This window comes from Chiloscyllium plagiosum, unplaced genomic scaffold (genome assembly GCF_037043375.1).
Source record: "Chiloscyllium plagiosum isolate Xiang-an unplaced genomic scaffold, Cpla_swu_hap1 HiC_scaffold_9, whole genome shotgun sequence".
Lineage (NCBI taxonomy): Eukaryota > Metazoa > Chordata > Chondrichthyes > Orectolobiformes > Hemiscylliidae > Chiloscyllium > Chiloscyllium plagiosum.
In genome coordinates, this window is record NW_028270147.1 from 123,434,423 (window position 1) to 123,578,601 (window position 144,179).

Here is a 144,179-nt window from a genome sequence, read left to right on the forward strand (position 1 = left end):
ACTGTCTCTTCAAGTGCTCATACTTCATTCCATATTGTTCACTCTTAATTTACCAACAAATGAAGCAAAACTAACTAATCACAAAATTCCTGTTTTGCTTTTTTTGAACGAGGAGTTAGCTGCCCGATAATCCTCTAATCGAATTTTAGGATGTAATAATTGGAGCCATGATAGTTTGCTTTCTATTTGCAGCATGTCCCATAGGTGTCATTCATTTTGTTTCAAAGATTTGCCTCCTTTTATGTTGTGGTACCTTCCTCAGTATTATGCAGGTAATCTTATCTAATACATCTGCACCTACCCTTGATAGTTCTGCAATCCTATTAAACCCCTTCTCTAATCTCTCTCTTGCCTTTTCTCCTGTAATCAATGATATTCTAAATGTATCCTTGGTTCAGATTGTGGTAAGTTGTTATTTTATGTATTTTGAACAGTATTCCCCTTTTGTTTTCACTGTAGCAGTCTAACAACCTTTTTTTTGGGGGGGGAGAGGACGTATCTAATATAATCTTTTCTCTGTTACTCTTTTCCTTCTTCCAGCATGTATTTAACATGATGAGAGAAATTTTCACTGAGGTGTTTTCTGAAGATCCCAGTTCCAGCCAACCTCCATGGATGAAGCCAAGCCAAATCAGCTCTTTTTTTCAAACGAGCGAGGAATCCACAGAAGTTAAATGAAGCGAAGCTAATAACTCCATGTAATCCCTTTGTCCTACTTGTCAGTAATAATGTTGCAAGTGTGATGCTGGTTGGAGTTAAAATATGGAGATTGATTAAGTGAGTGACTCACCTTGTAAAGAGTGGCTACTATCCTGACTTGAAATCTGTCACTGCTTCTGGGAAGTCCCTCCCTAATGAGATTGTGGGTCCAGCTCAGCACCATCTTCTCAAGGACAACTAGGAAGGGGCAATAAGTGCTGGCCAGACAATGATGCCCACATTCCATGAACAAACAAAATAAAATATTTTCTTCGAAGCTCATTGAACACCAAGGAACTCCATTTTAATTCTAAACTCCTCAATAAATATATTTTTTTAAATGACTCTCAGGCTCTAGGCATCGCCGGCTGGCCAGCATTTATTGACTGATCCTAGTTGCTTTTGAGAACCTGGTGAGCTATCTTTTGTAACCACTGCAGTCCATGTGCTGTAGGTAGACTCACAATGTCCTTAGTGGTCAGATGCATGGCAGATGCAGTTCAATGTGGATAAATGTATGGTTATCCACTTTGGTGGCAAGAACAGGAAGGCAGATTACTACCTAAATGGAATCAATTTAGGTAAAAGGGCAGTACAAAGAGATCTGGGTGTTCTTGTACACCAGTCAATGAAGGTAAGCATGCAGGTACAACAGGTAGTGAAGAAGGCTAATAGCATGCTGGCTTCATAACACGAGGGATTGAGTATAGAAGCAAAGAGGTTCTTCTGCAGCTGTACAGGGTCCTGGTGCGACCACACCTGGAGTACAGCGTGCAGTTCTGGTCTCCAAATTTGAGGAAAGACATTCTGGCTATTGAGGGAGTTCAGCGTAGGTTCACGAGGTCAATTCCTGGAATGGCGGGACTACCTTACGCTGAAAGACTGGAGCGACTGGGCTTGTATACCCTTGAGTTTGGAAGACTGAGAGGGATCTGATTGAGACGTATAAGATTCTTAAAGGATTGGACACTCTGGAGGCAGGAAACGTGTTTCCGCTGATGGGTGAGTGCTGAACCAGAGGACACAGCTTAAAAATACGGGGTAGACCATTTAGGACAGAAATGAGGAGAGACTTCTTCACCCAGAGAGTGGTGGCTGTGTGGAATGCTCTGCCCCAGAGGGCAGTGAAGTCCCAGTCTCTGGATTCATTTAAGAAAGAGTTGGATAGAGCTCTCAAGGATAGTGGAATCAAGGGTTATGGAGATAAGGCAGGAACAGGATACTGATTAAGGATGATCAGCCATGATCATATTGAATGGTGGTGCAGGCTCGAAGGGCAGAATGGCCTACTTCTGCACCTATTGTCTATTCCAGTAATTTGATACAGCAATCCTGTAGAAACAGTGATATTTTTCGAAGTCAGGATGGTGAGTGTCTTGGAGGGGCACTTGCAGGTGACAGTCCTGTGTTTCTAGTCTCACCTATGCCCTACAGTTTTGGATTTCCTACACCGGTTAAAAGATTTTGTCTATTTACCCTATCCATGCCCCTCATGATTTTATAAAATCTTTACACAGTCACCCCTCAGTCTTCTTTGCTCTAGGGAACATAGCCTCAACCAATTCATCCTCTTCCTATAGCAGAAAACTCCCAACCATGACAACATCCTTGTAAATCTTTTCATAACCCTTTCAAGATTCACAACATCCTTCCCAGAGCAGGGAGTCCAGAATTGCATAGAGTATTTTAAAAGAGGCCTAATCAGTGTCCTGTACAGCCGCAACATGACCTCCCAACTCCTATACTCAGTGCTCTGACCAATAAAGGCAAACATTCACTATCCTGTTCACTTGTCACTCCACTTTCAAGGAACTATGAACCTGCACTCCAAGGTCTCTTTGCTCAGCAACACTCCCCAGTGCTTTACCATTGAGTGTATAAGTCCTGACCTGATTTGCCTTTCCAAAATGCAGTACCTCACATTTATTTGAATTAATCTTCATCTGCAACTCCTCAGCCCATCTTTTAGAGATCCTGTCGTATTGTGAACCTTCTTACTGTCCACTGCACCTCCAATTTTGGTGTCATCTGTAAACGTACTAACCATACTATGTGCAGAAAGTGAGGACTGCAGATGCTGGAGATCAGAGCTGAAAAATGTGTTGCTGGAAAAGCGCAGCAGGTCAGGCAGCATCCAAGGAGCAGGAGAATCGACGTTTCGGGCATAAGCCCTTCTTCAGGAATGAGGAAGGTGTGCCAAGCAGGCTAAAGTAAAAGGTAGGGAGGAGGGACTTGGGGAAGGACGTTGGGAATGCAATAGGTGGAAGGAGGTTAAGGTGAGGGTGATAGGCCGGAGACTGGGTGGGGGGCGGAGACGTCGGGAAGAAGATTGCATGTCAAGAAGGCGGTGCTGAGTCCGAGGGTTGGGACTGAGATAAGGTGGGGGGAGGGGAACCATACTATGTTCCATGTTCATATCCAAATCATTTGTTTAAATGACAAAAAGCAGTGAACCCAGCACCGATCCTTGTAGGCCACCACTGGTCACTGGCCTCCGACTGGAGATGATTATTGACTGGCAGTTTTGGTGCAAAAATCACTTGCCTCTTGCCAGTCCAAACCTGCATAGTGTGTAGATCTTGTTGCCTTTGAACATAGACTGCTTCAGTATCTGAGGAATTATGAATGTTACTGAATAATGTGCAATCTCTCTCTCTCTCTCTCTCTCTCTCTCTCTCTCTCTCTCTCTCATTCCCCCATTTCCGATGAGATTTCTTCCCCTAACTCCTGATTCCAAATTTCCTTGACTCTCTCCATGTCCCCCAAGGCATTCCCTCTCTGCAGATGATATATGGTACTAACTGAAAGACCGCCCCCACATCGGAGCACTTTTCATTCTGTATCCGACTTGTAGGGCTGGGTCAAGAACTTGTTGAAACTTTATTGCTGGAACAGCACAGCAGGTCAGGCAGCATCCAGGGAACAGGAGATTCGACGTTTCGGGCACAGGCCCTTCTTCAGGAAGAAGGGCCTGTGCCCGAAATGTCGAATCTCCTGTTCCCTGGATGCTGCCTGACCTGCTGTGCTGTTCCAGCAATAAAGTTTCAACTTTGATCTCCAGCATCTGCAGACCTCACTTTCTCCTCAAGAACTTGGTCAATTTAATTAAATTTAGCGCCAAATAAATGATCCAAGCCATCCCGCAAACCTCCGCAGCACCTGGTTGGGTAATAACAAAGGGAGCATCCTTACAGGATATAACAACCAAGGAAGAACAGTCATTTTAATCAAGGCTATATGGCCTCGCCATGATCTGGGTATTTCCTCCCATCGCTGCAAGTCCTGCTTTATCCTCTCAAACAGCGACACAAAGTTAGCTCCAAACAGTTGCAGGAAGTGAGGGGTGATAAAAATTCCCAGATAGAGAAAACCTTTCTGTGACCATCTAAAAGGAAACTCCATTCCATCCTCCAGCTTCAGTACCTCCACCAATCTCCCCACAGGCAGGATTTCCGATTTTGGAAAATTTATTCTGTATTCCGAAAAGCTGCCAAATAATTTAATGTTTTGTTTTAGCTGGGGTATGGAAGTTTCGGGGTTAGTTAAAAACAGTAGGACATTGCCCATATAGAGAGTGATTTTTATTTCCCCAACTCCCACCTTCGGGGACAGAGAATTTCAGGGTCTTTTCAGACAGTCCCTGCCAGTGGTTCAAGTACCAAGGTAAACAGTAGGGGCAACAGGAGACATCCCTGTCGGCTGCCACTCCCCACACCAAAATTACTCAATTTAACTCCATTCACGATAACCGCCACCTTGGGGTCTTTATATAACACTGCTACCCACCTGGCGAAGGCTCCTCCCACACCAAAACGATCTCAAACAGCAAAGAGATATAACCATTCCACCCGACCAAAAGCCTTTTCTGCCTCCAGGGAGACCACCAAACCCGGAATCCTTCTCTGCTGACATAGTTGCACTATGTTCAATACCTGCCTGATGTTGTTGGAGGAGCTGCGGCCCTTGATAAAACCTGTCTACTCCTCTTTTATAATAACGGGCAGCACCTTCTCCAGTCTGAGAGCTAACACCTCTGATAGAATTTTAAACTCCACATTCAACAACAAGATGGGTCTATACAATACACAATCTTCAGGGTCTTTCCCTGTCTTTAAAATAAGGGAGATATTAGCCTCTGTAAGAGAGGGAGGAAGACAGTCCTGGCGATACGAATGACTATACAGCTCCAGCAGTGGTTCAGCTGACCTGTGCATGAGCTCCTTGTAAAATCCACATGGGAATCTGTCTGGACCAGGTGCCTTATCACGTTGGACCTGCCTTACTGCCTCTTGCACCTGCTGTACTGTCAGAGGTACATTTAAAAGGGAGGCCTGATCTGCATTTATACCAGGGAGGTCCAAGTTTTCAAAAGAGGATTCCATTCTCACTTCTCCATCCCCACAGCCCTCTGACCGATATATCTCTGCATCGGACTCCCAAAATCTGGCATCGATCTTCCTCAGTTCACTAGTGACGTTGCCAGTTCTCTCCCTGATAAACACAATTGACTGTGAAGCACTTTCCTTCCTAGCCAGGTAAGCCAGGGATCTACCTGGCTTATCCCCATATTCAAACAGCCTTTGCTTTGCAAAGAGACCCTTCTCTTTGCCACTTGTGTGAGCGCAGAGTCCAGAGCAGCCCAGAGAGCCGTGACCCGTTGCAATTTGACCCCGGATGGTCTGGGATAATGTGCCGATTTGGCTGCCTTCAGCCAGGCCTCAAGTATCAGCTGCTGCTCTACTCTCTGCCTCCTTCTCATTGCCAAGTGTGAAATAATGAAACCCCTTAAGAATGCTTTGGTGGTCTCCCAGAGCACTGATGGAATAATGGCCACACCCAGATTGATGTCCCAAAAAACCCTGAACTCCCTTGTGATACACTGTACAAAGTTGTCATCCTTCAACAGAAACAGATTCGTGCGACATTGCTAGTGCGACATTGCTAGTGTCTACTCCACTACCTTTGGTCTTAACATCTAAATATACTGCCACATGGTCCGAAATAGTAATGCTCCCAATCCTGCGGTTAACACCAAGTCCAAACAAACCGATGGAACAAAGAACATTTCAATTCTTGTGTGGCACTTGTGCGGTTGGAATAAAAGGTAAAGTCCCTCCCATTCGGGTGGAGACACCTCCACACATCCACTAGCCCCAACTCCTCTCACAAGTTCACTAACTGTCTAGTCTGGAGAGGTGTACCCGACAGCCCCCTTGGCATCCTGTCCACCCCAGGGCCCATGAGACTATTAATGTCTCCTCCTGTAATCATACGGCGCACCCCAAGAGCCATTAACTTAGAGATTGCATCAGCTAAAAACTTGAGAGGATGCGCCGGGGGACAGTAAACGTTCAGAATGGCATACTCTTCTCCGTGTCCCAGAGCGTTGAGAATAATGAACCATCCATGCTCATCCTTAGTTTGATCTATCACCTGAAATGGGAGGTTCCTTCATACCAGTATGGCCACTCCTCTGCTTTTGGAGTTGAAGGAGGAGAAGAACACCGTATCGTATTCTCCCTGCTGTACCTTCAGATGTTCCCTGTCAGTCAAATGCATCTCTTGCAGTAGAGCGATGTCAACCCTTTCCTCCTTAAGATTTGAGAGCACCTTCTTCCTTTTAATGGGGGAATGGCTCCCCTTTATATTCCAGATGCACCACCTGAACAGATCGCTAGCCATGAGCACACACTACAGCCCGCAGTCCACCGAGAGGAACAAACCCATTCAATGTGTGACGAGTGGGAAAAAAACACAGACTTTATCAAATCTAAAGACTTTCTACAAACGCCACCAAAACTTCTAAAACTAAAAAACACTAACCACTACTCCTAATGTCAACAAAAAACATATAAAAACGCAAATTTCCAGAGATCCACCCCTTACCCATAGGGGCCATTCACTCCCAACCTCACAACCATCCCAGCACCTTCCAGTTAAGGTCATGCCCCAAACCCAAGCAATGGGGAAAAAAAACATATTATTTCCACTCCAACAAGTTAACAATGGACACACACCCCTCCCCCTTCTCATCTCAACCCCACACACCTTTACATCAACAGAGTAACCACCCTCACCCAGCAAATCAGAACAATAGAATAGCTAATAACCACCAAACAGCTATAATATAAAACATACCGGATCTCTCACTAAAGCAATACCAAGCCTATAAAGCGCGAGACCCCAAAAGGGAAAAGAACAAAGAGAGAGAAGATTAAAAAAAATTACATTATGCCATTGTCCGCACGCCTCTTTTCCTTCCTCCTCGGTCAAAGTTTATCATTTCAGCGAGTTCAAAAGTTCTTTTACTTTTTCCACCGAGTCGAAGTTGTAGACAGTTCCCCCATAACTGAAACGTAGCACCGCCGGGTACCTCAGAGTATTCAATGTTTAATTTTTTTTTTTCTTGACATCATCAAAGGTCTTTCTTTTCTTAATTATAGCCCCAGAAAATTCATGAAAAAACATTATTTTCAAACCTTTATAAGCCAAAGCCTATGGATCCCTTCCCAGTCTTCTGGCTGTTTCTATTATTAAATGCTTTTCCTTGTGATGCTGGAGTTGCACTAGGACCGGGCGGGGGCACTGGGCCGGCCCAGACCGACACATCACAATGCAGTCAGCCCACTCCACACTCACCCGGCCCGACTCGATCTCCAGGCCCAGCAACGCTGGAAACCACCTCTTGAGGAAATCAGTGAGGTTTTCACCTTCTACATGCTCAGGTCAGCCCAAGATCTGTAGATTTTTCTCCAACCTTGATTTTCGAGGTCATCTACTTGTTCCTTCAGGGCCTGAACCTGCCCTTCCAAGGTTTGAACCCGCTCCTTGGACCGCTCCATCGTGGCCTCCAAGGCTTCGTTAGTAAATTCTGTTGCTCCACTGAACTTAAGGATGCTGCCACAGGGTTTGACATAACGGCTGTGGGTGTGCCCGACATAGTAGAGGAGTGCCCTGCCTGCTGCACTCCTCTAGCTCCCTTTCCTTTAGATGTCTTCATTTCAGCTTCAGATCTTCTCAGTCCTAATTTAAAGGGGCTCTAGGTTCTCTACCGACTTTCTACCACAAACCTTCGTCAGGGGTGACTAATGGTGGGGGGAGGGGTAGGAGCCCACCTTGCCTGGGATAAGGCACAGAGCCCAATACACCAGACTGTTCAGACTGCCGCCATCTTGAATCTCCCATACCCACTCTCTAATGATCACATCCTCAAAACCTTCCAGAAGATGTGTCAGGCCTGATTTCCCTTTAGTGAATCCATGCTGACTTGGACCAATCTTGTCACTGCTTTCCAAATGCTCAGTTAATGTATCTTTAATAATTGTCTCATGTAAAATTCCTCATTTTCACTCTCCCTCCTTTTATTAAAAAGTGATGTTACATTGGATACTGTCTAGTCCATTAGAGTCTACAGAATGGTGATCATTTTCCAGCAATGTGTCCACTATTTCTACACCCACTTTCTTCTGGACTCTGGGATGTAGAGCATCAGGCCCTGGGGACTTAACAAGTTTTGATTCCATCAGTCTCCCCAAGACCATTTCCTGACTAACAAGGATTACCTTCCGTTCCTCCTTCACACTTGACCCTCTATCCCCCTACATTTCCTTTCAATAGGATGTGCATCCCTGGATATTTAGTTCCCAGCCCTGATCCCCTTGCAGCCACGTCCCTGCACTACAGGCTCATTTACCTTGTTTCATATACTCGATACATCGAAGTACAACACCCTCAGTCATGCACTGACTGCCTCCTTCTCATAGTTATCTCCTTTAGAATTCACAGAAACCCAACAGTGTGGAAGCAGGCCATTCAGCCCAGACTGACCCTTCAAATAGCATCCCACCCACCCTACAATTCCCATGGATAATCCTCCTAACCTACACATCTTTGTGACAATGGGAGGAAACCCAAGTAGACACGGGGAGAATGTGTCAATCCCACACAGACAGTCAGTTGGAATTGAGTCTGTGTCTCCGGAGCTGTGAGACAGCAGTGCTAACCACTGATCTACCATTCCACCCTGCGGTGCCTCAAGTTCGATTCCTGATCCTTTCCATACTCTCGATCCTATTACTTGGTCTGGATGCTTTAATAACTTCTCATGAGTCCCTACCTTCTTTAATTAGTTTAAACTCCTCGCAAACTTGATTTCCCTTGGTTTGTGTGGTACAGCTTTGTCTACACTATTCTGAATGGGTCATGCATTAAGAGACAAAGCCTTTAAGTTTGGTCTGTAAATGAGCTTCCCTGCACTTTAAGTTTCCTCAGTACAATATGACATTCACAATATTCTGTCCCTTCCTTTTATTTTCTGATAACAATCAATCCCATCACTAACCAGTAATCCTCCCTTCTCCTTTAACTTTCATTTTCTCATTTTTCATCCAACTGTTCCAGTTATTTTCTCTTTGAATCGTATTTCAGGCTGATATTTACCCCTGAACAAACATTTCTCAAAATGTTCCTGGGTTCATTGATACTTATGGGATCTTGCTGTGTACAATCTGGCTTCCACATTTCCTGCATTCCTTCAGTGACCACATTTCAAACAAGTCGCACACTGTCTGCAAATGTCTTGGGGACAGCATGAATCTTTCTTTTCTTTAGATGAACTGGGAATCTTTCAGATGTGAAAGATGTCATTCCAATGTTGCACAGTCCTCCTCGTCATCTACAGTTTCTGCTTTGTCCCTCTCTTTTGTGAAAACAGACCAAAAGATTTCATGAGGAACCATTGCTCCATCTTGCACCACCGCACACAAGTTCCCTTCCTGCTCTCGAGTGGGCCCCATACATTCCTTCATTCTCTTCTTGTTCTTTCTGTGATTATAAACATCACTGGGATTTCCTTCACTTCATTTGGACACATTTCATCCTGTCAGCTCTTTGCTTTCTTCAGGTCCTGGTTAATTTCACCCCTGCATTTTGTCTTTCAGCTCACTTTTACCAAATCATGGCCTAATTCAGTAAAATGGTTTGTTCCCAAATGAAAACTTTTACACTTGCTCCATGGTTCTCCATTTCCATCCCGACTCTCAATCTCACTGAGTTCTGATCACTGTCACTGAAATGCTCCCCCATTGAGAGCTCTTCCAGCTGTTCACATTCATTCCCTTAACAATGGTCCAAAACTGTCCCTTCTCTTTCACCATCACCCTCTCAGGGGCAATTAGGGATGGGCAATAAATGCTGGCCCTGCCAGTGACACCCACATCCCTAGATGCACTTTAAACAATGTCTGTTCTTTTATGGGGTTTGTTAGGAGTTGGCAACAAATGTTCAAAATGGATTGTTTTGCCAGTTCATGTTCAGAGAGTTAAAATCCCTTCAAAAGGCAGGGATTAAAATTGCTTCTCTTGTCTTTAAGGCCGTGAGAACTCACAGCCCAAGCTAAAGCTGCTGTCCCCTCCCCGGAGCAGGTCAATGCCAAGAGCACTGCCACCCTAGTGTGCCTTGCCAATCACTTCTATCCCGATGAGCTGGAGGTGCAGTGGAAGAAGGATGGTGCAGTCATTTCGAATGGGGTTCAGACCAGCAACTACCTGCGAGCTTCGGACAGTACCTACAGTGTCAGCAGCCTGCTGACCCTCTCTGGGTCTGACTGGGAGTCCAACGCTCGCTTCTCCTGTGCCCTCACCCACGTGACCCTCCCCTCTCCCCTCAGCAAGAGCATCAGGAGATCAGAATATGTGTAGAATGTTTGAGACAGTCCACAGAGGAGACACAACGTTAAATAGAACAGGGCTGAGCTGGCAGGACAAAGGTCGTTGTCAGCACTGAATTTCAACTCTCTTCCTTCTTGGAACTGGCTCAGAGACACTTCTGATGTTCAAGAGTTAAGGCAGGTCATTGCGATCTTCAAAAAGAAGCTTTACTCTGTATCAGACTCCATGCTGACCCTGTTCTGGGAGTGTTTGTTTGGGGCAGTGGTGACCTGTAATGCCAAATCAAACCTGTTGAAAATGCTGAAGACTGTCAGCTGTACAAAATCAATGTGAACCTCAGAAGTCTCTGCTTCAGTAATACAGACCTACTTCGTGCTCAGCCGTCAGTTCCAATTTAAGGTTTTGTCACTGTTTAAAAGGACAGGATGCTTAGGTTATTGAGAAAATCTCCACAAGTGTTTTCCTCAAGCTCCATTGTGGCTGTGAATTTGTGCAGCTTCCTCTGTCTGGGCTGTTAATTGCAGTCTGTTTTCTGTCAATGTCAATCTGGAAAAGGGAATAAAGATGAAGATGATTCAGTCTCTGTCTCGTGTGTGCTTTGGAAATGGCCAGAGCTGAAGCCTCAGGGAAAGCTGTGTGAAGTGTTAACCTCCACCCGCAAGGCCTGGAGAATGAGGGGGAGAATAGAGGGGGCAATGGGGTCCCCGGAGCAGGAGGGCAATGCTACCATTGTGTCCACAAGGGGCACTTTCAGCAGGAATGCACAACCCCAAGGAAATCTTTCCCAATAAATGGGGAAAAGATGGAAGGCAGGAGGGGACAATGGGGAACACAATAATGTGATGGAAATTCCCCATCAACGCTCACCAATCCCTTAGGCACAGCAAGATCACAAGCCAAGAATTTCAAATCAACTGTTTGGGAACCCTATATTGATGAATATGACAAGCAGGACCTTGTTACTCAGAATAACAATTGCACAATAACAGTTTGGGAAATAAATATTCCATAAATTAGATCTGGGTTTTCTTTCCTCTTCAAATGAGATGAAATTGTCCCGTGTGTCCTTGGGGTCAGATTGAGAATGTTCAGTCCGGGGAAGTCTAGGAGTCACGGCTGGGGAGGACAGTCAATGATGAACTGGTTCCACTTTCTGCTGTCATATTCTGTAGCCCCTGGGCCATCTCAGTGACAACCATCCAGGGCTCAGGGTGGATTCCAGAGCAGCTCATTGTCCTGACTGTTGTGTTCTTCAATCCACATGTGGCTCCAGCAATCTCACTCCATGACTCAGTATCAGTAGGAACCCATGGGACTGAAATCTTATCCAAACAGACCCTCACACAGCGGGGAGGCTGCTGGTGGCTCAGAAACCCCTTGGATTCAGTCCCAGATTCCACCGTGGCTCTTTCATTCAAACACAACATTAACACACTGACACCACATTCAGAGGGCAATCCTGAGATGGGGCAAATTTGGTTCTTGATTCCAGTGTGAGGAAATGGGGGCTGGGTGTGAAATGTCTAGTCTGAAACTGGTGGGGGTACTTTATAATGAAGAATAGAAACTGATCTCAGAATAAAGTCAGGTTTTGATGGGAGTGAGGAATATCTCAGTGATCTGTCTCCAGAATCCACAGACTACACACATCCTTCTGTCAGACCCTGAAGGCTGAGAAACAGCTCCTTGACATTTAATATTTCTCCAACTTTCCCAGAAAAGGTGAAATATTTTCTGCGTCAGTGATTCCCAGGAACAGGACCTTTTAAAAAGGGCTGTGGGAAGGGAACTGTTGACTCTCAATGACAAAGCCAATGGAAGGATGTGGAGCTGGCTCTGTGAAATGTTAGGGCATAGAGGATGACACCAGAAGCAATTCAATGTTGTCACTCTCTCCTTTGCAATTGCTAAACTGGTAGTAATTGGTTTTCCCTCACAATTTGCTCTCTTGTATTTGATCCACTTGCCTTTCTTGCTTTGCTTCTTTTGACTTGAGTCTGTGGGTAGCTCCATCAAAACCCAATTTCCTCACTCTCATCCAGGCCCCTGAAGAGATTAGAGACAAAACAAACTGCAAATGCTGGAATCCAACGTTGACAAGCAGGAGGCTGGGAGAATACAGCAAGCCAGGCAGCATCAGGAGGTGGAGAAGTCAACGTTTTGGCTGTAACCCTTCTTAAGGAATGGGAGTGGGTTGGGGGGTGGGGGAATGATGGGGGAGCTGCAGATAAAGGGAGTGGTGGTGGCAGGGTGGTGAGATGGGGATAGGTGAAGATAGGTAGAGGATACTACCTGATTGGTTGATGGGAGGGACAAATACAAATTAATCTCTCCCATCGACTAATCAGGTCATACTCTCTACCATTCTCCGCCTCATTCCCTTTATCCCCTTTTCCAATCTTTCCTCATCACACAGCCCACTCATTCCAGGGAACAATCGGGTAAAATTCCTGTGAACCACCTCTGATGCATTTATATTCTTCCTTCAATAGGGAGACCAAAACTACCCTCAGTATTTGAGATGTGGTCACACCAATGTCCAGGAATAACTGAAACATCACAGTCTCACTTTCTGGTCTTCAAGCATGCCTACTTTTACTTGTACCAGGCTTCTTACTGTCCATGTCTAATTGCCCTGGACCTGGTGGTGATTAATTGTCTTCTTGAACCCCTGCAGTCCGTGTGCTGTTGGTAGACCCACAATAATGTCCTTAGGGAGGGAATTCCAGGATTCTGACCTAGTGATGATGTAGGAACAGCTTCATATTTCCAAGTCAAACTGGTGAATGACTTGAAGAGGAACTTGCTGGGGTGATGATCCCGTGTACCTGCTGCCCTTGTCCAAACATAAGTGGTCATGGGTTTGGAAGCTGTTGTCTCAGGATCTTTGGTGGATCTCTGCAGTGCATCTTGTAAATAGTACACAGAGCTGTTACTGAGCATTGGTGTGGGGGGAATGCATGTGTGTGAATGTGGTTCCAATCAAGTGGGTAAACTTGTTTTCAACAATATTTAAATAAAATAATATAAAACCGCATAAAATTAAATATAAATAAAAATTTGCGGCCTTTTAGATAAAACATCACTGAACCCAAAAAGTTAATCCTCCTCTTCCCACAGAGGCTGCACCTGTTCCCTTTCTCCAGTATCACACTTCTATTTGAGATTTGCAGTATTTTGTTTATGTATCTGTTTTAATGCCATTGGTTATAAGAGAAGCATTGGTCAGCACACTGGGGAGATTTTTTCTGAGATGGTCTCAAAGCCCTTATATTCACATCGACCTGAGAGGGCAGTGGTTTAACCGATCATCCAGCAGATGGCGTCTTTGCCTTTGCCAGTCTCAGGATAGTGCTCCAGTGTCTGGAGTGGGGCTTGAAACCTGCAGGATCAGGTGACGGTGTTAACACTGAGGCCGTCTCTTCATTCCTGGGATGTGGGAGTCACTGGCAAGACTCCCCATCCCTAACTGCCCCGAAACTGAGTGGCTTGTTTAGCCTTTCAAATGGCAGGTAAGGGTCAGCCACATTGCTGGAGTCCTGGCAGAGTCAGACATCTACAACAGGTCTACAAGAACAAGGCCCTTTGGCCCAATGAGCCAAAGCCAGTCAAACATCCACCTCACTATTCTAATTCCATGTTCCAGCACTTGGCCCGTAGCCCTGTATGCCTTGGCATCACAGCTGCACATCGAAATACTTCAATGTTATGGGAGAGCTTCTGCCTCAACCACCCTTACAGGCAGTGAGTCCCAGACTGTCACCACCCTCTGGGTGAAAATGTGTTTCCTCATGTTCCCTCTTAACCTTCAGCCATTTACCTTTAATCTATACTCCTCTGTTCATTGATTATAACTTAACCCCATGTCACCAAGTCATCCTTTATTGACACATGAACAGTCCTTGACTGTCATGCCTCATAGAGAGTCAGGCACCGGAGGCTCAGAGTCTCTGACACTCAGCCTGTTTATGTCAGCGAGGATTCTCCCGGTTATATCCTGGTAACGATTTGAGCTTTTCTTGTGAAACCCAGTTGGGAATTTTAATGGCATTGAATCTCCCACACACTCCCACCTCTCTTGATGCTCACCCTTGTCTGGTTAATTCTTCCCATTTCCTTCTCTTCTTTCAGGTCATTCCATTTCAGTAAAGTCTGTGATATTTCCATAGAGGACGTGCACTAGAAACCGCCATAGAGAAGCTCCCAGCCCTTCAATAGAAGGAAGGCCAATGTTTGCAGCAAGCCTGGACTGTGCCCTTGTGTACCTTGCCTGAAGGATTCCATGTGATCTGTCAGTCTCCATCCCAGCCTGATAACCATCTCGGACATTGGAAGGAAATGCCCAGGGAGCAGGTTAACATGGTGCAAAAAGCCTTTCAGCTGAAGCTTCAGTGTTTGCGCTCAGTGTGCATTATCACATGCTCATTGCTCCCCTTTTACACGATAATGGAGAGAGAACTCTTGTTGATGCAGTTTTTTTTAATGTGTCAGGATATTGAAAGCTGTGAGCACAGAGCTGTCACGTTCACGGACAAGATGGTGCGGTCCCACAGACAGTAAATGAATGACAAGACAAATCTGTTTTGGTGACACTAGTTGAATTTTGAGCAGGGCCCCTGAGGGAATCTCTTTAGAATGGGATCTTGTCGAGCCCCCTGAAGTGGGGGTGGGGGTGGTCGGGGTGTGGTGGTGGTGGAGCCTCAAATGATGGAGCCAGAGACTGTGCAACTTTCAGCAGTGCCCCACAGTCTCAGCCTGGATTCTGTGCTCTCATTTCTGAGGTGGCTTTCAACCCGATGACCATTTTGACGATGAGGCAGGAGCATTGCCCATGGAGCCACGGTCAGTAACAATGTAAACTGTGTGGCTCTGAAAGCCTGAGTCTGCACCTCAGCTCGGGAGGATATCAGCTCATTCATCAAATCTGTTTCTGCCCCTCGACAGGCTGACCAGGCTGTCGGTGCCTTTCCAACACTCCCATGTTTCCTCTTGTGCCACAGCTCATTCTCCTGAGGGATAGTTTACTCGGAGTTGAAAAGTGTGGCGCTGGAAAAGCACAGCAGGTCAGGCAGTTGTGCTCAGGCCGAGGACATGACCTTGTCCCTCTGTCAGATCCTCTTCGAGAAACTCATGGCTCACCACCGCCCTCTCCAGGACAATTAGGGAAGGGCAACACCCCCTCCATCCCAGGAGAAATCAAAATAAATTACCTATAATTCAAATTATCAAATTGGTGAGGCTTGAATTCATCTCTTTGAAAGACTGGAGCCTCGGTCAGAAACAGAGCCATGACATGGGTGAACCTGGTTTGTCAGACTGCAAGGTGGAGTGTCCTTTGGATTGACACTGGGGTCAGCAAAAAATGAATTACACTCGAAGATCTAACAACTGGCTATCAAAGCATGCCCCCAAACTGCACAGAACAGCACTTGAGGCTTCGCGCTCCCGTCTCCATCCTTGCTTGTTGACCTTCCCTGGGAAATATCTCGGAAGCACCTGACGGTCATTCCCACGGGAATCCCCTGGAATGCCTGTGGGTTTATTCTCGGATAATGGAAGGAGTCATTACTCATCGTCCTCAGTTGAAGTGCACATTCTCTATAGTTACTAGAAAGCAGCTATTTCACTGTGCCTGAACAATATAAAGTCAGTAAGCACACAACACCAGGTTCTAGCCCAACAGGTTCATTTGAAATCACAAGCTTTCGAAGCCCTGCTCCTTCATTAGGTGTACCCCAGTCCCCACATAACTGAACAGTACAAATAAACTGGGGCTCTGCGAGGATTTAATTGGCTCCATCTGCAGAAACAAGGCGAGAGAGAGAACAGCTTTCGGACCAGGATACTTATCGCACCACAATGAAAATGCTCTGCATGCTATGATATATCAAAAACAAGTACTTTGGTGTGACTTTTGGTTGTCTTCAAAACAAGTGCTGTTTTGTTCATTCTGTGATACACGGAGACTGTGTCAGTATTGGGTATCACAAGGTATGTTCCCTCCATGAAACACTTTCCAACACACTCTCTCCATCTTGCTTTACTCCTTATTGACTCTTCTACAATTGTCCCTGTTCCCTCACTCCGTCCCGGTCCCAGAAGGATTGATGGCCGGAGTTCATGACCCCGCACTGTGTGAAGGTTGGTGTGAAGTGAGGCCAGTGTGTTGGAGCTTGGGCTCCTGCCTCAGGCCCAGGTGCAGGGGCCTGTTCAACAATCTGCACATTGTCCTTTTTCTCTTTCTGAATGAACTGGATCAAGTTGCAGTAACAAGCTGGCGACAAGGTGTCTTGTCTCAAATGTTCCCAGCATTAAATACAGAACTGGCTTAGTCACAGGAGACAGAGGGCAGTGATGGGAGGATAGTTTTCAGAATGGAGGGCTGTGACTCGTGGTGATCCACAGGGAACTCTGCTGTATATGGTCTACATAAATGATTTGGAGGAAAGCGTAGCTGGTCTAATTAGTAAGTTTACAATTGATACAAAGATTGGTAGAATTGCAGATAATGAGAAGGATTATCTAGGATATGGCAGGATAGAGATCAGTTGGATACTTGGACAGAAAAATGGCAGAGGTAGTTTAATCCAGACAAATGTGAAGTGATGCATTTTGAAAGGTGATGTACAGGTGGGAATTATACAGTGAATGGTAGAATCCTTTGGAGTATTGATATGCAGAGGGATCTGGGTGTGTATGTTCACAGATCACTGAAGGTGCCAGCACACCAGGGAGGTAAGGTTGTAAAAAAGGCTTATGGCCTGCTTGCCTTCATTGGAAGGGGCATTGAGTATAAGGATGGACAAGTTATGCTGCAGCTTCATATAACTTTAGTTCGGCCGCACTTGGAATATGGCACACAGTTCTGGTTGTATACAACTGCATACAGTCCAAAAAGAAGGATGTGGATGTTTTGAAGACGGTGCAGAAAATGTTTACCAGGATATTGTCTGGTATGGGGGGGGGATTGTAGTTCTGAAGAAAGGTTGGAGAGACTGAGTTTGTTTTCACTGGAATGCAGGAAAATGAGGTGCGTCCTGATAGAAGTTTACAGATTTGTGAATGGGATTGGCAGAGTGGAAAATATGAGGCTTTTTCCCAGGGTGGAGGGGTCAAATACTAGGGGACACAGGTTCAAGGTGCAGGGGTTTGGGAGGAATTAATTGTAAAGAGATGTACAAACCAAGTATTTCACACAAAGGAAGCTGAGTACCTGGAACATACTGCCAGAGGAGGAGGTGGAAGCAGACACAATAGAAGCATTCAAGAAATACCTGCACTAATGCATGAATAGGAAGGGAATAGAGGGATATGAATCCTGTAGGTAAAGACAGTTTCTGTGAGGAAGGGCAAAATGTGTCAGCACAGACTTGTAGGGCCAAAGGGCCTGTTCCTGTGCTGTATTGTTCCTTGTTCTTTGGTCCCTGCTGTTGAATTGGATTCTCGGGAGCCAGCTCCGTATGAAGAGCCTGTTCTCATTCTTTTGTTGGAGTTCATGGGGCAGCTGCTGCTTCCTTGCTGCGTCACTGATCAAACCAACAATGTGGAAAGCCTCTTGATATTTTAAATACACTGTCTGCAGGAAAATGTTGGCTGAGGTTTTAATATTGTTTAATAAGATAATGACATCAATACACCAGTGTTGTTTACAGGTCAGAACATTTAACATCATAGTCCTTGTTTTAAATGGACTCTCATTCATGATAATACAGTTTTCAATGTTTCTCTCCCTTTACGTGTTATGAAGAGGTTTGCCAACATGTTTTGGTGAGGTTAGTGCATCTTCATTGGAGGATTGGAAGATGATATCTTCAGGACACATGGACTAAACAACCCCACCACCCTGTGGCCGACCATTTCAACTCCCCCTCCCACTTACTAAGGATATGCAAGTCCCTAGGCCTCCTCCACCGCCAAAGTGAAGCCATCTAACAACTGGAGGAAGAACACCACATCTTCCAACTTGAGACCCTCCAATGACACAGAATCAATGTTATAGAATCATAGAGATGTACAGCATGGAAACAGACCCTTCGGTCCAACCCGTCCATGCCGACCAGATATCCCAACCCAATCTAGTCCCACCTGCCAGTACCCGGCCCATATCCCTCCAATCCTTTCCTATTCATATACCCATTCAAATGCCTCTTAAATGTTGCAATTGTACCAGCCTCCACCACATCCTCTGGCAGCTCATTCCATACACATACCACCCTCTGCATGAAAAAGTTGCCCTTTAGGTCTCTTTTATATCTTTCCCCTCTCACCCTAAACCTATGCCCTCTAGTTCTGGACTCCCCAACCCCAGGGAAAAGACGTTGTCTATTTATCCTAGCTATGCTCCTCATAATTTTGTAAACCTCTATAAGGTCACCCCTCAGCCTCCGACGCTCCAGGGAAAACAGCCCCAGTCTGTTCAGCCTCTCCCTGTAGCTCAGATCCTCCAACCCTGGTAACATCCTTGTAAATCTTTTCTGAACCCTTTCAAGTTTCACAACATCTTTTCGATAGGAAGGAGACCAGAATTGCATGCAATATTCCAACAGTGGCCTAACCAATGTCCTGTACAGCCGCAACATGACCTCCCAACTCCTGTACTCAATACTCTGAATGTTGATGTTACTTGTTTCCTCATCTCCACTCCCCCCAGCTTATCCCAGATCCAACTCTCCAACTCGGCACCACCCTCTTGAACTGTCCTACCTGTCCATCTTCCTTCCCACCTATCCACTCCACCCTTCACTCTGACCTATCACTGTCACCCCCCACCTCCACGTACCTATTGCAATCTTCACGACCTTCCCCCCAGCCTCAATTCCCTCCCATTTATCTCTCCGACTCCTCACTCCCTCCTCCCCATTCCTGATGAAGAGGTTATGCTCAAAACGCCGACTCTCCTGTGCCAGGGATACTGCCTGACCGGCCGTGCTTTTCCAGCGCTACACGATTTCACTCTGTGCTGTGGTAATAGTGCGTTAAAGCCCAGTGCAGGTCATCCATCATCTCAATCAGGTCACAGGGTCTAAGGTTGGTCAGTAATGTCTGGCCCCAGAACAGTAACACTGACTGACTGGAGACAACCCAGATCAAGTCCCAGTGAGAGTGTTATTGACCTTCACACTCAAAGCCCACCAAGGAGGTGGTTGTTGTTAGTCTCAATGTTGCCACAGATTAAGTTCTCCCAGAGATTCATAATTCATTCTGGATTTTAAACAAGGGAGGGATGTTGTGGGGAGACAGATGGGAAGACATGGAGAGGAAACAAAAAGGAGAGAGAATTGCACCGTTCATGAGCTCAGGATGTTCAAAGATGTTTTACAGCTAATGGAATACTTCCAAAGTCTAGTCATTGTTGTAATGTGGGAACTGTGACAGCCCATTTACTCTCAGCAGGCTCCCACAATAACAGCGAACTATTGACAAGGATCTCAGGGATAGGACGTGGAGTGGAGAATAGGATGGAATGGCAATGAAATCCAAGCAGTCAATGAGGCCTGAGTATTAGGCTGGGTGGAAGGGAGATGTCAAAGGAAATGGGCTTCTTAAAATTCCTTCATGGGATGTGGGGTTCACTGAATTTATTACCTATCCCTAGTTGCCCTGGTGAAGTTGGTCCTGAGTTGCTTTCTTGAGCCGTTGCATCCATGTGCTGTAGATAGACTCATGAAGCCCTTAGAGGGGAAATTCCAGGATTTTGACCCAGTGGCAGTGAAGGAACAGTTCAAAGTCAGAATGGTGAGTGGCTTGCATGGAACGTCCAGGGATTGGTGTTCCCATATATCTGCTGCCCTTGTCATTCCAGACTGAAGCGGTCATGGGTTTGGAAGGAACTATTTTAAGGACGTTTGGTGAGCTGGTGTTAGTGGTACAGTTGGCTGAAAATGATCACCTCTCTACAGCCATGGTCATTCCCTTTCCTCTTATATCGGTGAAACCTGTCAATAAATAACTCCTGGTCAGTAATATCAACAACAACAACTTGTATTAATATAGCATCTTTACTATAGTAACCATTCAAAAGGTGGGGATATATGGTGTTTGTGATGGTGACCAAAAAGAGACAAAGAGCTCATTCTAAGAAGTGAGAGGGGTTTTTGGAGGAAATCCCCGTGCTGAGGGCCTGGGAGACTGAAGGCACAGCTGCCAGTCATGAGGGGGAAGGCCAGATTGGAGAGTTTGGGAGATGGGGGAGGGATTGAGGATAACCGAATGGTCCATTATATCGCCTCCCCCACCTGCTGCAGCCGGAGACTGGGGAGAGGAATCGGGAGGCTGGGCAAGGAACCACCCAGAGGCTGGAGGCTGCTACTGCAAGCAGGGTCCAAACCAGTTCTGCTGTGAGAAATTGGAGCAGGAGGATGCTTCCAATGCCAGTCCATCCTTTCTTAAATACAGGGACCAAAACTGCACACAGCACTGCACATGCAGGCTCATTAACACCCATTAGAATTGGTACAAGATTTCTCTATTTTTAAATTCCAACCCGCAGCAATAAAGGTTAAAATTACATTCACCTCCACCCAGTGCCCAAGAGGTTTGGGGGGGTGGGGGGGGGGGGAGTGGGGAGGTTTGGGGGGTGGGGGGAGGGTTGGGAGGGAGGGGGGAATGACTGCATTCTCCGACAGAAGGAATGTTAAAAATGCTATCACTATAAGAGTGAAAAGTTGGGGTGGGGACAGTGACAGTGACCCCCTCCACAGAGAGAGGGGAAAGTACACTGACACATTTAAAACTGTATTATCACAAGTGAGAATTCAAACATCCACCCACTCCATCATGAGTCTTCCCACATTGTTGGTTTGATCAGTAACGTCGCAAGGAAGCAGCAGCTGCCCCATGAACTCCAACAAAAGAATGAGAACAGGCTCTTCATACGGAGCTGGCTCCCGAGAATCCAATTCAACAGCAGGGACCAAAGAACAAGGAACAATACAGCACAGGAACAGGCCCTTCGACCCTCCCAGCCTGTGCTGACACATTTTGCCCTTCCTCACTGAAACTGTATTCACCTACAGGATTCATATCCCTCTATTCCCTTCCTATCCATGTATTCATCCAGGTATTTCTTGAATGCTGCTATTGTGTCTGCTTCCACCACCTCCACTGGCAGTGTGTTCCAGCCCCTCACCATCGTTTGTGTGAAATACTTACCTCACACATCTGTTTTAAACACCCACCAGCTCTCCCCCCCCCACACCTTGAACCTGTGTCCACTAGTAACTGACCCCTCTACTCTGGGGAAAAGCCTCATATTTTCCACTCTCTCCATGCCATTCACAATTTCATAACCTTCTATTAGGTTGCCCCTCAACCTCCTGCATTCCAATGAAAACAAATCCAGTCTATCCAACGTTTTTTTTTATTTGAAAAATATACTTTATTCATAAAATAATTTGATGGTCTGTACAGTTGGTCATGCCATACGTATGTAAACGTGTACATACAGAGATCAGAATTTATCATTTTTATACAGGTCTGTACATTTTTCAATCATATGCCCATATGATTAGCTGAGGCGTCAGCAGAGCCCAAATGACTGCATGGGCCCCCTGTTCTTCGTTAGGCAGGCACACTTTACACAGTGGTCTTTCCCCACCGTGCCTTGCCGGCAGCTGCCCCAAGCTTCAGTGCGTCCCTCAACACGTAGTCCTGGACCATGGAATGTGCCAGTCTGCAACACTCAGTCGGGGTCAACTCCTTCAGCTGGAAGATCAGCAGGTTTCGGACCACCCAGAGAGCGTCCTTCACCGAGTTGATGATCCTCCAGGCACAGTTGATGTTCGTCTCAGTGTGCGTCCCGGGGAACAGACCGTAGAGCACGGAGTCCCGCGTCACGGCGCTGCTCGGGACGAACCTCGACAAACACTACTGCATTCCTCTCTTGACTTCTGCGTAGGCACATTCCAGAAGGAGGTGTGTGATAGTCTCGTCCCCCCCGCAGCCGCTTCGAGGGCAGCGTGCGGTGCGGCTGAGAGTCCGGGTGTGCATAAAGGATCTCACAGGCAGAGCCCTTCTCACCACCAGCCAAGCCATGTCTTGGTGCTTGTTGGAAAGTTCTGGCGATGAGGCATTCTGCCAAATGGCTTTGACAGTCTGCTCAGGGAACCGCTCGATAGGATCCGCCCTCTCCTTTTCCCGAAGGGTCTCAAGGACACTACATGCTGACCACTTCCTAATGGACTTGTGGTCAAAGGTGTTTTTCTTGATAAATTTCTCCACGAAGGACAGGTAATACGGAACGGTCCAACTACTCGGAGCGTTCCGCGGCAGCGAGGCCAGGCACATCCTTCGCAACACCGGGGACAGGTAGAACCTCAGTACGTAGTGACACTTGGTGTTTGCGTACCGGGGATCCACGCACAGCTTGATGCAGCCACACACAAAGGTGGCCATCAGGGTGAGGGTGGCATTTGGTGTCTTTTTTCCCCCATTGCCCAGATCTTTGTACAGCGAGTCCCTTCGGACCCAGTCCATCTTTAATCTCCATATAAACTGGAAGATGGCCCGGGTGACTGCAGCGGCACAGGTTCTGGGAATAGGCCAGACCTGTGCCACGTATAATAGCAATGACAGTGCCTCACACCTGATGACCAGGTTTTTTCCCGCGAAGGAGAGCGACCGTAGCTTCCATCTGCCTCACTTTGCTGATACGCTCCTCCCAAGACTTGGCGCATGCCCCAGCCCCCCCAAACCAAACACCCAGCACCTTCAGGTGGTCGGTCCTGACGGTGAAGGGGATCGAGGATTGGTCGGCCCAGTTCCCGAAGAGCATGGCCTCGCTCTTGCCTCAGTTTACCTTGGCCCCCGAGGCCCGTTCGAACTGGTCACAAATGCACATGAGTCTGCACACGGACAGCGGATCCGAGCAGAAAACGGCGACATCATCCATGTACAGGGAGGCCTTAACCTGCAGGCCCCCGCTGCCAGGAATAGTCACCCCTCTCAGGCTCGCATCCTTCCTGATGGACTCGGCAAATGGCTCTATGCAGCACACAAACAAGGCAGGAGAGAGGGGGCAGCCCTGCCTGACTCCAGATCTGACTGGGAAGCTATCTGATTCCCAACCGTTGATTGAGACTGCACTGACAATGTTGGTGTAGAGCAGTCTGATCCAATTGCAGATTCCCTCCCCAAAGCCCATTTTGGAGAGAACATCTCTCATATACGTGTGTGATATCCTGTCAAAGGCTTTCTCCTGGTCCAGGCTGATCAGGCAGGTGTCCAACGCTCTGTCCTGCACGTAGGCGATCATATCCCTGAGGAGTGCGAGACTCTCAGCGATCTTCCTGCCCGCACAGTTTTGGTCAGGGTGAATCACCGACCCTAGAGCAGACCTGACCCGGTTGGCGATTACCTTTGACAGAATTTCGTAATCTGCATTCAACAGTGAGATTGGTCTCCAATTTTTGAGTTCCTCCCTCTCCCCCTTCTGCTTGTAGACGAGGGTGATGATGCCTTTCCTCATGGATTCACTCATGGTACCTGCCCGAAGCATACTGACATACACCTCCAGCAGGTCCTGGCCAATCAAGTCCCACAGAGCGGAATAGAGCTCGACCGGTAAGCCGTCGCTTCCGGGAGTTTTATTCTTTTTGGAGGACTCGAGGGCCTTGGTCAGCTCGTCCAGAGATAGCGGCTGGTCCAGCCTCTCCCGTGTTCTGTCATCTAAGACCTCCGTGATAGAGGACAGGAACGACTGGGAGGCCGTGCTGTCGGTCGGCTTCGCGTCGTACAGACTGGCATAGAAGGATTTACTGATCCTCATGACGTCAGCCTGAGATGACGTTAGAGAGCCATCTTCTTCCTTCAGGCTGCTGAGCACAGAGCTCTCTTTGTGCACCTTCTGGAAGAAGAAACGTGAGCACATCTCGGCCTGCTCCACGGGGCGGACCCTGGACCGAAAGATTATCTTGGAACAAAGAGCGAGGCTTGCTGGCCCTTCACCTCCTTGAGGTCCTCAGTGACATCCACCCGCATCGTCTGCAGCAGGAGCAGGTTCTGCATACTTTCCTGGAGCTGGGACAGTTTTCCCCGCCATGTTTTCATCCAAATCATTTATGTAGATCATGAACAGCAAAGGTCTCATCATTGATCCCTGTGAAACCCCACAAGCCACAGCCCTCCATTCTGAAATCCATCCTTCCATCACTACCCTCTGCCTCCTCTGACTCAGCCAGTTCTGTACCCAGTGCTGGGAACATTTTAAACAAGACACCTTTTTGCCAGATCGTTACTGCAACTTGATCCAGTTCATTCAGAAAGAGAAAAAGGACAATGTGCAGATTGTTGAACAGGCCCCTGCACCTGGGCCTGAGGCAGGGGCCCAAGCTCCAACACACTACACATGAAACTTAAGACAGAGTGGGGTCATGAAGTCTGGCCATATGTTCCTCTGGGACCGGGACGGAGTGAAGGAACAGGGACAATTGTAGAAGAGTCAATAAGGATTAAAGCAAGATGGAGAGGGTGTTTTGGAAAGGGGCTAGAGGAGGAAATATACTTTTTGCCACCCAATGCTGACATACTCTCCATGTATCACATCATGAATAAAACAGCACACTTTGAGGACAATCAAACGTTACACCAAAGTATTTCTTTTTGATCTATCATAGCATGCAGAGCATTTTCATTATGGTGCAATTAGGTATCCTGTTTCAAAAGATGTACTCTCTCTCTCTCCTCGTTTGTACAGATTTAGCCGGTTAGATCCTCACAGAGCCCCAGTTTATTTGGACTGTTCTGTAATGTGGGGATGCCGATGGTGGTCTGAGGTACACCTGATGAAGGAGCAGCGCTTCGGAAGCTTGTGATTTCAAATGAATCTATTGGGCTAGAACCTGGTGTTGTGTGTCCTCTGACTTTGTATTGTTTGGGCACAGTGAAAGAGCTGCTTTCTAGTTACTATGGAGGACTTGCACAGCTGCTGAAGACTATGGGTAATGACTCCTTCCATTAGCCGCAAACACACCAGTAGTCATTCCAGTGGATTCCAGTGGGAATGACCAATCAGTTGCTTTGACCCAGTTCCCCAGTTAATCAGGCCATGGCTGACCTGGAATACATTCTCCCTTTGTCCTGTAAACCGTACTGCCCTGAGAAAATGAACATTGAAACCCAACCTCAACAGCTTTTTATTTTGGATTGAGGGTTCCAGATTTCCCCCACTCTGTCGGAAGGAAATTTTCCTGAAATCGTCTGAATTACAATTTTAACAACCCTCTTGTTCTGGACTCTGGCACTGGAGAAAGCAATTTACATCAACATTGTTCATCATCTCTGGGGAAAAGTCTCGCTGGTGTAACCTGTTCTCTCTCATTAATAGTTTCTGATCTGAAGGTGACATGACAGGCTGGATACTGAGAGGGTGGATCCTATTATTAGGCAGATGAGAACTGGAGGGCCGGTTTAACACAAAGCAGTCTCCCATTGAAAAGGAAGGAGGGGTTTTCTTGCTGAGGGTTGACAGTCTGTGGAATTCTCTTCTCTACATGGGAATGGAGGTTCACTCATAGAGTTGGCACAAGGTTGCGGTAGACAGATTTTTTGATGAACAAGGCAATTAAGGATAATGGGAGGGGGTGGGGAAGCAGAAAGTGCAGGTGAGTCCATAAGCAGTGATCTTCTTCATTGGCAGAGCAGCTCCCAAAAGGCCTGCTCCTGCTCCTGGGTCCTATGTTCTGGCAGAGGCTGCAGCAATCCGGGACCCCCATCTTCCCTTTGTCACTCACCGACAAAAATGTAATTTTAAAATGAAAATTATTTTCTTGAACAAGACCAACTCAACTCTTGTTGCAGTCTTTTTCTTTGCTGGCTTTTAATTTTAACAGGGTTTTAGAAACACGTCATTTGTCTTATGTTGCAGTGGAGACCTCAGAGAACACCGAGAGCTTTCACTCTGCACAACAAGGCTGTCAGCACAAGCATCTGGTGACAGGATTGTAGGGGGTTGAAAAGGAGATAGTCACGGAGAAAAGAGACCTATCGTTCAAAATAAAACCTCTTCGTATATTCCCACACACTAATGAATTAATGTTAGAGGATTAGAGACCCAGAAAGGTGAGAGTGTGGTGGCTCAGACGCTAAAAGGCAGACAGCAAGGAGCTGCATTAATCCTTCTCATTATTATTTCTGCTTCATCATTGGCGAGCTTCATAATTATTGCCCACCCCCAGTTGCTTGGACTAAGTTCTTTGCTGAGCCAGATCATGGGGTCATTAAAAATGGATCATGTCACAGTGGGGCAGGAGTCCCAGACCGGGCTCCCTCACTGAAAGAACATTTGTGAACATCACATTGATTTTCATGTCTTTTTTTGTAGATCCCAGCGCCTTCCTTCCCAGATATTACATGGCTCACCACCGCCCTCTCCAGAACAATTAGGGAAAGGCAACGCCTGCCCCATATCAGGAGAAATGATGTAAAATTAAATGATCAAACTGCTGAGGCTTGAATTCATCTCTTGAAAGACTGGAGCTTCGGCCAGAAGCAATGCCATGACATGGGTGACCGTGGTTTGTCAGACTGAAAGGTGGAGTGTCCTTCGGATTGACACCGGGATCAGGCACAAAATGAATTACACTCAAAGACCCAACAAACGGCCCCCAAACTGCACAGAACAGCACTTGAGGCTACGCGTGCCCGTCTCCATCCTTGCTGTTGCCCTTCCCTAACTGTCCTGGAGGGGGCGGTGGTGAGCCATGAGTGTCTCGAAGAGGATCTGACAGAGGGACAAGGTCATGTCCTCAGCCTGAGCGCAACTGCCTGACCTGCTGTGCTTTTCCAGCACCACACTTTTCGACTCCGAGTAAACTATCCCTCAGGTGAATGAGCTGTGGCACATGGGAAAACGTGAGAGTGTTGGAAAGGCACCGTCAGCCTGCAGAGGGGCAGAAACAGATTTGGTGAATGAGCTGATATCCTTCTGAGCTGAAACACAGACTTAGGCTTTCAGAGCTACACAGTTTACATTGTTACTGACCTTGGCTCCATGGGCAATGCTCCTGCTTCAGAGTCAAAATGGTCACTGGATTGAAAGCCACCTCAGAAACAAGAGCACAGAATCCAGGCTGAGGCTGCAGTGAACTCTTGCACCATGTTATGTATGGGATGTTCATTTAAAGCCCCACCAGCACCACCCAGACCCCAATCCCTCCCACCTCAGGGGGCTCGACAAGATCCCATTCTGAAGAGATTCCCTCGGGTATCCTGCTCAATATTCATCTAATGCCACCAAAACAGATTTGTCTCATCATTCATTTGCTGATTTTGGGACCTCGGCATTTTGTCTTGTGAAGGGGATTGCACTGCGCACGCAGCTTTAAATATCCTGGGACGATTAAAAAAAACACTGCACCAACAAGAGTTCTCTCTCCATTCTCATGTAAAAGGGGAGCAATGAGCAAGTGAAAATCCAGACTGAATGCAAACACTGAAGCTTCAGCTGAAAGGCTTTTTGCACCATGTTAACCTGCTCCCTGGGCATTTCCTTCCAATGTCCGAGATGGTTATCAGGCTGGGATGGAGGCTTGCAGGAGGCTGGAAGAACACAGCAAGTCAGGCAGAATCTGGAGGTGGAGAAGTCAACATTTCGGGTATAACTCTTCTTCAGAACTGCAGGTGGGGGTAGGGGGAGCTGCAAATCAAGGTGGGATCAGTTGTTTGGGCGGGTGGAGGGGAATGGTGGAGTGGTCGGTATTGAATGATGAACACAGATAGAGGGTTTGAAGTGGTTGGTCGATGGGAGGAATGAATCCATTTGGTGGCTGGAAGGGAGGGTGCGTAAGTGGAATAGAATGGAGGAGGGGGACAGGAAAGGGAGTTGAAAGTTGGGAAAGGGACGCTTTTTGAAATTGGAGAACTCAATGTTGATTCCTCTGGGTTTAAGCTACCCCAGGCAAAAGATAATTATTTGTTCCTCCAACTTGCAGTCTGATTGCTTGTGGCAATGGAGGAGGCAGAGGATGGTCATGTCAGAGAGGGAATAGGAAGGGGAATTGAAATAGGCAGTGACTGGGAGGCCAGGTCAGCCTTTGTGAGCACGGCTGAGATGCTCAGCAAAACATGCCCTTAGTTTACGTTCGGCCTCACCGATGCAGAGGAGACCACAATGGGTGGACTGGGTACAATAAACTAGGTTGGAGGAGAGGCAGGTGAACCTCTGTCTGACCTGGAAGGACTGGGTCCTGCATGGAAATGGCAGGCGTGGTGTGTCGGCAGGTTTTGCATCTTTTACGGTTGCAGGGGAAGGTACCAGGGTTTTGTTGGGGGAGTAGGTGTGAAGAGTGGTGAAAACCAAGGATTGGCAAAGGGAACAGTCCTTGTGGAAGGCAGAGAGGGGTGGGGAGGGGAAGATGTTCTTGGTAGTGGGGTCTAGCTGGAGTTGGCAGAATTGTTTGAGGATGCTACGTTGGATGTGGAGATTGGTGGGGCATAAGGTGAAGACAAGGGGGAACCCTGTCTTTATTGCATTTTGGAGGGGGGTGTTTAGATTTGGGGAGCAGAGAATGGAGGAGGTGTGGTGGAGGGCTGTCTGGATGGCAGAAGTGGGAAAAGTACATTGTTCAAAATAGGTGGACATCTGGGACACTTGGGAGTGGAGCATCTCCTCATTCGAGCAGATGTAACGGAGATGGAAGAATTGGGAAAACGGGACGGTGTTCTTGCAGGATACTGGTTGGGAGAAGGTGTTGTCCAGATAGTTGTGTGAGCCTGTGGGTTTACAGTAAATGTCTGTTCCTAGACTGTCACCGGAGATGGAAATTGGGCGGTCAAGAAAGGAGAAGGATTTGTCCAAGATAGACTACGTGAATTTAAGGGCAGGTTGGAAGTTGTTAGCAAAGTCAATGAACTGCTCCAGTTCAGCCTGGGTGCAGGATGCAGCACTGATGCAGTCACTGATGTAATGGCGGAAGGTTTGGGGAACGGTGCCTGTGCATGTACTGGTGAGGTGTTGTTTGATGTAGCCGACAACAAGCAAACATAGCTGGGACCCATGGCCACCCACTGGATTTGGAGGAAATGGGAAGAGTTGAAGGCTGACAGATCACATGGAAATGTGTGGAAAAGGTACACAAGGGCACAGTTCAGGCTTCCTGCAAATATCAGCCTTCCTTCTATTGAAGTGCTTCTTCATAGGAGCTTCTCTATGGCGGTTTCAAGTACACATCCTCCATGGAAATATCACAGACTTTACTGAAATGGAATGAACTGAAAGAAGAGAAGGAAATGGGAAGAATTAACCAGACAAGGGAGAGTATCAAGAGAGATGGGAGTGTGTGGAAGATTCCGTGCCATTAAAAAATCCCAAAGGAATTTCACAAGAAAAGCTCAAATCTTTACAAGGATATAACAGGGAGATTACTTACTGACATCAAACAGGTTGAGTGTGAGGGACCCTGGTTCCTCTGGCGCCTAACTCTAACATTACAGTCAAGGACGGTTGACGTGTAAATAAAGGGTGACTTGATGATGTGGAATTATTTCATGATCAATGACCGGGAGCATAGATTTAAGGGAAATGGCTGAAGATTAAGAGGGAATATGAGGAAACACACTTTCGTGCAGAAGGTGGTGGTAATTTGTAACTCGCTTTCTGTAAGGATAGTTGAGGCAGAAGCTCTCCCATAACATTGAAGTATTTCGATGTGCAGCTGTGATGGCAAGGTGTACAGGGCAACGGGCCAAGTACTGGAACATGGAATTAGAATAGTGAGGTGGTTGTTTGACTGGCTTTGACTCATTGGGCCAAAGGGCCTTGTTCTTGTAGACCTGTTGTAGATGTCTGACTCTGCCAGGACTCCAGCAATGTGGCTGACCCTTACCTGCTATTTGAAAGGCTAAACAAGCCACTCAGTTTCAGGGCAGTTAGGGATGGGGAACAAATGCTGGTCTTGCCAGTGACTCCCACATCCCAGGAAAGAATAGACGGCCTCAGTGTTAACACTGTCACCTGAACCTGCAGGTTTCAAGCCCCACTCCAGTCACTGGAGCACTATCCTGAGGCTGGCAAAGGCAAAGACGCCATCTGCTGGATGATCGGTTAAACCACTGCCCTCTCAGGTCGATGTAAATATAAGGACTTTGTGACCATCTCAGGGAAAATCTCCCCAGTGTGCTGACCAATGCTTCTCTTATACCCAATGGCATTAAAACAGATACAAGAGTAAAATACTGTAAATCTCAAATAAAACAAGATGCTGGAGAAAGGGAACAGGTGGAGCCGCTTTAGGGAGAGGAGGGAATAATGTTTTGGATTCAGTGATGTTTTATCAAAAAGACACCACAGTTTTTGATTATTTTATTTAATTTTAAACTGTTTTATGTTAATTTGTTTTTTTTACATCTTGTTTATCAAATTTCAGCCGGCTTGGTTGGTACCACATCCACAAATATCCATTGCCTCCACACTGACCCTCAGTAACAGTTGTGTGCACTATCTACAAGATACATTGCAGAGATTCAGCAAAGATCCTGAGAGAGCACCTTCCAAACCCATGACCACTTCCATCAAGAAGGACATGGTAGCAGATACACAGGAACACCGCTCTTTGCAAGTTCCCCTCCAAGCCATTCAGCCGTCTGACATGGAAATATATCGCTGTTCCTACATTTTCACTGGGTCAGAATCCTGGAATTCCCTTCCTCAGGACATTGTGTGTCTACCTACAGCACACAGACTGCAGCGGTTCAAGAAGGCAGCTCAGTGCCACTGTGTACATGACAATGAGAGATGGACAGTAACAAGGCTGGTGAAGAGTAAGAGCAGGTGTGATTAGGGATCTGAAAGCGAGAATGTGATGTTTCAGTTCTTCCTGGACATCTCAAGGTTTGTATGAACTTTTGGTCTCCTAATTGCAGAAAGAATATAAATCCATTGGAAGTGTTTCAGAGGGGTTTTACCCGACTGATCCCTGGTACGAGGTGGCTGTGAGATGAGGAAGGATTGGAAAGGCTGGCCTTGTTCTCACTGGAGTTTCGAAGAGTGGGGGGTTTTCCTGTCCCACTGTATTCTCCAAACCCTTATCTAACCCCCTCTTGGGTCATACCCTCATGCCCCTTACTAACATGGAATTGGACTGCCCAGTCCTGAGGCTTACACCTTCCATCTGGAACAAAGTCTCCAGGTATCTCTGCCCCTCCCTGATGTATCAGGATTCTTACAACTCAGTTTCCAATCCAAACCCCTGAGTGGGAGTTGCTGTAGTTTTATGCAGTCACTACAGATGTATTTATCCTGAATCATTTCAGTTTAATGAAAAAAATGCTGATCCCACTTACAAATGAAAGAAATCATTTCTTTCATTAAACTAGTAATTGTCTTCAGTCTCTGGATCAATGTTTCAGTGCTTTTCATTTCTTGAATTTCCCTAATGGAGGTTTCCTAAGCATACTATTTATATGGTTCCTTACACAAAACTCTTCCCAGATGATCTGGTCAACAGACTCCTGTCCCCTTGCTTATTATTTTGCTATTTTCAATCCAAGTGCATGTGCAGGATCCCATCAGCTGAAGTGACAGTCAATTCACCGAACTCCCACATTGACCAAACTTCCCAGCATCCCCCTCTGTGCCAGCTGCACTGAGTGCCAACTGCAGGATATAGGCTGCCCTGTATTTATACTGGTGCTAATTGATATCACTTTGTTCTGTTGTGCTATTAGAGTCATAGAGATGTACAGCACGGAGACAGAACCTTCGGTCCAACTCGTGCACGCTGACCAGATATCCCACCGCAATCTAGTTCCACTTGCCAATGCTCAGGATCTGGGTTAAGCTCGCTCATTTCTCAGTCTGAAGCTTCCTTCTTTCAGCCTGAGAAATACATTACTTTTACAACCAACAAATGTGACTTTAATGCTGGAATCTGTTTTGAAGATTAATGGGCTCAATGGTTTGATTCAATGAGGTAAGATATGAAATACCTGTGACAGTTGTTGCAATCCAGTCTTCTCTAACCAATCTCTTCAGGGGCCTGGATGAGAGTGAGGAGATTGGGTTGAGATGGAACTACCCACAGACTCAAGTCAAAAGAAGCAAAGCAAGAAGGACAAGTGGATCGAATACAAGAGAGCAAATTGTGAGGGAAAACCAATTATTACCAAAGGAGAGAGTGACAACATTGAATTGCTTCTGGTGTCACCTCTGTGCCCTAACATTTCACAGAGCCAGCTCCACATCCATCCATTGGCTTTGTCATTGAAAGTCAACAGTTCCCTTCCCACAGCCCTTTTTAAAATGTCCTGTTCCAGGGAATCACTCAGACAGAGAATATTTCAACTTTTCTGGGAAGGTTGGAGAAATATTGGATGTCGATGAGCTGCTTTCTCAGCCTTCAGGGTCTGACAGAAGGATGTGTGTAGTCTGTGGATTCTGGAGACAGATCACTGAGATATTCCTCACTCCCATCAAAACCTGACTTTATCCTGACATCAGTTTGTATTCTTCAATATAAAGTACCCCCACCAGTTTCAGACTGGACATTTCACACCCAGCCCCCAATTCCTCACATTGAAATCAAGAACCAAACTTGCCCCATCTCAGGATTGTCCTCTGAATGTGGTGTCAGTGTGCTAATGCTGTGTTTGAATGAAAGAGCCACGGTGGAATCTGGGACTGAGTCCAAGGGGTTTCTGAGCCACCAGCAGCCTCCCTGCTGTATGAGATTCTGTTTGGATAAGATTTCAGCCCCATGGTTCCCATTGATACGAGAACCATGGAGTGAGATTGCTGGATCCACGTGTGGACTGAGGAACACAACAGTCAGGACAATGAGCTGCTCTGGAATCCACCCTGAGCCCTGGATGGTTGCCACTGAGATGGCTCAGGGGCTACAGAATAAGACAGCAGAAAGTGGAACCAGTTTATCATTGACTGTCCTCCCCAGCGGTGACTCCCAGACTGAACATTCTCAATCTGACTCCAGGGACACACGGGGCAATTCCATCTCATTTGAAGAGTAAAGAAAACCCAGGTCTAATTTATGGAATATTTATTACCCAGACCCTGTGAAATTGTTATTCTGAGTTCCAAGATTCTGCTGATGATATTGATCAATAGAGTGTCCCAAGTGGCCCTCATCTGAATTGCTTGGCTCAGGATCTTGGTGTCCCTGATGAATGGGCTGGTGTGAAGGGGGAATTGCCATCAGAATATTTTGTACCAGGGATGGATCAAATCAGTCTAGTAGGTGACATGGTGGCTCAGTGGTTTGCACTGCTGCCTCATAGTTCCAGGGACCTGGGTTCGATCCCTGCCTCAGGCGAATATCTCTGTGGATTTTGCACATTCTCTCCAAATACAAATCAAATGCTGCATGGAATATTTACTTTGCAAACCCTGTAGTATCGTTATTCTGGGTAGCAAGATCCTGCTGGTCAAATTGCGAACTGAACTGCTTTGCTCGTGATCTTGCTGTGCTGAAAGGATGTATTGGTATTCAGGGGAATTCCCATCAGATTATTGTGTTCCCCATTGCCCCCTCTATTCTCCTCTTCCTGCTCCATACCTGCCGGGGTGGGGCTTTTCACTTCATATACCTATCCCTGAGGACTCAGCTGTGGCCATTTCCAAAGCACTCATGAGACAGAGACTGAATCTTCTTCATCTTTATTCCCTTTTCCAGATTGACATTGACAGAAAACAGTCAGCAATTAACAGCCCAGACAGAGGAAGCTGCACAAATTCACAGCCACAATGGAGCTTGAGGAAAACACTTATGGAGATTTTCTCAATAACATGAGAATCCTGTCCCTTTAAACAGTGACAAAACCTTAAATTGGAACTGGTGGCTGAGCAGGAAGGAGATCTGGTTTACTGAAACAGAGACTTCTGAGGTTCACATTGTTTTTGCACAGCTGACAGTATTTAGCATCTTCGAGGGGTTTTACTTGACATCGCAAGTTAACACTGTCCCCATCAAACACATCCAGGTCAGGGAAAGCATGGGGCTAGATAAAGAGTAAAGTTTTCTCTGCACTATCCCAATGACCTGCCTTAACCTCTGAAGCTCAGAAGTGTCTCCAAGCCAGTCCTGAGAAGGAAGAGAGTTGAAATTCACTCCTGACAATGACCTTTGTCCTGCCAGCTCAGCCCTGTTCTATTTAAAGTTGTGTCTCCTCTGTGGACTGTCTCAAACACTCTACACACACTCTGATCTCCTGATGCTCTTGCTGAGGGGAGAGGGGAGGGTCACATGGGTGAGGGCACAGGAGAAGCGAGCGTTGGACTCCCAGTCAGACCCAGAGAGGGTCAGCAGGCTGCTGACACTGTAGGTGCTGTCCGAAGCTCGCAGGTAGTTGCTGGTCTGAACCCCGTCCGAAATGACTGCACCGTCCTTCTTCCACTGCACCTCCAGCTCATCGGGATAGAAGTGATTGGCAAGGCACACCAGGGTGGCAGTGCCCTTGGCATTGACCTGCTCCGGGGAGGGGGGCAGCAGGGTCAGCTTGGGCTGAGAGTTGTCACGGCCTGAAAGACAAGAGAAACAATTTTAATCCCTGCCTTTTGAAGGTACATCAACTCTCTGAACAGTAACTGGTAAAACATTTGAACATTTGTATCCAGTACTGAGCATGCCTGACAAAAGCACTGGCATTTTAAAAATTGCTTTTTGGGACATGTACGGCACTGGCAGAGCCAGTTGCTGCCCATCCCTAACTGTCCCTGAGAAGGTGATGGTGACGCAGCAGAAAGAGAAGGGACAGTCCTGGACCATCATTTAAGGAATGAATGTGGGCACCTGAAAGGGCTGTCAATGTGGGAGCATTTTAGCAACAGTGATCGGAACTCAGTGAGATTGAGAGTAGGGATGGAAATGGAGAACCATGGAGCAAGTGTAAAAGTTTTCATTTGGGAACAACCCATTTTACCAAACTGTGTGGTAATTTGGTAAAAGTGTACTGGAACCATCGACTTGATGGGAGATCAGTGACAGGGCAGTGGGAGGCCTCCAAGGATGAGACAGAGACAGAGATCATTCAGAATCTTTTCCCAAACGAGTAAGAGTGGCATTCCCAAAGAGAGAGTCTCAGCAAAGATGTGAAACTATCGATATGATGTGGAGGCTCTGGTGTCCGACTGGGCTGGACATGTTCAGGAGTCACATTACACCAGGTTACAGACCAACAGGTTAATTTAAAATCACGAGCTTTTGAAACGCTGCTCCTTCTTCAGGTGAAGCGACTTCAATGCTGAAGGAACAGTGCTCTGAAAGCTTGTGATTTGAAATAAGCCTGTTGGACTATAACCTGGTGTCGTGTGACTTCTGACCTCAAATGAAGCCCAGTTAGAGCATAGAGAGAGAAGTGTGTGCTGTTCTGGTCACCACATTGCAGGAAGGATGTGATTCCCCCTAGAGATGGGGACAGTGGAGGATTTTGTCAGGAATGAGGAGTATTAGCTTTGAGGAATGATTGGTTTGGCTGGGACTGGTTTCTTTGGAACACAGGAGGCTGAGGGGAGATTTGATCGAAGTGTGTAAAATGATGAGGGTCTGGATCGAGTGGGTAAGAAGGACTGATTTCCATCAGCACAGAGGGCAATAACCATGGGGAGAGATCGAAATGAATTGGGGGCAGGGTTAGAGGGGAGTTGAGGAGTAATTGTTTTCACCCAGTGGCTGGTGGGATCAGGACCTCACTAGCTGAAAGGGTGAGTGTGGCAGAAACCCTCATCACATTGAAAAAACACTTGGATATTTACTTGGAACACCAAAGCCTCCAGAGCTATGGAGCAAGAGCTGGTATGTGGGGTGGAGCTCGACACCTCTTTAACAAACCTCCGATCACCCACAGCTCGGGAGAACTTTATGTAAGAACACTGGAGCAGAGTTGGATCAGCACACTTCAGGAAGGAGTCACGTTGGGTGTCCATGTAGAAGGTTCTAGATTTTGTTTCAAATCTTCCAGCTCAGCACTGTGGTAAAGTCAAGGGTGAGGCTGCAAAGAGTCTCAGTGTCTTGGGATCAGACAGTGTCATTGCTCTTAATGATCCCATGTTCCCTGGAAGATGGAAGCGTGCATCCGATGGGCAAGGGTCAGGTTCAGGAGATTCCAACCTCAAAGAAAGACTTGCATTTATGTTGCACCTGCCTCCACCTAAGGATGTCGCATTGGCTCTTTCCACCAGACTGTGCTCAGCAAGATCCCAGAGAGCTGGGTGACAATGATTCGAGGATCAGGTTTTTAGTGATGCTAATTAGGGAATCAATATTGACCAGGACACCAGGGGAAACAGTCCCGCTGTCTGTCTAATAGGGCCATGGAATCGCATCTCTGATATCTGAAAGGCTCCCAGTACATCAAAAGAGAGACTTGTATGTCAGGCTCTCCCAAAGCAATTACAGAGAGTGAGGGACTTGTCTGAACACTGGTCACTGTTTAATGCAGAAAACATAATTTGTACATAGCAATATCGCGCAATCGTAAATGAGATTATGAAGCATGTTCAGTGATGTTTCAGGGATGAATATTGACCTGAAGTCAACCCAAAGAGAAAGCAAATGGGTTCGCTTGCACAGGACGTGAGAAAATGAAAGGCACAGGAGAAGGTGGGATTCGTGGTTAGTGATGGGTTTGATTGTTACCAGAAAATCAAAGGATGGATCAGAATTTGTGAATGTCATATTGTAACAAGGCAATACAGAAGTGCAGGGGAACTTGACAGTAGAAATAACTTAAAGTCTTTGTATGATAACGCATGAAGCATTCGGAATAAGGTAGACAGAGTGATGCCACAAATTGAGGTTCCCAAGGACTTTAAAATCATTAAAGTGACGCAGGGCTCAGGAGAGGTTAATAAAGTTCCCAGAATAATGAATAGGACATAGATTATGGAAAGGGTCAGAAAATTAATTTTAGGCATAGTGCATAAGGGTACAACTATGAAAAGGAGGGCAGTCAATGCAGGACTGAGGGTGTTGTACCTGAATGCAGGGAGTATCCGAAATGAGGTAAATGAGCTTGTAGCGCAGATTGGAATTGGCAGGTATGATGTTTTGAGTATCACAGTGATGTGACTGTAAGGGGTTGAGGGCTGGGAATGAAATACTCAAGGATGCACATCCGATTGACAGGACATGCTGATGGGCAGGTGGGGTGGGGTTACCTTCTTGGTAAGAAATGAAATAAGATCAATCACAAGAAGGGATTTAGAGTTGGAATGTATTCAATCTGTGTGGGTGGAGTTGAGGAGTCGCAAGGGAGAAGGAGCATGATGAGAACTTTGCACAGGACCCCCCAGCAGTCGTCAGGATATGAGGAAGAAAATAAATCAGGAGATAGAGAAGGATGTAATAAAGGCCCTGTTACAATAGTCATTAGGGACTTCAATATGCAGGTAGACTGGAAAATTAAGTTGTTTGGGGATGTCAAGGGAAGGAATTAATGGAATGTCTACGAGATGGTTTTTGGAGCAGCTTGTGGTAGAGTTCACAATGGAACAGGCAATTCTGGATTGGGTGATGTCTAATGAAGCAGACCTGATTAGGAACTTAGGGTGAAGGAATCCCTTGCGGGCATTGACCGTAATATGACAGAATACACCCTGCAGTTTGTGACAGAGAATCTGGAGTCAGTTGTACCGGTAATGCAATTAACTTAAGGTAACTACAAAGACATGAGGGAGGAGCTGGCCAGAGTTGATAAGAAGGGAAGCTGAGCATAAGAGAGAATGAAGCAGTGATGGCAGGAGTTTCTGGGGGTAATTTGGGAGGCAGAGCAGGAATCCAACCCAAGGAAGAAGAAAGATACTGAGTGGAGGCCAAGGCAACCATGGCTGATGAGGGAAGTCAGGGTCAGCATAAAAGCAAAAGAAAAAACATGCAATGTGGTGGAGATTATTGGGAAGCCAGAGGATTGGGAAGCCTTTAAAAACAGCAGAGAGTAACTAAAAAAAAGTAAGGGTGGGTGTGTAAATAACATGTAAGGGTATTTGAGCTAGTAACATAAAAGAATATTGCAAGAGGTTTTCTTTAGATATATGAAAGGCAAGAGGGAGTCAATAATAGAAATTGTACCACTGGAAAAGGCAGAAGTAGTAATGGGGAACAAAGAAATGGTGGAAGAACTGCATCAGTGTTTTAAATCAGCTTTCACAGTGGTGTGACAATGCTGCTCATTTCACAAGGTTGAGTTGTCCTTTGATTTTCTTTCAAGAGGGGTTGTAAAGGCAGAGGTTCCAATTTGTCTGGGTTAGGGACTTTGCTCATGGCTAACAGATACTGCCTAAGGCAGCAGTCAGGGAAAAGGCTTTTAGGTTTTATATTAAACACTTGTCCAATAAAAGGAGAGTGGCCAGTTCTTCCAGTTTGCTGTTTTTGACAAACAGTCGGTTGGAAGCTCCTGGATAAAGAAAGCTGCTGGTGAGAAAGGTTCCCCAATTCAACATTTTCCAGTGGACTCACTGTCTGAAATTCCTCTCCTGTAAGAACCCCTGTGTTTATATTTCCCTTTTTGCTGAGGCTGTTGCAGCAAATTGGAACAGCTCTTTGTCAAGTTACATTTTCTCGTCAGTTGGGTTTTCAAATAGTTAAGTTATTCTAAAGTCTGTTTTCTTTTGATTGTGTGTAAATAAATTCTCTTTTCCTTCAAGCTGAGTGGTTTGGCCAGTTGTATCAACCCTGGACTATCCAGGTTACATTTGCTTAACACAATTCGAAAAGGTAAGGTCTGGGCTGCATTCTCAAAATGTTTCGAAGGGTCTGGCCTGGTCCATAACAATGTCATAGAGTCCTATAGCATGGAGACAGACCATTTGGACCAAACTGGTCCATGCCAACCAAAACGTCCATTTACCCTAATCCTGCACTTGGCCCATATCCTTCTGAATCCTTTCCTTTGCTGTATTTGTCCAAATGCCTTTTAAATGTTATTAATGTACCCACCTCAACCACTTCCACTGGCAGCTCATTCCATATGCGAACAACCCTCTGTGTAAAAAGGTTGCCCCTCAGGTTCCCTTTTATTCTTTCCCCCCTAACCTTAAACTGATGCGCTCTAGTCCATATTCGCAAACCCTGGGGAAAAGACTGAGTGAATTCACATTATCCATGCCTCTCATGATCTTATGAGGTCCTCCCTCAGTCTTCTACACTCTAAAGAAAAATGTACTCTCCCTTTAACCCAAAGCATTGAATCCTGGCAACATCCTTGCAAATTTCTTCTGCACTCTTTCCAGGTTAATAACATCCTTCCTGTAACAAGGTGACCAAAACTGAACACAATATTCCAAGTGTGGCTTCACCAATGTCCTGTATAACTGCAACATAACTTCCCAACATCTGTAGTCAATGCCCTGACTGATGAAGGGCACTGCAGAAAAAGCTCTCGTCTCTGCTCTATTTACTGTGACTCCATTTTCAGAGAGCTGCTTACCTGAATTCTAAGGTCCCTCTGTTCCACTATATTTCTTAAGGCCCTATCATTCACCATGAAACTCCTACCTTGCTTTAAATTTCCAAAATACAAGACCTCACATTTATGTGTATTAAATTCTATTTGTCATTTCTCGGCCCACTTCCCCAGCTGAGCAAGGTCCTGCTGCAATTTCTGATAACTGTCCATGATGCTGCTTATTTGAGTGTCATCAGCAAACTCACTAATCATGCCTTGTACATTCTCATCCAAAACATTGATACAGATAACAAACAGTCATGGGCCCAGCACTGACCCCTGAGGCACTCCACTAGTCACAGGCCTCCAGTACAATAAGGATTCTTCCCCTATTACCCTGTGCTTTCTACCATCAAGCCAATCGTGTATCCAATTTGCCAGGTCACCTTGGATTCCATGCAATCTAACCTTCCATAACAGCCTACCATGTGGAACCTTATCAAAGGCCTCACTGAAATCCATATAGACCACGTCTACCATCCTGCCCTCATCAACCTTCCTGGTCAATTCATCAAAGTACCTTAACAAATTTGTGAGGCATATACTCCCACTCACAAAGTCATGCTGACAACTCCTAATCAAATCCACTCTTTCCAAATGCATGTGTATCTTATCAAACAACTTACCCAACACAAATGTTAAGCTTATAATTCCCAGGCTTTTGTTTTGCAGCCCTTTTTGAACAATGGCACAGTCTTCGCTATCCTCCAATCTTCTGGGACTCACCTGTGGCTAACCATTATACTAAAATATCAGCCAGGACACCTGACCTTCAAGAGAGTTGGGAGCAGAAGTGAGTGGAGAGGGCATCACTAAGGTGGAGGGGTTGAGGCAGCTGAAAGGTCTGAAGGTGGATAAATCATTCAGACCCGATGGACTACACCCCAGAGTTCTGATGGAGATAGCTAAGGTAATTGTAGGGCCATTGGCTGTGATCTTTCAGAAATCACTGGAGTCAGGGGTGGTTCCAGAAGACTGGAAAATAATGAAAGTAACATCCCTGTTTAAGAAAGGAGGGAGGCAGAGATGGGACATTAGAAGCTGGTTAGCCTGACCTTGGTCATTGGTAAGATTTTAGAGGTCTACTTAAGGGTGAGATTGCAGGTATTTGGAATCTCACCCTTAAGCCTGGTAAAATTGCAGCCTGGTAAAATTGGGCTGAGTCAGCACAGCTTCATCAAAGGGAGGCATGCCTGACAAATCTGTTAGAAATCTTTGAGGAGGTAACAAGTGAGTCAGACAAAGGAGAGCCAATGGATGTGATCCATTTGGATTTCCACAAGGCCTTTGACAGGGTACAATAAAGGAGACTGCTAAGTCAAATCAGAGCCCATGTTGTCAGGAGCAAGGCACTGCGGTGGGTAGAGGATTGGCTGACCGGCACAAAGGTGAGAGTAGGGACAAAGGGATTCTTTTCTGGATGGCTGTTGGTGCTTTGTGGCGATCCGCAGGGATCTGTGTTGGGACCACAGCTATCTATTAACAATCTGGATAAGGAACTGAAGATATTGTTCATATGTTTGTAGATGACACAAAAATTGGTGAAAGGACAGGTGGAGTTGAGGAAGTGGGGGAGATTGCAGAAGGACTTGGTCAGGCTAGGAGAATGTGCAAAGCAGTGGCAGGTGGAGTACAATGCGGGAACTTGTGAGGCTAGATACTTTAGTGGGAAGAATAGAGGCACAGACTGTTTTCTAAGTGAGGAAAGATTTCAGAAATCTGAAGCACAAAGAGAATTGGGAGTCCTTGCTCAGGTTTCTCTGAAGGTTAACGTGTAGGTTCACCATTGGCAGTTTGAAAGGCAATTACAATGTTAGCATTAACTTTAACGTCAGAGGTGTATTGCTGAGTTTGTATAAGTCTCTAATCAGACCAGATTTGGAATTTTGGGCTCCTTATTAAGGAAGGATGTGCTGTCATTGGAGAGGGTCCAGAGGAAAAAGTGAGAAAGAATAAGAATGATCCTGGGAATATAAAGAGTGGTTGAGGATTCTGAATCTGTATACAATTGCGTTTAGAAAGATGAGGGGGGAATCTTATTGAAACTATAGAATATTGAGAGGCCTGGAGAACATGGAGAAGGTGTTTCCACGAGTAGAAGAAACTAGGGCCCGAAGGCACAGCCTCAGAGTGAAGAATGATCCGTCAGAACTGAGATAAGGAGGCATTTCTTCAGCCACAGGGTGGTGAATCTGCGGAACTCATTGTCACAGAGGTCTATGGAGGCCACGATGTTGAGAGTATTTAAAACAGAGACAGATACGTTCTTGATCAGTAAGGAGATCAAACATTAAAAGGAGAATGTAGGAGAATGGGGTTGAGGAACACATCACACGAGATCAAATGGCAGAGCAGACTCTATTCTGACTGGCCCAATTCTGCTCCTATATCTTCAGTATTTTGGGTTTATGTAGAGGTTCCTGGAAAACTGGAAGTACGGTCACTTCGTGGTTAGCCCTGCTGCCTCACAGCGCTATGGACCCAGGTTTGATTCTAGCCTTGGGCGACTGTCTGTGTGGAGTTTGCACGTTCTCCCTGTGACTGCGTGGGTTTCCTCCGGGTGATCTGGTTTCCTCCCACAGTCCAAAGCTGTGCAGGTTCGGTGAATTGGCCATGCTAAATTGCCTAGAGTGTAGGTTAGGTACATTAGTCAGGTGTAAATGTAGGTTAAAAAGATAGGGGAATGGGTCTGGGTGGGTTACTGTTCGGAGGGTCAGTATGGACTTGTTGGACCAAATGGCCTGTTTCCATACTGTAGGAATTCTATGATTCTATGGACATTGAAAGGACTGGATTGTGAGCCCTGCTGTCGCTGTTTCTCAAAAGTACTTTGACAAAAGATAATCAGGGAGTGGTGAGAGTGTGCATCAGGCTGCATGAGGGAACTGCTTGTCCTGCTTCCTGGAACACCATGAGCACAGGAAGTGTGGTCAGTGACTGTAGTTGGAACTCTGGGTTTTGGAGCTTGAGCAGCAGCTGGTGTCGGTGTGGAGAGTCTGTGAGGCTGAGAGCTCCGTGGAGAGCACATTTCTAGATGTGGTCACTCTGCAGCTTCAGAGTATGCAGGGAGAGAGGGAAGGGGGGAGCAGCAGACAGTCCAAAAGGATCAGGCAGCTAGTACAGGAATCCCGTGAGTGCATCCCACTCTCCAACCAGGATTCAGTTTGGAATCCTGATCAGAATGATGGTTCATCTGGGGAGTGCAGCAAGAGCCAAGTCCCTGGCACCACGGGGGGCTCAGCTGTACAGGGGGGCACAAGGAAGACTGGAAGAGCGATAGTGAGAGGAGATTCAAGAGTGAGGGCAATCGATAGGTGTTTCTGTAGCTGCAGATGGGAATCCAGGATGGTGTGTTGTCTCCCTGGTGCCAGGGTCAAGGCTGTCACTGAGCAGCTGCAGAGCACCCTGAGGGGAGACGGGGAACAGTCAGCAGTCATGGTCCACATCGGTCCCAGTGACAGAGGGATGTAGTCTTGCAGTCAGAATTTAGGAATTCCAGAGGGAATTAGCAGCAGGAGCTCAAAAGTAGGAATCTCCAAGATTACCCCCAGTGCCCCACGCAAGTGAGAATAGAAAGAGGAGGATAGCACAGGTGACTGTGGAACTGAAAAGACAGTCCAGGAGGAAGGGCTTTCGATTATGTTAACATTGGGACTGGCTTTGGGGGGAGATGGACATGTACAGACCAGACAGGTTGCTCCTGAACAGACCTGGGACTGAGTTCCTTTGGGGTGATTTACTCGTGCTGCTGAAGAGGGTTTAAACTATCTTGGCTGGGCTGTGGGAGCCAAGAGGTAATACCAGAGAGGAACACAGAGGTGCACAGAATCCTGGGAGAGATAGATAGCACCAGAATAAAGAATAGAACTTCTTACCCAGTTTCAGAGTGAGGGAGAGAGAGTAATAAATTCTAAATCAGGGTCACTGTGTAAGGATGGGACTGCACGGAGTGTTGGGAATAAGACTGGGAAGGTACAGCCACAGAGTGTTAAGTGGAAATCTGATGTGTGTCTCTCACATAGGAAGATAAGATAATAAGAACATGAGAAATAGGAGCAGGAGTGGGCTATCTGACCCATCGAGGATGAGGGATGTTAGTTATGAAGATAGACTGAAGAAGTTGGGACTGTCTTCCTCAGAGAAGAGAAGGCAGAGAGGAGATTTGATTGAGAAATCAGGAGGGGTCTGAACAGAGTAAACCAGGAGAAAATGTTCCCACCTGAGAAAGAACTGAGAGGGAGAGGCCATGGATTGAAAATAATTGGTAAAAGAAACAAAAGTGAGATGAGGGAAAACATTTTCAGCCAGTGAGTGGTTAAGGTGTGGACTGCACTGCCTGAGAGTGTGGTGGAGGCAGCTTCAATTGAAACATTCCGAAGGGAATGAGACTGTTATTTGAAAAGGAACAATGTGCAGGGTGACAGGGAGAAGGCAGGAGAATGACACTCAGTGAATTGCCCATTCAGAGAGCCAGTACAGACAGGATGGACAGAATGGCCTCCGTGTGCACTGTAACAACTCTGTGATTGTGTGATTGAGCAGAGTTAAAGCTGGGGGAGGTGGGAGCTCGGTGTCTCACTGTGCTGCTGCTGCTGCTGCTGCTGCTGCTGCTGAGGTCAGTGAGATCAGAGACTGGGACAGGGAGCCAGAGCTCACATCAAACTCTGCCCGTGTCCATCACACTGAGACTGGCAGGAGGCTACTCACTGATTTCACTCCATGCTGCAGGAATGGGACCACAGGATGCAAATGGACAGAGCTCCTCCACATGGTGAGTAAAACTAACTGACTTATATCTTGCTGCTTAAAGGGGGCAATGGAACTAAAGAGGTACAGCTGGACACCCTGTTAGACACAGTGCTCCTCAATCAACCATTTCATTCACTGCAGCTCCGCACTAACACCTGCAACAATTCAGCATTTGTGTTTTAGAAAGTTTCAGTATTGAAAGGGTTATTAATGGAGGATTGAGGTTTACTTACTCAGTCTGAGCTTGGTTCCTTTACCAAACGTAAGCCACAGTGAGAGCACCCAGTGCAGAGGCTGTACAAAAACCTCAGCTCTCTGCTTCCCTCTGTCATTCTCACCCTCTCCCTATCTCACAGTCTGTTGATCACTCCCACCCTCTTTTTGTGTCTTTCTGTCTCTGCCTCTGGGTTGTGAACTTTATTTTTCATTGTTAAATCTTGCAGCTGTTCTTCCCATGTGGCCATGGAGTGGAAGAGGGAAACTTGAGGCCTTCAGTGAGCGTTGAGACACCGCAGGGACTGGAGTGTGTAGCAGACAGTGACCATCCCAGCATGGGGTAATTTGTTCAGTTTCATTTGTATCTAACTGTGGGATACTGTCAGTTCAGGCGGTGGGACTGTGTGTCCATTATTATGCATTTTATATAACTGTGGATGTGTCAGTTCAGGAGGTGATTTTGTATGGCTCTGTATCACTGTGTAGGGGGAGCTGCTATGCTGCATACAGTAATAGTCAGCGACATCCTCATTCTGAACGTTGCTGATTTTCAGGGTGAAACTGGTCCCTGATCCACTGCCGGTGAATCGATTGGAGACTCCTGTGAATCGAATTGTTGCATCATAGATCAGGAGAGAGGGTTTCTGACCTTCTCGCTGCTGGTACCAAGCAAGGTAGCTGCTAATGCTTTGACTGGCCGTACAGGTGATGGTTGCGGTCTGGCCCAGTCCTACTGACAGCACCGGGGGAGACTGGGTCATGGTGATGTCCCCACTGATACCTGAGGGGTCAGAGAGAAACACAGTGAAGTCAGAACTGTCACAGAAAGAGCCTGTCAAATGAGAGATTGTTGGAGACACTGAGCATTCCTCTGGTTTCAGCATTTTCCCTTCAATCACAAGTCAGTGGAATTGGATTGAAATGGAGAGCAGCTAAAGATTCAAGGTGGAAGGAGATAGATTTGTACCTGCGACACAGAATGCCAGGGGCCAGATCAGCTGGATGTGTGAAATCATGGTGTGTGCTCCTGTCCCTGTGCCTGGTTCCTGATAAACTCTCCCTTCACTGGGCTCTGCTTTATAAAGCTGTGGCCTGTGAGAGTCTGACTGGGTGTTCCTCAGTATGTAAATGGCATCAGGCAGAGAGAGCCACGTCAGCTCCTCACACTTCCTCTTCTCTCTCTCTCTCTCTTTGTCTCAGAGAGTGATTGATGTGAACAGCACTGAATGAGGCCATTTGGCCCATTGTATCTGTGCTGTTAAACAGCGATCTGATGACACTAATCCCATCCTCCAGCTCTTGGCCCATTACCCTGGAGGCTACAGCAACACAAGGGAATATCTAAACACTGCTCCAATGTCACAAGAGTTTGTGAGTCAACCAGCCTTTCAGGCAGTGAGTTCCAGACTCCCACCACCCTCTGGGTGAAAACATTTCTCCTCAATTCTCCTCTCACTCTGCAACTCGACTGGGCCTGAATTCACTCGAGTTTAGAAGGATGAGATGGGATCTGATTGAAACATATAAAATTCTAACAGGCCCGGGCAGGGAGGAGGTTTCCCCTGGTTGGGGAGTCTGGAACCAGGGGACGCAGTCTCAGAGAGATTCGGGGTAGACCATTTAGGACTGAGATGAGGAAACATTTCTTCACTCAGAGGATGGTCAACCTGATGAATTCTCTACAACAAACGGCTGAGGAGGATAAGGAACTGAATATATTCTAGAAAAAAAGAGAGATAGTTGTTTTGCATTTTAACGGCATGAAGGAAATGGGGAGAAAGCAGGAACATTGCATTGAGAGAGAGGGTCAGCCATGATCATACTGAATGACACACAAGACTCAAAGGGCCGAATGGCCTGCTCCAGCTCCGAGTTTCTATGTGTCCATGTCTGTGTTACCTTCAATCTCTGTCCCTGGTTATTGAGTCCTTTACTCGTGTATAAAGTGTCTTCCTGTGCAACATATCACTGCCAACAATTATCTTATACCTCTCTATCAGGTCCCTCTCAACCTTCAATGCTCCAAGGAAAACAATCCCAACCTTTCCAATCTTTCCTCATAGCTGACCCTCCATCCCAGGCAGCATCCTGGGAAATCTCCTCTGCCCCCTCTCAAGTACAATCACATCCTTCCCAGAATGTGGTGACCAGGACCTCTCTCTCTCTCTCTCTCTTTTCCCCTTTCTATCTCACATCTGCTACTTTGATCTCTCTACATCTATCTCTCTCTCCCACTGTTAATCTCTCTCATATTCTTTCTCTCTTACTCTGTCTTATAGCCACTCTCTCCAACTCACTCACGCTTCCTCACTCCGTCTCATAATCTTTCTCCATCTCTCACTGTCTCCGTCACTCGCTCCATCTCTCACTTCAATTGAAAGCCTCCAAATGTTATCTACCCCTCTCTATTTTTCCCTCTGTCTCTCCCTTCATCTCCACATCCCAATCGACCTCTATTTCTCTCTCTTTGTCTCGCTTCTCTCTCTTTCTCACAGTGTCCCAGGTGGTGACAGTTGAATTCAGGATAAATCTCCCTCTGCTCTGCCCCACAAATGGATGTTAACCCTTGACCCCAGAGGCATGTCTTCTCCTGGAGTAAAGGCCCATTTCCACATTGACCAGGTTTTGGTATCTCTCAGGAAGATGGACAGATTCTTGATAAATGAAGGGCAGTTTTGTGCTGTTGGCCTATTCTCACTGGGGACTGGTTTGGACACAAACCTCATTCCATGAAGGCCCAGCAGAGAGAGGAGATCCTCAGGCCATCAGTGTGAGCTGGAGGGACAGGACAGACTCTGACCGACTGACCATCCTGTCCATTCACAACATGTTCCAATCCCTTCCCCTGTCCTTCCCCTTCAATGATCAGTCTCTGAGTCAGGGTGTTTTACTGGAATGAGGGTTGGACCATCACACAGTTACAACAGAAAGGAACTGAACCCCACACCCACCATGGTGTCCACGATGCACTGGACTCTCCAACAGAGTCCAGTAAACATGGACGTCAGTTCACGAGAGTGCCCCATGGAGAGACATGGGCCTCCTTCCCACTGAAGCTCCCAATAGAGACCAGTAAACATGGGCATCGTTCCTGCTTGAGCCTCCAATAAAGACCAGTAAATGTTGGCCTCCTTCCTAATGGACTCTCCAAAGGAGACAGGTAAACATGGACCTCCTTCTGACTGGATACTCCAAGAAGACCAGTAAATGTGGGCCTCCTATTCACTTGTCCTTCTAATGGAGACAAGTAGATAGTTGAGTTTTTGAAGAAATAGATAGATTAAGATAGATCAGTACACATCGTTGACATGGACTTTAGCAAGGCCTGAGACAAGGTTCCCCATTGTAGACTGCTTAGTAAGATTATATCACAGAGGATCCAGGGAGAGCTAACCAATTGGATATAAAATGGGCCTGATGGTAGGAGGCAGAGGCTGGTGAGAGAGGGTTGTTCTTCAGACAGGAGGCCAGTGACCAGCTGTCTGCCACATGAATCAATCCTGGATCCACTGTTGTTCATCATTTATATGAACAATTTGGATGAGAAAATAGCAAGAATAGTCAGTAAGTTTGTGGCTGACATTAAAATTGTTGGCATCGTGGACAGGGAAGAAGGTTATCTCAGAATGCAATGTCATCTTCATCAAATGGGCCAGTGGGTCAACAAATCCAGATGGAGCTTAATTTCGATAAATGCAAGGAGTTGCATTTTGGTAAGACCAACCAGGGCAGGAATTACACAATTAATGGTAGAGCCATGGGGAGTGTTATTGAACAGAGAGACTGAGGGGTACAGGTACATAGTTTCTTGAAAGTGGTGTCACAGGTAGACAGGGTGGTGAAGAGGGTATTTGGCACGCTCACCTTCACTGGTCAAAGCAGGGAGTACAGGAGCTGGGACATCATGTTACAGCTGTACAAGGCATTGGGAAGGCCACATTTGGACACTGCGTGCATTTCTGCTCACCCTGCTATAGGAAGGAGGTTATTACACTGGTTTGGGTAAAAGAAAGATTAACAGGGATGTTACCAAGGTTGGTGAGTTTGAATTACACGGCGAGGATGGCTAGGCCGAGAGATTTTTCCAGTGAATGCAGGAGATTGAGGGGTGACCTTAGAGAGGTTTATAGAATCATTAGGGCCATAGTTAAGGTGAATAGCCAAAGTTTTTTTTTCCCCAGGGTAGGAGAGTCCAATACGAGAAGGAATAGGTTTAAGTTGAGAGGGGAAAGAATTAGAAGGGGCCTGAGAGACAACCTTTTCACACAGAGGTTGGTGTGTATGTGCAATGAGCTGCCAGAGGAAGTGGGAGAGGGGAGTACAATTACTCCATTTCAAGGACATTTTTACAGGAACATGGATAGGAAGGACTTAGAGAGGATTGGGCCAAACACAGGCAAATGGGACTAGTTCAGTTTTGGAAACTTGGTCGGCATGGATGAGGAGAGCTGAAGGGCCTGCTGCCACGCTGCAAACCTCTATGACTCTATGATGATGTAAACATGGGGCACCTTCCCATCGGACCAATAAACAGTAAACATGGGCCTCCTTCCCACTGGACTGTCCTGTACCTGAGCTGCAAACCCCACATCCTGTCCATCACGTGGGTCTCTTATTTCAATCTGAACAACATTGTTTGTCTCTGCACTACCTCAGCCTCTTGACCACAGAAACCCCAATTCCTGCTCGTCCCACCTCCTGACTCTATGATTTCAATGTCCTCTCCCAGCTTTCTGAAGCCACATTCCATAAACCCCAACTTGTCTGATATGGAGTGGTCCCTTCCCTGTCTTACAACTACAGTTGTTCCAGAATCTGACCTCACAGACAGCCAATTGTCTCCATAGCCTCCCTCCTCCCTCACTCTGTGTCCTGCTGTAGACTCACATTCCCTCCCTCCCCCTTCCACCTTCTGTCTCTGGTCTCCTGCCCTCTTGCCCTTCATCCCTCCCCTCTCGTTGTTTGTGCTATTAAATATACTGTTCAGTTCCATCACTTTTGGTTCACTGTTCCCTTGCCATTGATTTGTGAATTTATTCTCGTTAATCTAGTCTGGCGTGTTCTCTGAGTTGGTTCAAGAGTGGTTTGCTTGAGAAAACACTTCTGTGAATTGGTTTGTCTGTTTCTCCCAGTCTTTGCGTAAAGGTGAGACTAAGTGTGCAAATGCTGTAATTTCATGGAGCAATCCAGCCAGTCCCACCCCCTCCCCTACTCGACCCCCAGAGCCTTGCAGGTTTATTTCCATCAAGAGCCCATCCAATCTGCCATTGCAATCACTGAGTGTCTTCACCTGCCTCACCTGAATGGGCACTAATTTCCAAGTCATTACCAATTGCTGCAAAAAAATGTTCTTCCTGAGATTCCGTATCTCTTGCCCAACAAAATGCAAGGTAATCTCAATGTGAAGATGGGATTTTGTCACCACACGGACTGTGCAGTGGTCACCCTTACTGATACTGTCATGGACAGATGCACCACCAGCAGGCAGATTGGTGAGGGTGATAGTGAGTATGTTTTTCCCTCTTGTTGGTTCCCTCACCACCTGCCCCAAGTCCAGTCTAGCAGCTGAATTAGGTGGAACTTGACCAGCTTGCTCAGTAGTGATGCTTCTGAGCAGCTCTTGATGGTGGACTTTGAAGTCCCTTACTCAGGGTATATCCTGCATCATTTCCACCTTCAGTGCTTCCTCCAAGTGTTGTTCAACATGGAGGAGGACTGACTGCTCAGTTGAGGTTGGAGGGGAGGGTGGTGCTCTGTGGCAATCAGCAGGAGGTTTCCTTCCCCATGTTTGACCTGCTGTCATGAGGCTTCATGGGTTCCATAGTTAATGGTGAGGACTCCCAGGGCAACTCCCTTCTGACTGTACACACCACTGTGTTGCCTCCCCTGCTTGGTCTATCCTCCAGTTAAAAACTGAATGAGGGAACAAACAGGTTTCACAGCTTGGAGACAGAGCTGCTGCTGGATTCTGTTTCTGATCTCTGAGCGCAGGCGTGTGTGTTTGTGAGAGAGTGACTGTCCTTTTTTCCATCACTGTGCTGTTTCTGAAAAGAAAAATCCCAGAACCAGCCTCCTGTGCTGTCAGATTCCAGGGAGTGCAGACAGTTCACAGTTTTCTCCCATCTCAGTAACAAACGTCCCGCTGCTCTGAGCTCCTTCTTTCACTTCCTCTCTTGGTGAAGTTTCAACCTTGCGATCTGACAGTCTTTGCAATTATTTTTTACACTGGGGCTTTCTGCTGTGGTCAGAATCTCTAATAATAAGTGTCCAATCAGTGACAATCACAGCAGCTAAGAGCAGTCAGGACTGAGGGGCCAGGCTCACTGGGAAACACATTGGGAAGATCAAAGCCAACCCCTTCAGATCCTGGTATAAACTCCATCCCTCTCCCTGAGCAGTATCTGCTGCTCAACCAGACTCTTTACAAACTTGGCCTCATCTTTGAGGCTGATCTGAGCCCCATATCCTCAACATCACAAAGATCAGCCACTGAAAATCTCAGCCATGTCCATGGGACTCCAAACATGACCATACTAATGTTGTGCTTGCACACTTCACAGCCACTGCCCTCCGTAACCTTCAGCTCATCCCAAATTCTGCTGCCCATATCCAAACTCACACCAAATCCCATTCCTCCAACCCCCTGCACCCTGTGCCTACATTGGCTCCTGGTTCAGCAACATCTCAATTTTCAAATTCTCATCCTTGTTCTCAAGTCCCTCCCTGTCCTCCACTCTCCCTATCTCTGTAACCTCCTCCAAACTGCCTCACTCAGTGTGATCAACAATCTTGGATATATGGCTGTCTATTCCTTCATCCAAGTCATTTAGAAATATCGTGAAATGCTGAGCTTCCAGCCCAGTTCCCTGGGGACACCACTATCCACATTTTACTCATTGGAGAGCACACACATTATCCCTCCTCGCTGTCTCCTACCTCCAAATTAATTCCTGACCAAAGATAAATACTTTTCTCCAACTGGCGAGAATGGGAGAAAGCAGAGGGACAGAGTGGAAGGATACTTGTCAGACTGGAGGCCTGTGTCTAGTGGAGAGCCTCAGGATTGATGCTGGGCCCATTACTGTTTGTTATCAATATCAATGATTTAGAAGACATTACAATAGCCGGTATTGTGGACAATGAGGAAGGTTATCAGATATTGCAGCAGGACCTTGATCAGCTGTGGAAGTGGGAAAAGAAATGATAAATTTAGTTTAATGTAGATAAGTATGAAGTCTTGCATTTTGGAAAGTTAAATCAAGGTAGGAGTTTCATGGTGAATGGTAAGGCCTTAAGGACTGTAGTGGAACAGTGGGATCTCGGAGTTCAGGTGCACAGTTCTCTGAAAGTTGAGTCACAGTTAGACAGGGCAGCGAAGCAGGTTTTTGGCACACTGGCCGTCATCAGTCAGGGCACTGGGTGTAGAAGTTGGGAAGTTATGTTTCAATTGTACATGACGTTGGTGAGGCTGCACTTGGAGTATTGTGTTCAGTTTTGGTCGCCTTGTTATATGAAGGATATTATTAAACTGGAAAGAGTGCAGAATAAATTTACAAGGATGTTGCCAGGTTTCAACATCTGAGTTTTTGGGTGAGGTTGGACAAGCGAGGACATTTTTCTTAAGAGTGTCGGAGACTAAAGGGGAATCTTTTAGAAGTGTATAAGATCTTGAGAGACATGGATAGGGTGAATGCACTCAGTCTTTGTCCCAGGGTTGGGGAATCAAGGACTAGAGGGCATCAGTTGAAGGTTAGAATAAACAGGAACCTGAGAGGCAACATTTTTACACAGAGGGTGGTACTCATATGGAATGAGCTGCCAGCGGAAGTGATTGAGGCGGGTACATTAACAACATTTAAAAGGCATTTGGACAAATACATAGATAGTATGTAATTTGAAGGATATGGGCCAAGTGCAGGGAAATGGGGTTAGTGTGGATGGATATTTTGGTCAGCACGGTCCAGTTTGGGCCAAAGGGCCTGTCTCTGCGCTGTCGGACTCGATGACTCCATGACTCTATAATTCCATAGGTTTCCATGTTTATGAACAGTCTCTCAAACATAGAAACAAAGGAACTAGGAGCAGGAGCAGGCCATTCAGCCCTTCGAGTGGGCTCTGCCAGTCAATATGACTATGGCTGATCATCCAACTTAGTCCCCTGTTCCCAGTTTTTCTCCATAACCTTTAATCCCTTTAGTCCTAAGATCTATACCTGTCACCTTCTTGAAAACATTTAATGTTTTGGGCTCGACTGCTTTCTGTGACAGAATATTCCACTAGCTTCCCACTCTCTGGCTAAAGAAATGTCTCCTCATCGCAGTCCAAAATGGCCTTTCCCTTTTCTTTAAACTGTAATTCCTGGTTCTGGACTGTCCTGTCATCAGGAACATAATTCCTGTGTTTTCCGGTCTTGTCCTGTTAGGATTTTACAGGTTTCAATGTGATTCCTCTCAAATTTCTAACCTCCAGTGAATATAGTCCTAACTGATCCAGTTTCTCATCAGATCTAAGTGCTGTCATCCCAGAAATCAGTCTGGTAAACCTTTGCTGCCCTCCCTCCACAGCCAGAACATCCTTCCTCAGATAAGGAAACCAAAACTGCACACAACAGAATCATAAAATCACACAGTACAGAAGAGGCCCTTCAGCCCATTAACTGTGTACCAGCCAAACTACACTAAACCGACACCAGTCCCACTTTCCAACATGAGGCCCATAGCTTGAATGTTATGATATTTAAACTGCTCACCCAAGTACTTTTTAAAGTTTGTGAGGTTTCCCACCTCAACTACCCTCCCAGGCTGTGCATTCCAGACCCCCACCACCCTCTGGGTAAAAAACACTTTCCTCAAAACATCTTGAAACCTCCTATCTTTGACATTGAATGTGAGCCAACTTGTTATTGACCCTCCCAAGAAGGAGGACAGCTGCTTTCTCTCCTGCCTGTCCATTCCCCTTATAACCTTATACACATCGATCAGGTCCCCCCTCCACCTTCTCTGCTCTGAAGAAAACAACCCGAGCTGATCCAATTTCTCTTCATCACTGAGAGGTTCCATCGCACACAACATCCTGGTGATTCCCCTCTGCACCCCATCCAATGCAATCACCTCCTTCCTACAGTGTGGTGACCTGAACTGTACACAGTACTCCAGCTGTGGCCTAACCAATGTTCTGCTTAACTGCAACATCTCCTCATGCTTTTATAACCAATATCTGACATGACAAAGGCAAGTGTCCCCTGTGCCTTCATAACTGCTCTGTTAACCTGTCTTGCCACATTCAGGGATCAGTGGAGAAGCACCCCAAGATCACTCTGTTCCTTTGAGTTCCTCAATTCAAAGAACAAAGAGCAACGGAAATTACAGCACAAGAACTGGCCCTTCGGCCCTACTAGCCTGCACTGGTCCATATTGTGGGCGGCACAGTGGCACAGTGGTTAGCACTGCTGCCTCACAGCGCCAGAGACCCGGGTTCAATTCCCACCTCAGGTGACTGACTGTGTGGAGTTTGCACATTCTCCCCGTGTCTGTGTGGGTTTCCTCCGGGTGCTCCGGTTTCCTCCCACAGTCCAAAAATGTGCAGGTGAGGTGAATTGGCCATTTTAAATTGCCCGTAGTGTTAGGTGCAGGGGTAAATGTAGGGAAATGGGTCTGGGTGGGTTGCGCTTCGGCGGGTCGGTGTGGACTTGTTGGGCCGAAGGGCCTGTTTCCACACTGTAAGTAATCTAATCTAATATCCTCCACCTGTCATCAATTTTCCAAGGCTCTGTCTCCCTTTGCTCCCTGCCCATCCATGTATCTATCTAGACATATCTTAAATGATGCTATTGTGCCTGCCTCTACCACCTCCACTGGCAACATGTTCCAGGACCAATCACTCTCTGTGTGAAGAACTTTCCACACATATCTCCCTGAAATGTTTCCACTCTCACCTTGAACTCATGACCCCGAGTAATTGAGTCCCCCACTCTGGGAAAAAGCTCCTTGCTATCCACCCTGTCTGTACCTCTCATGATTTTGAAGACCCCAATCAGGTTCCCCCTCAAGGTTAAACTTTCTAATGAAAATAATCCTAATCTACTAAACCTCTCTTCATAGCTAGTGCCCTCCATACCAGGCGATATCCTGGTGAACCTCCTCTGCACGCTCTCCAAAGCATCCACATCTTTCTGGTAATGTGGCAATCAGGACTGTACGCAGTATTCCAAATGTGGCCAAGCCAAAGTCCGATATAATTCTAATATGACCTGCCAACTCTTGTACTGAATACCACGTCTGGTGAAGGAAGGTATGCCATATGCCTTCTTGACCACTCTATCGACCTGTGTTACCACCTCCAGGGTACAATGGACCTGAACACACAGGTCTCTCTGGGCATCAATTTTCCCAGGGCGTTCCATTCACCGTACAGTTTACTCCAGATTTGGATCTTCCATAATTCATCAGATCGCATTTGCCTGGTTTGAACTCCATCCGTCCGTTTCTCTGCCCAACTCTCCAATCTATATTGTGCTGCATTCTCTGACCGTCCCCTTCACTATCTTCTACTCCACCAATATTAGTGTCATCTGCAAACTTGCTAATCAGACCACCTATAGCTTCGTCCAGATCATTTATGTATATCAAAAACAAGTGCGGTACAAGCACAGATTCCTGTTCTCCATTTTGAGAAACTCCTTCCACTACTACTGTCTGTCTTCTGTTGCCCAGCCTGTTCTCTATCCATCTAGTGAGTACACTCTGGACCCCATGCGACTTTAATTTCTTTATCAGGCTACCATGGGGAACTTTATCAAACACATTCCTGAAATCCATGTGTATGACATCCACAGCCCTTCCCTCATCAATCAACTTCATCACTTCTTCAAAAAATTCTATAAAGTTGGTAAGACATGACATTCCCTGCACAAATTCATGCTGCCTATAACTTATAAGTCAATTTTCTTCCAAATGTAAATAGATCTTACCCCTCAGTATCTTCTCCAGCAGCTTCCCTACCACTACATCAGGCTCACTGGTTGATAGTTACCTGGATTATCCTGGCTACCCTTCTTAAACATTAGCAATTCTCCAGTCCTCTGGGATCTCATCCATGTTCAAGGTTGCTACAAAGATATCGATTAAGGACCCAGCTATTTCCTCTCTCGTTTCCCTCAGTAAGCTGGGATCGATCCCATCCCAACCTGGGGACTTGTCCACCTTGATGCCTTTTAAAATACCCAACACTTCCTCCCTCCTTAAACCAACTTGACCTAGAGTAATCAAACATCTATCCCCAACTTCAACATCTGTCACTTCCCTCTCCTTGGTGAATACCGACGTAAAGCACTCATTAAGAATCTCATCCATTTTCTCTGACTCCACACATAACTTTCCTCCTTTGTCCTTGAGTGGGCCAACCCTTTCTCTAGTCACCCTCTTGCTCCTTTTATATGAATAAAAGGATTTGGGATTTTCCTTAATCCTGTTTGTTAATGATATTTCGTGACCCCTTTTCGCCCTTTTAATTCCTCATTTCAGATTGGTCCTACTTTCACGATATTCTTCCGAAGCTTTGTCTGTTTTCAGCTACCGAGACCTTATGTATGCATTCTTTTTCCTCTTAGCTAGTCTCACAATTTCATCTGTCATCCAGTGTTTCCTAATGCTGCCATTTCAATCCCTTATTTTCACAGGGACATGTCTGTCCTGACTCTAGTCAACCTCTCTTTAAAAGACTCCCACATATCAAATGTGGATTGCCCTTTAAACAGCTGCTCCCAATCCACATTCCCCAGATCCTGCCAAATTGTGGTATAGTTGGCCTTCCCCCAATTTAGCTGTCTTCCTTTTGGACCACTCTCGTCTTTGTCCATGAGCATCCTAAAACTTATGGAATTGTGGTCACTGTTACCAAAATAATCCCCTACTGAAATTTCAACTACCGGCCAGGCTCATTCCCCAATACCAGGTCCAGTATGGTCCCTTCCTGAGTTAGACTATTTCCACATTACTCTGTAAAATCCTCCTGGATGCTCCTTACAAATTCTGCTCCATCTTAACTTCGAACATTAAGTGAATCCAAGTCAATGTTGGGAAAATTAAAATCTTCCATCACCACCACCTTGTTACTCCTACATCTTTCCATAATCTGTTTACATATTTGTACCTCTATCCCATGTTCACTGTTAGGAGGCTTGTAGGATAGCACCAACATTGTTACTGCACCCTTCCTGTTTCTGATCTCTGCCCATATTGCCCCACTGCTCGGGTCCTCCATAGTGCCCTCCTTCAGCACAACTGTGATATCCACTCTGACCAGTAATGCAACTCCTCCATCCCTTTTACCTCTTTATCCACCTGATGCATCTATATCCTGGGATATTTAGTTGCCAATCTTGCCCTTCCCTCAACCAAGTCTCAGTAATAGCAATAACATCATACTCCCAGATACTAATCCAAGTCCTAAATTCCTCTGCCTTACCTACTATACTTCTCACATTAAAACAAATGCACCTCAGACCATCTGTCCCTTTGCGTTCATCATCTGCTCCCTACCTACTCTTAACCTTAGTCACGCTGACTTCAATATCTAGTTCCTTACAGCTTTAGTTACTCCCTCCTTATTGCCCACTAACCTCCTCAGTTGGTTCCCATCCCTCTGCTACACTATTTTGAACCCTCCCCAAGAGCGTGATCAAACATATCCCACAGGACATTGGTTCCAGTCCTGCCCAGGTGTAGACCGCTCGATTTGTAATTGTCCCACCTCTCCAGGAACCAGTCCCAATTCCCAAAAATCTGAACCCCTCCCTCCTGCACCATCTCTCAAGCCACGCATTCATTCTGCCTATATTTTCATTTCGACTCTGACTAGCACACGGCACTGGTAGCAATCCTGAGATTACTACCTCTGAGATCCTACATTTTAATATGGTTCCTAACTCCCTAAATTCTGCTTGTAGGACCTCATTCCATTTATTACTGATATTATTGGTGCCTAAGTGAACGATCACAGCTAGCTGTTCACCCACCCCTTCCGAATGTCCTGCAGCCGATCTGAGGCATCCCTGAGCCGTACAATTGGGAGGCAACATGCTATTCGTGAGTCACGTTTGTGACCACAGAACCGCCTATCTACTCCCCTTACAAAGTCCAAATCAATCATATCCACAGGTCCCGCCTTATCAAATCCACTCAGTACACCCTCAAACAATTCCAGTCAATTTCCCTTTCGACAATCCATGCTGACTCTGTCCACTTCTGACACTGTTTTCAAAGTGCTAAGCTATAAAATATTTTATAATGAACTTGGGCATTTTCTCCACTGCTGATTTCCGGCTAATTGGTCTAAAATTTCTTATTTTCTCTCTCTCTCTCTCTCTCTCTCTCTATTTTTCAATAATCATGTTAAATTAGCTCCTTCCACTCTATAGGACCTATTCCACAGTCGACAAACAGATAACCATCAACGTTTCTAATATTTTCCAACCACTTCCTGAAGCATTCCTGAAAATAGATTATTTGGCCCAGCTGATTTAACACACTTTAATTTTCCCAGAACCATTTTCCTCCAACAACTGATTTCCTTCAGCTCCTTCCTCTGATAAAACTCCAGGTTCACCAACATGTCTGAGATTTAGTTCAGAATTCATTTGTGCAGAAAGATCCAGAATATGTTTATCTGTCATCTCTTTGTTCCAACTGTAACATTATAAGACTTGTGTGGAACTTCCTTGAATGTCATCTGGACATCCAAATAAACAACACATTCCCTTATCTCACACATTAGTGACCTTGTTAAAACATGTAACCAGATTAGTTAAAGATGTCCCTGACCCTTTTTAAATCCATGCTGACTTACTCTGATCTGTTCATATTTGTCAGACATTCTGTCTCTAAAACCAGACTCAATTACTTCCAACAATAGACATTCAACAGAGATGTTCATTGTGAATGAGGTTAGTAAACAGCTAGCACTGACACGAGGGGCTGAACAGCCTCCTCCTAGAGTCATAGAGTCAGAGAGATGTACAGCATGGAAACAGAAACAGACCCTTCGGTCCAACTTGCCCATGCTGACCAGACATCCCAACCCAATCTAGTCCCACCTGCCAACTCCTGGCCCAGATCCCTCCAAACCCTTCCTATTCATATACCCATCCAGATACCTTTTAAATGTTGCAATTGTACCAGCCTCCACCACTTCCTCTGGCAACCCATTCCACACTCGCACTACCCTGTGTGTGAAAAAGTTGCTCCTCAAGTCTCTTTTATATCTTTCCCCTCTTACCCTAAACCTATGTCCTCTAGTACTGGACTCCACCACCCCAGGGAAAAGACTTGGTCTCTTTGCCCTATCCATGCCCCTCATGATTTTATAAATCTCTGTAAGGTCACTCCTCAGCCTCCGACACTCCAGGGAAAACATCCCCAGCCTATTTAACCTCTCCCTATAGCTTAAATCCTTCAACCCTGGTAACATCCTTGTAAATCTTTTCTGAACCCTTTCAAGTTTCACAACATCGTTCTGATAGGAAGGAGACCAGAATTGAATCCAATACTCCAAAAGTGGCCTCGGTGACCTCCCAACTACTATACTCAATACTCTGACCAATAAAGGAAAGCATACCGAATGTCTTTTTCATTATCCTATCTACCTACGACTCTACTTTTAAGGAGCTATGAACCTGCACTCCAAGGTCTCTTTGTTCAGCAACACTCCCGAAGACCTTACCATTAAGTGTATAAGTCCTGCTAAGATTTGCTTTCCCAACTGCAGCACCTTGCATTTATCTAAATTAAACTCCATCTGCCATTCCTCAGCCCAATGGCCCATTGGATCAAGATCCTGTTGTAATCTGAGGTAACCTTCATCGCTGTCCACTACACCTCCAATTTTGGTGTCATTTGCAAACTTACTAACTCTACCGCCTATGTTCATATCCAAATCATTCATGTAAATGTCAAAAAGTAGTTGACCCAGCACCAATCCTTATGACACTTCACTGGTCACAGGCCTCCAGTCTGAAAAACATCCCTCCACCGCCACCCTCTGTCTTCTACCTTTGAGCCAGTTCTGTATCCAAATGGCTAGTTCTCCTGTATTCCATGAGATCTAACCTTGCTAACCAGTCTCCCATGGGGAACCTTGTCGAATGCCTTACTGAAGTCCATACACATCCTGTCTAACGCTCTGCCTTCATCAATTCTTTCTGTTACTTCTTCAAAAAACTCAATCAAGTTTGTGAGACATTATTTCCCATGCACAAAACCATGCTGACTATCCCTAATCAGTCTTTGCTTTTCCAAATATATGGACAATCTGTCCCTCAGGATTCCTTCCAACAACTTCCTCACAACCGACGTCTGGCTCACTGGTCTACAGTTCCCTGGCTTGTCCTTACCACCTTTCTTAAATAGTGGCACCAATTAGTGAACCTCCAGTCTTCTGGCACATCATCTGTGACTATTGAGGATACAAAAAGCACAGTAAGAGGCCCAGCAACCACTTCCCTAGCTTCCCACAGAGTCCTTGGGTACACCTAATTAGGTCCTGGGATTTATCCACTTTTATGCATTTCAAGACATCTAGCACCTCCTCGTCTGTAATATGAACATTTTTCAAGATGTCACCATCTATTTCCCTACACTCTATATCTTCAATATCCTTCTCCACAGTTAAACTGAAGCAAAATACTCGTTTAGTATCTGCCCCATCTCCTGCAGCTGCACACAGAGGTCGCCTTGCTGATCTTTGAGGCGCCCTATTCTCTCCTTAGTTACCCTCTTGTCCTTAATGTATTTGTAAAACCCCTCTGGATTCTCCTTAACCCTATTTGCCAAAGCTATCTCATATCCCCTTGTTGCCCTCTTAAGTATACTCCTACTGCCTTTGTATACCTCTAAGGATTCACTCGATCTATCCTGTCTATACCTGACATATGCTCCATTCTTTTTCTTAACCAAACCCTCAACTTCTCTTGTCATCCAATATTCCCTACATGTACCAGCCTTTCCTTTCACCCTAACTAAAATATACTTTCTCTGGACTCAAGTTATCTTATTTCTGAAGGCTTCCCATTTTCCAGCTGTCCCTTTACCTGCGAGCAACTGCCCTCAATCAGCTTTTCAGAGTTGAAGATTAGATTACTTAGTGTGGAAACAGGCCCTTCAGCCCAACAAGTCCATACTGACCATCCGACGAGCAACCCACCCAGACCCATTCCCCTACGTTTACCCCTTCACCTAACACTATGGGCAATTTAGCATGGCCAATTGACCTAACCTGCACATTTTTGGACTGTGGGAGGAAACCGGAGCGCCCAGAGGAAACCCACACAGACACAGGGAGAATGTGCAAACTCCACACAGAGAGTTGCCTGAGGTGGGAATTGAACCCGGGTCTCTGGCACTGTGAGACAGCAGTGCTAACCACTGTGCCACCGTGCCTGATACTGGCAAAATTAGCCTTCCTCCAATGTAGAACTTCAACTTCTGGATCTGGTCTATCCTTTTCCATCACTATTTTAAAATGAATAGAATTATGGTCGCTGACCAAAAGTGCTCCCCACTGACACCTCAGTCACCTGCCCTGCCTTATTTCCCAAGAATAAGTCAGGTTTTGCAGCTTCTCTAGTAGGTACATCCACATACTGAATCAGAAAATTGTCTTGTATCGACTGAACAAATTCCTCTCCATCTAAACTCTTAACACTATGGCAGTCCCAGTCTATGTTTGGAAAGTTAAAATCCCCTACTCTAACCACCCTATTATTCTTACTGATAACTGAAATCTCCTTACAAATTTATTTCTCAATTTCCCGCTGACTACTGGAGGGGGGCTATAATATAATCCCAACAAGGTGATCATCTCCTTCTTTTTTCTCAGTTCCACCCAAATAACTTCCCTGAATGCATTTCCGGGAATATCCTCCCTAAGTACAGCTGTAATGCTATCCCTTATCAAAAATGCCACTCTCCCTCCTCTTGTGCCTCCCTTTCTGTCCTTCCTATAGCATTTGTATCCTAGAACATTAAACGGCCAGTCCTGCCCATCCCTGAGCTATGTTTCTGTAATTGCTATGATATCCCAGTCCCATGTTCCTAACCACACCCTAAGTTCATCTTCCTTCCCTGTTCGGCCTCTTTCACTGAAATAAATGCAGTTTAATTCATCAGTCCTACCTTATTCTCTGCTTTGTCCCTGCCTGCCCTGACTGTTTGACTTGCCTTTGTTCTCAACTGTACCAATCTCAGATTGAAATCTTTCCTCACTATCTCCCTGGGTCCCACCCGCCCATCTTACTAGTTTAAATCCTCCCGAGCAGCTCCAGCAAATTTTCCTGCCAGTATATTAATCCCCTTCCAATTTAGGTGCAATCCGTCCCTCTTGTACAGTTCACTTCTACCTCAAAACAACTTCCAAAGATCCAAAAATGTGAATCCTTCTCCTGAACACCAGCTCCTCAGCCATGCATTCATCTGCTCTATCCTCCTATTCCTGCCCTCACTAGCTCATAGCACCGGGAGTAATTCAGATATTACTACTCTCGAGGACCTCCTTTTTAAATTCCTGCCTAACTCTCTGCAATCTCCCTTCAGAATCTCAACCTTTTCCCTTCCTGTGTCGTTGGTTCCAAAGTGAACAATGACCTCCTGCTGGTCCGTCTCCACCTTGAGAACATTCTGCACCCTCTCGAAGACATCCTTGATTCTGGCACCAGGGAAGCAACACACCATTCTGATTTTTCACTGCTGACCACAGAAACGTCTGTCTGTACTTCGGGCTAGAGAGTCCCCTAACACAGTCGATCGTTTGGAACCCGACGTACCTCTCATTACATTAGAGCCAGTGTCAATACCAGAAACTTGGCTGCTCATGCTAAGTACCCCTGAGTTTCCATCATCCCCTACATTTTCCAAAACAGCACACTTGTTTGAAATGGGGATAGCCACAGAAGACTCCTGCACTACTTGCCTACCTCTCTTGCCTTTCCTGGAGTTATGGTAAGAGTCCATGGGATCCAAGGCATTTTGGCAAATTGGATCCAAATATGAGGCAAAGAGTAATGGTGGAGGGTTGTCTTTGTGATTGGAAGCCTGTGACCAGTGGTGTAAGACAGGGATTGGGGCTGGGACCCTTGCTGTTTGTAATGTATATCAAAAAATTGACTGTGATTGTATAATTAGAAAGTTTTCAGAGGCCACATAAATTGGTGGTGTTATTGATATTGATTTGATTTTTATTTAAGTTTATTGTCACATGTACTCGAGTACAAAATTATGTAACGCCATCTCACAAGGTGCCATCTTAGGTACAAGGACCTCAGTACATAATCGTAAGAACAAGGTAGAAAGAAAGAATAAAGTTCAAAGTTACACGTTGCAGATCTTTTTAGTTTTACGCAGAAAATGAAGAAATAAAGCTGAAAGTTCAAGCATTACAGCATTTCTTAAGAACTTAGCTACCATGGGATCATACTTTAAGTCATCATCTCGAGACTGGAAGTCCACACTGAGGCATTCCCGGGTGGAGAGACGACCATATACTGAAAGGACCACTATGTGGGCTGAGAGACAACCACGCTGGGACACTCAGAGATCGCCACACTAGGCCGAGTGACCATCACGCTGGGCTGACAGTCCAGCATACTGGGCCGAGAGGCCACCACATCGAACCGAGAGGCCATCATGTTGGACCAAGAGTCTGCCTTGTTGGGCTGGAAGGTCTCACTGCCAGGCCAGGACACTGCCACACCAAGCCAGGAGGCCACATCATTAGGTCTGCACTGGGTCAGAGGCCTGGTGACTGAGGCTGGGAGTCCATGCCCAGGAGAATAAATAAGGGAGAAGGACAAAAGAAAAACACAAAAGAAAATGAAAAGAGAAGTGGAATAGAAAGAAGAAAAGGAAACAGACGGAGCAGATGAACTCGGGCTGAAGCATCCTACTCTGCTGCATCTTGGATTACTGGGTCTCAGGTTACAGTCTGATATTGGTCAGCTGGTAAATTGGGCAGAGCAATGGCAGATGTAATTTAATCCTGATACCTCTGAGGTGATCCAACTTGGGAGGTCTAATAAGGGAAGGTTATACACAATGAAAGGCATGTACCTTGAGTGCCCTTATGCATGAATCACAAAGGGTTAGTCTACAGGTACAACAAGCAATTCAGAAGGCAAATGGAATTTTGTCCTTCATTTCTAAAGGGATTGAGTTTAAAAAGCAGGAAGGTTATGTTGCAGCTGTACAGGGTGCTGGTGAGACCACACCTGGAATACTGCGTGCAGTAATGTCTCCTTACTTGAAAAAGGCTATACTGGCACTAGAGGGGTGCAGAGAAAGTTCACTAGGATGATTCTGAAGTTGAGGGGGTTGGCTTATGAAGGGAGACTGCGTAGACTGGGATATATTCATTGGAACTTAGAAGAATGAGGGGAACGTTATAGGAACAAATACAATTATAAAGAGAATAGATAAGACAGAAGTAGAGAGGATGTTCCCACTGGCAGGTGAAACTAAAGCAAGAGGGTATAGCCTCAAAATTAGGGGGAGCAGATTTAGGACTGAATTAAGAAGGATCATCTTCATCCTGAGGGTCATAAATCTATGAAATTCCTTGCTCAATGAAGAAACTGATGCTACCTCAGTAAATGTTTTAAAGCTAAGACAGATTTTTTTAACAATAAAGGAATTAAGAGATACAGTGAGAGCAAATGCCAGGTCTTGCACGTTAGAAAAAAGAATACAGGCATGGTCTATTTTCTAAACGGTGAGAAAATTCATAAAGCCAAAGTACAAAGGGATCTGGGAATGCTAGTCCCGGATTCTCTAAAGGTTGACTTGCAGGTTGAGTCTGTGGTTAAGAAAGCAAATGTAATGTTGTCATTTATCTCAAGAGGATTGGAATGTAAAATGAGATGTGCTACTGAGACTTTATAAAGCTCTGGTTAGGCCCCATTTAAAACACTGTGTCCAGTTTTAGGCCCCACACCTCAGAAAGTACATACTGGCACTGGACCATGTCCAGTGGAGATTCACACGGATGAGCCCTGGAATGGTAAGTCTAATATATGATGAATGGCCGAGGATCCTGGGATTGTATTCATTCGAGTTTAGAAGATTGAGGGACGATCTAATAGAAATTTACAAGATAATGCATGGCTTAGAAAGGTTGGATGCTGGGAAATTGTTTCCGTTAGGTAGGGATACTAGCATCCATTGGCACATCCTTAGAGTTAGAGGGGGTCAGTTTAAAACAGAACTGAGGAGACATTTCTGCAGCTAGAGAGTCATGGGCCTTTGGAATTCATTGCCACAGAGTGCAGTGGTGGCTGAGATATTAAATGTCTTCAAGGCAGAGATTGATAAATTCTTAATCTTGCAATGAATTATGGGTGACAGGGAGATGTGGATAACTGCCCTTAAATGCCCATCACCCATGATTGAATGGCAGAGGGGACTCGATGGGCCAAATGGTCTTCCTTCCACTCCTATGTCTTTAGGTCTTATGTGGAGCTGAGTCCATGAAAAGGTCAACCATGATCTTATTGAATGGCAGAGCTGGGTTGAAGGGCCAGAAGGCCTACTTCTGCTCCTAGTTCTTATGTTCCTTGGGAGTACTGAGGATCGAAGGGACCTTGGTGTACAAGTCCATCAATCCCAGAAGGCATCAACTCGACAGGGTGGTGAAGAGACAATAGACAATAGACAATAGGAGCAGGAGTAGGCCATTCTGTCCTTTGAGCCTGCACCACCATTCAATATGATCATGGCTGATCATCCAAAATCAGTATCCTGTTCCTGCCTTATCTCCATAACCCTTGATTCCACAATCCTTGGGAGCTCTATCCAACTCTTTCTTAAATGAATCCAGAGACTGAGCCTCCACTGCCCTCTGGGGCAGAGCATTCCACACAGCCACCACTCTCTGGATGAAGAAATTTCTCCTCATCTCTGTCCTAAATGGTCTACCCAGTATTTTAAAGCTGTGTCCTCTGGTTCGGCACTCACCCATCAGCAGAAACATGTTTCCTGCCTCCAGAGTGTAGGAAACATGTTTCCACTGATGGGTGAGTGCCGAACCAGAGTGCCAAACCAGAAGAAAGCATATGGGATGCTTGTCATCATTAGCCAGGGTGTAGAATATAGAAAGGAAGAATTATTGTTGTTACCTGATAGAGCATTGATTAGTTCATGTCTGGAATACTGTGCACATTTCTGGTCATGACACTGTTGGAAGAATGTGATTGGACTGGAGAGGATGCAGAGGAGATTAATCAGAATGTTCCCTGGGATGGAAAGTGTTAGTTCTGTGGAGAGACTGGATAGACTGGGTTTGTTTTCTCTGGGGGGAATCTGATTGAGGTAACAAAAATATGAAAGGCATAGACAAAGTCAATTGTGAGAATCTTTTCCCCATGGCAGACATGTCGATGACCAGAGGGAATAAGCTTACCGTGTGAAAAAGTGGTTTAGAGGGGTTTTGAGGACTTTTTTCCCCAGAGGGTGGTAGAAATATGGAATGTGCTGTTTGAGAAGGTGGTGGAGGCAGCTCCTCTCACAACATTTAAGAAACATCCAGACGAGCACATAAAATGCCAGGGCATGGAAGGCTCCGGACCAAGTGCAGGTAAATGGAGTTTGGTGATTACTGATTGGCATCGACATGTCGACAAACAGAAGGGCCTGTTTGTTTGCTGTATGACTCTATGACAATGAAGAGAAGGATGTGGAAGCATTTTTCATGTCGTTAGTGAAGATAGCAACACAAGCGAGGTGGGAAAAACAGGTTGGACCTTGCCTGTGCAAAAATGAACTTGGGAAGCACAAGAGGTTTCTACATCCCTGTCAGAGGAATGTTCTCAGGATCATGAGGAGGTGAAAACGGCTATTCTAAGCACATATGAGTTGGCCCCAGAAACACACAGACAGATGTTTCAGAACATACACAAACAGCCTGGACAAACCTGTACTGAGTTTAAGAGAGTTCAACAAAATAATGTTGACAGGTGGATAAGAGCATTAACAGCTGAGAATACTTACAATGCTCTCAGAGAAGTTATCCTTTGAGAAGAATTTAAGATTTCCTTCTCTTCTCGAACCATTCATGTAGAAGACCAAAGGGGAACGACAGTAAGACAAGCAGCTGGAATGGCTAATGATTATAGACTGTTAAAGCCAAAACCCTACAGATGCTGGAATCCAAAGTAGACAAACAGGAGGCTGGAAGAGCACAACAAGCCAAGCAGCATCAGGAGGTGGAGAAGCCACCTGATGGGAAACTGATCCAGAAACCTTTTTCCCATCAGGCCCAGAATAGGGAGAAAAATGAAAATTGGGAGAGTATGAGGAAGGCAGATAGCCAGGGGAGAGAATGGACAGTAGGGAACAGCCTGAGAACTTTTCCTCAGATTCAGAAGGAAATTGCTGAGGGTGGAAGTGATGATCAGAAGCTGAAATGTTTCTTTTAGAATAAGGTGGGCCATGTGCATTTGGAATGTTGAAAATTGTGAGGTAAACTCATGGGATTTATAGGAGTTAGTAAAAATGAGTCAGAGAAGGGAACACAAACTGACAATCCCACGGAGCAGGTTATAGCTGTAACTATAACAAAAAGACTGGAGGTAAATTCTGTCATTAGTAAAGGACGTTGGAAGGTAGATGAGAGGTGGACAGGATTTTTTTTAAAAGGAATGGTGATTCCCTTTTCTTCAGCTAAACCCAGAACCAAACTGAGAGATACAGGGGCAACACAATCACTTTTACTGGAGAAAGAATTGATTTTCCCTCCACAGAGCTCGATGGGAGCTAAGATGTTAATCAATGGGATTGGTGGAGAATATATTCCACTTCCATTATGAAAGGTACAACTGGAATGTGATTTGTTATCAGGAGAAGTAATTGTCGGAGTGGGGAAAACATTCCCTGTTGAGGGAGTCGATTTCCTTCTGGGGAATGATTTGTCAGGACTAAAGGCAGTAGCTTCCCCGATAATTACAGAATGTCCAAAGGAGGGCCAAGAAACAGAACAATGACAGGGACAGGTTCCTGGTCTCTCTCCTTCGTGTGAGGTAACCAAGGCAATGGTTAAACAAAATCCATCAACAAGGGGTGATGTGACACCACAGCAAGTGAAAGGATCACTGAAACTTTCTGAAAGGGTGAAGATAATCCAGGTGGAGTGGTTGGTATGATGTCCCTAATTACAGCAGATCCAAAAAGCAGATCCTGAGTGAAATAAATGAGCACAGTCAGCTCATAATGAGGTCGAGGCTGGAGGAGTTTCAGAGTGTTATTACCTTCAGAATGGAGCGCTGATGAGGAAGTGGAGACCCCCCCGCCCATGGACCCCCAGATGAAGAATGGTCAGTTAGATATTGGCTAGTGGTACCACCCAGCTATCATAAGGAGATAGTACAAGGGGCACATGAGAGTCCCATGGCAGGCCACATGGGGATTAGGAAAACACAGGCATCCAGAAACAGGTATTTTGCTGAGCCACAATTGGATAAAGATGTGGTGTAGTTTTATAAAATGTGTCCTACTTGTCAAGTTGTAGGTAAATCTCAACATAAAACCAGCATCCTTAATTCCTCTCCCAGTTTTTGAGGAACCATTCAGTCATGTACAGGTTTTCAAGTAGTGAGTATAATGGAGCAGGGGATCAGAAAAAGCTTGAGATCAAAAAAGAACTGGACAATTCCCAAAGTAAACTTCCTGTTATTAGATGAACAAATTCAGAGGTATTAGAGAATTCAGACACTGTATTTTTGTATCTGGAAAAAAGATCAACAAGTAGATTTAGTGAGGTTGCTCAGAAAATACAAAGATGTTTGTATGAGGAGTCATTGAGGACATTGGTTCTGTACTTGATGGAGTTTAGAAGGATAAGAGGGAATGTCATTGAAACTTACAGAATACAGAGAGGCCTGGATCGAGTGGACATGGAGAAGATGTTTCCAATAATCGGAGAGTTGAAGACCCAAGGGCACAGCCTCAGAGTGAAGAGACAATCTTTTGTTCTTGTCAAAAATTGATTTGTTAAAAGAATGTTGACAAGAACTCACTGATAACTAGAACTAAGTGAGTTTCTGTATTTATCACACCTAATGGATTATACCCAATGGCAAGTTTTGCTATTTGGACTTAGCAACGTTCCAGTCACATTTGAATGGTTATTGTGAAAGTGAACAAGGTCACACTCCCCACATTACACTCCAACTGCCCAATATTTCTCCAAAGCCCAGCTGTATCTAATATTCAGCAGGATGGACCTTCACTGGGAAAGAGCCATTTGTAACTAGAATAATGACACATTTCTGAGAATCACATTAATAACCTCTTTTATTGAAGCTTTCATAAATTCTGTGTTGATTGACACAATGCTCTGGTTTGGGCTTTGCTGTCTGTATAAACCATCTGTAATGTCTTTGCTGCAATGGTTCACATTTCCATCATCAAACTCACACTCCAAATATCCTGTCATTATTATCCATGGGATTCACTGGAATTGGCGCAGATCAGAGTCCCAGCAGCTCAAATGGAGAGAGGGGTGGGGCTCAGAGAGAGAGAGAGAGAGAAGGAGTTCAAAGAGAGAGAGAGAGAGAGCCGGAGAACTGAGAGAGTGGGGGATAGAGCTTGGAGAGAGAAAGAAGGGTGGAATTCAAAGTGAGATCTGTGCAGCTGAGGCGGAGTGGGGGTGGGGGAGCGGAGAGGGGAGAGAGAGTAAGACAGAGAGATGGAGGTCTCTCAAGGAGTTGTCTTTCAAAGATAAATTATACTCTGTTAAAGACTGCACTGGATGAATGCTGTATGACTCTCTGACTCTATTGACACTACCTACAATGCTGCCTAACTTTGTGTCATTAGAAAACTAGAGTATCTGACTTTCTATGTCATTATCTAATCATTAATAAATATTGTAAATAACTGAGGCATAAACACACATTCCTATTGGACACCACTGGTCACATCCTGCCAATTTCAGCACTTACCCCTTATCGCTATTTTCGATGACCTGTCACTCAACCAATTTCCAAGTGTGTCAGTATTTTACCCTCAATTCTGTGGATTTCTACCTCAGTTGACAGTTTCTTACATGGGACTTTATCAAATGCCTTCTGGAAGTCCCTGTAAACAACATCCATAGACATTACTGTGTCCAGGACTTTCGTATCCTCTTCAAAAAAGTTCAATGAGATTTTTTTCAGCGTGACCAACTTGTCATGAATCCATGCTGACTCTCCCTGATTAACTGACCATTTTCAAGGTCTTCAGTTACCCCCATCCTTGATTATAGATTCCAACAATTTCCACACCACAAATATTAGCTTAGTGACCTGTAATTTCCTGGTTTTTCCCTCACATCCTTGTTAAATGTGAAGTGACATTTGCAATTTTCCAATTCGAGGTATGACTGCTGTATCAAGGGAACTCTGAAAGATTATAGCTGAAAATGTGTTGCTGGAAAAGCGCAGCAGGTCAGGCAGCATCCAAGGAGCAGGAGAATTGACGTTTCGGGCATGAACCCTTCTTCAGGAATCATTCTGAAAGATTATAGTCAGGGTGTCTACACTGTGATCTGTTACTACCTTGATCACCCTCAGATGGAAACCCAGGTTCTGTGAATTTGTCACTCTTTAGTTACATTAATTTCCTTATTACGGATATTTTACTGACATGAAATTTTATTCAGTCCCTGTCCCTGATCCTCTGTTAATTCCTTTGGGAATTCAGGCAAATCCTTTTCCTTTTCTACTGCAAAACTTGAGGTAAAGTATTTATTTAACATGGCTGTCATCTCCCCATTGTCACTGACAAGATCCCTCACTTTCAGTCTTTAATGTCCAACATTGATCCTGACCTCCCAGCTTCCCTTTTATGGAACTGTAACATTTCTCCTTATTGATTTTGATTTTCCTTACATGTTCCCTTTCAGAATCCCTTTTGGTGTCTCTTAGAAGCTGCTTTGTGGCCCTTTGTATCTTTCCCATTCAGCAGAACCTGTTATTTTAGTTGCTTTATTGTAAGCCCTTGTTTTTAGTTTTATTCTTATCCTTATCTCTTTAATTGTTGTTTGTTCGAAGAAGTGGAGCTTTTCCCTCTCAGGTATAAACTGGTTTTGTTTCTGGTTGAATATTTCTTTAAACATTCCCCACTGTTCTTCAGTTGTTTTACCCATGAGCAGATTTTCTGTCTCATCTCGTTAAAGTCGGCCCTTACCTAAATCTCAAACTCGAGCAGCTGATTCATGCTTTTCACTTTCAAATGTGACATTGAACTCGATCGTGTTATGATCACTATTTGATAAATGTTCATGCACAAATAGTTGCGAACTAAATCTGGCTCATTATTCATTACTAATTCCAATATTGCTTGTCCCCTTGTTGTATCCAGGACCGATTGCTGTTGGAAACTATTCTGGACACACAGCAATAATTCACTACCTTTCTGACAGAGCACTTGTGTCTCTCCCAATCTAAGTTAAAGTTAAACTTCCCCTTTAATAATACACTGGTTTTGCTACACACTTGTCTAATTTCTGTATATGTACAATCCAGCACCTCAGAGCTGCTGCTGGCGGTGGGTGTGTGTGGGGGGGGGGAGGGGAGGGGGTGCATACAATATCTATTACAGTTTTAGAGCCTTTTCTGCTCCTCAGTTGCACTGAATGCTTTCCCCTCATTATAACCTCCCTCACTATTGAAGTCTTTGTGTTTCTAATCAATAAAGCTGCTCCACCTCTTCTGTCATTTCCCCATGTCCATCCTGTGAACCTTACAACGGATATATTTAGTTCCTAATCCTAACGATTCTGCAAATATGTCTCAGTAATTGATCCTATAGCAAAATTTTAAATTTGAATTTGTACGTGCAGATGATTGAATTTCTTCCTTACACTCAGTGCATTCGTATATTTCGAATTCTTATTTGGTCCATCCACTGGAATCTGTTCCTCAGCACTGATGCTGTATTCACCTCTTTCTTATTTCTCTCTTCTGATAGCTTTCCTGATATTGCCCAAATAGGACCTTTTGCCTATTTTTACTGAGGTTGTTGGTCCCAACACGCACAACATCTGGATCCTCCCCCATTTCCCCCACCCCCGCACTCGATTATACTTTCAAGCCGGTTCTAGCTGCCCCTTATCTTGGCACCAGGCAGGCAACACACCATGCAGGACTCTCAATCCTGCTTATAAATGATGCAATCAGTCCTCCTCATTATCAAATCCCCCTCTTTTCTTTGTTCTCCCCCAGCCTGAATTGCCTCCTGGCCCACGGTGCAGTGGTTTTCTTTCATTCATTCATAGGATGTGGGCATCTCTGGCCAAGCCAGCATTTCCTGCCCATAGGACAGTTAACAGACAACCACATGGAATCATAGATTCCATGCAGTGTGAAACAGGCCATTCAACCCCATGAGTCCACACCAATGTTCTGAGGAGCATCCCACTCAGATCTATCCCCTTATCCCTGCATCTCCCTTGGTTAATGCACCTAATCTACACATCCCTGAACACTATGGGTAATTTAGCATGGCCAATCCATCTAGCTTGCACATCTTTGAATTGTGGGAGGAAACCAGAGCACCTGACAGAAACTCATGTAGACATCGGGTGAACGTGCAAACTCCACACAGACGGTCGCCCAAGAGTGAATCAAACTTGGGACCCTGGCACTGAAAGGCAGCAGTGCTAACCACTGAGTCACAATACCACCCATTGCTGTGTGTCTAGAGTTACATGGAAGGCCGGGTAAGGATGACAGATTTTCTCCTCTAAAGGTTATGAGTGAACTGAATGAGTTTTCTCCCCAATCAACAATGGATTAACACTCACCATTAGACTCTGAATTCCAGAACCATTCTTGAATTCAAATTCCACTGTCTGCCATGGCAGGATTTGACCCCATGTCCCCAGAACATTAGCTGAGTTTCTGGATTAATAGTCCAGCAATAATACCAATGGCCATTGTCTCCCCCTGTGTTAGCCCAGCTAATGGTGTCAAAATTGGCCTTCCCCCTGTTTTGACACTTAATTTCTGCTCTATCATTATCTCTTTACTGAATATAAGTAAAGGGTGGCACAGTGGCTCAGTGGTTAGCACTGTTGCCTCACAGCGCCAGGGTCCCAGGTTCTATTCTGGCCTTGGGCAACTGTCTGTGTGGAGTTTGCACGTTCTCCCTGTGTCTGTGTGGGTTTCCTCTGAGTACTCCGGTCTCCTCCCACATTCCAAAGATGTGCAGGTCAGGTGAATAGTCCATGGTTGTTAGGTGCATTAGTCAGACGAGGGTGGGTTATTCTTTGGAGGGTTGGTGTGGACTTATTGGGCTGAAGGGCCTGTTTCCACACTGTAGGGAATCTAATCTAATCTTAATGACTTTGAACCTGATAGAATTATGGTCACTATCGCCAAAATGTTCCAAACCACGCTTGCCCATTCTGCAGTGTATCTGCAATAGTTTCCAACAGCAATCCTTTTCCTCATTGACACAGGGAGCAAGTACCTCATTCCTGGTGGACAAGGAGCTGAGGCTCCTGCAATACTAAATTCAGGCTGCATCAACCTGCTCACTTATAGTCACACCCTCCTGTCCCAGACCACTAGCCATAATTTGAAGTATTTAACCTACAAGGTGTGACTGTCTCCTCAAACACAGTGTCCAGGTAACTCTCCCCCTCCCTGATGTGTGACAGTGTTTGAAGCTCAGATTCCAGATCATCAACTCTGAGCTGGAGTGCCTTGAGCAACCAACACTTGCTGCAGATGTGGTCACTCTGAGCTACAATGGGCTCCACCAGCTTTCCCATCGTGCAATTACTCCACATCGCCTGGCCCTGTATGTGGAAATTGTTTGAGGCAGTTTTAATTTGTATTTTTAAATTTCCTGTTGGTCTTTATTTTTTAATCTGTAAAATATTTCCGTCAAGGAGACAGAGAAGGCTCCAGCACAGGAGGAGGCTGTTCAGCCCGTCGTGTCAGTGCTGGCTGTTTATTAACCTCATTCACAATGAACATCTCCATTGAATGTTTGTTGTCAGGAATTGATTGAATCTGTTTTTAGAGACAGGATGACTAACAAATGACTAACTAACATGAACTATTCCGAGAGAGTCAGCATGGATTTACAAATGTTCAGACATCTTTAACTAAACTGGTTACACTTTGTTAGGAGCTCACTAATGTGGGATATAAGGGAATGTTGATGGCTATTGTCCATAGGGAATTCCACAAAACATTTCAAAAGAGACATGGAATCAGATGGAGTTTGAGAAATGCATTTACCTTGGGTCAGGAATGGGTCCGGAGCTAGGAGACAGAGAGGAGGGATAATGTGCATGTCTTCCAATGAGCAAGATGTGAATAGTGGTGTCCCCAGGGATTTGTGCTGGGACCTCAGCTTCACACAATATTTCTCAATGACTTGGATGAAGAAATAGAGAGCCATATATCCAAGATTGTTGATCACACTGAGTAAGGTGGTTTGTAGGGTGAGATAGGGAGGGTGGAAGGACAGGGAGAGGTCTGAGAACAAGGATGAGAACTTGCAAATCAAGATGTTGCTGGACTGGGAGCCAATGTAGGTCAGTGAGCACAGGGTGAGGGAATGGGGGAATGGGACTTGGCGTGAGTTCGGATACTGGCAGCAGAGTTTGGGATGAGCTGATGTTTACCGAAGGTGGTGGCTGTGATGTGGGCCAGGACAACATTGGAATGGTCATGTTTGGAGTCCCCAGCACATAGCTGAGATTTTCAGTGTCTGATCTTTGTCATGTGGAGGATGTGGGGCTCAGATCAGCCTCAAAGATGAGTCTAAGGTCGTAAAGAGTCTGGTTGAGCAGCAGGTAGTTCTCAGGGAGAGGGATGGAGTTTGTACTGGGAGCTGAAGAGGATGGCTTTGATCTTCCCAATGTGTTTCCCAGTGAGCCTGGCTCCTCAGTCCTGACTGCTCTTAGCTACTGTGATTGTTACTGATTGGACACTTATTATTAGAGATTGTGACCACAGCAGAAAGCCCTAGTGTAAAAATAACTGCAAAGACTGTCAGATCGCAAAGTTGAAACTTCACCAAAAGAGGAAGTGAAAGAAGGAGCTCGGAGCAGCTGGACCTTTGTTTACTGAGACAGGAGAAAACTATGAACCATCTGCACTCCCTGGAATCTGACAGCACAAGAGGAGGCCATTCAGCCCATTGTGTCTGTGAGTGACCCAAGTAGTCCTATTGCTCCTCTGTCTCCCCATAATCCAGCAAATCTTTCCTTTTGAGCTCGATCTTAATTTTCTCTTGAAGACCTGGGTATACAGCACAAGACGACCCCAACCTGGGTTCCAATTTGGTATCTCATTCATTCATTGGGAGACAAACTGCCTGGGCTGGGAAATGGAGCTCAGGACCCTGAACATTCCCTCTCCCCTCCTGAGGGACACTTCATTCGGTTTTGCATATTCACTCGTGGGAAGTGGGCTTCACCGGCTGGCCCAGCATTTTTTACGCTGTCCCTAGTTACCCTGGAGAAGGCAGTGGGAAGCTGCTTCTTGAATCGCTATAGTCCACAAGCTGTAAGTTTACCCACAATTCTCTTCAGGAGGGAATGCCAGCATTTTAACCCAGCAAGGCTGAGGGAACAGCAATATATTTCCAAGTCAGGATGCCAAGCTTTTCTGAGGGGAAATTGCAGCTCATAGTGTTCTCATGTGTCTGCAGCTCTTGTTCTTTGAAATAGAAGTGGACGTGGGTTTGGAAGGAAACCAAAAGAAATGCGGATGCTGTAAATCCGAGACAAAGATCGAAATTGCTGGAAAAGCTCGGCAGGTCTGGCAGCATCTGTGAAGAGAGATTGGGTCAAGCACGAAGCGTTAACTCTGATTTCTCTCCCCAGATGCTGCCAGTCCTGCTGAGCTTTTCATGCGATTTCTATTTTTGTTCATGGGTTTGGAAGGTGCTATCCAAGGACCTTTGGTGAGTTTCTGCAGTGCATCTTATCAATAATACACACTGCTGCTACTGAGCATCGGGAATGGTGAGAGTGGATGCTTTGAGAATGTGATGCCAATCAAGCAGGTTGCTTGGCTCTGGATGGTATCAAGTTTTTTGAGTGGATAAGAAAGACATAGACAGGAATGGATTAGAGGGATACGGGCCAAATGCAGGCAAATGAGACTCGTTCACTTCAGAAAACCTGGTCTGCATATAGACGTTTGGCTTAAGGGTTTGTTTCTACACTGTATGACTCTGTGACACTACCAATCTATGAATGTTGTTGGAGCTGCACCCATCCAGGTAAGTGGGGAGTATTCGATCACACTCCTGACTTGGTTGACAGGCTTTGGGGGAATCAGGAGGTGAATTTCTCAATACAGTATTCCTAGTCTCTAACCTGCTCTTGTAACCACTGTGCTTCTGTGGTGAGTCCAGTTGTGTTTCTGGTCAATGGTACCTCAAGAATGTTGACAGTGGGCGTTCAGTGATGGTAATAGCATTGACTGTCAAGGGGCGATGGTTAGATTGTCTCTTATTGGTGATGGTCATTGGCTGGCATTTACATGACACCGATGGGAAATACTGCTTCTGAGATGAAATCTGGATATTATCCAGATATTGTTGCATTTGAACATGGACTGCTTCAGTACCTGAGGAGTTGAGAATGGTGCTGAACATTGTGCAATCTTTGGCAATCATCCCCATTTATGAGCTTGCCTTTAGTTGCAATATCTGTTCAAAGTCTGTCCTATTTAGCACGGTGATAGTACCACACAACACAATGGAGGGGATTCTCAATGTGAAGGTCAAACTTTGTTTCTACAAGGACTGTGTGATGGTCACTCTTACCAATACTGTCAAGGACAGATGTATCTACAGCCACAAGATTGGTGAGGATGGGGTCAAGCATCTTTTTCCATCTTTTTGGTTCCTTCACCACCAGCTGCAGAGCCAGTCCCTCAGCTACGTCCATTAGGAACCAACCAGCTCGATCAGTAATGCTGCTGCCGAGCCACTCTCAGTGGTGGACATTGAAATCCCACACCCAGAGTACACTCTCTGCTGTCACCACCCTCAGTGCTTCCTCCAAATGCTGTTCAACATGGAGGAGAGACTGATTCATCAGCCGAGGGAGCAAGATATCTTGTAATCACCAGAAGGTTTCCTCGTCCATGTTTAACTTGGTGTCATGAGTCTTCACAGGGTCCAGAGCCAACTTCGAGACTTCCCAGGGTAACTCCCTCCTGGCTGTAGACCACTGTGTCATCAGCTCTGCTGGGTCTGCCTTTCTGGTGGGACAGGACACATGCAGGGACAGTGATGGTGGTGTCTGGGACATTGTCTGTTTGATTCTGTGAGTAGGACTGTGTCAGGCTGTTGCTTGACTAGTCTGTGAGACAGCTCTCCTGAATTTGGCACTAACCCCCTGATGTCAGTAAGGAGATTGGAGCAGGGTAGACAGGGCTGTTTCTGTCATTGTCTTTTCGATGTCGAGATCGATGCCTGTGGTCCGTCCAGTCTCATTTCTTTGTTGAAACATTGTCATAATTGATACAATTGAGAGCCTTGCTGGGCCATTTCAGAGGGCAGTTAGGGTCAACCACATTGCTGGGGGACAATTCCATGGACTCTGCAGTAGACTCTGTCCTCCCCCACTTCCCCATTCTGAAGGCTGGAGGTTGCCAGTAGGATATTCATCTGCAGGAGCTATCACAGCCCCCTGCACAATTCTGTCCCCACATTAAATCCACACAAATCTTGAATTCACATAGTACCTTCAATGTTCAAAACGGTCCAAGATGGTTCACAAAGTTTCAGTAAGAGGAATGGGGGAGGGGGTGGAGGAACATAAGAACTAGGAGCAGGAACAGGCAATTCAGCCCCTTGAGCCCGCTCCACCATTTAATACAATCATGGCTGATCCCATCTCAGACACTACTCCACTTTCCTGCCCACTCTCCATCATCCTTTAACCTATTACCCATTAAATATCTGTCCATCTCCTCCTTGGTGTGAGACAGGGAAGGGACCACTTCATTTCAGAAAAGACTGACTGTGGAAGGGGAAGGAGAGGGGAAGGGATTGGAACATGTTGTGAATGGACAGGATGGGTCAGTGGGTCAGAGCCTGTCCTGTCCCTCCAGCTCACACTGATGGCCTGAGGATCTCCTCTCTCTGCTGGGCCTTCATGGAATGAGGTTTGTGTCCAAACCAGTCCCCAGTGAGAATAGGCCAACAGCACAGAACTGTCCTTCATTTCACAAGAATCATCCGTCTTCCTGAGACAGGCCTGGTCAATGTGGGAAATGGGGCTTTACTCCAGGAGAATACAGGGGTCAAGGGTTAACATCCATTAGTGGGGCAGAGCAGAGGGAGATTTATGCAGCATTCAACTGTCACCACCTGGGACACAGTCAGAAAGAGAGAGAAGCGAGACAGAGAGAGATAGAACGAGAGTGTCTGTGTGTGTGTGAGAGAGAGAGGGAGGAACATCTGAGACAGTGTGAGATATGTGAGGGAACCAAGAGAGAGGTAGAGGGAGGTAGAAATTGTGAAGTTGAGGGATAGAGAGAGAGAAACAAGATGTGAGACAGTGTGACTGAGAGGGATGGAGAGAGACAAAGGGACAAGGAGAGAGAAAGAGACAGGATGGGTGTGAGACCAAGCATGAAGAGAATTGACAGAGAGGGTAGGGTTGAGTGTGAGAGAGAGAGAGAGAGAGAGAGACATGAGTATGGGTAGATACAGAATGACAGAGAGGGAGGGAGAGAGACTGTAGTTGGGATGCAGAGAGGGAGGGAGAGAGACAGAGGGAGGAATATAGAGGGAAAGATAACAGTTGGAGGCTTTAATTGAAGTGAGAGAGGGAGCGAGTGACAGAGACAGAAAGATGGAGAAACAGAGATTATGAGATGGAGTGAGAAATCATCAGTGAGTTGGAGGGAGTGACTATGAGACAGAGTGTGAGAAAGCGATAGAGAAAACATGAGAGATTAACAGTTGGGGGGGGTGGGGAGAGGTAGAGAGAAAGATGTGGGCGGCATGGTGGCACAGTGGTTAGCACTGCTGCCTCACAGCGCCAGAGACCTGGGTTCAATTCCTGCCTCAGGCGACTGACTGTGTGGAATTTGCACGTTCTCCCCGTGTCTGCGTGGGTTTCCTCCGGGTGCTCCGGTTTCCTCCCACAGTCCAAAGATGTGCAGGATCAGGTGAATTGGCTATGCTAAATTGCCCGTAGTGTTAGGTAAGGGGTAAATGTAGGGGTATGGGTGGGTTTCGCTTCGGCAGGTCGGTGTGGACTTGTTCGGCCGAAGGGCCTGTTTCCACACTGTAATGTAAAGTAATCTAATCTAATCTAATCACGTCGAGGGTGAATATCCAATGTGGCAGATGTGAGACAGAGAGAGAGGGACAAGTCCTGGTCACCACATTCTGGGAAGGATGTGATTGTACTTGAGAGGGTACAGGGGAGATTTCCCAGAATGCTGCCTGAATCTGAGCTTTGAGAAAAGATTGGAAAGGTTGGGGTTGTTTTCCTTGGAGCAGATAAGATTATTCGGAGCAGTGATAGGCTGGGTAGGAAGGCACTTTTTGCATGAGACAAGGACTCAATAACCTGGGACAGAGATTGAAGGTAACACAGGCATGGACACATAGAAACTGTTGCAGGAGTTGGCCATTCAGCCCTTTGAGCCTGCTCTGTCATTCAGTATGATCATGGCTGATCCTCTATCTCAAAGCCATATTCCTGCTTTCTCCCTATTCCCTTCATGCTGTTAAAATGCAAACAATTATCTCTCTCTTTTTTTTCAATATATTCAGTTCCTTATCCTCCACAGCCTTCAGTGAAGAGAATTCCACAGGTTGACCACCCTCTGAGTGAAGAAATGTTTCCTCATCTCAGTCCGAAATGGTCTACCCCGTATCCTTCTGAGACTGTGTCCCCTGGTTCTAGACTTCCCAACCAGGGGAAACCTCCTCCTTGCGCAGCCCTGTTAGAATTTTTCCATCCATCTGAATTCGAGTGAATCCAGGCCCAGTCGAGTTCGAGAGAGAGAGGAGAGATGAGGAGAACTGTTTTCACCCAGAGGGTGGTGGGAGTCTGGAACTCACTGCCTGAAAGGCTGGTTGACTCACAAACTCTCGTGACATTGGAGCAGTGTTTAGATATTCCCTTGTGTTGCTGTAGACTCCAGGGTAATGGGCCAAGAGCTGGAGGATGGGATTAGTGTCATCAGATCGCTGTTTAACAGCACAGATACAATGGGCCAAATGGCCTTATTCACTGCTGTTCACATCAATGACTCTGAGACAGAGAGAGAGAGAGACAAGGAAGTGCAAGGGACTGACGTGGCTCTCTCTGCCTGATGCCATTTACATACTGAGGAACACCCAGTCAAACTCTCACAGGCTGCAGCTTTATAAAGCAGCGCCCAGTGAAGGGAGAGTTTATCAAGAACCAGGCACAGGGACAGGAGCACACACCATGATTTCACACATCCAGCTGATCTGGCCCTTGGCATTCTGTGTCGCAGGTACAAATCTCTCTCCTTCCACCTCGATCTTTAGCTGCTCTCCATTTCACTCCAATTCCACTGACTTGTGATTGAAGAAAAAATGCCGAAACCAGAGGAAAGCTCAGTGTCTCCAACAATCTCTCATTTGACAGGCTCTTTCTGTGACAGTTCTGACTTCACTGTGTTTCTCTCTGACCTCTCAGGTATCAGTGGGGACATCACCATGACCCAGTCTCCCCCGGTGCTGTCAGTGGGACTGGGCCAGACTGCAACCATCACCTGTACGGCCAGTCAAAGCATTAGCAGCTACCTTGCTTGGTACCAGCAGCGAGAAGGTCAGAAACCCTCTCTCCTGATCTATTATGCAACAACTCGATTCACAGGAGTCTCCAATCGATTCACCGGCAGTGGATCAGGGACCAGTTACACCCTGAAAATCAGCAACGTTCAGAATGAGGATGTCGCTGACTATTACTGTCAGCAGGGTAGCAGCTGGCCTTCACAGTGATACAGATCCACACAAAAACTTCAATACACACAGCACCACCTCCTGTACTGACACATCCCAGAGTAATATAAAATATATAATACTGGACACACACAGTCCCACCACCTGAACTGACATATCCGACAGTTAGATATAAATGAAACTGAGCAAATTATCCCATGCTGGGATTGTCACTGTCCACGACACACTCCAGTCCCTGTGGTGTCCACCGCTCACTGAAGGCCTCACATTTCCCTCTTACACTCCATGGCCACATGTGAAGAGCAGCTGCAAGATTTAACATCGAATTTCACAACTCTCCCAAGCCCAGCTGCACACAACCCAGAGAGACAGAGACAGAGACACAAAGACACATGAATGAGGGAAAGACAGAGAGGGGCAGAAAGAGGGTGAGAGTGAATGAGAGACTGGGAGAGGTTGAGAGTGATGGGGGGAAGCAGAGAGCAGAGGTTTTTGTACAGCCTCTCCACTAGGAGCTCTCACTGTGGCTTACGTTCGGTAAAGGAACCAAGCTCAGACTGAGTAAGTAAACCTCAATCCTCCGTTATTAACCCTGTCAATACTGAAACACAATTTCTAAAATACAGTTGCTGAATTGTTGAAGGTGTTAGTGGGGAGCTGCAGTGAATGAAATGGTTAATTGAGGAGCACTGTGTCTAACAGGGTGTCCAGCTGTATTTCTTTAGTTCCATTGCTCCCTTTAAAAAACAAGATATAAGTCAAGATATTAGTTTTACTCACCGTGTGGAGGAGCTCTGTCCATTTGCATCCTGTGGTCCCATTCCTGCAGCATGGAGTGAAATCAGTGAGTAGCCTCCTGCCAGTCTCAGTGTAACGGACACGGGCAGAGTTTGATGTGAGCTCTGGCTCCCTGTCCCAGTCTCTGATCTCACTGACCTCAGCAGCAGCAGCAGCAGCAGCAGCAGCACAGTGAGACACCGAGCTCCCACCTCCCCCAGCCTTAACTCTGTTCAATCACACAATCACAGAATTGTTACAGTGCACAAGGAGGCTATTCTGTCCATCCTGTCTGTACTGGCTCTCTGAATGAGCAATTCACTGAGTGTCATTCTCCTGCCTTCTCCCTGTCACCCTGCACATTGTTCCTTTTCAAATAACAGTCTCATTCCCTTCGGAATGTTTCAATTGAAGCTGCCTCCACCACATTCTCAGGCAGTGCATTCCACACCTTAACCACTCACTGGCTGAACATGTTGTTCCCCATCTCACTTTTGTTATTTTTCCCAATTACCTTCAATCTATGGCCTCTCAGTCTCAATCCTTTCTCAATTGGGAACATTTTCTCCCTATTTACTATGTCCAGGCCCCTCCTGGTTTTAATTCCTCGAACAAATCTCCTCCAAAGAAGACAGTCCCAAATTCTCCAATCAAACTTCATAACTGATGTTCCTCATCCCTGAAATGCCCTTTGGGAATATTTTCTACAAAACGTCACCTTCTTCCTGAATTATTCACATTTTCTATGCCCCTCATGATTTTATAAACCTCTACAAGGTCACTCCTCAGACTCTTACACATCAGAGTAAAAGGTCTCAGCTTTTCCGGCCTCTCATTGCCATTGAGTCATACAGCGTGGAAACAGACCTTTCAGTTCAACTTGTCCATGCTAACCAGATATCCTAAACTGACCTCATCCCATTTGCTAGCATTTGGCTTACATCCCTCAAAACCCTTCCTATCCATGTACCCATTCCAATGTGTTTTAAATGCTGTAATTGTATCTGCCTCCAACACTTTCTCTGGCAACTCGATCCATACACATACCACCCTCTGTGTGACAAGTTACCCCTCAGGTCCCTTTTGAATCTTTTGCCTCTCACCTTAAACCTACGCCATCTTGTTTTGGACTCCCTTTCCCAAGGAAAAGACCTTGGATATGCACCCTGTCCATGCCCCTCATGGTTTTATACACATCTATAAGACCATCCCTCAGCCTTGAATGCTGCAGGAAAAATAGCCCCAGTTTCTTCAGCCTTTCCCTTTAGCTCAAACCTTCCAATTCCTGGCCATGTCCTTGTAAATCTTTTCTGCAGCTTTTTAAGTTTAACAACATCCTTCCTATCGCAGAATGATCAGAATTGTTCACATTATTCCCAAAGTGGCCTCACCAATCTCCTGTACAGCTGCACCATGATGTCCCAACTCCTGTACTCGATGCAGTGACCAATAAAGGCAAGTGTACCCAACACCTTCTCCATCGCCCTGTCTACCTGTGACTCCACTTTCAAGGAATAATGCACCTGCATCTTCACCCCTAGGTCTCTGTGTTCAGCAACACTCCACAGGGCCCTCCCATTAACTGTATAACTCCTGCCCTGGTTTGCCTTTCCAAAATGCAACATCTCACATTTATCTAAACTGAACTCCATTTGCCACACCTCTGCCCATTGCCCCATCTGATCAAGGTCCCACTGTACCCTGAAATGATTTTCTTCACTATCTACTGTCCCACCAATTTTGATGTCATCTACAAACTTACTGAAACTCCTATATTCACATCCAAATCATTTCTTTAAATGACAAAAGCAGTGAACCCAACACCAATGCTTGTGGCACACAGCTATTCACAGATCTCCAGTCTGAAAAACAACCCTTTACCACCACTCTCTGTCTACTATCTTCAATACATTTTTTTACCCCAATGGCTCACTCCCTCTGGATCCCATATGGTCTAACCTTACTGACCAGTCTATCATGTGGAACCTTGTCAAACACTTTACTAAAGTCTATATAGACAATGTTTACTGTTCTGTCTTCATCAATCTTCTTTGTCACCTCCTCAATCAAATTCAGGAGACATGAATTCCTATGCATAGAACCACATTGATTATCCAAAGAATGTAAATCCTATCCCACAGAATCCACTCCAACATGTTACCCAGCACTGACATCAGGCTCACTGGTCTATAGTTCCCTGGCTTTTCCTTACAGTCTTTCTCAAATAATGGCATAACATTAGCCAACCTATCTGGTTCTCCAGCACCTTACCCATAGTTGTCAGTGATACACATATCTCAGCAAGGGGTCCAGCAATCTCTTCCCTAGTTTCCCACAATGTTCTGGGATACACATGATCAGGTCCTAGGGTTTATCTATCTTTATGTGTTTTAAGATCTTTTGCGTCTCCTCATTTGTGTGTGGTCTCTTTTCAAGTCATCACTATTTTTCCAAATTCCCTAGCTTTCTCCACAATAAATACTGACCTGAAATATTTGTTTGGCATCTCACCCATCTCTTGTGTCTTACCAAAATACAGCACTCACATTTATCTGAATTAAACTCCATCTGCCATTCCTCAACCCACTGGCCCAGTTGGTCAAGATTCCATTGTATTCTTAGACAGCCTTCTTCACTGCCAATAATTAGATTAGATTCTCTACAGTGTGGAAACAGGCCCTTCGGCCCAACAAGCCCACACCGATCCTCCGAAGAGTAACCCACCCAGACCCAATTCCCTCTCTGTAATGTATCTAACACGATGGACAATTTGGCATGGACAATTCACCTGACCTGCACATCTTTGGACCATGGGAGGAAACCACAGCACTCGGAGGAAACCCATGTAGACATAGGGAGAATGTGCAAACTCCACTCACCCAAGGCTGGAATCGAACCTGGGACCCTGGTACTGTGAGGCTGCAGTGCTAACCACTGAGCCACCGTGCTGCCCCACCGGAGCCACCACTGAGCCACCGATGCCTCCTGAAAATTCACCTGAACACACTCTCGCAACTCTGGCCCCTCTCTACCCATTACACTGCTGCTACTCCAAACTATATTCAGAAACTAAAGACCCCCATTCTCATCATTCTCATCAGGATTCTTAACTGAATCCTGGTTGGAGAGTGAGATGCACTCAGGGGATTTCTGTACTAGCTGTCTAGTCCTTTTGGACTGTCTGCTGCTCCCCCATTCCCTCTCTCTCTGCATACTCTGAAGCTGCAGAGTGACCACATCTAGAAACGTGCTCTCCATGGAGCTCTCAGCCTCACGGATGCTCTGCACTGACACCAGCTGCTGCTCAAGCTCCGAAACCTGGAGCTCCAACTGATGTCACTGACCACACTTCCTGTACTCATGGTATTCCAGGAGTGGGGATACATTCTGAAGTTCCCACATGGATGCACACTCTTTCCACTCTTGGATTATCTCTTTGCAGACTTCTGATGACAAACAACTACAGCAGGGCTCACAGTCCAGTGGGTTCAGTGTTCCAGGGGTTTGGGGAAACTCTCCAGAAGGCTTTAAGCACCAGGAGCAGAAATCAGCCATTGAGCCCATGGAATCTGCTCTGCCATTTGATCTTGGCCGATATGCTTCTCACCCCCATTCTCCTGCCTGCTCCACAGGAACCTTCCATCCCCTTAACAATCACGAACCTATCTATCTCTGTCTTAAATACACTCTTCCCTCTGTAACAATGAGTTCCACAGATTCACCACCCTCTGGCTGAAGAAATTCCTCCTCATCTCAGCTCCAAAGGGTCGGCCCTTCAATCTGAGGCTGTACCTTGGGTACCGAGTCTCTCCTGTTTTTGGAAACATCTTCTCTGCATCCACTCTATCCAGGCCTATCAGTATTCTGTAAATTTCAATAAGGTCCCTCCTCATCCTTCTAAACTCCATCGAGTACAGACCCAGAGTCCTCAACCATGCCTCATATGACAAGCCCTTCATCCCCAGGATCATTCTTGTAAACCCCTTCAATGCCAGCACATTGTTTCATAGAATATGGGTCCCAAATCTGCTCACAATACTCCAAATTCAGTCTGACCAGAGCCTTACACAGCCTCAGCAGTACATCTCTGCCCGTGTGTTCTAGCCATATTGAAATGAATGCTAACATTTCATTTGCCTTCCCAAGCACAAACTGGACCTGCCTGTTAACCTTCAGAGAAACCTGACTGAGGTTTGTGCTTTAGATCTCCAAAGGCTTTCCTTATTTAGAAAATACCTCCACACCCTGACTCCATTGATTCCTGAAAGATCATCAGTGGTCTCCTTCAGAACACACTGGTATAGTTCATCCAGTCTGGGTGAGTTATCCACATTCAGACCTTTCAGCTTCCCCAGTACCTCCTCCTTAGTGATGGCCACTGCACTCCCCTCTGCTCCCTGACAGTCTTGAAGTACTGGGACATTGCTGGTGTTTTCCATTGTGCAGACTGATGTAATGTATGGATTCAATTCCTTTTTCTTCATTTTCCTATTATTCTTTTTCCAATGTCTATTTCTGCCTCCCTCTTCATTTTTATATGTCTGGTGAAACTCTTGCAATCTTCTTTTATATTACTGGTTCGCTTTCCCTCCACATTTCACCTTCTGTCCCCTGAATGTTTTTTTTTAGTTATCCTCCACAGGTTTTTAAAGACTTCCTAACCCTCTGGCTTCCCACTATTCTCCACCACATTGTATGCCTTTTCCTTTTGCTTTTATGCTGTCCTTGACCTCCCTCATCAGCCATGGTTGCCTTGTCCTCCCCTTAGTCTGTTTCTTCTTTTTCAGGAGGAATTCCTACTCTGATTCCTGAATTACCCCCAGAAACTCTGCTGTTTGCTGCCCCACCATCTTACCTGCTCGGCTCTCCTTCCAATCAACTCTGGTCAACTCCTTCCTCATGTCTTTGTACTTACCTTTACTCAATTGAAATACTGTTCTATCTGATTGCAGCTTTTCCCTCTCAAACTGCAGGGGGAATTCTATCATATTATGGTCACTTATCCAGAGGGATACTTTCATCTTCAGCTCACTAATCAAATTGGCCTCATTACACATCACTGAATCCAAAACTGCCTGTTCCAAATGATCAACCACAAGCTGTTTCAAAAACCATCTCGTAGACATTCCGTGAAATCCTTTTGTTGAGATGCGCTACCCAGTCCACCTATCCATTGAAGTCTGCCACAACATTTTGTATATGGCTTTTCTGTCTCCAGTTCCAAACTTCCAGCTCAGCACTGTCTCCATAACTTGTCCTACCTGCCTATCTTCTTTTCCACCTATCCACTCCATCCTCCCACCCCTATTGTACTCACCTATTGTACTCTATGCTACTTTCTCCCCACCCCCACCCTCTTCTCACTTTTCTCTCCACCCTTCAGGCTGTCTACCTCTATTCCTGATGAAGGGCTTTTGCCCGAAACGTTGATTTTACTGCTCCTCAGATGCTACCTGAACTGCTGTGCTTTTCCAGCACCACTCTAATCTAGAGTCTGGTTTCCAGCATCTGCAGTCATTGTTTTTACTCTTTTCTGTCTCCTGATTGATTTCCTTCCCCACACCCTGGTTACTGCTTGGAGACCTGAACATAACTTGCATCAGATTCTTTATTTCTTGGGTTCCTCAACTCTACCCACACAGATTCTACACCTTCTGACTGTATCACTTCTTGCTATTGATTTAAAGTCATTTCTTACTAACAAGGCAACTCTTACCCCTCTGCCCATCTGCCTGTCCTTTTGATAGGACATGGATCCTTGGATATTTAGTTCCCAGCCTGGATCCCCTTACAGCCATGTCTCTGTAATACCCACAACATCGTACCTGCCAGTTTCAATCTGCACAACAAGCTCATTGTGTTTATTGTGTGTATTTAAGTACAACTCCCTCAGTCCTGAATTGACTGCCCTCCTTCCCATCATTGTCCCCTTATCTGCTGTGCTTTATGTTCGATACCTGATCCTTTCCACACTCTCTGTCCCATTATGTCTTCTGGAAACTTGAATAATCTCTCCTGAGCCCTCCTTGACTTTAATTAGTTTTTATTCCTTGGAAACTCAATTGACCTTGATTAGTGGCATCATTTTGTCTCCCTTATTCAGAATGCTTCTTGCATTTAGATGCAAACTCTTTAAGTTTGTTCTACTATTGATTTCCCTGCACTTTTAAGTTTCTTTTGATATTCAAAGATTCCGTCCCTTCCTTTTATTTTCTGGTCACAATCAATCCCATCACTAACCAGCAATCCTCCCTTCTCCTTCACCTTCCATCTTCTCATTTTCCATCCAACTGAACCAAATTACTTTCTCTTTGGGTTGAGTTCAGGACGATATTTATCCTTGAACCAAAATCATGAAGAATGCTCTTTGATCTCATTGCTTCCAGTGGGATCTTGTTGTGTAGAAATTGTCTGCCCCATTCCTGAAATTGCAACAGTGACTGGTTTTCAAGCAAAGTGTAACTGTCTTTGGGAGAGTCTGAGGTAGTGAGGGCTTGATTGAAACACAATTAGAGTCACAGCGATGTACAGCATGGAAACAGACTCTTCAATCTGACTCATCCATGCCAACCACAGAGACATAGAGTCATAGTGTCAGAGAGATGTACAGCACAGAAATAGATCCTTCTGTGTAACTTGTTCATGCCGACCAGATTACCTAAATTAATCTAGTCCCATTTGTCAGCATTTGGCCCATATCCTTCAAAACCCTTCCTATTCATATACCCATCCAAATGCCTTTTAAATGTTATCATACCAGCCTCCACCACTTCCTCTGGCAGCTCATTCCAAAAATGTACCACCCTCTGCAGGAAAAAGTTATGCCTTAGTTCCCGTTTAAATTGTTCTCCTGATACTTTCCACCTGTGCTGTCTAGTTCTGGACTCCTTCACTCTGACCAAAATATATTCTCTATTCACTTGATCAATGCCCCCGATGATGTTAGAAACCCGATATGGTCATCCCTCAGCCTCCAGCGATCCAGGGAAAATAGCCTCAGCCTGTTCAGCCTCTCCCGATCGCTCAAACCCTCCAACGTGGCAACATCCTTGGAAATCTTTTGTGAATCTTTTTAAGATTCCCAACATTTTTCCTACAGCAGGGAGGCCAGAATTCCACACAGTATTCCAAAAGGGGCCAAACTAATGTCCTTTACAGGTGCAACAGCTCCTAACTCCAATACCCAATGCACTGCCCAATAAAGGAAAGCATGCCAAATGGCTTTGACACCCCCCCTACCTACCTGCAACTCCACTTTCAAGGAATTAATCTTTTTTGGGATGAACTGGGAGCCTTTCAGTTGTGCTTTTCCTAATCACCCTGTTCAGAAACAAACTTCTTTCTTTCACCCTCAACTACAACTAAGATGAAGGAGGTGATGATTTAATGGTACTATTGCTGAGTTGTTCATCCGGACCAGGCTGAACAGGCTGAGGCTATTTTCCCTGGATCGCTGGAGGCTGAGGGATGACCATATCGGGTTTCTAACATCATCGGGGGCATTGATCAAGTGAATAGAGAATATATTTTGGTCAGAGTGAAGGAGTCCAGAACTAGACAGCACAGGTGGACCAGGGTTAGAATCATGGGGACCAGGGTTAGAATCCTGCCACAGCAGATGGTGGAATGTGAATTCAATAAAAAAATCTGCAATTAAGTGACTAATGACAACCATGAAACAATTGTTGATTGTCAGAAAAAAGCCATCTGATTCCTTAATGTCCTTTAGGGAAGGAAACTGCCATCCTTACCATGTGACTCCAGACCCACAGCAATGTGGTTGACTCTAAACTGCCCTCTGGGTGATTAGGGATGTGCAATAAATGCTGATCCTGCCAGTGACACTCACATCCCAAGAAGCAATTTAAACAATGCCTGTATATTTATGGGGTTTGTTAGGTATTGGCTACAAATGTTCAAACATTTTGTCAGTGAATATTCTGAGAGTTGAAATCCCTTCAAATGGCAGAGATTAAAATTGTTTCTCTTGTCTTTCAGGCCGTGAGAACTCTCAGCCCAAGCTGACCCTGCTGCCCCCCTCCCCGGACCAGGTCAATGCCAAGGGCACTGCCACCCTGGTGTGCCTTGCCAATCACTTCTATCCTGATGAGCTGGAGGTGCAGTGGAAGAAGGACGGTGCAGTCATTTCGGACGGGGTTCAGACCAGCAACTACCTGCGAGCTTCGGACAGCACCTACAGTGTCAGCAGCCTGCTGACCCTCTCTGGGTCTGACTGGGAGTCCAACGCTCGCTTCTCCTGTGTCCTTACCCACGTGACTCTCTCCTCTCCCCTTAGCAAGAGCATCAGGAGATCAGAATGTGTGTAGAGTGTTGGAGACAGTCCACAGAGGAGACACAACTTTAAACAGAACAGGGCTGAGCTGGCAGGACAAAGGTCATTGTCAGCACTGAATTTCAACTCTCTTCCTTCTCAGGACTGGCTCGGAGACATTTCTGAGGTTCAGGGGTTAAGGCAGTTCATTAGGACACAGAGCTTCACGCTGTATCAAACCTCATGCTGTCCCTATTCTGGGAGTGTTTGATTGGGACAGGGTTGATTTGTGATGTCAAGTAAAATCTCTTGAAGTTGCTGGAGACTGTCAGCTGTACAAAACAATGTGAACCTCCGAAGTCTCTGCTTCAGTAAACCAGATCTCCTTCCTGCTCAGCTGCCAGTTCCAATTTAAGGTTTTGTCACTGTGTAAAGGGACAGGATTCTCATGTTATTGAGAAAATCTCCACAAGTGTTTTCCTCAAGCTTCATTGTGGCTGTGAATTTGTGCAGCTTCCTCTGTCTGGGCTGTTAATTGCAGTCTGTTTTCTGTCAATGTCAATCTGGAAAAAGGAATAAAGATGAAGAAGATTCAGTCTCTGTCTCTGTCTGCTTTGGAGATTGTCCACTCCATTCAGCTGATTGGCTGCATTTCAGCATGACATTGCCACAATTGGCTATTCGCCTGTCAATCAATGTCACATCTGTTGTAGAGGATACTGACAGCCAATCATCAATCACTTTCAAACGATCCCTTTGATCTGGAATCATTGGAGGTTACAAGATTCCAAACAGATCTCCATTAATGACTACCTGGACCATCTCTGACACCTCCCTCCCCTTCCTGGACCTCTCCATCTCCATTAATGATGACCGACCTGACACTGACATTTTTTACAAACCCACCGACACCGAGCATTCCACCTCTTCCCAACCTACCTCTTGCAAAAATGCCATCCCATATTCCCAATTCCTCCGCCTCCGCCATATTTGCTCCCAGAAGGACCAGTTCCACCACAGAACACACCAGATGGCCTTTTCTTTAGAGACCGCAATTTCCCTTCCATGTGGTCAAAGAAGTGCTCCAACGCATCTCGTCCACATCCCACCCTCTGCCCTAAAACCCCACCCCTCCAACCATAACAAGGACAGAACCCTCCTGGTGCTCACCTTCCACCCTACCAACCTTCACATAAACCACATCATCCAACATTTCTGCCACCTCCAAACGGACTCCACCACCAGGGATATATTGCCCTCCCGACCCATTCCTGCTTTCTGCAAAGACTGTTCCCTCCGTGACTACCTGGTCAGGTCCACATCCCCCAATAACCCACCCTCCCTTCCTGGCACCCTCCCCTTCTACCGCAGGAATTGCAAAACCTGCACCCACACCTCCTCCCTCACCTCTATCTAAGGCCCAAAGGAGCCTTACACATCCACCAATGTCATGTATTGTATCCGTTGCTCCCGATGCAGTCTCCTCTACACTGGGGAGACTGGACGCCTCCTTGCAGAGCGCTTTAGGGGACATCTCCGGGACAACCACACCAATTAACCCCACTGCCCTGTGGCCCAACATTTCAACTCTTCCTCCCATTCTGCCAAGGACATGCAGGTCCTGGGCCTCCTCCACTGTTGGTCCCTCATCACCCGATGCCTGGAGGAAGAACGCCTCATCTTCCACCTCGGAACACTTCAATCCCATGGCATCAATGTGGATTTCATCAGTTTCCTCATTTCCCCTCCCCCCACCTCACCCCACCTCCAACCTTCCAGCTCAGCACCATCCTCATGACCTGTCCTACCTACTTATCTTTCTTTCCACCTATCCACTCCACCCTTCTCTCTGACCTATCAACCCCATCCCCACCCCCATTCACCTCTTGTTCTCTCTGCTACTTTCTCTCCACCCCCTCTCATTTATCTCTCCACTCTGCAGGCATCCTGCCTCTATTCCTGATGAAGGCTTTTGCCCAAAATGTTGATTTTCCTGCTCCTTGGATGCTGCCTAACCTGCTGTACTTTTCCAGCACCACTCTGATCTAGACTCTGGTTTCCAGCATCTGCAGTCCTTGTTTTTACCTACAGCCAGAAAGTTGTGAGGACTCAATAATTACAATCTTAGGCATTCCCTCTTCACTCTGTGGTCCCGGCTCAGGTGCTGGGATTGCACTCTGCACTCTTTGCTGCATGCTGTGTTGTACCGGAAGTGATCTTAGGTCAATCACTGACACTGCAGGCTGCGTGTCCTCTGAGTGCAGGTGTATTACATAATGCTGCCTGTAGGTGTCACTCTGAGTGTGGGTGTGTTATTCAGAGAGACACCGACAGGCAGCATGGAGTGTGAGCATGTTACTCAGTGCTGCCTGACTCTCTGAGTGTATGTGTTACTCAGTGTTGCCTGTAGGTGTCTGTGTGTGTGTTATTCTTCAATGGCTGTAGGCAGTGCAATAATTTGGAGATGCCGGTGTTGGACTGGGGCGTACAAAGTTAAAAATCTCACAACACCAGGTTATAGTCTAACAGGTTTAATTGGAAGCACACTAGCTTTCGGAGCACCGCTCCTTCATCAAGAGGGTGCCCTCCCAACCACCTGATGAAGGAGTGGCGCTCCGAAAGCTAGTGTACTTCCAATTAAACCTGTGGGACGATAACCAGGTGTTGTGTGATTTTTAACTTCGTATCTCAATGAGTGGGAGTGTGTTACTCTGTGCTGCCTGTAGGTGTTTCTGAGATATTTGTCTCTGAGTGATGGGTAGAGAATGGGCTTTGTGATGGGGATTGAAGATTAGGCTTTAATGTTGTCAAATCTCGGAAGAAAAAAACAATTCAGTCTGAGATGGCAGCTCATTGAGGTGGCCAAAGTTAAAAATCACACAACACCAGGTTATAGTCCAACAGGTTTCTTTGGAAGTACAAGCTTTCGGAGCACTGCTCCTTCATCAGGCAGCTAGTGGGGCAGGATCATAGTTCACAGAATTTACAGTGAAATTGAGATGGCAGCTGAGAAAGGTGAATACTGAGAGTGTATTCTCAGTAAGGGAGGCATTTCAGAGGCAGTGAACACTGTGCTCCCGAATGTGCTCCCCAATTACAAGGAGACTTTCTGGAGCCGGGGTCATTGCAGTAGTGGCTGTCTGCTCAGCCAATGCTGACTAGCCATAGTCATATTTCAATGGTCTCTTAGCTCGAAACTAGATACAGCAATATTGCCTTACAGGGAGGAGAGCAGTGAGTGAGGTTGAATTCTTGCAGCCCCAAGAGGGATTGCAGTGGATTAATGAAGGGTGCTACCACCATGAAGGTGCCACCTTCACTCCCCCTGCCTCAGCTGTGGTGACCCTCGGGTTAAACACACCACCAGTCATCTCTGTCTGTAATGAGCGAGTGGGACTATGCTCCTCTGGGATGATATCCACTTTCCTGGGTGCTGGAGGGAAGGAGAAAGTGAAGACTGCAGATGGTGGAGATCAGAGTCAAGAGTGTGTTGCTGGGAAACCACAGCAGGTCAGGCAGCATCCGAGGAGCAGGATAATCAATGGTTTGGGCATAAGCTCTTCATCAGGAATGGAGAGAAGGCCAACCTCTCCCAAAGGCAGCACAGGCTGGATCGAAGGGGCATCAAGAGGAAGCATGGGGAGATTGAGGGTGACAGAAGGAGGGCGTTGATTGGCAGGTTGTTATTCAGAGTCAGGTCCCAGAGTATCAGTCCTTCTGATGCTCCCCTTTTTTTCTTTTTTTCTTTTTTATTCCACCTAACTGCGGTAGTGCTTATTTTTTCCCCAGCACCCATGGTGTGTGTGTGCAGGTGTGAGACACAATGAAAGACACAAAGTGCATGAATCTTTATTCAATTTCCACCATCAGGAAGACAGGAAAACACCCGGGTGGCCAGTGACAAGCAGTGCACTTCACATCGAAGGGCAATGCTGTGTGATCAAAACAGTGAAGGGCAGGTTAGCGACTAAATCAAAATAGAGTTGGAGGGGGAAATAATGCACTCCACTCCCTGTGGCACCCACCTCTCCCTGAACAACTCCAGGGTGTTGGTGGACACCGCGTGCTCCTTCTCCAAGGACACCCGGGCCCTAACGTAACCGCGGAAGAGGGGCAGGCAGTCGGCCCTAACGACCCCCTCCATGGCCCGCTGCCTGGACCTGTTGATGGTCAGTTTGGCCAGGCCCAGAAGCAGACCCACGAGGAGGTCTTCAGACCTGCCCTCCCTCCTCCGTACCGGGTGCCCGAAGATCAGGAGCGTGGGACTGAAGTGCAACCAAAAGCAGAGGAGGAGGTTTTAAAGAAAATCAAAGAGGGAGTGCAAATGCCCACACCCAATATATACGTGGTCCACGGACTCCACAGCACCACAGAACAAGCAGTTGGGCTGGGAGTCCGTGAACCACCGCAACCTGCGGTTGCAGGGGAATGCTGCGTGCAGCACCCTCCACCCCAGATCTCCGAGAGAAAGGGGGAGGACTCCCGCATAGAGAGCCCTCCACTGGGGATCCCCACCGCCTGGTGGCAAATGGGCACGCCAAGGCATGTCCGGACGGTGGATGAGGGAGAAGAGGTGGACGGTGTGCAGCAGCAGTCTATACAGGGCCCTTCTTTTCACATTCCTAAATGAGACAAAATTAAAATTTCAGAGGCGGCTCAGGTTGTGGGGCACAGGCTCCCGCGGGAAGTAGGGGACCTTGGGGCCAATGTGAAATTCCATCCGGGCTGGGGTGAGCGCGGACGGGATCCCACCGCACACCTGAGCGTCCTCCAACTGGTGCACGATGTCGGGTCCGAGCACCGCCGTTTTAAGGCGTCGGATGGCGGTGGCCACGTACCGGACGTCTACCACTGCCCTGCTGGTTATGTCCTGCGGCAGCGTCCAGCCCAGGCCCCCAGCACCCAGCACGTCCCTGACCCTGGTCACCCTCGCCGCCACGGCCCTCCCCTCCGACAGCCACTCGAACCCGTGAGTACGGAGGTGCGGATTCCTGAGCAACGGCTCCCTGACGACAGCCGCTACTCCAGCCGGAGGATAGGCGCGACGAGATTCGACCATGTTCCAGACAGTGATCAGGTCCTGGTAAAAGACAGGCAGCGTCTTGAGGACGACCTCCAAACCGTCACGGTCGACGAACAGGAGCTGCGTGTCGTAGTTGAGGTTACGCATGCTCCCCTTTTTTTCTCTCTTTTTGTTTTTTTTTTCTTTTTTTATTCCTATTTAATTTTTTTTTCTTTTTTAATCCCTTGTTTCTATTTTTTTTAAATTTAACCCCCACACTACCACCTAAGTGCGGTAGTGCTTATTTTTGCCCCAGCACCCATGGTGTGTGTGTGCAGGTCTGAGACACAGTGAAAGACACAAAGTGCACAAATCTTTATTCAAATTCCACCACCAGGAAGACAGGAAAACACCCGGGTGGCCAGTGACAAACACTGCCCTTCACATCAAAGGACAGTGCTGTGTCGGCTCCCCTTTTTCTTCTTTCACCCGGGTGGCCAGTGACAAACACTGCCCTTAATCTCCTGTTTATTTTTTTTTAATTTAACCCCCACACTACCACCTAAGTGCGGTAGTGCTTATTTTTTTCCCCAGCACCCATGGTGTGTGTGTGTAGGTGTGAGACACAGTGAAAGACACAAAGTGCACGAATCTTTATTCAATTTCCACCACCAGGAAGATAGGAAAACACTCGGGTGGCCAGTGACAAACACTGCCCTTCACATCAAAGGACAGTGCTGTGTGGGCTCCCCTTTTTTTTTAACCCCCACACTACCACCTAAGTGCGGTAGTGCTTATTTTATCCCCAACACCCATGGTGTGTGTGTCTGCAGGTGTGAGACACAGTGAAAGACACAAAGTGCACGAATCTTTATTCAATTTCCACCACCAGGAAGATAGGAAAACACCCAGGTGGCCAGTGACAAACACTGCCCTTAATCTCCTGTTTATTTTTTTTTAAAATTTAACCCCCACACTACCACCTAAGTGCGGTAGTGCTTATTTTTTTCCCCAGCACCCATGGTGTGTGTGTGCAGGTGTGAGACACAGTGAAATACACAAAGTGCACGAATCTTTATTCAATTTCCACCACCAGGAAGATAGGAAAACACCTGGGTGGCCAGTGACAAAAACTGCCCTTCACATCAAAGGACAGTGCTGTGTGGGCTCCCCTTTTTTTTTCTTTTTTTTTCCCTTTCTTTTTTAACCCCACACTACCACCTAAGTGCGGTAGTGCTTATTTTATCCCCAGCACCCATGGTGTGTGTGTGCAAGTGTGAGACACAGTGGAAGACACAAAGTGCACGAATCTTTATTCAAATTCCACCACCAGGAAGATAGGAAAACACCCGGGTGGCCAGTGACAAACAATGCCCTTCACATCAAAGGACAGTGCTGTGTGGGCTCCCCTTTTTTTTAATCTTTTTTTTCTTTTTCTTTTTTTTCTCTCCTGTTTACTTTTTTTATATATATATTAACCCCCACACTGCCACCTAAGTACGGTAGTGCTTATTTTTTCCCCCAGCACCCATGGTGTGTGTGTGCAGGTGTGAGACACAGTGAGAGACACAGTGCACAAATCTTTATTCAAATTCCACCACCAGGAAGATAGGAAAACACCCGGGTGGCCAGTGACAAACACTGCCCTTCACATCAAAGGACAGTGCTGTGTGGGCTCCCCTTTTTATCTGTCAGCCAGGGCTCCCTGATTGGACAAGGTTAACAGCCCATCAAGGAACTCATATTTTATTGGAAAAAAAAATTATTGAACAAGGAGCACAAGAGCTAAACGACACAAGACAAAATGAATAGTTTCGTTACGAACGTCACAAATGAGATTTGGGAAATCAGATTTTCATTCTCGGTGATGGGAATCTGGAATGGACTGTCACAGATTCCACAGTGTGGAAACAGGCCATTTGGCACAACAAGCCAACACCAACCCTCTGAAGACAGACTCCCCGAGACCCATTCCCCTGCCCATTTACTCAACATCTCCCCTGGCTGACAGCTTCTTGATCACTGTGGCAATTTTAGAATGGCCAATTCACCTAACCTGCACATCGTTGGATTGTGGGAGGAAACTGGAGCACACGGAGGAAATCCACACAGACACAGGGGGATTGTGTAAACTCCACAAAGACAGTCACCTCGGGCTGGAATCGAACCCAGGTCCCTGGTGCTGTAAGGCAGCAGTGCTAACCACTGAGCCACCATACCGCACATTAAAGAAAAGGACAAATAGTTGAGCTTTTGTTAAACTCCGTGAGCCTGACAGGATATAACTTATAAACACACAACCCTCTGTTAGTGAAGGTTGTGGAGGCTAGAAACCTTACAACCTTCAAAAATCATAACATTCAAGGATTTGGGATAAGTGCAGGAAATTGGGATTGGAGTGCCAGTGCAGACTTAATGGGCCAAAGGGCCTTTTCTGTGCTGTATCAATCTATGCTCCATGCTGAGAGGGCAGTGCAGGTTAATGGTGACTAGGTTAGACAGTTCCAAGATGGCAAACTCATCATCAAGGGTCAGAGGAATTGGCTCAAGCTTCAGTGAAGGCCCAAGTAAGTGCTTGGGAGGAGGGTCAAGGCTAATGGAGGCAAAGTCAATGGAGACTGAGTGAGAGCGCAGGGTGCTGACTGGCATCTCCAGGAGTTGCAGTGAAGCATGTGGGGACAAGAGGGGATTGTGTAGGGAGGGAGTGCACTTCCAGTTGAATGCGACCTTTGCCAGCAACAGCATGACCTTCAGCACCAAGGGGTGTCCCTGACTGTGTCAGGCTCACTGGCTGCTCTCTGTGTGATTCCACACAGCCACCCATGTGATCACCATGCAAGGTCTTGATCTTGTCTACACCACTGTCTACACCACCATCTGCAACTACCGTCTGGACCTTCTGTCTACAACACCATCTGCACCCTCTGTCTGCACCACCATCTGTACCCATTGTCTGCACCCAGTATCCACAGCCACTGTCTAGTCCCTCTGTTTGCACCCACCATCTACACCCACTGTCTACACTGCTGTCTGCACCCTCCATCTACACCTCCCATCTTTTTGCAGTTGTAAGATTGTATCCAATGATTCCATTGAGATTACTGCACCCGAAGCCTGAATTTTAGAACCAGCAATGATTGTCTTCTAACCCTGACCTACAAAGTCTGTGTTCCATGTAATGGAAAATTAACAAAGTTAACATTTACTCTGAAATCTGAAAGACAGTGCTTGACTTAAATCAAAACTTTCTGACACTTTGCTGAAGTCTGCTGTCGAGGGACAGCTTGTCTTGGCGCAACTTTGTAAACATTCAACAAGAGAAAAATATAAGAACAGTATGTCCACAACAAGGGAATGAAAAGAATAACAACTCAAATCTTCACAGTCTTTGTCCTTGAGAGTGTGATAAGAAACAGTATAAGGTGAATATCTGAATTACGCTCATGGCCATTGCACAAGGCATTTTTGTCAAGTGCATGTGGTCCCTCCGCAATACAGAGGTTAAAAAAAATATAATAAAGCTCTCTTTGGTTGCTCTTGCTAATAGTTGAGTCGAGTCAATTTAATTTCCACAACATTCCACAATGGGCTGATTAATATTAATTACTGAATGCCATTTGATTTCTGTGATGGCAGGACTGACGTATAAGGAGAGGTTGAATTGGTGAGGATTGTGTTCACTGGAGTTTAGAAGAATGAAGAAAGGGAATCTTGTGGAAAGCTATAAAATTGGAACAGGATGAGAAAAATTAAATGGAGGAAGGATGTTCCCAATCGTGGGGGAGTCCAGAACCAGGGCTCATAGTTTAAGGTTAAGGGGAAAACTCTATAGGATAGAGATGAGAAAAAAATGTTTTCACCCAGAGAGTGATGAGCCTGTGGAATTCTCTCACAGAAAGTGGTTGAGGCCAAAACATTACGTTTTCAAGAAGGGGGTAGATATAGCTCTTATTGCTAAAGAATCAAGGGATATGGGGAAGGGAGGGATTATAGTAATGTGCTTGAAGATCATCCACAATCATATTGCTTGCATAGCAGGCTGGAGGGGCCAAATGGCCTGCTCCTGCTCCTATCCCCTATGTTTCTATGTAGAGTATAATAGATTGCCAGGTGAGGTCACTCTGTCAGATGGGTAAGTATCCATTCACAGATTCCCCCCACACCACTCCCCTTCCATTTTAATTGAGTCCACTCCTTCTGTTCCTATGTCTTTGCTATCTGACCAGTGGCCACACCTCCCCTTCACCACCCCAGCAGGGAGCTGTGCTTATAACCCATCTTTCCTTATAATTTGCTAACTGGGTGATGTGGTGATGGGGTTTTCAAAAACAGGAAGACCTGAATTCTTATCGCCTCTTGTGCTTATTTTGTTGTGTGCCTCCCTCAATATGAGTGACACAGCACTGCTGCTTCACAGAGCCAAGGACCGAGGTTCGAGAGTCATACAGCACAGAAATAGGCCCTATGGCCCACCACGTCAATGTCGACCACCACACACTAAACTACACTAATCCCATTTACCCACAGCCTATTATGCCCTGGAATTAAAAGTGCTCTTCCAAATGTTTTTTAAAGGTTGTGAGATTTTCAGCCTGCACCACCCTCTCAGCCAGCATGTTCCATATATCTACCACACCCTGGGTCAAAAAAATGTGTTCACCATAATCTTCTGACCCCTGGTCTTAAACAGATCTGGGTGAGGAGCGGAGGCTGCAGAACAGTGTGAGAGGTCAGGAGTGGAGAGAGGGAGAACAGTGTGAGGATGAGAAATGGAGGCTGCAGCAGGAAGACACTTGTGTTCTGGAAAGCAGCACAAATAGGGAAGAGATCCAAGAGCTGATAGGAAGAGTCTCCATGCTTCTTAACAGTAGCTTTATGGTGGGAAAGAGAATAAATCAGGAGATAATGAGGGCCTGGAACAAAGGCTGCTCATTAATTACAAAGGATTAATTACAATTAATCCTCATGTTGATTATTTATAGACAGAATTTTCTTTTTCATTCATTGACGGGATGAGAACGTCACTGACTCACACAGCATTTATTGCCCACCCCTAATTGCCCCAGAGGGCAGTTAACAGTCAACCACATTGCTGTGGGATTTGATTCCCATGTAGGCCAGACCAGGTAAGGATGGCAGTTCCCTTCCCTAAAGGACATTAATGAACCTGATGGGTTTTCCTGACAATCGACATAGGTTCGTGGTCATCATTAGACTCTTAATTGCAGATTAAAAAAAAACTGAATTCAAATTCCATCATCTGCCATGTTTGTGTCCCCAGAACCATATCTGGGTTTCTGTGCATTAAACACAGAAGGTTAGTGTGTAGGTACAGCAAGTCATCAGGAAAGCTCATAGAATGAGTCTGTTGTGAGGGGAAACTGAATGCAATACTTCATTGAAACATGCAAGATCCTGAGGGGGCTTGACCGGGTGGATGTGGAAAGCCTCTTGTGTGAGAATCCAGAACTAGGGATCACTGTTTAAAATGAAGGGAGAGTCTATTCAAAACAGAGATTGGGAAACATATTTTTACTCTCAGAGGTTGTCAGTCCTTGGAATTCCCTTCCTTAAAAGGCAGTGTTTGCAGAATTCAGAATCCCTCCAGTGTGAAAACAGGCCCTTCAGCCCAACAAGTCCACCCAAACTAATCCAGACCCATTCCCCTACCCTATATTTACCCTAGGAAGAGGTAGATAGATTCTTGATGACTAAAGGGATTGAACATTGTGGTAGAATGTAGAGTTGATGTTAAAATCAGATCAACAATGATCTTATTGAATGGGTGAGCAGGGTCAAAGGGCCGAGTGGCCTACTTTTGTTCCCTGCCCATATGTTGCCTCATACACCTTCACATGAACAAAGACTGTGCCTCATATTTTCTACCTGCAGATTAAGCTGCTTGTGCAATCGGCCTCATCTGCACAGTGTTTCCTCCAGCCTTTCACCAGGACAGGTTAAAGATAATGGTCCCATAATCAATTCATTAACTTTGTAAGTTGGTTTATTTAAAACAATAAAACACATTACAAGTCATGAAGCAGACATGACAGCAAGCAAAAATAGGCAGCATGAAGGCTCAGTGGTTAGCACTGCTGCCTCACCGTGCCAGTGACCTGGGTTCAATTCCAGCCTTCAACGACTGTCTGTATGGAGTTTGCAAATTCTTCCTGTGTCTGTGTGGGTTTCCTCCGGGTGCTCTGGTTTGTCCCACAGACCAAAGCTGTGCAGGTTGGGTGAATTGGTCATGCCAAATTTCCCATGGTGTTCAGAGATGTGTAGGTTAGGTGCAGTTGTCAGGGAAAATGTAGAGTGGGTGAGTGGAATTCCACAATATTGTGATTCTGTGATACAAATGTAAGTTCCTGCTTTCCATTCTAGCCCTGAAGCATGCATGTGGTTCTGTCTCATATCCACTTAAGGGGTGGCAACCCTTTGAAGACAGGAGCAGCCTCTATTCTTTTGGAAAGTACTTCTTCCACTCTGTGTCCTTCACAGCCTTGTCGACAGCAACAATGAGATCGGGAAATAACCCAAAGCTATAATCTTCTGGACTCTTCATTAAACTGTGGAACCTGAAAAATACAATTAATGTCCAAGTCAATGAAGATATTTCTCAGCAATCCCTAAATGCTGAGTTTTAGTACTCAGCAGGCCCCAGGAGTCAAAATAACTGAGTAGATCATTGCTCTGAATTGCTCATAAATTTCACCTTCACATTTCTGGAGGCTTTGATCAAAAAGGTTGCTTACCCCTCTCCAGTATACAGCTTAAAATCAGCTTAAACTCCCAACCATCCAGCTGAGAGCAGAGCCCTGTACAAACTGGAACCTGGTCAGTGGGAGCACTGTCACTGCTGTCTCAGAAGCTTAGTCTATTTAAACCAGAGACTTCATCAGAGAGTCATTCGGCACGGAAACAGACCCTTCGGTTCAACTCATCCATGTCAACCAGATATCCGAAATTAATCTAGTCCCATTTGCCAGGATTTGGCCCATATCCCTCAAAACCCTTCCTATTTATATACCCATCCAGGTGCCTTTTAAATGTTGTAATTGTACCAGCCTCCACCACTTTCTCTGGCAGTTCATGCCATGCATGCACCATCCTCTGCATGAAAACGTTGCCCCTTAGATCCCTTACAGATCCTTCCCCCTCACTTTAAACCTATGCCCTCTAGTTTTGGACTCACATGCCCTGGGAAAAGACCTTGGCTATCCACCTTATTGATGCCCCTCATGATTTTATAAACCTCTATCAAGTCACCCCTCAGCCTCCACCGCTCCAGGGAAAATAGCCCCCGTCTATTCAGCCTCTCCCTACAGCTCAAACCCTCCAACCCCGGCAACATCCTTGCAAATCTTTTTTGCCACCTTTCAAGTTGTTCAACATTGTTCCTGTAACAGGAATACTAGAACGGAGCCCTGTATTCTCAAGGTGTCCTCACCCATGGCCGCTTTGGGGGACAGCCAGAACATGGCAGCCAGAACTCTCTCGTTTTGTGGGAACGAGAGAGACTCACAATTGGTGTGTTACCTCCCAATACCAGGGTTTGTGATGTCTCTGATCATGTTTTTGGATTCTTGAGGGGGAGGGGGTTCAGCCCCAATTCGTGGTCCACCCAGGCACCAACGACATAGAAAGGAAGAAAGGCGGGGATTTAAGACAGGAATTCAGGGAACTAGGGTGGAAGCTTAGAGCTAGAACAAACAGAGTTGTTATCTCTGGTTTGTTGCCCGTGCTAAATGTTAGTGAAGCAAGGAACAGGGAGAGAGCGGAGCTGAACATGTGGCTGCAGGGATGATGCAGGAGGGAGTGTTTTGGATTCTGGGATAAGTGGAGCTCTTTCTGGGGAAGGTGGTCCCTCTACAAACAGGATGGTCTACACCTGAACCAGAGGGGTACCAATATCCTGGGTGAGAAAGTTTGATAATGGTCTTTGCAGGGGAGTTTAACCTAATGCAGCGGGGGATGGTAACCTGAATTGTAGTCCCAGTGTACAGGAGGTTGAGGGTAGTGAGGTCAGGGATAGGTTTACAAGGTCGCACGATGGCACCGGAAATCAGAGTGTTGGTTTGAAACGTGTATACTTCAACGCCAAGAGCATCCGGAATAAGGTGGGTGAACTTGCAGCATTGGTAGGTAACTGAGATTTCAACATGGATAGAAGAGGGGCAGGAATGGTTGTTGCAGGTTCCAGGATTTTGATGTTTCAGCAAGAACAGAGAAGATGGTAAAAGAGGGAGGGGTGTGTTAATTAAGGGTAGTATTTCAGCAGCTGAGATAACATGTGAGGACTCATCCACTAAAGTAGTTTTGGCTGAGGTTAGAAACAGGAAAGGAGAGGTCACCTTGTTGGGAGTTTTCTATAGGCCTCCAAATTGTTCCAGGGATGTTTGGAAAGGATGGCAAAGATGATTCTCGATAGGAGTGAGTGTAACAGGGTAGTTGTTATGGGGGACTTGAACTATAGAATTCCCAGTCAATGTTGGGGAAGTTAAAGTAATTTAGATGGGTCAGTTTTGTTCAATGTATGGAGGAGGGTTTCCTGACACAGTATGTAGACAGGCCAACAAGCGGGGTGATGCCGTATTGGATTTGATACTGGGGAATGAACCCGGCCAGGTGTTAGATTTGGAGGTCAGTGAACATTTCGGCGATAGTGACCACAATTCGGTTATGTTTGCAATAGCAGTGGACAGTGATAGGTATTTCCTGCAGGGAAAGAGGTATAACTGGGGGAAAGGCAATTATGATGTGATTAGGCAAGATTTAGGATGCATCAGATGGGGAAGGAAACTGCAGTGGATGGATACACTTGAAATGTGGAGCTTATTCAAAGAACAGCTACTGTGGCTCCTTGATAAGTATATACTTATCAGGCAGGGAGGTAGTTGATGAGAGACGGAGCCGTGGTTTACAAAGCAGTTGAAGCTCTTGTCAAGAGGAAGAAAGCGATTTATGCAAGGATGAGGCGTGAAGGCTCAGTTTGGGGGCTTGAGAGTTAAAAGTTAGCCAAAAGAGATCAAAAGAGAGGGCAACAAAGAGCCAAGAGGGGACATGAGAAGTTGTTGGCGGATAGGATCAAGGAAAATCCTAAGGCCTTCCATAGGTATATCAGGAATTATAGAATGACTGGAGTAAGGTTAGGGCCAATCTAAAGATAGTTGTGGGAAGTTGTATGTGGAATCTGAGGATATTGGGGAAGCACTTAATGAATACTTTTCATCAGCATTCCCAATGGAAAAGGGCAATGTTAGTGAGAATATGGAGATACAGGATACTAGATTAGATGGGATTGTGGTTGACAACGAGATGGTTTGAGCAATTTTGGAAGATCTGAAAACAGACAAGACAACTGGGCCGGATGCGATTTATCCTCAGATTCTCTGGGAAGCCAGGAGGAGATTGCAGAGCCTTTGGCTTTGATCTTTATGTCATCATTGTCAATAGGAGCAGTGCCAGAGGCCTGGAGAATAGCAAATGGTGTTCCCTTGTTTAAGAAGGGGAGTTGAGACAACCCTGGTAATTATAGGCCAGTGAGTCTTACTTCGGTTGTGGGTAAGGTGTTGGAAAAGATCATAAGAGATAGGATTCATAATCATCTGGAAAGGAATAATTTGATTAGAGATAGTCAACATGGTTTTGTGAAGGGCAGGTCGTGCCTAACTAACCTTGTTGAGTTCTTCGTGAAGGTGATAAAAATGGTGGATGAAGTTAAAGTGGTTGATGTAGTGTGTATGGATTTCAGTAAGGCATTTGATAAGGTTTCACACGTTAGGGTATTACACGAAATACAGATCTTTGTGACTGAAGGTGATTTAATGAATTGGATCAGAAATTGGTGAGCTGAAAGAAGACAGAGTGTGGTGGTTGATGGAAAATATTCATCCTGGAGCTCAGTTCCAGTGGTGTGCTGAAGGATCTGTATTGAGACCACTGCTGTTTGACAAGTTTATAAATGATCTGGATGTTGTTGCAGAAGGATGGGTTAGTAAATTTGCGGATGACACTAAGGTAGGCAGAGTTGTAGATTGTGCTGAAAGATGTTGTGGGTTACAGAGGGACATAGATAAGGTGCAGAGCTGGGCTGAGAAGTGGCAAATGGAGTTTAATGCAGAAAAGCGTGAGGTAGTTCACTTCGGAAGAGATAACAGGAATGCAGAGTACTGGGTTAATGGTAAAGTTATAAAATCAAGGGGGCTCCAGTGCAATGTGAGCCCTTTAAAAACAAACTGGGAATTCCATGAATGAGACTAAGGGAATGGCCGATATGTACAATAATTAGTTGTGTCAGTCTTCACAGTCAAAGAACAGCTTCTAGTTCGGGGAGGTTAGTAATGAATTGAAGACTGGAATTCACAAAACTTGATACGTGCCAGAAAACAGCATTGGAAAGCAAGCAGCTCTAAAGGCTGACAGATTCTCCAGGACCTCAGGTGTTTAAAGGAAGGGGGGGGAAGGTGAAGAAGTTTCAGAAGCTTTTCCCATCAGGTTCCAAAGCAGCAACCATTCCTTTAGTTTGGAAAATGTCTTGCTGTAACACCATGAGTTCAAGAAAGATGAGAGAGGGAACCGAGGAAATTATATCCTGGTCAATCTAACATCTCTTTTGGGGGTTTCATTGGAATCTATAATTAACAGCTGAGAGAATGAACATGTAGAGAATTGGAAATAGCCCACATAGATTTGTGATGGGTAGGTTCTGACTGATGAACCAAATGCATAAACTAAAATAATCAATAGGACATATAGTCTTATCAACTTTCTGAAGTACTTAATTATTTCCCACAAAACAGTCTGCTGACCAAAGTTAAAACCCATGGGATTGAAAGTGAATGTTTGACTTGATTCGGAGGCTGGTTTAGTGACAGACAACAGAGAACGAAAGTGATGAGTGGTGTTCCACAAGGATTCTGTGCTGAGGCCTTAATACTTACTGTATGTATTAATGTGAATCATAGTTCCACATTGACACAAAGACTGATGGACTAGTAAGCAGTGCAGATGGTCTTTTTGTTTTAAACTCACACTGAGGACATGAGTATTGCTGTGTGGGCCAGCATTTATTACACATTCCTAGTTGCTCTTGAGAATCATAGAATCATTATACAGTGTGGAAGCAGGCCATTCAGCCCGTCAAGTTCACACCAACCCACCAAAGAGCATCCCATCTGGACCAACCCCATCCCTCTAATGCTGCATTCCCCATGGCTAACCCACCAAGCCTGCACATCTCTAGACACTACATGTAATTTAGCATGGATAATCTACTTAACCCACACATCTATTGACTGTGTGGAGGAAACTCACTCAGACATGGGGAAAATGTGCAAACACACACAGACAGTCTTCCCAAGGCGGAATTGAACCCAGGTGCCTGATGCTGTGATATAGCAGCACTAACCACTGAGCCACAATCCTGCCCTTTGCAAGGTGGTGCTGAGTTGCCTTCTTGAACTACTGCAGTCCATGTGCTGTAGATAAACCCACAATGCCCTTAGGGAGGGAATTCCAGGATCTTGACCCAGCAACACTGAAGGAACAGTAATATATTTTCAATCAGGATGCAATGTAGATTGGAAGGGAACTTGTAGGTGGTGGTGTTCTGTGTATCTGCTGCTCTTGTCCTTCTAGATGTAAATGGTCTTGGGTTGGGAAGGTGCTGTCTCAGGAGACTTGGTGAATATCTGCAGTGCATCTTGTAGATGGTGCACACGGCTGCTACTGAGTATCAGTGGTGGAGGGAGTGGATGTTTGTGGATGTAGTGCCAATCAAGCAGACTGCTTTGGACTGGATGGTTTCAAGCTTCTTGACTGTTTTTGGAGCTGCACCCATCCAGGGAAGTGGGGAGTAACCCATCACACTCCTATCCAAAACTTAACTGATCTTTTCTTAATTCATTTCAAGGATTGGGCATCACTTGGTATGCCAGCATTTATTGCTCAGAATCAAATGGGGTGGCACAGTGGCTCATGCTGCTACCCCACAGCACAGGAACCGGGGTTTGATTCCACTCTCCGGCTGTGTGGAGTATGCACATTCTCCCTGTGTCTGCCTGGGTTCCGTCCAGGTGATCTGATTTCCTCCCACAGTCCAAATATAGGTGAGTTAGGTGGATTAGCCATGGGAAATGCAAGGTTATAGAGGATTGGGTTTGGGTGGGATGCTCTTTGGAGAAGCAGTATATGCTGAATGGCCTGTTTCCACATTGTTGGGAGTTCTATGAATTTCTTCACTCAAAGGGTTTTGAGTCTTTCCCAGAGAGTTGTTGATACTTAGTCATTTGAATAAATTCAAGATGGAGATCATCCACATGTGGGGAGGCAATGGCCTAGTGGTATCATCACGAGATTGTTAATCCAGAGAGCCCAGTAATGTTCTGGGGGACCTGGGTTCAAATCCTGGCAAGGCATTGAAATTCTAAAAAACTCTGAAATTAAGAGTCTATTAATGGCCATTGTTAGGGGCAAACCGCATTGGTCCCAACAATGTCCATTAGATTGCTGTCCTTGCCCATACCGACTGACACATGACTGCAGACCCGCAGCAATGTTGAATCATAGAATTCCTACTGTGTGGAAGAAGACCATCAAATTCAAGGAGCATTCCCCTCTCCTATTGCTGCAGCCCTACACTACTCACAGCCAATTCACCTAAGCTGCACATCTTTGGACTGAGAATGGAAAACTGGAGCACCTGGAGGAAACCCACTCAGACGTGGGGAGAATAAGCAAACTCCACACGATCACCTGAGGGTGGACTTGAACCCAGGTCCATAGCACTGTAAGGCAGACGTGCTAGCCACTGTGTCACCCATTCCTCATCTCTGACCGAAATGTCTTACCCCTTATTCCCAGACTGTGACTCTGCTTTAGAATCCCCAGGTTGGGGCACATCCTTCCAAAATCTATCCTGTCAGGGCCCTGGAGAATTTAAAATGTTTCAGTGAAATCTCCTCCCAACCTGCTAAATTCTAGGGAATCCTGACCCAGTCCCTCCCTCGATCATTGGACAATCCCCTCAACCCGTCACATGGACTGTTGGGTTTGATCATCTCAGTAAGAGTTTCAAGGCGGGAAGGAGAAAAAAAGACTCTTTCTGCTTTGAATTGCTGCTAAAAATTTAATAAGCAGAAAAATATTGCCACCAAGTTTTATTCACACACTATTTCTTTTCATCAAAGTGCTGGGTGAGATTTCTTAAGAATTTCAGGCGGTCACTGGTGTGGTGTCCTAATATTCTTTATTCTTGCCTTGTCTCTTGTTCATGTCATTTAGGAGAACGGAGTCAACCGAGAAGGAAATGAACAGCACAGTTTGTTTTCTCTGTTGATTAAATTCACCTTACTTGCTCCTCTGAGCATCTGAAGAAAGGGCGAGGCTCTGAAAGATTATGTTTTCTAATAAACATGTTGCACTATAACCTGGTGTTGTATGATTTTTGACCTTGTCCTCTGATCACATTCAGGTTATTCCCACGAGCACTGCATGTTCTTGCTTCTCCAGGCCAGGAGGTGGCGATCTTGACAAAGGATTTCACAATGGTCTCCATCAGAGCGGACCCACAAATCAGGGACAGCAATCAGAGATTACAGGCCCAGCTCTTGCTCCTCAGTCCTGAACACGATGGGCCTCCTGGGGTCCCAGGTACCGGTTGTTGTGTCTCGGGCCCTGTATATAATGCAAATGGTGTGACTAATCCTTCTGATTGTTCCCAACCTCACCAGGTCCCCACAGTCACTGAGATTATTTAAATACAGCCTTTGCCATATTGAGACCCTGATTGATGTGAGACAGGCTTAAATGGGTCAATAAGATTGAGGAGTTATAGACACAGATTGCCAAGTGGAAATCTAATGTTATGGCTCCAACAGAGACTGGGCGGGACTGCGGATTCCAGGGTACAAAGTAAAGATAGGAAAGAGGGAAAACTGCGAGAAGTGGTGGGATTGTTCTGGAGCCAGACAGTGCTGACCAACCTTAGGCCCTGAGATATGATGCAGATGAAGGGTGAACTGTGCCGGGCTTTAACTCACTGTTACCAGAGTAAAACAGGGATTACCCATTTCACAAGAGAGTAAATGGAACTAACAAACCAGGTGCATGTGAAACACCGACCCCGTCCCTGAGAGAGGGGGGACAAGAACAGGGACATTCTCAGACAGAAAGGATGCTAAAAATGGTATCACCCCGAGAGTGAAGGGTGGAGTGGAGACAGTGACAGCGACACCCCCCAGAAAGTGGGGAAAGTAACACTGACACATTTAAAACTGTATTATCCCAAGTGAGAATTCAAACAGACACCCACTCCACCAAACAGTGTTGATGATGCACTTTCCTCATCAAAACACATTGGCAAACCTCTTCGTAACACATAAGGGGAGAGAAACATTGTAAAATGTATTACCATGAGTGAGGGTCCATTAAAACAAGGACCATGATGTTGAATTTTCCCAGCCATAAACAAACTGGTGTATTTACATCTTTGTCTGATTAAACAATATTAAAACCTCGGCTAAACATTTTCCTGCAGACAGTGTATTTAAAATATCAAGAGGCTTTCCCCATTGTTGGTTTGATCAGTGACGCAGCAAGGAAGCAGCAGCTGCCCCAGGAACTCCAACAAAAGAATGAGAACAGGCTCTTCATACAGAGCTGGCTCCCGAGAATCCAATTCAACAGCAGGGACCAAAGAACAAGGAACAATACAGCACAGGAACAGGCCCTTCGGCCCTCCCAGCCTGTGCTGACACATTTTGCCCTTCCATACAGAAACTGTCTTCACCTACAGGATTCGTATCCCTCTATTCCCTTCCTATTCATACATTAGTGCAGGTCTTTCTTGAATACTTCTATTGTGTCTGCTTCCACCCCCTCCTCTGGCAGTGTGTTCCAGGTACTCAACTCCCTTTGTGCGAAATACTTGCCTCACACATCTTTTTTAAATTCCCCGCCCCACCCCGCACCTTGAACCTCTGTTCCCCAGTAATTGACCCCTTCACCCTGGGGAAAAGCCTAATATTTTCCACCCTACCTATTTCATTCACAACTTTATAAACTTCTATCAGGTCACACCTCATTTTCCCGCATTGCAGTGAAAACAAACCCAGTCTATCCAACCTTTCTTCAGAACTACATTCCCTCCTATACCAGACAATGTCTTGGTAAACATTTTCTGCACCGTCTTCAAAACATCCACATCCTTCTGGTAGTGTGGTGACCGGAACTGTATGCAATATTCCAAGTGTGGTCGAACTAAAGTTCGATAAAGCTGCAGCATAACGTGTCTATCCTTCTACTCAATGCCCCTTCCAATGAAGGCAAGCAGGCCATAAGCCTTTTTCACAACCTTCCCTCCCTGTGCTGGCACCTTCAGTGATCTGTGAACATGCACACCCAGAATTTTTTTTATTTCAAAAATATACTTTATTCACAAAATATTTTGATGATCTGTACAATTGTACAGTCCATAAACATTCCATTTCTTTGCATACAGGGGCAGGGTACAGGTCTGTTCGATTACTATACACATATTTAGCTGGGGGGGGGGGGGTCAGCGGAGCCCCCTTACTGCGTCAGCCCTCTGTGCTTATGCAGGCTGACGTTACACGGTGGTCTTTCCCCACTGCACCTTGATGGCAGCTGCCCCAAGCTTCAGCGCATCCTTCAACACGTAGTCCTGGACCTTGGAATGTGCCAGTCTGCAACACTCAGTCGGAGTCGACTCCTTCAGCTGGAAGATCAACCGCCCAGAGAGCGTCCTTCACCAAGTTGATGATGCTCCACGCACAGTTGATGTTTGTCACGGTGTGCGTCCCGGGGAACGGGAACACGGAGTCCCCTGTCACAGTGCTGTTTGGGACGAATCTCGACAAACACCACAGCATTCCTCTCCAGACTTCTTCTGCATAGGCACATTCCAGAAGGAGGTGTGTGACAGTCTCGTCCCCCCCCCCCGCAGCCGCTTCAAGGGTAGCGTACGGTGCGGCTGAGAGTCCGGGCGTGCATAAAGGATCTCACAGGCAGAGCCCTTCTCACCACCAGCCAAGCCATGTCTTGATGCTTGTTGCACACCCAGATCCCTCTGCATATCAATACTCCAAAGGATCCTACCATTCACTGTATAATTCCCACCTGTACATCACCTTTCAAAATGCATCACCTTCCATTTGTCTGGATTAAACTACATCTGCCATTTTTCTGTCCAAGCATCCAACTGATCTACATCCTGCCATATCATCTGACAATCCTTCTCTTTATCTGCAACTCTACCAATCTTTGTATCAACTGTAAACATACTAATTAGACCAGCTACGCTTTCTCCAAATCATTTATGGAGATTATGAACAGCAGAGCTCTCACCACTGATCCCTGTGGAACATCACTATTCACAGCCCTCCATCCTCCTATCACTGTCCTCTGTCTCCTCTGACACAGCCAGTTCTGTATCCAATGCTGGGAACATTTTAGACAAGACACCTTGCTTCCAGATCGTTACTGCAACTTGATCCAGTACGGTCAGAAAGAGAAAAAGGACAATGTGCAGATTGTTGAACAGACCCCTACACCTGGGCCCGAGGCAGGAGCCCAAGCTCCAACACACTGGCCTCACTTCACACCAACCTTCACACAGTGCGGGGTCATGAACTCGGCTATCAATCCCTCTGGGACCAGGACGGAGTGAAGGAGCAGTGACAATTGTGAAAGAGTCAATAAGGAGTAAAGCAAGATGGAGAGGGTGTGTTGGAAAGTGTGTAACGGAGGAAACAAACTTTGTGATACCCAATAGTGACATAGTTTACGTGTATCACAGAATGAACAAAACAGCACACTGTGAAAGACAATCAAAAGTCACACCAAAGTACTTCTTTTTTGATATATCATAGTGTGCAGGGCATTTTCATTGTGGTGCCATAAGCATCCTGGTCCAAGAGCTGTAATGTCTCTCTCTCTCCTCGTTTCTACAGATGGAGCCAGTTGGATTCTCTCAGAGCCCCAGTTTATTTGTACTGTTCAGTAATGTGGGGATACCGATGGGGGGCTAGGGTACACCTGATGAAGGAGCAGCCCTTCGAAAACTTGTGATTTCAAATGAACCTGTTGGGCTAGAACCTGATGTCGTGTGACTTCTGACTTTGATTAGATTACTTACAGTTTGGAAACAGGCCCTGCGACCCAACAAGTCCACACCGACCCGCCGAAGCGCACCCACCCAGATACATTCCCCTACACCTAACACTATGGGCAATTTAGCATGGCCAATTCACCTAATCTGCACATTGTTGGCTTGTGGGAGGAAACCGGAGCACCTGGAGGAAACCCACGCAGACACAGGGAGAATGTGCAAACTCCACACAGTCAGTCGCCTGAAGTGGGAATTGAACCCAGGTCTCTAGCACTGTGAGGCAGCAGTGCTAACCACTGTGCTACCGTGCTGCCTTCTAGCAACTATAGAGTACTTGCAATGCAACTGAGGATTATGGGTAATGACTCCATCCGTTAGCCATGAATAAATCCGCAGTCACTCCAATGGATTTCAGTGGGAATGACCTGTCATTTGCTTCCAGGTGTAATATGGTTCACCACCGCCCTCTCCAGGACAATTAGGAAATGACAACAAATAACCGACACGTCAACGCCTGCCCCCTCCCAAGAGAAATCAAAATAAATGGCATACAATTCAAATGATCAAACTGGTGAAGCTTGAATTCATCTATTTGAAGGACTGGAGCATTGGCCAGAAACAGAGCCATGACATGGGTGAACCTGGTTTGTCAGACTGAAAGGCGGAGTGCCCTGCAGATTGACACTGGGATCAGCAACAAATGAATTATACTCAAAGATCTAGCAAACGACTGTCAATGTGTGCCCCCAAACTGCAGAGAACAGCCCTCGAGTCTTCGCGTCCTCATCTCCATCCTTGGCTGTTGCCCTTCCCTAATTGTCCTGGAGAGTACGGTGGTGAGTCATGAGTTTCTCGAAGAGGATCTGACAGAGGGACAAGGTCATGTCCTCGGCCTGACCACAACTGCCTGACCTGCTGTGCTTTTCCAGCGCCTCACTTCTTGACTCCGAGCACAACTATCCTTCAGGAGAATGAGCTGTGGCACAAGAGGAAACGCGGGAGTGTTGGAAAATTGGGATATTTTGAGAAAGGTAGAGAATATGACCTGGTTGGTCGATGGGAGGGATGAATCCGGATTCATTTTTCTCATTGACCAATCAGGTCGCACCCTCTACCTATCTTCATCCCCCACTCCCTTGATCTGCAGCTCCCTAAACAACCCCACCCCACCCCCCCCAACTTCCTGAAGAAGGGTTACAGCCAAAACGTTGACTTCTCCACCTCCTGATGCTGCCTGGCTTGCTGTGTTCTCCCAGCCTCCTGCTTATCATCCTTGGATTCCAGCTTTTGTGTCTCTAGTCTCTTTAGGGGCCAGGATGAGTGTGAGGAGATTGGGCTTTGGAACTACCCATAGACTGAAGTCAAAAGAAGCAAAGCAAGAAAGACAAGTGGATCGAACACAAGAGAGCAAATTGCAAAGGAGAGAGGGACAACATTGAATTGCTTCTGGTGTCATCCTCTGTGCCCAAACATTTCACAGAGCCAGCTCCACATCCTTCCATTGGCTTTGACATTGAGAGTCAACAGTTCCCTTCCCACAGCCCATTTTATAATGTCCTGTTCCAGGGAATCTCTGAGACAGAGAATATTTCACCTTTTCTGGGAAAGGTGGAGAAGTGAAGGATGTCAAGGAACTGTTTCTCAGACTTCAGGGTCTGACAGAAGGATGTGTGTAGTCTGTGGATTCAGGAGACAGATCATTGAGATATTCCTCACTCCCATCAACATCAGTCTTTATTCTGACATCAGTTTCTATTCTTCATTATAAAGTACCCACCAGTTTCAGACTGGACATTTCACACCCAGCCCACATTTCCCCACATTGGAATCAAGAACCAAACTTGCCCCATCTCAGGATTGTCCTCTGAATGTGGTGACAATGTGCTAATGCTGTGTTTGAATGAAAGAGCCACGGTGAGATCTGGGACTGAATCCAAGGGGTTTCTGAGCCACCAGCAGCCTCCCCACTGTGTGAGGGTCTGTTTGGATAAGATTTCAGCCCCATGGGTTCCCACTGATACTATAGCCAGGGAGTGAGATTGCTGGAGCTACGTGTGGACTGAGGAACACAACAGTCAGGACAATGAGCTGCTCTGGAATCCACCCTGAGCCCTGGATGATCCTTACTGAGATGGCCCAGGGGCTACAGAATATGACAGCAGAAAGTGGAACCAGTTTATCATTGACTGTCCTCCCCAGCGGTGACTCCCAGACTGAACATTCTCAATCTGACTCCAGGGACACACGGGGAAATTCCATCTCATTTGAAGAGTAAAGAAAACCCAGGTCTAATTTATGGAATATTTATTTCCCAAACCCTGTGGAATTGTTATTCTGAGTAACAATACCCTGCTGGTCATATTCATCAATGATTCCCGGTGACACTGGCTCCCAAACGGTTGAGTAACTTTTCTTGACCTGGGATCTTGCTGTGCCTAAAAGATGGGTGAGTGAATTCCCATCAGATTATTGTGTTCCCCAGTGTCCCCTCCTGCCTTCCTTCTTTTCCCATTTATTAGGGATGATTTTCTCAGGGCCCTGCATTCCTGCTGAAAGTGCCCCTTCTGGCCCTAACTGTAGTATTGCCCTCCTGCTCCCAGGACCCCATTGCCCTCTCTATTCTCCCCGTCGTGTTCCCGGCCTTGAGGGTGGAGGGTTTCACTTCATACACCCTTTCCCTGAGGCTTCAGCTCGGGCCAAAAAGGAGAGAATCACAGGGTAAAGAGATCTTATCGTTCAACAGAAAAGCTCTTTGCATATTACCATAATCCTGGTAATTAATGGGAGAGGATTAGAGACCTACAACAATGAAAGCACAGTGACTCAGAGGCTAAAAGGCAGACAGCAAAGAGCTGCATTATTCCTCCCAGGATGTGATTGCCTTTGGCAAGCCTCATATTTATTGCCCATCTCCAGCTGCTCGGACCGAATTCTTTGTTGAGCCAGATCATGGGATCGTTAAGAATGAATCCCATCACTGTGGGACTGGAGTCACAGACCGGGTGATGACTGAGTTCCCTTGCCCAAAGAACATTCATGAACATGACATGGAGTTTCATAGTTTTTTTTGTTCAGACCCAAGCGCCTTCCTTCCCAGATATTACATGGCTCACCACCGCCCTCACCAGGACAATTAAGGAAGGGCCACCAAGAGCAGACACGGGCAGTGCCCGGTCCATCCCATGAGAAATCAAAATAAATGATGAGCAACTCAAATGATCAAACTGGTGAGGCCTTAAAGACTGGAGCCTAGGCTAGAAATAGAGCCATGACATGGGTGACCCTGGTTTGTCAGACTGAAAGGTGGAGTGTTCTTCGGATTGACACTGGGATCAGGCACAAAATGAATTACACTCAAAGACCGAACACACGGCTATCAAAGCGGGTCACCAAACTGCAAAGAGCAGCAATTTATCTGGGAGAACTCAACAGGTATCAGTGGGTGTAAGAGCACTAGGTAGGCAAGTATCAGATGCAGTTGAATACACCAGAAATACAGTAACACATAAACGGAAGCTATTTGGATAGAACAGGACAATGAGATTGATTGAATTTTTCTACTGAGAGCAGGCACAAAGCTTTCTGGTTGTAATGACTCAGAGAATGATTAAGGATGAAGTGCAGCTCATTTTGCAAACAAATCACTGCGGCTCGGAAGAAAGGATGTTTAGTGACATCGATCCTTAAAATTAGGAACCACTTCAGAAAAAGACATGGGAATGGCCAATGTGAATTTCGAAATTACTCTGGAAAGTGAGTAGATGGAGGGGAGAGCGATCATGGCAGCTGTACTGAAGAATGGCTAGGTCACTTTGAGAATATGGTACACAGTTATGTGCTTCTTTGAGGGGCAGTGCAGAATAGTACAGGGAGTGGGGATCTAGGTCACAAGGAAAAAGAAATAAGCACAGTAAATGTAGGTTTACTGTTAATGTAGGCAAATAGAAAGACAAAGTGACACATTCTCCAGTCACACACCAGGTACAGAAAGGAGAAAAATATTTTGATGCAGTTATTGGAGTTTAGTGAGTGATAATAAACTGAGTCCTCCATTCAAAAAGGTACAGAATTACTTATTAGAATTTAAATGTATCTGAAGCAAAAGAGGAAATTATAATCAAATAGTCATTTGAGGATATAGAACATGACTGAGAAAATGTCCATTTTGTGGAAGCTTTTTGCTTTGCGCTTATCAGGGCAATTTGCAAGAATACAAATTTAAGCAGAAAAGAACTAAATATTCTGGATGAGAGGACAATGCTGTTTGGTTGGCCAATGGGCCCTAATTGGACGAGGTGTTGCCACAATGAATACAATAGTATTAATGATGTTTTCCTTTACTGTGGCATTTCTTGCAAATTCTCCTGATGTGCGTAAGACAAAAATCTTTGACAAAATGTCTCTTCTTTTCAGAAACACTCAAATTAGGATCAGTTGGGAGAGAAAGCGGGAACATGAAATCATGTTTTCCAAGAGGGAGGGGGGGGAGTGTTTGTGGAATCTCCCATGGGCAGGGTTCTCCTGGCTGCCACCACATCAGGAAGGCTGGAGCTTGATGATCGAGCTGAATGGACAGGGCTCACTCTCACAGTCCTCAGGGCCATGGAGCCTCTTGTGATGGGAACATCTGCTCGGTGTCAGGGCAGACAATGACATTGTAATGGGTTTGAAAACTCAGCAAGTCAACACTAGCTCCACAAACTCTCCCTCTCTGCCTGATCCCTTCAGGAGTGAGTGAAGCTGCATGGAATGGCTGGACACCTTGATTATTGAAGAAGACATGTGCAATGGAACATTGTTCTCCAGCTGACACTCACCAGTTTGGTGCTGGAAAAGGTTCCTTTATACATTGAACTGAAAGCCTTGTTCCTGATCCAGCAGATTGGTGTTGAGTGGAGTTTTGGGAGATAAAGAGAGGCTGAGAAGGGAGTGAATGAGCAAGTGAATAAATGTGCTTCTCAAATTTCCCAGCAACACTGAGAATGCAGGGTTAAGACATGAAGGAGGAAGCATGAAGAGTCGAATAATTTTTTTACACAGACATAGTACGAGTGAGTACAGAGAACAGAACATTCAATTGGTTTAAACTTACAAATTAAAAGCTGAATTAGGATACAGATAAGAAAGAACTGATACATATACATGCAAAATCAGTAAGAAATATGTAACTATATTACTGACATGTGTAGTTCATAATAGCGAAGTTAAGATTTAGAGAGCATAAAAAAAGCCATCTTTTCAATTTGATGGTTATTTTTTTAAGATGTCGAAAGTGTGTGCGGACCCTTTCGGAGAGTAGGGTGCTCAAATGAGTCTGTGACTAGCTGTCAGTGTCACAGAGAATACTGAGAATTGAAAGTACATAACAATTGGCGGTGAGGTTATTAACATTAGTTTGGGTTGGGTTGTTTTTGAAGTTAACCAGATTTGAATTTAAACAATTAATTTAAAATATGCCCAGGATACAAAATCCAATTGGATTTAAATCTCCATCATTCAATAAGATCATGGCTGATCTGTTTGTGTTTCCAATTCCACATTCCCATTGAGTCTGTATCAGCCTCGACCCTTCTGAGTGACAAAAATACTTCAAAATATTCACTACCCCTACCTCCACCACCTACTGATACAGTTGTTGAACTTTCGAAACAGTGTACCCTGAAGGAAATATCCATTAGAAAACTGGGAGCCGAGCAGAACCCAGAGTGTCCAGAAAGAAGCCGTTTTCAGATTGCCCGTATATGACGAGTGTTCAGTGTTGGGCCCTCAACTGTTTCCAATCTCTCTCACTGTAGGGATTGAAGGCTTGGGGATTACATTCACAGATGACACAAAGATGGAGAAGAAAGTAGGTTGCGAAGATGACAGGACAGGGGCCAGACCAATAGAGGAGACAGAAATCAGCAGATGGTGTATAATTTGGGAAAATGTGAAGTTTTTTGATTAGAAGTAACAAAATGCTGTGTATTATTGCAATGAGATTAATTGAGGAGTCAAAAAACCAAAGTGTGTGTGTGATGTTTCAGTTATTCCTGGCTACTGGTGAAATTGCATCTCAAAAACTGTGCACAGTTTTGGTCTCCTTATTGAAGGAAGAATATAAATGCATTGGAAGTGGTTCAGAGGAGATTTATTTTATTGATCCCTCGAATGTGTGGGCTGTGTGATGAAGAAAGATTGGAAAGGCTGACCTTGATCTCACTCGTGTTGAGAAGAGTAAGGGGTTTCCCTGTCCTACAGTATTCTCCAAACACTTATCTGACTCCCTCATAGTCATACCCTCCTGCCCCTTGCTACACCATGGAATTGGACTGCCTAGTCCTGAGGCTTATAACCTCCTTCAGGAACAAGGTCTCCAGGTATCTCCGCACCTCCCTGATGTGTCACCAATTATTTCAACTCAGCCTCCAATCCAAACACCCTGAGTGGGAGTTGCTGTAGTTTTATACATTCACTACAGATGTATTTACCCTGAATCACTTTAATTCAATAAAGAACTGCTGATTTCACTTAAAAATGAAAGGTATCCATTCCTTTATTAAACCAGAAATTGTCTTCAGGATTTGTATTAAAGTTTTAATGCTTTCCATTTATTGACCTTCCCTGACTGAGGTTACCTGAAGCAGTAGAAGATACAAAAGGATATAGATGGGCTGATCAGTAACAAGTGGAATTCATTCAGATAAATGTGAGTCAGTGGACTGAGCTCTCCCTGACCATGCGAGTGAGGTGAGGGCAGAGTGACAGCCCTTGACATCAAGGCCGCTTTGATGGTATGTGGCATCAAGGAGCCTGAGCAATGCAGCAGCTTTTCACCTGCTGTTCCAGAGAACACATCAATATTTGGATCCCTCCGAGCAGCTCCTGGGAATTCTGTCATCCCGAAGGGACAAGTCCTCCTTCTCAGTTCTGGATAACAGCAGCAAGTCAGCCATCCACTGTCCAAAGTGTTTGGGGGAGCTGAACTGAACTCTTGTAGCCCTTGTGCCATGCTCTGCTGGAAGGTTGGGAACCCTTGGGGTAGACAGACCCATCAATATTGTTGATTTTTAAACAGGAAGGTGAATATGTCCCGGTCATCAGCCCTTCCTGCCCCAATATGGAGCAGAACATGTTTGAAATGACCAACTGTGTAAAGAACTATTGCCAGTCCATCAACAAAGAGCCAATCTGCTCCAAACACTCCGTTAGTGATCTCTCTGTATTATGTTCAGATGCTTTCCCATTAAGTGCCCAGGGAGCCCACCCTTACACTCTTGGGTTTTGCTAGCTCTTCCATCGCCGATGTACCCGCCTGAACCCCTCCAATTGGTCCTGTACTGGAGAGAGCTGATCCCAGTGCTTTCGATGGATGAATCAGTGTGTCTACGAGATACATTCCCTGTTCTCCACCTGCGCACACGTGGGCACAGGATTTTCCCCATTCATCATACACCATTGGGCACATGTATTTGAGGTGGGTACTATCCCTTTAGAGCACCAAGGGTGGATCATTGAAATAGAGAGATGCCATCTCCATTCTGGGTTTGCACCTTCCCTGTCTACAATCTGAGTTCAGCTTCCTCTCAGCATCAGTCCCCTGCCTTTTGGAAATTGAACACATCTTCCCTCTTTTCCCCATTTATTGGGGAAGGTTTCCTTGGGGCCCTGCATTTCTGCTGTAAGAGCCCCTTCTGGCCACAATTGTAGCAGTGCCCTCCTGTTTCGGGGACCCCATCTTTTTGCCCCCCTCATGTTCCATGCCTTGATGGTGCAACCTTTCACTTCACACACCCTTTCCCTAAGGCTTCAGCTCTGACCACTTTCAAAACAGACACGAGACAGAGACTGAATCTTCTTCATCTTTATTCCCTTTTCCAGATTGACATTGACAGAAAACTGACTGCAATTAACAGCCCAGACAGAGGAAGCTGCTCAAATTCACAGCCACAATGGAGCTTGAGGAAAACACTTGTGGAGATTTTTTCAATAACATGAGAAGCCTGTCCTTTTGAACAGTGACAAAACCGTAAATTGGAACTGGTGGCTGAGCAGGAAGGAGATCTGGTTTACTGAAGCAGAGACTTTGGAGGTTCACATTGTTTTGTACAGCTGACAGTCTTCAGCACCTTTGAGAGGTTTTTCTTGGCATCACAGGTTAACATCGTTGTCATCAAATATCACCAGTTCAGGGACAGAATGGGGTTAGATACAGAGTAAAGCTCTCCCCCTGCACTGTCCAATGATCTGTCTTAACTCCTGAACCTCAGAAGTGTCCCCGAGCTGTCCCAAGATGGAAGAGAGTTGAAATTCAGTGCTGACAATGACCTTTGTCCTGCCAGCTCAGCCCTGTTCTATTTAAAGTTGTGTCTCCTCTGTGGACTGTCTCAAACACTCTACACACATTCTGATCTCCTGATGCTCTTGCTGAGGGGAGAGGGGAGGGTCACGTGGGTGAGGGCACAGGAGAAGCGAGCGTTGGACTCCCAGTCAGACCCAGAGAGGGTCAGCAGGCTGCTGACACTGTAGGTGCTGTCCGAAGCTCGCAGGTAGTTGCTGGTCTGAACCCCGTCCGAAATGACTGCACCGTCCTTCTTCCACTGCACCTCCAGCTCATCGGGATAGAAGTGATTGGCAAGGCACACCAGGGTGGCAGTGCCTTTGGCATTGACCTGCTCCGGGGAGGGAGGCAGCAGGGTCAGCTTGGGCTGAGAGTTCTCACGGCCTGAAAGACAAGAGAAACAATTTTAATCCCTGCCATTCGAAGGTATTTCAACTCTCAGAACGTTAATTGGCAAAACAATTCATTTGAACATTTGCAGACAATACTTACAAAGCCGACAAACGAATGCACATTTATTAAACGTTCTTTTTGATGTTGGGCATTGAAGTCCCCCACTCAGAGTTCATTTTGTGCCATCAACACCCTGAGTGCTTCCTCCAAGTGTTCAACGTGGAGGAGAGGTTGATGTATCAGACAAGAGAGGGCAGTATTTTTTAACAAGCAGGTGGTTCCATACAATCATACAGCACAGAAGAGGCCATTCACTCCATCAAGTCTTTACAACTAAGATACTGGAAATCTACTCTCCACCCACTTTCCAGAACTGGACCCATAACATTGAATATTATGACAATTCGGGTGCTTATCCAAGTACTGCTCAAGTTTGTGAGGTTTGCTGCCTCAACTACACTCCCAAGGCAATGTATCCAAGACCCCCACCCTCTGGGGGAAGGAACATTTCTTCACATCCCCTCTAAACCTTGCACATTGAATGTGTGCCATCCTGTTATTGCCCCTCTGTCTGAGGGGAACAGTTATGATCTTCCTAACGTGTGCACTTCCCCCATACCCTGCACCTCTCTGTCAGATCCTCCCCCTCAACCTTCTCTGCTCCAAAGTAAACAATCCGAGTGTATCCAGCCTCTCACCACATCGTCTCAGATACTCCATCCCAGGCAACTTCCTAGTCAATCTCCTCTGCAACCCCTTCCAGCATAATCACATCCTTCCTACAGTGTGGTGACTGTAACTGCACACAGTCCTCCAGCTGAGGCCTAACCAAAGTTCTGCATCACTCGAACATATCCTTCCTGCTCTTATAATCTATACCTGAAATTACAAAGACAGCTATCCAATATGCCTTCATAACTGCTCTAATAACCTGCCCTGGCACTTTCAGGTATCAGTGGACAATCAATCCAAGATTATGTTCTCACACAGATTCCCAGTGTCCTGCCATTCATTGAGTACTCCATTGTCTTGTTAATTCCTCCAAAGTGTGACGTCTCACATTTAACAGATTTAAATTCCAGCTGCCTCTGATTTGCCCATCTGATCAATCCTGAATCCTAAGACCATCTTCCTCACTTTCAACCATCCAGCCAATCTTCATGTTGTCCACAAACTTAGTATCATCCCCTCCTGCATTCTCATTGACATTGCTTGAATATATTATAATCAGTGAGGGTCCCAGCCCTTATCCCTGTGGTATGCGGCTCCATACTGGATCCAGTCACATAAATAGCCTTTTCCCATCACTCTCTGTCACCTGTCCCAAAGCTAAGCTTGGATCCAACTTGCCAAGTTACCCTGAATCCCATTTGCTTTTACCTTCTTTTTCAGTCTCCCATGTGGGACCTTGTCAAAGGCTTTGCTGAAATACAAGCATACTATATCAACTTCACCACCCGCATCTACACACCTAGTGACCTCTACAAAATTCCACCAGATTTGTTGGCCCTGGTCTCCCTCTGACAAAGCCACACGGACTATCCCTGAAATGGAGATTCATTCTGTCTTCAAAACTTCCTCTATTCGTATCCCTACCACTGATGTGAGACAGACTGGTTTTCCTTGCCCATGCTTGACCTGATGCTATAAGACTTCACGGGGTCCAGAGTCAATGTTGAGCACTCCCTGAGTCACTCCTGGAATACAATGAGAGCAGGAAGTGTGGTCAGTGACAGCAGTTGGAGTTCCAGGTATCAGAGCTTGAGCAGCAGCTGGTGTCAGTGTGGAGCATCCGTGAGGCTGAGAGCTCCGTGGAGAGCACGTTTCTAGATGTGGTCACTCTGCAGCTTCAGAGTATGCAGGGAGAGAGGGAATGGGGGAGCAGCAGACAGTCCAAAAGGACCAAGCAGCTTGTACAGGAATCCCCTGAGTGTTTCCCACTCTCCTACCAGGATTCAGTTCAGAATCCTGATGAGAATGATGGTTCATCTGCGGAGTGCAGCCAGAGCCAAGTCCATGGCACCACGGGGGGCTCAGCTGTACAGGGGGGCACAAGGAAGACTGGAAGAGCGATAGTGAGAGGAGATTCGAGAGTGAGGGCAATCGATAGGTGTTTCTGCAGCTGCAGATGGGAATCCAGGATGGTGTGCTGTCTCCCTGGTGCCAGGGTCAAGGATGTCACTGAGCAGCTGCAGAACACCCTGAAGGGAGAGGGGGAACAGTTAGCAGTCGTTGTCCACACCGGTCCCAGTGATGGATGGAGAAAAACGACGTGGTCCTGCAGTCAGAATTTACGGAGTTCAGCAGGGAATTCACAGCAGGAGCACGAAAGTAGAAATCTCTGGATTACTCCCAGTGGCACATGCAAGTGAGAATAGGAACCAGAGGATAACTCATGTGAATGTGGAACCGGAAAGAGGGTCCAGGAAGGAAGGCTTTAAATTCTATGGAGTTGGAGTTGGCTCCAGAAGAGGTATGGGACAGACTGGAGGGTTTGCTCCTGAACAGAATTGGGACTGAGTTTTTTGTAGGTGATTTGCTGGTGCTTTTGGAGAGAGTTTAAACTAACTTTGCAGGCCTGTGGGAACCAGGAGATAATATTACAGAGGAACACCAAGGCCTACAGAATCCTGGGAAGATAGATAACACCAGAATAAGGAATAGTAACTGAGCAGGCAGAGTGAGGGAATGAGCAATAAATTCTAATTCTGGGAGACTGCATATATGAGCCTACACCAAGTATAGGGAATCAGACTAGGGAGTTACATACAAAGAGTGCCAAGTGGAAACCTGATGTTGTGGCTCGAACAGAGACTGGACTAAAAGAAGGGCAGGACTGTGTCTTCAATATTCCTGGATACAAGGTGTTCAGGAAAGAGAGAAAAGGGGGAAAAGGATGGTGACTGGTGGGAGTAGTTAAGGAGATCAGTGCAGAGCTGGAGAAGGAGGATGCCCCAGAAGGGTGAAGGACAGAATCGATTTGGCTCAAGATAAGGAACAAAAAAAGTGCAATTAGATTGTTCAGTGCAGTCTGTAACTCACCGACTATTCAAGGGACAAATCTGCAAGAAATTTACGACGAGTTGCAAACATTATAGAGTCATTACAATGGAGACATTTAATTAAACAAAGTTCAACTGGGTTAGTAGCATTGTGAAGGGCAGAGAGTTGTGAGAGTGTGTTCAGGTGAATTTTCTCTAGCCGTCTGTTTCCAGTCCAATGAGAAAGGCGGCTCTGCTAGAACTGGATCTTGGGAATGAGGAGGCCCAAGTAGATCAAGTGTCAGTGAGAGGACATTTAGGGAAGAAGGTCTGATATGGTTGACTGGACAATAAGGTTAGATCACATTGAATCGAGGGATGGCTACAGCTAGCCAGTTTGATGCAAAGTTGGCTTTACAGTAGGGCCAGAGTGTGTTGGTAGAAAGTATTGTTCAGACTGGAAGCATGTGACCAGCGGTATGCTGCCAGAATCAGTTCTGACTTCACCATTATTCATCATATTTGTCAGCCATTTGGATGAGAATCCTGGAGGTATGGTGAAACAACTACAAAGAGGCTGGTATCCTGTCACCAAGTATCCTGTATCCTGTCACCTTTATTTACAGAATACACTGGCTGCAGCCAGCCAGCTTGGAGTCAGTCCCTGAACTCAGGAGACTCTCTGAATCCCCTGTTTATATCAGTCAGCCACAGCTCCCTGATTGATCCAGGTTAACTACCCCAATCAAGGATCTCATAGTCAATAATATCCACCTGGTTCTAATCATTGTACATGGTTAGTAAGTTAGCCAATGAAATCAAGATTGGTGGCACAGTGAACAGTGAAGGGTACGATGTGATCTCGATTAACTGGGCCAGTGGGCTGAGGAATGGCTGGTGGAGTTTAATTCAGATAAATGCGAGATATTGCATTTTTTTAAGACAAACCAGGGCAGGATGTACACAGTTAATGATTGGGCTCTGTGGAGTGTTGTCGAAGACAGAGACCTAGGGGTGCAGGTATATAATTCCTTGAAAGTGGCTCCACGGGTATAGATAGAGTGGGAAAGTAAGTATTTGGCACACGCCTTCATCAGTGAGAGCATTAAGGACAGGAGTTCAGATATCATATTATGGCTGTACAAGACATTGGTAAAGCTACACTTGGAGTACTGTATACAATTCTGGTCGCTCTACTATAGGAAGGATGTTATTAAACTGGAAGGGATTTAAAAAAATTCCAAGCATGTTTCTGAGACTGGAAGATTTGAGTTATGAGGAAGGCTGATTATTGCTTGCACTATTTTCCCTGGAGTGTAGGAGGCTGAGGGGTGACCATTTTGAAGTTTATAAAATCATAAGGAGCATAGATAGGGTGAATAGCCAAGGTCTGTTCCCCAGAGTAAGGGAGTCCCAAACTGAAGGGCATAGGTTTAAGGTGAGAGAGGAAAGATTTAAAAGGGAACTGAGGGGCAACTTTTTCACACAGGCAGTGGTGAATATATGGAATGTGTTGCCAGAGGAAGTGGTAGAGGTGAGTACAATTGCAACAGTTAAAAGTCCATTGGACAGGTACATGGTTAGGAAAGGTTTAAAGAGATATGGGCCTAACCCAGGCAAATGGGATGACGGGCATAGATAAAGTGAATAATTCAGGAAGGATGTGGATATTTTACAAAGAGAAGGCTGACAGGAGATTTGATCGAGAAATTCAAAATCCAGAGGGGTCTGGACAGAGTAAATTGGGAGAAAATGTTCCCACTTAGGAAAGGATTGAGAGGGGGAGGCCATAGACGGAGAGTAATTGGGTAAAGAAGCTAAAGTAAGATGGTGAAATCCCCTTCAGCCAGTGAGTGGTTAAGGTGTGGAATGCACTGTCTGAGAATGTGGTGGAAGCAGCTTCAAATGGAACATTCCGAAGGGAATGAGACTGTTATTTGAAAAGGAACAATGTGCAGGGTAACAGGGAGAAGGAAGGAAAATGACACTCAGTGAATTACTCATTCAGAGAGCCAGTCTAGACAGGATGGGCAGAATGGTCTCTGTGTGCACTGTAACAGTTCTGAGATTGTGTGATTGAGCAGAGTTAAAGCTGGGGGAGGTGGGAGCTCGGTGTCTCACTGTGCTGCTGCTGCTGCTGCTGCTGCTGCTGCTGAGGTCAGTGAGATCAGAGACTGGGACAGGGAGCCAGAGCTCACATCAAACTCTGCCCGTGTCCATCACACTGAGACTGGCAGGAGGCTACTCACTGATTTCACTCCATGCTGCAGGAATGGGACCACAGGCTGCAAATGGACAGAGCTCCTCCACACAGTGAGTAAAACTGACTGACTTAGATCTTGCTGCTTAAAGGGACAATGGAACTAAAGAAATACAGCTGGACACCCTGTTAGACACAGTGCTCCTCAATTAACCATTTCATTCACTGCAGCTCCCCACTAACACCTTCAACAATTTAGCATTTGTGTTTTAGGAAGTTTCAGTATTGACAGGGTTAATAGCAGAGGATTGAGGTTTACTTACTCAGTCTGAGCTTGGTTCCTTTACCGAACGTAAGCCACAGGGAGAGCTCCCAGTGCAGAGGCTGTACAAAAACCTCAGCTGTTTCCCTCTGTCACTCTAAGCCTCTCTGTCTCTTACTGTCTGTCTGTCTCTCTCACTCTCACCCTCTCCCTGTCTCTCTGTATCTTTCACTCATTCTTGCCATTTCCCTGCCACTCTCCCTCACTTAGTCATGTCTTTCTCTCTTTCTGTCTCTCTCAGGCTGTTTCTCTCTCTATCTCTCTGTCTCTCTGGGTTGTGCCCAGCTGAGCTCGGGAGGTTTGTGAACTTTATTTTTCAATGTTAAATCTTGCAGCTGTTCTTCACATGTAGCGATGGAGTATAAGAGGGAAACTTGAGGCCTTCAGTGAGCGGTGGACACCACAGGGACTGGAGTGAGTAGTGCGCAGTGACAAACCCGGCATGAGGTAATTTGTTCAGTTTTATTTACACGTAACTGTGGGACATATCAGTAGAGGAGGTGGGATTGTGTGTCCATTATTATATATTATATATAATATATTATATATAACTGGGATGTGTCATTACAGGAGGTGGTGCTGTGTGGTTTGAAGTTTTTGTACTGCTCTGTATCACTGTGTAGAGGGTCGCTCTGATACTGCTGACAGTAATAGTCAGCGACATCCTCATTCTGAACGTTGCTGATTTTCAGGGTGAAACTGGTCCCTGATCCACTGCCGGTGAATCGATTGGAGACTCCTGTGAATCGATCTTTCGCTTCATAGATCAGGAGAGAGGGTTTCTGACCTTCTCGCTGCTGGTACCATGCAATATTATTGCTAATGCTTTGACTGGCCGTACAGGTGATGGTTGCGGTTTGGCCCAGTCCCACTGACAGCACTGGGGGAGACTGGCTCATGGTGATGTCCCCACTGATACCTGAGGGGTTGGAGAGAAACACAGTGAAGTCAGAACTGTCGCAGAAAGAGCCTGTCAAATAAGAGATTGTTGGAGACACTGAGCATTCCTCTGGTTTCAGCATTTTCCCTTCAATCACAAGTCAGTGGAATTGGAGTGAAATGGAGAGCAGCTAAAGATTCAAGATGGAAGGAGAGAGATTTGTACCTGCGACACAGAATGCCAGGGGCCAGATCAGCTGGATGTGTGAAATCATGGTGTGTGCTCCTGTCCCTGTGCCTAGTTCCTGATAAACTCTCCCTTCACTGGGCTCTGCTTTATAAAGCTGCAGCCTGTGAGAGTTTGACTGGGTGTTCCTCAGTATGTAAATGGCATCAGGCAGAGAGAGCCTCGTTAGCACCTCGCACTTCCTCTTCCCTCTCTTTCCATTTATATCTGTGCCTGTCTTACACTGACTCATTGCTTCATTTTCTTTCTCCATTTCCCTCTCTGTCCTCTCCCAGTTACATTGTCACTTCACATCTCTGTCTCTTTTTCTCCATGTCTTGATGCCACTCTCTCTCTCCTTCTACCTCAATGTTGGTTGGTCACTGTCTGTCTGCCCCCCTCTCTCTTTCTTAGCATCATTTCCTATCTTTCCCCCTTTTCTTGATCTGTTTGCTCATTCCTTTTTTCCCTGTACTCTGAGTTTCCAGTTTCTCACTGTCTCTGTCTCTCTTTGTCTGCCTCCCTCTCTCCTTCTCTGTCACTCTTGATCTGATCTCTATAGTACTGCAACACTGAGTCCTGAGATAGCAGTTAAATGCCTCCCTCTCTCACTATCTCAAACTCACAACATGCGCCCCTCTCTCTCTCTCTCTCTCTCTGTCTCAGACAATCATTGACCTGAACAACACTGATTGAGGCCATTTGGCCTATTGTGTCTGTGCTGGTCAACAAAGATCCGACAACAGTAATCCCATTCTCCAGCTCTTGGTTGATAGCCCTGGAGGCTATAGCAACACAAGGGAATATCTAAACACTGCTCCAATGTTCCAAGAGTTCGTGACTCAACCAGCCTTTCAGGCAGTGCGTTGCAGTCTCCTACATCCTCTGGATGAAAACATTTCTCCTCAACTCTCCTCTCAGTCTCTGACTCAACTGGGCCTGGACTCACTCGAGTTCAGAAGGATGAGAGGGGATCTGATTGAAACATATAAATTATAACAGGGCTGGACCGGGAGGAAGTTTGCCCTGGTTGGGGAGTTTGGAACCAGGGGACACAGGCTCAGAGAGGTAGAGGGTAGAGCATTTCGGACTGAGACGAGGAAACATTTCTTCACTCAGGTGGTCAACCTGTGGAATTCTCTAACACTGAAGGCTGTGGAGGACAAGTTGATGAATATATTTAAGAAAAATAAAGAGGTAATATTTTTACATTTTGACAGATCTAGGAGGATGGGAGAAAGCAGAAATATGGCATTGAGAGAGGATCAGCCATGATCATATGTAATGATAGACACGTCTCAAAGGGCTGAATGGCCTACTCCTGCTCTGGGTTTCTATGTTTCTATGCCTATGTTGCCTTCAATCTCTGCACCTGGTGATTAACCCCGTTATTCATGGAAAATGTGCTTTCCTCCCCACTCTATCTCTGCCCTCATAACCTACACCCCTCTACCAGGTACACACTCAACCTTCACAGCTCCAATGAAAACAACCCCAACCTTTCCAATCTTTCCTCATTGCTGAGAGCCTCCAGACCAGGCAGCATCCTGGTAGATCTTCTCTGTACCCTCTTGAGGACAATCACAGCCTTCCCATAATGTAATCAATCTGATCTTTTCATGGTGGGATCACTTAGCGCTGTCTACCACTTGCTGCTTCCATTGTTTGGCATGCAAGTAATCCTAACATCACCAGATTGAAATCTCATTTCTAAGTATTCAGTGCTACTTCAGGCATGCCTCTAGCACTCTTCATCAGACCAGGGTTGATTGCTCTGCAGTTAATGGTCATCGTAGAGTGGGATATTCCAGGTGATCAACTCACAGTTTTTGGGTAAATACAATTCTGTTGCTGCACAGTATACATTCTCACTTGTGCCTCCAGGTGGTGGTCAGCATGAAGGACTGCTGATTCATCAGCCAAGAGAAGGCATTAGCTGGTAAACAACAAGGGGTTTCCTTGCTCTTCCCTCCCAACTGTATACTGCGCTGCCAACATTCTGCTGGAATAAAGCATGTCTGTGATAGCTAAGTATGATATGTGTATATCTGTCAGTAAGAGTAACAACTGTTGATGTTGGTGTCTGGGACATTTGTCTGCAAATTATGATTCTGAGAGGAAGGTACAGTCAGACTATTGCTTGACTTGTCTGTGAGGCAGCACTACGAATATTGATATAAGCACTCCAGATACTAGTGAGGACTTTGGAAGGTCGACAGGGTTGTGTTTGTTATTGTCATTTCTAGTGTCTTGATCAATGCCTACTATGCTGTCTAGTTTCATTTCTTTTCTTTGACTCATAGCAGTTTGCTGTAACCATTTCAGAGCTCATTTAAGAGTCACCCACATTGCTATCAGTTGGGAGTCACTTGTAGGCCAGATTTCCATCAGGATGGCAGATTTCCCTCCCTGAAGGAGATTTGTGAACCAGATTTTTTTTTAAAAAATGATGACTGTTAACAATGATTTTTTTGTTGCCATTACATTAGCTTTTAAGTTGAGATTATTAATTTAGCTACTTGCCGTGGGAGGATGCAATTCCATGTCCCTAGAGGATTAACCTGGCGGGGGGGAGGGGGGGTCTCAATTACTAATTGTACCTCTGTCTCCCCTTGCTGATAGTTCCTATGTGGATTATGGAATCTGCATCTTCCCCCTCCTCTACCTTGCTCTCTCCAGCTGCAAGAAGCCTGTCATAACCTTAGCTATAAATACAGTGAACATTTCCCCATCTGTATTTCATCCCATGCTGACCACTGTACTATAGTTATTTTCCTCATCCACTTTGAAGATTTTATCCTCATCCAACAAGCAACATGAATCCTGTACCTTTCAGATAAAAGCAAAGGCTGTGGCACAGAAGTATGGACATTACCAATGCACCATAAGAGCCCTGATTCAAAATATATGACTGCCTTGTTAATGTCTGGTGGATCACACCATTAAAGTTACCCCTGCATTTATTTAAGCCTCAGAAGAAACAGGTTATGGCTATTAATTGAGCAAATGAAAATAGAAAGCATCTTTCATATCAGTGTGGGATCAGAGGGGAAAGGTTGAGGAAGTCAGTAAACTCCTTCCACAAAAGGAAATATGTTTTGATTTCAACCTCACCAACTGGCTGCTAATCTATTAAAATGCTGGATTCCAGTTCGGCAGCTCCATGTTAAAGTTTCTTGATTAATAAACTTATTGTATTTATAGCTAAGGTTATGTCATGGAATAATACACGATTGTGATGCTCTGCAAACTCACACATGCTGCCGTTATAAAATACCAACCTGCATTGCCACCCTCTGAACAATCCGGTTTTATTTATTTAATTGAATTGAAATTTAAGTTAAAATTCAGGGCTCCTTTTTAAGCTGGAATGATTCCTATGGTTACTCGTTCCTTTATTATTCAATTCCTATTTGTAAATTTTAAGTTTTAGAATCACAGAATCTGTACAGTGTAGAAACAAGCCATTCGACCTAACAAATGCCCTCTGAAGAGCAACCTCCCCAGACCCATTACCCTATTTTATTATACATTTACCCCTGATTAATGGACCTAACCTACACATCCCTGAACAGTATGGGCAATTTAGAATGTCCAATTCTCCTAACCTGGACTTTGGAATCCAGAGCACCCGGAGGAAACCCACGCAGACAAGGGCAGAATGTGTAAACTACACACACAGTCACCCAAGTCTGGAATTGAACTGGGGTCCCTGGTGCTGTGAGATAATTTAATGTAAAATTGTGTCTCTTTAATGTTAGTATCCTATGTTCAGTTAATTTTAATTTTATTTTCTTTCGTGATTGAGTAATGTGATCAATTGAGCTCATTAGCTATTTGTCCTTGGCCTCTGGCACTGCTCTGACTTTACTTTTTCAGATTTAGCATTTTTTGCAGTGACTTCATGTGCTGGATCCATGGTAGACTTTTTAAAAAAAATTCTGGTGCTCAATTAAGTATTTTTATAAATTCCATTCACAGCAGTAATTGCAGCCTGAAAATGTCTTTTTTGGGAACATTGTAATCAATTCACAAACATTGTGACTTGCTCGAATATCATGCCATATTCTTCTTGGCTGTACAACCTGTACTATTTTATCATTTAAATTGCAGGAATAATTGCCTTGATACAGACATTTCTGTCTCGTGTCGTTTCTTCCCCAGAAAAGCAATTTGAAAGGGAAAAGAATTGTTTCAGTATTTGCGACCTTCTGTCATGATAAAGAAATTGAAGTGCACTCATGTTCCTGGTCTGAAGCGACTTTGGTCTCTTGGAACTGTATTTGTAACTTACACTTGCAGCTGCTCATATATGGTTGCAAATATTCATGCTCTTCCAGATAATTCAAGTTAAATTGACTCTACAACATTGTTTAAAAAAAGAATCAATCCTGGTCAATGTGAACATCGTGCTGATTTATCAGTTACATTGAGCTGTTTGATCAACACTCCTGCTAGAGAAGTGTATTGGAGGTTAATTCAGTGCTTCTTGAGGAATTAATTATTGATCTTTAAAATTAACTTTTCATTAAAAAGTTACATGAACTATGACCAAAATGGTGCATTCTTAAAAGAAAAGTAAAAAAAAGAATAAAATTGAATCCAAGTAAAGATGCAAAAGGTGAAAAGAGACCCTATTTAACAAGAAACTTAAACATCCAGGGACATGAGTGTTACTTGGAAGCTGGCAAATTGCTTTATGTTGCGGCTGGTTCATTTGTAAATGGAAATGCTGCACATTTAAATTACTCTTGCAACTGGACTTGAACTAGTAACTAAGGAAAGTTCTGAGGTTAAAAAATAGTTAGGAGAAAGGAGATTTTTAGCCTGGTTTGTTATTGTTCTGTTTATGAATACTTTGTTACTCAGGGAAGAAATTTAATAGCAATTTCTTTCTCTTCTGCTCTCCTGCCAATTTTGATTCCTGACCATCTTCCTCGTCCATGCCATGGTGGGAAGTTATTCAGGGTGGCATGGTGGCTCAGTGGTTATCACTGCTGCCTCACTGCACCAAGGACCCAGGTTTGATGCCAGCCTTGGGCAATTGTAGTGTAATGGACGGTGAAGAAGGTTACATCAGGGTATAATGGGATCTTGATCTGATGGGCCAATTGGCTGAGGAGTGGCAGATGGTGATTAATTTAGATAAATGTGAGGTGCTGCAGTTTGGTAAGACAAACCAGGGCAGGACTTATACACTTAATGGGAGGGACCCAGGGAGTATTGCCAAACAAAGAGATCTTGGGGCGCAGGTTCATAGTTCATTCAAAGCGGAGTCATGGATTGACAGGTTAGTGAAGAAGGTATTTGGGATACTGGCCTTTATTAGTCAGAGCATTGAGTATTGGAACAAAACTAGAAATTGCTGGAAAAGCCCAACACGTCTGGCAGCATATGTGGACAGAAATCAGTTATTGTTTCAAGTCCAGTGATCCTTTTTTCAGAACTGAGGAAGGGTCATTGGACCCGAACTGTTAATTCTGATTCCTCTCCCCAAATGCTGCCAGATCTACTGAGTTTTTTCCAGCAAAGAACAAAGACAAAAAAACAAAGAAAATTTACAGCCCAGGAACAGGCCCTTCAGCCTTCCAAGCCTGAGCTGATTCAAATCCACAGTCTAAACCTGTCGCCCAATTCCTAAACTTCTGTATCCCTTTGTTCCCCACCTACTCATGCATCTGTCAAGATGCACCTTAAATAATCTACCGTGCCTGCCTCGACCACCTCTCTGGCAACACGTTCCAGGCACCTACCACCCTCTGTGTGAAGTACTTGCTGTGTATAATCACTTTTAAACTTTCCACCTCTCATCTTGAACATGGAACCTCTCATTATTGAATCCCTCACCCTGGGAAAAAGCTTATCTCTATTTACCATCTCTATCCCTTTCATGATTTTGTAAACCTCAGTCAGACCCCCCCAATCTCCTTTTTTCTAATGAAAACAATCCTGGACTACTCAACCTCTCTTCATAGCTAGCACCTTCCATACCTCATAAACCTTCTCTGTACCCTCTCCTAAGCATCCACATCCTTTTGGTAATGTGGCGACCAGAACTGTACACAGTATTCTAAATGTGGCCGAACCAAAGTCTTGTACAATTTTAACATGACCTGCCAGCTCTTTTACTCAATACCCCATCCTATGAAGGCAAGCATACCATATGCCTTCTTGACCACTCCATCCACCTGTGCAGCTATCTTCAGAATAAAATGGACCTGAACTCCCAAATCTCTCTGGTCATCAAATTTTCCCAAAGCTCTTCTGTTTACAGTACAGTTTATTCTAGAATTAGACTTCCCAAAATGCATTACATCACATTTGTTTGGATTGAACTCCATTTGCCACTTCTCTGCCCAACTCTCCACCTATCTACATTCTCCTGTATTCTTTGAAATTCTCCTATGCTTTCTGCTACTCCACCAATTTTCGTGTCATTTGCAAACTTACTGATCAGACCAGCAATGCCCTCTTCCAGATCATGTATATATATCACAAACAACAGTGGCCCTAGCACTGATCACTGTGGAACACCACTGGTCACCTTTCTCCATTTTGAGAAATTCTCTGCAACCACGACTCTCTGTCTCCTGTTGCTCAACCAGTTCTTTATACACCTAGCTAGAACACCCTGTACACCATGTGACTTCACTTTCTCCATTAGTTTACCATTGGGAACCTTATCAAATGCCTTACTAAAGTCCATGTATATGACATTGACAGCCCTTTCTTCATCTAACAACTTGGTTACTTCCTCAAATAACTCTATTAATTTGGTAAGGCACGATCTCCTCTGCACAAAACTATGTTGCCTATCACTGATAACCCCATTCTTTTCCAAATATAAATAGATTTTATCCCTCAGTACCTTCTCCGGCAATTTTCCCACCACTGACATCAGGCTCACTGGTCTGTAGTTACCCGGACTGTCCATACTATACTTCCTGTACATGGGGACATGATCAACCCTCCAGTCCTCCAGCACCTCACCTGTGTTTAAGGATGCTACTAAGATATCTGTCAGGGCCCCAGCTATTTCCTCTCTCACCTCCTTTAACATCTGGTCCTGAGTAGGCTAATATCCTTTTGCCTACCCAACACATCTTCCCTCTTTATGTCAACATGATCCAGAATAAACAAACTTCTATCTCTAAGCTCAACATTCATCATTTCCCTCTCAGTGAACACTGATGCAAAGTAATCATTGAGAATCTCACCCATTTTCTCAGGTTCGACACAACTTTCCTTCCCTATCCTTTAGTGGGAAAACCTTTTCTCTAGTTACCCTCTTGCTTCTTATATAAGAATGAAAGGCCTTGGGATTCTTCCTAATTCTGCTCGCTAAAGTTATTTCATGATCCCTTTTATCCTGCTTGATTTCTCATTTAAAATTCCTACTCTCCTGATATTCCTCCAAGGCCCGTTCTGTTCTTAGCTGCTTGGACCTTATGTATGCTTTCATTTTCCTCTTGGCTAGTCACACGATTTCTCCTGTCATTCATGACTCACAAATCTTGCCTTTTCTATCCCTTGTTTTCATAGGAACATGCCTATCTTGCACAATCTTGAACATATCTTTGAAAGCCTCTCATATATCAAATGTGGACCTCCCTTCAAATAGCTGTGTCCAATCCACATTTCCCAGTACCTGCCCAATTTTGATATAATTGGCCTTGGCCCAGTTTAGTACTCTTCCCTTTGGACCAGTCTCATCTTTGTCTAGGAGTATTCTAAAACTTACAGAATTGTGGCCACTATTCCCAAAGAAATCCCCGACCGCAACTGCTACCAACTGGCCTGGCTCATTCCCCAACACCAGCTCTAATATGGCCCCTCCCCTCATAAGAATATTGATATACTGCTCTAGAAAACATTCCTGGATGCTCCTTACAAATTTTGCCCCATTCAGACCTCTGACACTAAGTGTATACCAGTCAATGTTGGGAAAATTAAAATCTGCCATCACCACCATCCTTTTGCCTCTATATCTTTCCATAATCTGTTTACCTATTTGTTCTTCTACCTCACCCTCACTGTTGGGAAGCCTGTAATACAGCCCCAACAAAGTAATTGAACCCCTCTTTTTTCTTAGCTCCACCCATAATGCCTCGCTGCTCAAACCCTCCATTGTGTCCTCATTTAGCATAGCTGTGATATCATCCCTGACCAGTAATGAAAGTCTTCCCCCCCTTTTACTTCCCTCCCTGTCCTGTCTGAAGCATCTATATCCTGGAAAATTGAGTTGCCAATCATGCCCTTTCTTCAATCAAGTCTCTGTGATTGCAATAATGTCATATGCCCAGGCACCAATCCAAGCCTTAAGTTCATCTGCCTTATCCACTACACTCCTTGCATTAAAGTATATGCACTTCAGGCTGCCAGTTCTTTTGCATTCATCTGCTCTCTGCCTACTCTTCCCCTTGGTAATGCTAACTTCATGATTCTTACAGTCTCCATTTTCCACCTCACCGTCTACTAGTCTTCTCTTCGGGTTCCTAGTCCCCTGCCACATTTGTTTAAAACCTCCCCAACAGCAGTAGCAAAAACTCTCCCAAGGACATTAGTTCCAGTCCGGTTCAGGTGTAGACTGTCCAACCTGTAATCGTCCCACCTTCCCCAGAACCGGTCCCAATGTCCCACAAATCTGAACCCCTCTCTCCTACACCATCCCTCAATAGCAATTTCTATTATTTTCCGATTTTCCAGCATCCAAAGTAATTTTGGACTTTATAGGAGTTGGGATGTCATGTTGTGGCTGTAGAGGATATTGGTTATACCACTTTTGGAATACATCATTAAATTCTGGTCTCCCTGCTACAGGAAAGATGTTGTTAAACTTGAAACTATTCAGAAAAGATTTACAAGGATGTTGCCAGGGTTTGGAGGAATTGAGCTTTAGGGAGAGGTTGAATAGGTTGGGGCTATTTTCCCGGGGCATTGGAGGCTGAAGGGTGACTTTATAGAGGTGTAAAAACTCATGGGGCATGGATAGGGTCAATAGCATGGTTTGTTTATTCCATGGTAAGGGAGACCAAAACTAAAAGTAAGAGGAGAAAGATTTAAAAGGGACCTAAGGGGCAACTGTTTCACACAGAGGGTGATACCTGTATGGAATGAGATGCCAGAGGAAGTGGTGGAAGCTTGTAGAATTATAATATTTTAAAATACATCTTGGTGGATACATGAATAGGAAGGGTTGAGACGGATATGGGTCAAATGCTGGCAAATGAGACGAGATTAATTCCAGATACCTGGTCGGCATTGACGAGGTGGACTCTGTTTCTGATCTTCCATCTCTTTCTCTCCCTTTCTCTCAGTCTCTCTTTCATTCTCTCTCTCTCTCCCCATCTCACACACTCTGTCCCATAGCTAGTCTCTCCAACTTCCTCACTCTCCCTCAGTCTGTCTCACAATCTCCATTTCTCCATTGCTTACCATCTCACTCCTCTTGTTCCTATTGAAAACTGGATATCAGTCCCTCTCTATTCCTCCCATTTTCTCTCTTCCTCCCTCTCTACCTGCCTTTGTTCATAACTTTCAATCTCTCTCCCTCGCTCATTCTGTCTTACACTTGCCATATCTCTTTTTCTTCTTCTCTAACACTTTCTGACTCTCTGTCCCTCTCAGTGACACTGTCTCACATCCTATTTCTCTCTCGCTTTATCCCTCAATTCCACAATCTCTACCTCTCTTTACCTCTTTCTTGCTCCTTCCATCCATCTCACACTTTCCAGACTCTCCTCCTCCACTCCCTCACACACTCGCCCTCCATATCTCTCTCTCTCTCCCTCTCTCTTTCCCTGTGTCTCCCTTTCCCACAGTCTCTCAGCTGGTGACTGTAAATCTCCCTCTGCTCTGCCCCACTCATGGATGTTAACCCTTGACCCCAGAGGCATGTCTTCTCCTGGAGTAAGGCCCCATTTCCCACACTGAGCAGGCTTTAGCCTCTCTCAGGAAGATGGACAGATTCTTGTCAAATGAAGGGCAGTTCTGTGCTGTTGGCCTATTCTGACTGGGGACTGGTTTGGACACAAACCTCATTCTATGAAGGCACAGCAGAGTGAAGAGATCCTTAGGCCATCAGTGTAAGCTGGAGGGACAGGACAGGCTCTGACCCACTGACCCATTATCTCCATTCACAACATGTTCTAATCCCTTCCCCTCTCCTTCCCCTTCCATGGTTAGACTCCGGGTCAGACTGTTTTACCGGGATGAGGGCTGGATCATCACACAAGTACACATAAACGAACTGAACACTACACCCATCATGGTGTCCACGTCGCACTAGACCCTCCAACAGAGACCAGTAAACATGGACCTGAGAACAGCAGAGGATAAGTTTGGAACCTTGAGCTCCATTTCCCAATCATATTTCTCTGTTTTAATAAATTCTTTAAATTCATTCACTGGATGAGTATATTGTTGGTTCTGCCAATCTCTATTCACCATCCCAAATTACCTTGGAGAAGATGGTGAAGAGCTGCCTTCTTGAACAGATGTAGTCCATGTGCAGTATGTATAACCACAATGCCTTTAGGGAGGGAATTCCAGGATTTTGACCCAGCAGCAGTAAAGGAATGTGATGCATTTCCAAGTTAGGATGGTAAGTGACTTGGAGGGGAATTTTCAGGTAGTTCCCATTTATCTGATGTGTTTGAGCTTCTAAATGGATGTGGTTGTGGATTTAGAAGATCCTATCTCATGAGCATTGATGAATTTCTGCAGTGCATCTTGTAGACTGTATTCACTGCTGTTACTGAGCATTGGTTTTGGAGGGAGTACTTATTTGTGAATGTGGTGCCAATCAAGAGGGCTGCTATATCCTGGGTGGTGTCAGGATTCTTGGATGTTAATGGAACTGCACCCATCCAAGCAAATCGAGAATATTCCATCACACTCTGACTTGTGCCTTATAGATGGTGAACAAGCCTTGGGGAGTCAGGAGCTGAGTTACTTGCTGCAGGATTGTTAACCTCACACCTTATGAAGCCATTCTAACTACTTGGTGAGATCAGTCAGGTTTTTGTTTACAGCTGAGACATTGATGGTGAGGTACTCAATGGTAGTAACGCCATTGAATTTCAAGAAACATCGGATACATTCTCTCTTGTTGGATTAGCCATTAGCTGGCATTTGTGTTGTGTGAATGTTACTTGGCACTTGTCCAGATCCTAACATTTTTGAACATGGACTGCTTCAGTATCTGAGCAATTATGAGTGATGTTGAACATTGTGCAATCAGTGGCGAATATTGCTACTCTGATCATATAATGGCGGAAAGGTCATTGATAAAGCAGCTGAAGATGATTCGGCCTGTGACACTATCCTGAGGAACGCCTGCAGAGATGACTGACCTCCAATAACCACATCTTCCTATGTACCAGGTAGGACTCTAACCAGTGATGAGTTTGTCCCCTGATATCCATCGATTCCAGTTTTTCCTGGGCTCCTTGATACCACATTCAATAAAATTTGATGTTGATGCCAAGGGCTGTCACTTTCACCATACCTTTGAAATTCAGCTCTTTTGTCCATGTTTGCACCAAGGCTGTAATGAGGTCAGGAGCTGAGTGGCCCTGGCAGAACCCAACTGAGAATCACTGTCCAGTTTATTGCTGAGCAGATGCTGTTTCATAGCACTGTTGAGAAACCTTCCATTGCTTTATTGATGACCGAACGTTGGCTGATGAGGTGGTAATTTGGATTTGTCCTACTCTTTGCGTCCAGGACATATCTGGACAATTTTTCACATTGTTAGTTCGATACCAGTGTTCTAGCTGTCCTTGAATAGCTTGCGTAGGGGAGAAGCAAGTTCTGGAGCACAAGTCTTCAGTCTTATTTCCAGAATATTGTCAGGGCACATAGCCTTTGCAGTCTCCAATCATCTCCAATGGTTGCAGCCCCCAACAATTTCTTGATGTTGCGTGGAGTGCATCGAATTGGGTGAACACTGATGTATGTGATCCTGGGGATCACTGAACGAGGCCAAGATGGATCATCCACTGGGCAATTCTGGCTGTCGATTGCTGCGGTTTCTGAAGCCTTATCTTTTGCACTGATGTGTGAGGTTTTTCTATCATTGAGGATGGGGAGATTTGTGCCCCCCCCCCCCCCCCCCCATCTCCACTGAGTTCTTTAATTGTCCACAACCATCCATGAGTGGATGTGGCAGGACTACAGAGCAGAGATCTGGGCCACTGGTTGGGGAATCACTTAGCCTTTTCTATCGCAAATGAGTATTTTGCATCAGTGTTTACCATGGAGAAGGATATGGAACATCGGGAACTTGGGGAAATAAATTGTGACTTCTTGAAAAAATGTCCATATTACAGAGCAGGATCTGCTGGAAAGCTTAAACCTCATAAAGGTGGATACGTCTCTGGGACCTGATCAAGTGTGCACTAGAACACTGTGGGAGCTAGGGATTGCTGGGCCGCTTGCCGAGATATTTGTATCTTCAATGGCCAAAGATGAGGTGCCGGAAGACTGAAGGTTGGCTAACGTGATGCCACTGTTTAAGAAAGTTGGGAAGGATAAGCCAGGGAACTATAAACTGGTAAGCCTGATCTTGGTGGTGGCCAAATTATTGGAGGGAATCCTGAGGGACAGGTTGCGCATGTATTTGGAAAGGCAAGGACTGATCAGGGATAGTCAACATGGCTTTGTGCCTGGAAAATCATGTCTCATGAACTTGATTGTGCTTTTTGAAGAAGTAATAGGATTGATGAAGGCAGAGTGGTGAACGTGGTCCATATAGTCTTCATTAAGGTGTTCGACATGGTTCCTCTTGATATTCTGCTGAGCAAGGTTATATCACATGGAATACAGGGACAAAAAGCCACATGAATAGAAAACTGGCTTGAAGGCAACAGAAGACTGGGTTGTGGTGGAGGGATGCTTTCTGAACTGGAGGCCTGTGACCAGTGGTGTGCCAAAAGGATCAGTGAAGGATAAAGTGCTTTTTGTCATTTGTAGAACATCGAACACAGAACACAGAACAGTACAGCACAGTACAGTCCCTTTGGCCTTCGAGGTTGTGCCAACCTTTTATCCTATTCGAAGATCAATCTATCCGATATACCTTTAATTTTATTATCATCCGTGTGCCTATTCAAGAGTCGCTTAAATGTCCCTAATGTATCTGACTCTACTACAGCCTCTGGCAGTGCATTCCACGCAAACACCCACTGTCTGTGTAAAGAACTAAGCTCCAACATCCCCCCTAAACCTTCCTTCAATCACCTTAAATTGTGCCTCCTCATGATAGCCATTTCTGCCCTGGGAAAATTGTCTCTGGTGATTCACTCGATCTATGTTTCTCATTACCTTATACACCGCTATCAAATCACCTGTAATCCTTCTTTGTTCCAATGAGAAAGCCTTAGCTCCCTCAGTCTTTCTTCATAAGACATGCCCTCCAGTCCACGTAGCATCCTGGTAAATCTTCTCTGCATCCTCTCTATAGCTTCAACATCCTTCCTATAATGAGGCGACCAGAACTGAACACAATATTCCAAGTGTAGTCTAATCACGGCTCTATAGAGCTGTAGCATAACCTCATGGCTCTTCAACTCAATCCCGCTGCTAATGAAAGCCAATACATCATATGCCTTCTTTACAACCCTATCAACTTTGGTGCCAACTTTTAGGGAACTATGGACATGGACCCCAAGATTCCTCTGTCCATCCACACTGCTAAGAATCCTGCCATCCACCCTGTATTCTGCAGTCAAATTCAACCTTCCAAGACAAATCTCTTCACACTTTTCCAGGTTTAAATCCATTTGCCGCTTCTCAGCCCAGCTCTGCATCCTGTCAGTATCCCGTTGCAAACTCCAAAAGCCCTCCACACTATCCCCACTCCACAAACCTTCATGTCATCAGCTAACTTACTAACCCACTCTTCCACTTCCTCACTCAAGTCATTTATAAAAATCACAAACAGCAGAGATCCCAGAATAGATCCCTGCAGAACACCATTGGTTACCAAGCTCCAGGTTGAATATTTTCCATCTACTACCCCACTCTCTGTCTTCTACGGGCCAGCCAATTCTATAATCAGACAGCCAGATTTCCGTGTAACCCATGCCACCTTATTTTTGGAATATGTTTACCATAGAGAACCATATCAAATGCCTTGCTAAAATCCATGCACACGACATCCACTGCTCTACCTTCATCAATGTGTTTTGTCACATCCTCAAAGCATTCACTAAGGCTTGTCAGGCATGACCTAGCCCTCCCAAAGCCATGCTGACTAACTCCAATCAAACTATGGTATTCCAAGTCATCATAAATCCCTGTCAAAATTCCCTTCAATAATTTGTCCACCACAAATGTAAGACTGACTGGTCTATAATTCCCAGTATCATTGCTTTCTTGAACAAGGGAATAACATTTTCCACCCTCCAACCATCTGGCACTACTCCAGTAGACAGTGAGGATGCAAAGATCATCACCAACGGTGCAGCAATCCCTTCTCTCACTTCCGATAGTAATCTTGGGTATATCCCATCTGGGCTTAGGGGACTTATCTATCCTGATATTATTTTTCAAAATTTTCAGAACATCCTCCTTCTTATCATCAACGTATTTGAGCATATCAGCCTGTTTCACACTGTCCTCACAAAGGTCGAGGTCTATCTCAGTAGTGAGTACTGAAGCAAAGTATTCATTAATGACCTCCGCTACCTCCTCCGACTCCAGGCACACGTTCCCTTCACGATCCCTGATTGGCCCTGCCCTCACTCTGGTCATTCTGTTGTTCCTCACAGAAGTGTAGAACACATTGAGGTTTTCCTTAATCCTACACAGTAAAGCTTTTTCATGCCCCCTTCTAGCTCTGCTAAGTCCATTCTTCAATTCCTTCCTGGCTACGTTGTAACCCTCATGAGCCCTGTCTGATTCTTGCTTCATCAACTTTAAGTAAGCTTCCTTCGTCCTCTTGACTAGATACTCCACATCCCTTGTCACCCAAGGTTCCTTTATCCCACCATTGCTCTGTGGGATAAATCTATCCAGTATAATCAGCAAGTGCGACCTAAACAACCTCCACATTTCTGTCCTGCATTTCCCTGAGAACATCTGTTCCCAATTTAGGTGACTTGTTCCTGCCTAATAACATTGTAATTCCCCCTTCCCCCATTAAATGCTTTTCTATACCGTCGGCTCCTATCCCTCTCCATGACGATAGTAAAGGTCAGGGAGTTGTGATCACTATCACCGAAATGTTTTCCCACCGAGAGATCTGACACGTGGCCGAGTTTGTTGCCAAGAACCAAATCCAATATTGGCTCCCCTCTAATCAGCCTAATTACATAATGAGTCAAGAATACTTCCTGGACACACCTGACAAAAACAGCTGCATCCAAACTATTTGAACTGAGGAGGTTCCAATCAATATTTGGAAGGTTAAAGTCACCCATGACAACAACCCTGTTAGTTCTGCGCCGTTCCAAAATCTGCCTCCCACTCTGCTCCTCTGTGTCTCTGTTGCAATTGGGGCGTTCTGTTAAAAACTCTGAATAAAATGACTACTCCTTTCCTGTTTCTGACCTCCACCATACTAACTCTGTAGACAAACCCTCCTTTCGAACCTCCTTTCTGCAGCTGTGATACTATCCCTGATTAGCAATGACACTTTCCCACCTCTTTTACCTCTCTCCCTATTCTTTTTGAAACATCTAAACCCTGGAACATCCAACAACCATTCTTGCCCTTGTGATATCTGACTCTCCATAATGGCCACAACATCATAGTTCCAAGTACTGATCCATGCTCAAAGTTCATTGCCCTTATTCCTGAAACTTCTTGCATTAAAATACCTGGTAGCCACACTTCAAACCATCACACTTACTGCAACTTTGCCCTATCAACTGTCCATGATTTGGATGTGAACATAAGGAGGTATGGTCAGTAAATTTGCAGATGATATCAAAATTGGAGGCATAGTGGACAGCAAAGAATGTTACCTCAGAGTCCAACAGGATCTTGATCAGATGGACAAGTGGACTGAGTAACAGCAAATGAAATTTAATTTAGATAAAGATGAGGTGCTGCATTTTGGGAAAGTGAATCAGGGCAGGACTTAAATGCCGAATGGTAAAGTCCTGGGAAGTGTTGCTGAGTGAAGAGACCTTGAAGTGTCGGTTCATAGTTCCTTGAAAGTGGAGTAACAGGTAGAAAGGACAGTGAAGAAGACAATTGGTATGCTTGCCTTTGTTAGTCAGCGTATGGAGTATAAGGGTTGGGAGGTTATGTTGCAGCTGTACAAGGCATTAATTAGGCCATTTTTTGAATATTACATTCAGTTCTGGTCTCCTTGCTAGAGGAAGGATGTTGTGAAACTTGAAAGGGTCCAGAAAAGATTTACAAGGATGTTGCCAGAGTTGGAAGAATTGCGCTATAGGGAGGGGCTGAATAGACTGGGGTTATTTTCGCTGAAGCTGAGGGGTGACCTTACAGGGGTTTATCACATCATGAGAGGCATGGATAAGGTAAATAGGCAAGGTCTTTTCCCCAGGGTGGGGGAGTCCAAAATGAGAGAGCATTGGCTTAAGGTGAGAGGGGAAAGGTTTGAAATAGACCGAAAAACCATTTTTTCACACAGTGTATGTATGGATTGAGCTGCCAGAGGAAGTGGTGGAGGTTGGTAGAATTACAACATTTAAAAGGTATCTGGATGGTTATATGAATAGGAAGCTTTTAGAGAGATGTGGGACAAATGTTGGCAAATGGGACTAGGTGAAATTGAATGCTTGTTCAGCATGGATGATTTGGACCCAATGCTGTATGACTCTATGATTTGCTGGTTATGCTGATTGGTATGGAGGTCATACTGTTTGGTAGCTTCACTAAACTAACACATTTTCAGGTTTGCCTCATGCTGTTCCTGCACTCTCCATTGAACCATGGTTTATGTAATGGTTGAGTGGAGGATACATTGGGAAATGAGGATACAGATTTTGCTGGGGTACAATGCTGCTTCTATTGACCACCCACAGTG

The 144,179-nt window shown here is 45.6% G+C and overlaps 1 protein-coding gene and 1 long non-coding RNA gene across 2 annotated transcripts; both read right to left on the reverse strand.

Moving 5' to 3' along the window:
* Window positions 1-34,412: 34,412 nt before the first annotated feature.
* On the reverse strand, window positions 34,413-76,661 carry LOC148149303 (immunoglobulin kappa light chain-like). Its single transcript, XM_087990245.1, has 4 exons — window positions 76,538-76,661; window positions 45,205-45,501; window positions 44,738-44,770; window positions 34,413-34,833 (listed from the first exon to the last, which is right to left on the reverse strand). The coding sequence occupies exons 1-4, from the start codon at window positions 76,659-76,661 to the stop codon at window positions 34,505-34,507; spliced, it is 783 nt and encodes a 260-aa protein (XP_087846371.1). The 3' UTR covers window positions 34,413-34,504.
* Window positions 76,662-119,681: 43,020 nt separating this feature from the next.
* Window positions 119,682-126,104, reverse strand: LOC148149304 (uncharacterized). Its single transcript, XR_015758257.1, has 2 exons — window positions 126,071-126,104; window positions 119,682-120,557 (listed from the first exon to the last, which is right to left on the reverse strand). It is a non-coding gene; the product is annotated as an uncharacterized LOC148149304 (long non-coding RNA).
* Between the last annotated feature and the right edge of the window lie 18,075 nt (window positions 126,105-144,179).

What these genes read in the sequence shown, in the direction of transcription:
- LOC148149303 (XM_087990245.1), bottom strand. Translation starts at nt 76,661, where the DNA reads ATGGACGTAGCTGAGGGACTGGCTCTGCAGCTGGTGGTGAAGGAACCA. An exon ending in ATCTGTCCTTGACAGTATTG is followed by an intron (nt 45,502 to 76,537) that starts GTAAGAGTGACC and finishes CTGACCCCTCAG; the next exon opens with GTATCAGTGGGGACATCACC. An exon ending in AGGAACCAAGCTCAGACTGA is followed by an intron (nt 34,834 to 44,737) that starts GTAAGTAAACCT and finishes CTTGTCTTTCAG; the next exon opens with GCCGTGACAACTCTCAGCCC.